We start from the raw sequence: 116,938 nt of genomic DNA, 5'->3' as shown, positions 1-116,938 counted from the left end.
TACTAAAAAGTATATACTAAAAAGTATACTTAAGTTCGGCACACTTTTGAGTAAATATCAGTAAATATCAGTAAATATCATTAGGGTGGAAGTATGCGATTTTGGACGCAGCCTCTCTCTCAAGGGGTCTGGTTGGTTGGTGCGCCGTCCGTGTGAAAGTCATCCCGTGAGAAACGTTCCGAGGGGAAAAAACAAATGCGATTAAAATGCGCTATCTTTTTTAGCGCGCTATTTTTTCGAATTAATTAATCGAAATCAACGCGCTAATGTCCCAGCCTTATCCAAAACATAGGCCTTTAGATTTCAGGAAGTCTATCCGTTCTGTGTTTGTCAGCTCTTTAACTTTATTGCAGGGGGAAAGAGCATGATTCTTCTGGCAGAATAAGCAGGAATTGTAAAAGGCTGTTACAACACCTTTTGCAGGACTGCTTTTCTGTACAGTTTCTTCCATGGTTGTGTCCTGTACACCTGTAGCAAACATGCTCTATCTTTGTCCAGATTTCCTGATGTTTCTCTCTTTCGTAGCCTTTTCTTTTCCTTTGAAGGATTGTGAACTCTCTATAACGTCTCCAAAGAGAGGATCCATAGCTACCTTTGCTGGTCTGTCAATTAAGTCAAAGAAGACTTCTCTCTCATCTTATAGGGAAGCTTTGAAATAACAATAATAATAATAATAATGACTTGGATTTATATAGCGCCCTTCAAGGCACCCGGAGCGCTTTACAGAGATCATTATTCATCCATACACATCCTCACTGGTGGTGGTAAACTACATCCGTAGCCACAGCTGCCCTGGGGCAGACTGACGGAAGCGTGGCTGCCATATCGCGCCTAACGGCCCCTCCGACCACCACCAACATTCATACACATTCAAACACATTCACACGGGGCAAGGTGGGTAAGGTGTCTTGCCAAAGGACACTACGACAACTCGCATATTCGTGGGATTATACACTTCTTCCATGAATTCAATATCATCCATTGTGTTCCTGCATCCAATCAGGAAAAGAGCATAAGCATTCAATGCCTTACTATCTTCTGGTTTAATCTGAGGCCATCTCAAGGCTTTATCCATGTAGGTATTTGCTATCTTCAACTCATCACCATATTGTTTCTTGAGTAACTTTCTGGCCTCATGGTAGCCTCTGTCAGAAGACTCTCACAGCTACGAACAAGTTCCTGCGGCTCTCCGCTGGTATACTGCTCTAAATAGTACAACTTGTCCTGATAACTGTCTGTCTTGCTGTCTACAGCATGCTCAAAGGCTCTGACGAAGGATTTGTAAGTGAGAGGGTCACCTTTAAAAACTGGAATGCCTTTAGACGGAAGATAAGACCTTGTTTGTTGTTTTACAAGCATATCTGTAATAATTCTGCTTCTGCATAACCTCATACAGTCCTCCTCCATTTTTTGCCACTTGTGGCTTGTTGTTGCCACAAGGTTTGTTCTGTTGAGTGTCTGGTGAAGACTGCTCCAACCTACCAGGAACATATGCTGCTTGTCCTCCTGCAGCAACATGTGAGGTTAGCATAGCACCATCACTCTCTTCTTTATGTTTAATTCGTGAACGCTTTCGTGATTCATCACTGTGAATACTTCCTTTCACACTCTCATATTCTCACCTTAAGCTTTGCATCAGACTCTGCAATAGCTGTTTCCATCGCAAGCTGTTCCATTTTAGCTTTCAGCTGCAGCTCTTCCTTCTCCAGCAATTGTTTCCTTTGTAAGGCTGCTGCACGTGCCTTCAAGGCTGCATGCTCTACAGCTGCCCTTAGGGCTACTGAAGTCCTACTATCTGTTGATGAAGAAACTGAGGATTTGTTTTTACTATGACGACCTGTTCCAGTTTGTGATACACTGTCCTCTGCTTTGACATCATCTTCATTATTTTCATCTGCTAATTTCTTCCTCATTGTAGCACACCCGTTTTCAGTGTTCTCAATAAAGTCTCTCAAAGGTGTGGTTTTTGGCTCATACCAGTCATGTTGATCTCTTCATCCCTCATCTTTATCCATTAGAGCAACAACTGCAGTGTTTATATCCTCAAACTCAATAAGTGTTTCGTGAAAATTATCATGAAGCAACCCTTCCACTTCATCCACATTGGAACCATCAAGTTTCAGGCTTCCAATATTGTTCATCATGCCTGTAAGCTGGGATAAATTTCCTCTAAAAAGTCTGCTTATTTTGTCCTTCATTGCCCTTTCTGTGAGCTTTGGCTCCCTCTTCTGGTCAGAGTCTTCCATAGCCACAGCACAAACCACTTGACTTAGAATTCAACTTAGTCAGTTTTCCAAGGAAACACAAATGTCCATCAGTTTCTTCATATGCTCCTCAGTTTTCAACGACTAGCTGATATCTAAATCCACTTCAATGAAATGCATCCATCATGTGCTGCGCAGCTCCATCAGGCTAGCATTAGCTTTCCGTGTGTTAGCTTAATTAGCGGTTGAATTCTTGTTGCAAAGCATCCACAGACTTACTTATTTCAGTATGAGGACTTGGGTTGTCTCCTTATCTATGAAGGAACAGCTTTAATCCAGGTTCATTCCGTTCTTCTTTCCACAGAGAGCTGTTTTTTGACTCGCATGTAGCGGCAATCTTTCTTCTTCTGGCTACTCCACTTTACCGCTTTACCGCTACTTCTACAGGAGGGAGATCAAGCGGTTGCTGAGTTGGTGTTGCCAAAACAACCTGGAGCTTAACACCCGCAAGACAGTGCAGATGGTGGTGGACTTCTGGAGAAACGCAGCCCCTCCCCCCTTCCCATCGTGCTGGGAGACACACAGGTGGACTCTGTTGACTCTTTCTGCTTTCTGGGTATTACCATCACCAGGGACTTGAAGTGGGAACTAAACTCCACGACCCTCCTGAAAAAGGCCCAGAAAAGGTTGTTCTTCCTCCGACAGCTGAGAAGGTTCAGGCTGCCAAGGACCATGATGACCCAGTTTTACACGGCCATCATTGAATCCACTCTCAACCACTCCATCATCACCTGGTTCCCCGCTACAGCTGCAAGGGACCTACACAAGCTGCAGCGAGTGACACGCTCTGCGGAGAGAGTGATTGTCTGCCCCTTGCCCTTCCTGAAGTCCCTGTACGACTCCAGGGCATTAAGGAGGGCTAGGAAGATCATGGCCGATCCCTCTCACCCTGGTCGTGGCCTCTTCACTGTCCTCCCCTCTGGTAGGAGGCTGAGGCTACCTAAGGCTGTGAAAACCTGCCACAGACTCAGCTTCTTCCCCTCAGCCGCCAGGCTGATCAACGACTCAGGTCCCCCCCTCCTCCTCCTAAGTGACACTGGCACTGGTCACCGGTGTCACTTAAAAAACTGAAACTGGACTATAACTTATTGTATATGCCTGCACATAATTTTTTGTTTACTCCCTCACTGTGGTGTTATGTGTCAGTTATTTAGCTATTTATATGTGAAAATAATATACTGAATGCGCACACTGTCACCACCGTGACAAATTCCTATGTGTTTAACGCAAATGGCAAATAAAAGTAATCTGAATCTGAATCTTGGCGATAAGCTTGACACTAGAAAAAGAATCTTCCAAGGCAGTAACTCCATTCAAAAACAACTTTACTTAAAAGCAAAAAACAAAGTTACAAGATTCGCTCTGAGGTATTGTCAAAAAACTGTCTTGCTCCTTAGGCTGAGCTAAACTACTGTGATGTCATCAGCAGCACAATTAAAGGAGCAATTCCACATTTTAAGGGGAAAATATTAATTATTGTAAGCAATACAAATATGGCTCTTACACCCTGCATCTGCGTCCTGTGTATAAGCCTGGTTGTGACAATAAGGAAAACCTTTCCCAGCCTCTATACTGTGATTTCTTGCATCTAATCATTTTAAGATGTTTTCAGTAATTAATTAAGGTATGTGATGTCGTGCAATGAATAACAATGCTTAAATCACAAAGCAGAGAGGTAAATATATCAACCTGTGTTTTTGTTATAAGCCATAAAGGGTTAATACACAACAGAATAATGCTGCTATCAGATCTGAGATGAAGCAGTTTGTGTGATCAAAAAATACAGGCTGTCACTAACTATTCAATGCCTGCTATAACGATGTCACTGTTTTTAAGGTTCATGTTTTGTACACAATATATTTTGAAGCTGCAAAAAAAAAACAAAAAAAAAACTAAATTAACTGTTGCTTCCAATTACCATAAAGCACTTAAAGCAGAACAGTGTTTCCCCAAACAGCCAGTGAAGCAATAACAGAGTAGTCATGTGACTGACTGAATGAGTTGTTTGTCTTCCTGCTTCTCTCTAAGTTTCACTTTTTAGGTTTCATTTTCCTCAGAAGCCCCGTCGGTCCAGAGCTGCTGTACTTCGCTACAGTGACGTTCAAATGGAGGGAAAATTTCCAATAATACCCAGGTAGGCAACAGGTTTGTAGTCCTTGAGCTACGCAGGTGTATTTATAACGTTTAGTTTATGACAGAGTAACAGTTTAACAGTTAGATTTAGCTGATTGATCTGTTGTTGTGTGACTGACAGCTGCATGAATAACCTGCACTTTAGTTAGTGGCAGGTATGTTTGAGGGAGATTATTATCACAACTGAAAGAAGAGCTTATATTTACAAATGGTGCATTTGTTCTGATAAATATGCAGCTCTATTGTAGATCACTTTTGGTTGTTGCTCATCTGGTCCGACTCATACTACTTTAAAAGCATCATTAGCCAGACGTTCTCAGACTGCTGTCCATGTAAAATGTTAAGCAGCTATTCTCATGATCTATGTGCTTTTTGCTTTCTTCCATGTCAGTGAAGGATTTTCATTTGGTGCCTTTACGTCTCCTCCTCGCTTTGGTCTGTCAGCAGCCCAAGATGCTCCAAGTCAAGTTAACAGTACCAGTTCAAGTGATAAAAAGGAAAAAAATACTTTCCAAGTCCCAGGTGAGCCAGTTAAACACAGGTTTTCAGACTGGAAAGTTTTACAGAAGACACAGAGATATTCCTTTGGAGCAAAAAAGAATCTTTCAGCGCATTAAGGTATTGAAAAGCAAGAAGCCTTTAAAACATAGTTTAAAACGTGATTGAAAGCATCGTGATTTCATTTTTCTCTCAAATCTCACCCAGTTGTGGGGGTTTGCTCCAGTTACAAACAAGAAACTCTCTCTATAGGATAATATTTCCAAAATGTCACAATTTCAGTTTTGTCTTCATGCAAAATGTTGTTTTCTTGCAATCACTAAAGCAACTTGTCTTCTTGCCTTCATTAAGAATCACTAGTAGCTACAGTCCATTTGTCTCTTTCTTAAAGTTAAAGACGGTTAACGCTGAATATTTCACTGATCTTCGATTCTTTAGCGTCTTCAACACCTTCTCCAAAGCCTGAAGCTCAGTGGAGAAATGTGGAGTGGACACAAGAGTGAGTAAATCTGTTCTTTCTCCTTTGTTTCATCATATTTTTCTTCCTTCCGCTTCATCGTAACAATTTCCATCATCTGGAAAGGCGAAAGGAGAACCTGATGAAGACGGTGAGCTCCTACAGACCCAGATGTGAGGAGGCGCCTCAGGCCCGGGTTCTCCTCCTGGGCCCGGTCGGCTCTGGGAAGTCCAGCTTCATCAGTTCGGTCCAGTCGGTGTTCAATGGAAGAGTCGCCAACCGCGCCATGGTGGGGTCCTTCTCCACCAGCTTCACCAAAAAGGTACAGGCATGAAGGCGTATTAGTTGAAATCGACACATTTCAAGGGTTATTTAACATTTTCATCACAAGTTTGTGAAGAAACTTTTAACATTATTTCCAACCTTTAATGCTGGTTTTCCTGTTGACATTTTCCTGTTGACGTTAAAGGTATAGTCTGTAATCGTATTCAAAAACATTTATTGTTATACTGGGTGAAATGGTCCTTCCATCCTGAAAGTAGCCAGTGAATAATGTGTTCAGAAAAAGGAAAGAAAAAAATCCGACCTCCCTGACAGCTTTAATCCTGTAAAAACTCTGACCAATCTGTTTTTTGCACACCGAATGGCACTGATTGGTCAGAGGACCAGAGGATTGGCAGGGGGGAAAGAACCAATCAGATGCCTTCATTTTAAGTCCGCCCACGCCCCCCTCTGTCCCATGCATGTGAAGCAAATTTCCCCTCCGCGGGATAATAAAATGAAATTGAATTGAATTGAATGCGCGCACTCGTCATGTCGAAAGTCTTGCCGGAAAACTTCACACACTCGAGTCACGTTTGCTGAAGAATAGCGCAGAAAATGAGAGCGCCGGTGCGGGTGGCGGTGCGCTGCGGTGCCGTGCAGGCTCTGTTGCCACGGCTACGCCGCAGGGTACGCCGTAGCCTACGGCGTAGGGTACGCGGCGACGCGCACCATTCTGCGTTGGTGTAAAGCGGAACCATAAATCAGCCTTCAGTGTGTGCCGTTCTGAACACTTCTCTGTTGTGCTCATTTTGCTGGGACGTCGGGTCCCTCCGCCGAGACACAACTTTTGCGGTATGCGTTCATTGTTGTGTCTAAAAATGATGCGCAGTGCCCACCCAATCAGAAACGGTACAGATATTCTGTGATATTTCTTTAGATTTATAAAAAAATAAAAGATCCCCATAACTTTGATTGGGTGGGCAGGACGCACGTTTGGGTCGGCACAGCCAACCCCCCCCCCCCCCCCCCCCCCCCAAAACCGGCCTCGCTTACAGGTGAATGATACATGGGGTAGTTTTGTTGAAAATGTGCTGTCCAAAATGTCCTGGAAAACTCGACTCCTGCAAATGCGCGTTCCGCAAAGTTTGTGGGGGCGTGGCTTTGGACGGAGCGCTGACGGGAGGGGGAAGAGGGGGTGGGGCTTAGAAGAGGGGCCACTTTCAAATTTTGCTAGCTCTCCAACATTACAGACTATACCTTTTATTTTTAATGCTAGCAGTCTGACTGCGAGCCTACAGATGATCAAAGGCCTTGCTGGGAAATATCAGAGATTTTTTCTCTTTTTTTTTTTTTCTCTCTTTATATTGTATTTGGTTGTTTTTTCTTGTCTCTGGGTCTGTTGTGAGTGCTGGGTTGGGGATGGGAATGTGGGAGGGATATAAAAAGATGGGAACAATGGATGGATGGAAGTATTCCCAGTTATTTTGCTTTTGTTGTACAATGTGAAACTATTTCCAATAAAAAAATCTTAAAAAAAAAAGACTATACCTTTTAACTGTAAACTCATATTTTACAACTGTTGATACGTCCTTTTACACCAGAAACGCTCAATTTAAACTGATTTATGAATGACGAAGCACAAGCTCAAATACTGGTACAAACAACGTGAGAAATATACATTCTCACCACTAACTTTGACCTCAACGGTGGCAGCTACAGTCGTTCAGCATCCACGCTCAGAGAGGAGAGGACACCAGTGGGCTGGTGCTGTGTGATGCTGCTGGTCTCGGGGATGGAGGGATGACCGGCCTGACCCTTCACGACATCCTGTCAGTCATTAAGGGACACGTACCTGAGGGACACAAGGTAAGCGGGATGGTACAGTAACGTATAAAAGGCAAGCGCTGCACCTGATCGCTGGAGCCTGGTGGAGAAGTCTGAAAGGGTTGCTGAGCAAGCAGAAGATAAAAATCTAGAAAATCCCTCCTGTTACAGCTGTAACCTTCTACTGTCACTGACTTCCTCCTGAAACCTCTGCCACACGCGTCGGCCTCAGCTCTGCTTCCTGTTTAGTGTTAGTAAATAACCACAGAACCCCAGCGGCTTTTTCAACGTCTAATCTCTGAACTTGTTGCTCTCAGTTTAGCCCAGAGCAGCCGGTGAGGTCAGAAACCGTGGGCTACGTGAAGCTGCCAAACCTGAAGGACAAGATCCATTGTGTGGCCTTTGTGGTGGACGCCTCCAAAATCACAATGTACCCCCAAAGCCTGGGCACCACCTTTAAGAAGCTCCGAGAGCACATCAGTGATCTGGGTGAGCAAAAGTCCAACTCTCTGTTCATATTTATTTCGAATGGTATAACATTTACAACATAAGTGACCTGCGTGCAACAGAAAATTAAGCAAATACCTTTAACAGTAGACGTGCAGGTTCAATATTCAAGTTAATTCCTTAAAGGAGCTTGAGGCTCCTTTTAAGAAATGAGACTCTATAGCGCCACCCTTCGCCACGACGGCCGTCGGGGGTACTGCAGCCAACAGTGAAGCCGGCACGGGAGAACGGGGAGAACGTGCATGACGTCACATCCGCAGGACAGCGCGGGAAATTCGGGCCCAGAATTGTAGAACATTTTGCAGCACACAGCCTGTTCAAGGCAACAGAGAGATACGCTAGAGGGCTCATTGTTTTTGGTTTGGAACACTTCATCTGACATTATTACTAGAAAACTTAATTGTAATTATTCTACAGTATTTGCATTTCATAACCACAATATCTGCAAATTTAGGAACAATGTATATTGTCACCATGGGTGACAGTTAACTGTTAACTTGCATTTGTAATACATACCAGCACTCTGATCTCTGATCTGATTAGATTTGACTCACAACCTGCTTTTTGATGTTTGTTTGTCTTGTTTTTTTTTGTTTTTTTTAACCATTCTGGTGATACGAGCAAAGTGACGTGTTCCTCAGCTTTCTGCGGTAAATGTGTGGTGATCCCATGTTTCAGGTGTTCATCAGGTGGCTCTGCTGACCCACATTGACCAGATCTGTCCACAAACGACCAAAGACCTCACTCAGGTTTACAAGAGGCAGAGCATCCGCAACGCGGTAGGTTGAAAGGACGCACATGTATTTGTGTGAACAAAGATCAAAAAGTGTTTCTACGAGTGTTTCCATAAAACAGATATAGAGGTTTATAATAACAATAATAATACCTTTATTTATAAAGCGCTTTTCAAAACAAGCCACAAAGTGCTTTACATGCAATTAAAAACAGGAAACTAACAATTAGTACAATATTAAGATAAGACACAATTGAGAGATAATAAAAACAGACAAATAATACAGTCAGTTAAACGCAAGTCAAAAATAGTGAGTTTTTAAAAGTGACTTAAAAGAAGACAGTGTGTTAGCTCCCCTGATCTCCTCCGGCTGGTCATTCCATAAGCCAGGGGCTAAAACAGAAAAGGCCCGGTCACCCTTGGTCTTTAAGTTAGACCAAGGAATGGCCAGGAATGACCCACCAGAGGATCTCAGGTTTATCACAGATTTACTGATAAATGTCACGTGTTCAAAACTAATTGAGAAACAGTTTGATAACTTACAAAACTTTGTCTCATGATGCTGTTACCAGCCTTGAATATGCACCGCTGCCAGAGCAGACATGTCAAACTCAAGGCCCAGGGGCCAAATCTGTCCCATTACTTCATTTTACTGGGCCATGATAAACATGCACAGATAATTATGAATTTACAGCTAAACAAGGAGACCCAGGACACGCTGGACAGATTATCTGTCTCAGCAAGCAAGGCTGCAAGACTTGTTCTGCAAGACTTGTTCTTGGTTGTTCTCCAAGAACAAGTGTTGCAGAAATGCATGAACGTCTCGCCTGGCTGAGGGTTGAGGATAGAATATCTACTAATGTACTTACATATTTCCAAAGAATTATTAACACTCAGATCCTAAATTCTCTATAATAATATAACTTATTGTTCAAATATTCATTCATATAAGTATCGAGGGGCGAATAGTGGTGGGATTATGTTACCCTTACCTAAGTCTGACTCTATGAAGAGGACAGTACTTTATAGATCAGTTGCATATTGCAAAACCCTTCCAGGTGAGATTCGTGACATCAAAAGAGGCTGATTTGAAACAAAGGAAGGAGCTGAGCAGGAAGGTCAGCCAAATATAAGCCGTAAAAAAGACACTCAAAAGAAGTTTATCCTAAATTTGGCCCCAAATTAGATTCGGAAACATAAATCAATACAAATCCTATACATAAGGAGACGTATCAGTAATAATCTTTAGTTGGAAATTAGTCCATGCTCATAAAAAAAGTGAAACATAACACATAAACCTTGAAAAAACCCAACTTGGTACAATGAAGGTGGCGCTGGTTACTTCTCAGTTTCAGACAAGACTTAACAAAAGTAAAGACTGAAGATTATCAGACGTCAATCTGTAAAAGAAAAGATACGAAGGGGTCATGCATCTTTCTAAAGGTACTCCGTTTCCAAGGCCAGTGTGAGATTCAGAATCCAGCTATGTCATATTTTCCTTGTAAAATGCATGAGTGCATGAGTTTGTGAGCGCTGTTCCTCATCCCACTGTTGTATCAACCCAAAATAAAGATTACAGGTATCAAAAAGTTTGAAAAACTTTGTCTTGCAGTGTAGAAAGCATGAATGAAAAAGTCAGCAGAGCAGACGTAAACTTTACCAACCAGTGAGAACTACACGCTCGTCAGATTCTTTGCATATTTTTTTTTTTACCTACCCGGATAAAAAAAGAAAAGCAGCCGGATGTTTAGATAACTTTAGTTTTCAATGCTTAAACTCCACATTACTTTTGATGATCATTTCCTGCTGCTGCTGGGATCAGCTAGGGCTTATGTGCATGTGTGTGTGTGCAGATGAGTGAAGCTGGAGCTCTGTTGGGCATGTCCACCTCCTACATCGTTCCGGTGAAGAACTACTCCTCAGAACTGGACCTGGACCTGAACACAGACGTGCTGCTGCTTAGTGCCGTCGACCACATCCTGCAGTACGCAGACTTATTTTTCCAGGACCACAAACCACGAAACCCAGGGCCAAAGTTCACCTTATAACAATAATAATAATGATTCATTTTTGTCTGAATATGTGAATATATGAATAAAGTCTTTTGTGAAACTTGCATGTTGAAGTCATGAGTTAAAGAGGAGCTGTGAGATTTTTTTTAATTAGTAAACCTGCATTTTCTTGAATGTTGTGGCTTTTTTTTTCTCAAATTTGGCATTCGGCTTCCTACATTGCTCTTACAACTAAAATTAAAGCTGCAAGCAGCGATGAACGGGCCCTCGCACCCTTGTGCACGTTCAGGCTGCAGTGGAAGCTTGTATGACTTGCATGTAGATTCTTCAGGGCTGGACATTTAGCGGACGACACCACCCACGACTCTCTATATCAAACCATTCAAAAGTTATAGCAGAAAATAGGGACTATCAGATATGGACCAATCAGATGAAGGTGGGGGCGGGGGCGCTTTTTGGCATCTATCGTCGCCGAGGTAATGCTTTTGACTGAGAAAAGTAATGTGCATCATTGCAGGATCGAGACACACATTTTGATGTATAACACACCTGGGTGCACGTTACGGTTCGGGCGAAGAAGCGTCCGAATTAATGGCATAAATTGCGCCAAAATGACACGATTAGTTCAAAATGGCAACACATTTGATGAGGCTAAATCTACGCGTTCATTGGATTGGTTTTTTTAATATCTCAACCTCAACATGATTATTTCTGCCAAATTCAGCAGTCAAATAGATTGTGAAACATCCCGGACAATATGGTCGTTACTCGTTAGAGGTATTTCAACAGGTTTTGGCTTGTCAAGACCACACAAAGTATCTGTCTGGTTTCATTTCTCTCGGTGCCGTGGTCAGTGGTGTTTGCAGCTGACTGATCTCTGCTGCCTGCCGTCATCTGCAGGAGAAGAAAGAGGTAAGACTGACATTATAGAAATACCGGTTTTTTTATTTATGTCAGATAGTAACAATTTTCTTTTTATTCTAACCTTTAAAGGAAGAGTCATATAATACACTCACAAGCTGCCACATAGGCAAAACAGTCCTTCTGCAACTTCAGATGAGATTCATGGGCGGGAAAAAAAGTTGAATTTACTTGATAATTGTCCTTTTAAAAGTAGGTTTTGCTCAGGTTCTTTGAATTAATTTGATTTTTTTTCAGCTTAAATGGATTTTTTCATTTCTGTTTCTCCAACGTTTTGAGGAAAGGAAGCAAAAAAATCACCCCGCTCTCTCTCTTGAACTAAAACAAGCTCTTCTGGAATAATAAGTGTAAAGTAATTAGTATTATAAATAATGAAAATGATATTAACAGAGCCCTAACTCTTTAACCTGTATTTCTGTAACTTAAAGACAAAAGTGTCGTCCAGTGTTTCAGCCCCAAAACGACATAAAACTAAATTATTATTTTTTTTTAATACTAACTGGTCAGAGGCCTATAAGCCATTTTTTTTTTTTTTTTTTTTTAAACATATATATATTACGGGGGGTCGGAGTGGGGGCCTTATCAGACTTGCGGCATCCGCTACAAGTCTGAACACACAACGGGCGCACAAGCCTTTGGAATCTGCAAGAGAGAAAACAAACAGTATCGGGAACAGGCAGAGAAACAAACAGCAACCATTCCAAGGGCCTCATTTATAAAAGAGTGCGTAGGATTCATACTAAAAGTGTATGCAGAAATAAAAAATAAGTGGTGCGATTTGAAGGTGAAGGCCAAGAGGAGAGTGGCCCGGCACTCATTTGTTCTGTCCTCAGTCAGTATTTCTTCTTTTTTTTTGTTTTGTTGAGCCCCGGTCATGAAGAGGAGGTTTAATGATCAATCTCACATTCCTGTCGCCTCTGATCCCACATCTGGGCACAAAAACATTGGATTTGACGTTTTGATATTATTTGAGACACACAAGAAGAATTATTATGTTTTTCTTTCCTCTGCTCTTTCTCCGGGCCTCGTGTATTCATGCTGCTGCCACTATATCTTGTTATGTGGTGAATTTTTAAATTGTTTTACATGACCGTAATCAAGCTGAGCCAGACCACAACGAGCAGCAGAGCAAGCGATGAAAGGTTGACGTCCCGCAGCAGCAATCATTAACATCTACAGTATTCTAGCACGCACGAGGACGCTGAAGTAGATGAAAATCACTTCCACCTGCACGGAGACCAAGTGGTGCCACTTTTCAGCTGCATTCCACTCTGATTCTCTTTTATTTTTGTTTTTGCACGCTGTGTTTTGACCTCATCTGTGGGAAGAAAGGCCTCTCTATTGTTCAGCTGCTAGATAACAAATGGACTTTTGTTTTTCTCGAATAGCCTCCACTGAAAGTGTAAATAACAGGTGAGTCCCGTCCCGTCGCAGCCGTTCGCCGTGCAGCTGCGGCGCCGGCGGATGCTCGTGACCCTGAGCTAGACTTGTAGTCAAGACCGCCTGAACCGAGACCAAGACACTACCGAGACTACAGAGTATCAAGACCAAGACCAAGACTAGTTCAGCTCATCTTGCGTGATTGTAGAACGTCAGCTCCATCCTGGTTCAGCTAGTTTCCATATGAGCTTGTATTCAACTGCAGCACAATAACACAGAGAAGTGGATGATGATGTTGAACTCACTAGAAATGTTTTCATCCATCAGCTGAGATCAGATATGTGTGGCGACTGCACTACCGCTATTTCTACACTATTGGAGGATTGACTCCAGTGCTTTTTAGGATTTACACGACTACTAACTAGTCCCAAAGTCCTCTAGCAGAATAACCAGCTCCAACACCCCCCTCCACCTCAGAAAAGGAATGAATAGTAAATGTTACTGATTTAAATTGGACTTAATTTGGAGATGAAACCTGAATTTTAAATATTAAAGATACAATTACAGACTTGAGATTACATTATTTACCATTATAGTAATCAAATTACACCGTATATCAGCATCACTGAAATGGATCTGATGCTTAATCAATCACAACGATATGCAAATGTCATTCATATATTTATTCAAACAAGGCCGGGCCATATTGGGGTTTTTAAAAACCCCAATATGGCAAATTCGGGTTATTCAAAGGGGTTATTGCTGTTTACATGGCCTTGCAAATTGGGGTTATTGGCAATATTCGGGTTTTAAAAGGGTTATTGACTGCATGTAAATGCAGTCAATGCTGCTCTTTCCGGATCTGCTTTAACAGTTCCGCATCCCAGCAATCAGGTCCAGCTGAGTATAATTATCTCCCGAGTCTCACGGCAGCAACAGCACATCTCAGGTGAGGCTAATCAGTCTGTAATGGGTCTCCATGGCAACAGACACACACACCCACACACACCAAACCCCAAGCTCACTACAGTATGCTTATAATTTATAAGCATACTAAAACTAGTCTTGTTTACCTAATTCAGAGTAAGCCTAACTGTAAAAAGTATATTTTCAAGGTATAGACATGTAAATAAAATTTGCACCAATTATGGTTTAGGACTCAAAACCATGTTCTATGACACCACCCATGAGTCTTTATGTCAAACCATTCAAAAGTTATTGCAGAAAATCGGAACTATCACATATCGACCAATCAGAAGAAAGGGCGGGGCTAATTCATGCCAATGAAGGTCAAGTACTCAACACCGAGTTCGATGACACCACCCACAACTCTGTATGTCAAACCATTCAAAGGTTATTGCAGAAAGTAGGGACTATCAAATATGGACCAACTAGATGAATGGGGGGCGCGCTTTTGGGCGTCTATCGTCGCCACGGTAACGCTTTTGACTGAGAAAAGTAATGCTCATCGTCGCAGGATCTAGACGCACATTTTGATGTATAACACACCTGGGTGCACGTTACGGTTTGGGCCGCATTAACTGCCGAAGGAATGGCCTAAATTGCGCCAAAATTACACAATTAATTCAAAATGGCTGACTTCCTGTTCGAATTCGGCAATGGCGCCAAGAGACCTTTCTTTAAGTTGCAACATCATACAGGTGTGTACCGATTTTCGTGCATGTACGTCAAACCGTATTGTGGGGCTTGAGGCACAAAGTTTTCTAGGGGGCGCTGTTGAGCCATTAGGCCACGCCCATTAATGCAAACCATTAAATATCACATTTTTTGCCAGGCCTGGCTTGCGTGTACAATTTGGTGACTTTTGGGGCACGTTTAGGGGGCAAAAAGGCCCTCATTTCGTCAGAAGAAAAACGAAAATAGGCAAGGCAAGGCAAGTTTATTTAAATAGTACAATTCGACACAAGGTAATTCAAAGTGCTTTACATTGACATTAAAAGCGGCAAGACATAATTAGACAGTAAATGACAAATAAGATTGAATAAAATTATGAATAAGATGATAAAAAAAGAAGTAAAATAATAAAAAGCACAAACACAAACACTTATAAAAATAAGGGCAGTAGAGTCCAGTAGGTAAGTATTTAATTTAAGAGTAGCTTCAGTAAACAGTACCGGTAATGTTTTTAGGCCCGATTTGAAGGAGCTGACAGTTGGAGCAGACCTCAGGTCTACAGGAAGTTTGTTCCACCGGTGAGGAGCAGAATAACTGAACGCTGCCTCACCTTGCTTGGTTCTGGTTCTTGGGAACCACAACGAACCAGATCCAGATGAACCTCAGGGGTCTGGGAGCTTCATAGGAACTAACAGATCAACCATGTATTCTGGTCCAAGACCATTCAGTGCTTTGTAGACCAGCAGTAAAATTTTAAACTCTATCATTTGACTCACTGGAAGCCAGTGTAGTGATTTCATGATCGGTGTAATATGGTCCAGTTTCCTGGTGTTTGTAAGGACTCTGGCGGCGTTCTGGATCAGCTGCAGCTGCCTGATAGATTTCTTGTTAAAAGGAACCCTGGCTATTAAGACATGTAGGTCTTAAAAGATAAATGTTGGTATCAATTATAACAATGTGATATAAAAAACCTTGTTGATGTCTTCGTTTTTATAAAATTTGAAAATATAATTTAACTAGTAGGTCGCCATTGTTGTTTACATTCTGGGTAGTGACGTCAGACGGTGGCTCCTGCTGACCCCCGTCCACTGTTTTGACACCCAGAAACAGATGAAAACACAGCTAAACAGGTGACGGCGCACCAGAAACACAGATCAAAACACAGCTAAACATTAAGGTGACGGCGCACCTACAAAAAAGTAAAAAAAAAAACAAAAAAAAATTACTGCACCATACAGCATGAACTATAAAACACCATAAAACTCAGATAGACTAACCGACCACACGTTTTAACTAGCAGATAGCCGATGCTACAATAAAAACCCCAGCCAGATCTGGTGTCATTAAATTAAATAAAGATGTTCTTGCCTATTTGAAGCGAAGTCTGCGCCTCCCGTTTCGTCAAAGTCCCGGGCCAGTCCCCTCAGCCTCTGGTCTGTCATCACCCAGCACCGAAGCCGGTTTTAGGGGGGGGCAGGGGTGGGCTATGCCCACCCAAATGTGCATATTGCCCACCAGCGTCTCCACGGCGAGAGCGGAGAGCGGATGGCGGTGCGCTGCAGGCTCTAAAGCCCCGGCTACGCCGTCTACGGCGTAGGCTACGCAGGAGCCTAATGCACTGGTAAGATGCGCACGACATTGATCATTTTTGCAGATCTCCCGTGCATCACAGAACTTTGATCCAGTTTGCCTGAACCGAGACGTCTTATGGGCTCCCTCGTCAGCCTCCACGGCCGGGAGAGTGCTGCTCATCTATGTTTTAGATACCTGTCCCAGTTAAACTAACGCGGCTTATCTTCCCAGAGCCACCGGACTACGTCATCGCCCCCAGAATGCGTTGCGCAGGTAAAACATGGCGCCTCCTGCAGGTCAAAATATGTGATAAACATTGTAGATTTTTAAAGCAATTAGATTATTTTATGTGTTTCTAACAACATATTTTAGTATAAGAGAACAATTGTGGCTAATTAGGGACTACAAGTCTTAATAACCAGGGTTCATTTTAAGGCCTGTAAAGATGCCATTGCAATAATCCAACCTACTGAAAATGAATGCATGAATAGGTTTTTCCATGTCTTGTTTAGACAGAATCCCCTTAATTCTAGCAATGTTTTTCAGGTGGTAATAGGTGATTTAGTGATAAACTTTAGATGGCTGTTGAAGTTCAGGTCTGAGTCAATAATTACACCAAGATTTCTGGCTTGATTCGTAGCTGTCAATGACATGGAGCCAAGGTGAGCGCTGATCTTTTCCCTTTCATTTTTAGGGCCAAAATCACCTCTGTCTTTTCTGGATTTACAGTGCCTTGCGAAAGTATTTGGCCCACTTGAACTTTGTGACCTTTTGCCACATTTCAGGCTTCAAACATAAAGATATAAAACTGAGCTAGAGCTGTTTTGCAAGGAGGAATGGGCAAAAATTTCAGTCTCTCGATGTGCAAAACTGATAAATTACATACCCCAAGCGACTTATAGCTGTAATCGCAGTAAAAGGTGGCGCTACAAAGTATTAACTTAAGGGGGCTGAATCATTTTGCACGCCCACTTTTTCAGTTTTTTATTTGTTAAAAAAGTTTGAAATATCCAATAAATTTCGTTCCACTTCATGATTGTGTCCCACTTGTTGTTGGTTCTTCACAACAAATTACAGTTTTATATCTTTATGTTTGAAGCCTAAAATGTGGCAAAAGGTCACAAAGTTCAAGGGGGGCAAATACCTTCGCAAGGCACTGTAGCTGGAGAAAATTCTTGCACATCCACTCATTGATTTGCTGAATACAGTTACTCAATGAGAGTAGGGGACTGTAGTCATGTGGTGACACTGAAATATAGAGCTGTGTGTCATCCGCATAAGTATGGTAGGAAATGTTGTGATGTTCCATAATCTGAGCTAGCGGTAGCATATAGATGTTAAATAGAAGCGGTCCGAGAATAGACCCTTGAGGAACCCCACATGTGATCTTGGTTCTCTTAGACTCATGGTTCCCAATTGACACAAAAAAGGCCCTATCTTGGAAGTAAGATTTGAACCATTGAAGCACAGTGCCGGTAAGTCCCACCCACTTTTACAATCTGCTGAGAAGAATGTTATGATCAACTATGTCAAATGCAGCACTGAGATCCAGTTATACCAGAACAGAGGATTTGCATGCATCATTATTCAGATGAATATCATTTAAGACTTTGATGAGTAAAGTTTCAGTGCTTTGGTGTGGCCGAAATCCATACTGAAATGCGTTAAAAATGTTGTTTTGCATGATAAAAGCATGGATTTGCTGGAAAACGACCTTTTCAATGATTTTCTCCAAAAATGGTAGATTTGATATTGGCCTATAGAGTGTTGTAGCATCCAGATTTGATTTTTTTAGAAGAGTTTTTATTACTGCAGTTTTCAAGACCTGGGGAAACTGGCCTGTTTGAAGAGAAGTATTTATTATCTGCAATACATCCGGAGCTATGCAGTTAAAAACTGTTTTAAAAAGGTTTGAAGGCAGAATATCAAGACAGCATATTGTGGACTTTAATTTTGAAACTGTTTCCGTTAGGGTTGTATTATCTAATGTGCTGAACTGTCCCAGCTTTACTAGACAGGAAGGCCAGAGTGTTATCATTCCTGAGCTGGAGCTGCACATTGCTTGTCTAATCTGTAATATTTTGTTTGTGAAAAAGTCAGCAAAGTCATTACAGGCCTTTTTTGACATCAGTTCAGGGGGGATTGAGGCTGTGGGATTTGTCAGTCTGTCTACCATAGAAAACAGTGTGCGAGCATTATTACTGTTTCTATCGATAATCTCTGAAAAATGTGATTACCTTGCATTCTTCAGTTTCTGGTTATAGTTGCGAAGACTCTCTCTATAAATGTTGTAATATGCCTGAAGTTTGTATTTGCGCCACTTGGGTTCTGCTTGTCTACATATCCTTATTCCTTAAAACCGAGAACTCCTACAGATACAATAGGGCCTTCACACTTAAAGTGCTCGGGCCATAATCATTTCTGATAAAATCCTATATATTCCTATATTGTTTGTTGCTGTTTGATCGCTGTGTCGCTCGGTCATTGTGTTAAATACATGTCGTTCCACATTGTAAACTGTTGTCGTGTAGGTTGAACACGTGTGTCTGAATTGTGCTACTCGGCTGGATGAAATCCAACATCACTGAATGTCATTTGATTTTTATCTCCAATTTGATACTTATATCTTAAAGTCTGCATTAGGCTTATAATTAGGTTTGACATAATGACTGGCAAAATCCATGGTGCTGAAACCTCATGTGAATCGTTCTGACCGTGTTGCCTGCGTGCTGTGGTTGTGTGTCAGAGCGGCTGATCTGTGGCATTTTTTGTTTTTAGCTATTATGTTTTAACGGGGATGTTTAGGCCACAAGGGCCCATCAAGAATGCTTCGCCCTAAGAGGGTTATACTGAGACACTGGGCGGGGGGTAACGACCCTACTTACTCAGAATGGTTCACAGCTCTGTCAGAAACTGCATCATACGAACGTCTGATATATAAAATAAATGGCAAATTAGACACTTATAATGAAATCTGGGACCCATTTCTAACACAGATCATGGATCAGGGAAATGTAAACTAACATAAAAATGACTGATGAGGATTCAGAAACAAAGTCTACAGTGCACCATGTTCGACTGGCGGGGCGGGGATAGGGTCAGGGGATGGGAGAAAAAAAAAAATTCCTTCCAGATCAAACATTCACTGGGTTAGTTTTTCACGTCTTCAAATGTATATGTAAAGCAGGCATATGTTATATGTACTTCTAGGTATAGAATTTTATGTATAGTCATTAGTTAATTTTGATCTTTTAGTATTATTTCACTTTTTCTGTGTCTTTAGTTTCTATCATCAATGTCAACCTTTGGTGAATTCAGCTGTATCTGCTATTTTTTTTTTTTTTTTATTTATTTATTTATTTTTTTTACTTATTTTTATATACCTCTTTATTTGCATATTTTTGCTGCTCTGATTATGCATCTGTGGATGCATTGGACTGTCGTGATGAATGTCTGTGAAGGAAACAATAAAAAGCATAATTGAAAAAAAAAAAGACTCTTCAGAAAAAAAAAAAAAAAAAAAAAAGAATGCTTCGCCCCCCCTGGGCTGGGACCCCTGCTCCGCCCCTAAATTCACAGCACCTGCATTCAGGAGAGATAATATAATGGGGATTTACAAGCTTCTAGTAAAGTAGTTGTTTATGTAGGATGTAGTTTTAATATTTATCTAAAGGGGACCTATTATGAAAAACACGTTTTTTCTTGCTTTAACATATATAAAGTGGTCTCTCCTCAGCCTGCCAACTCAGAGAAGGAGGAAAGCAACCAAATTCTGCAGTGTCTGTACAGCCGCCCGGATGAGCCGTCCAGTGTGATGTGGATCTACGAGCTGTTCAGATTCTGCTCCTGTCGTTACGTAACCAAAATGCAAACCACGCCCACAACTACAGTAAACACCATATCCTAACTGCATGCGAGCGTCCGACTATCACGTCGCACTGCGTGACATCCGAGGCTCTCTGTCCATCTCCCTCCAGCCAGCTGCCACTTTATTGAGGTTTTTGTAGTGAAATGAGGAGATATCATCAGTGTTGTGCAAGTTCCTACTTCTCATGAACTAGTTCAAAGTTCAGTTGACATAGTTTAAAAATGAACAGTTCACGTTCATAGTTCACCATTTTCATTTTGAACTAGTTCAAATTCAGTTCATTTCAATATTTTTAGGTGAGAAGTACGAATGAAACGCCCCCCTATCCTAAAACTGTTTACTGTATACCAGTGGTCTTTAACCCTGGTCCTCACGACCCCCCGTCCTGCATGTTTTAGATATTTCCCCTCAGAACCCTGATAAAAATGACTGTCATTAACAGACTTGTGCAGACTTAGATGACAAGCTGATGACGGCCCTTAATTAGAATTAGGAGTGATGATGCAGGGAAACATGTAAAACATGCAGGACAGGGTTGGAGACCCCTGCTGAATACAATCATGTATCGTCCTGGTTGCTTTTCAACTTTATTCAGAGGCTGTAAATCTCCAACATTGTAGTCCATTATTTGTCTACCTGTTGCTGGGAAATCAGACCCCTGAAGGAGCAGCAGTGGGACTGGGGTCGTTTGGGTCTGTTGGGACCTCTTGGACTTTCTGAGAACTTTTTTGATTGTCAAGGAGTCGCAGATATTTTCTCCTACTGGACGGATGCTTTAACTCCACATGACGTTTCAAATTTGAAGTTTCACAGAAAGGTTAGATTTCTAACGTCGGACTCTTTGGGAGACGATGTGTAAAATTCCCGCAGATAATGATAAGCAGATTATCATCTGAAGCCTGAATTATGGTTCTGCGTTAAATCGACGGCGTAAGGTAAGCGGCGACAAGCGCCATACAGTGCGCGTCGCCGTGTACCCTACGCCGTAGGCTCTGCGTTGGTTTTTTAAATACTATATAAAATACTCTGCGTCGAGTATTTTAAATGTGCGCGCCGCCCGCTGGTGAAATGAGAAGGATTATTCCGTAATAGTTGGACATAAACAGTGAAGTGAACAGTGAGCTGAAACTCACATAATCTGAACAGTTAAAATTCCAGTTCATGATCTGCAGAATGAACAAGTTCACGTTCAAGTTCTTTATTTATAATGAACGCGTCATTTGAACTTGTTCATGCACAACACAGGGTATCACAGCGATAACTTCTCATTCCAACCAACTGGATCAGCCGTTCCTCATCCGTGACTGTTTCCTACAACGCTTTCAACCGGCTTTCAACGCGAGCGGCAGGAAGAAAAGCAGGGCGTCCGACAAATGTTCAGCTCAAAACGGTGCGCTGCAATGCGCAGCGCCGCATCGCTGTGGCCAGTTAGGACAGTCTGATAGAAAATAAAGCAATGGAATTGATTTTGGTGCTGACGCTCGCTCGCATCGCATGCAGTTAGGACACGGTGTAATAATAACTCCTCCGGCCGGAGCTTCAGCCATTTTTTCATAGCGGTGTATCGCGTCATTCAGGCAGCCAATCAGCACAGAGCCTCATTATCATAGCCCCGCCCACTCAGAATCCTGCATAGATAATGAGGATAGAGAATGGGAGAAAGACATGGCTCAGAGGCTGAATTTCTAATTGATTTAGCAAAAACAATCAAAAGCTTGTTTTTAAGACATTCAATGCCTGTTTAAAATAGATATTAGATGCCATAATAGGTCCCCTTTAATTGAACTTTCTTGTGTTAATAATAATTTCCTTCTGTTGCAGGTCTTTCTCTCAATTGAGAACAAATCAGAGGAAGAAGGTTGCTATACTTTCCTGAAGCTCAACCCACCAGGCCCCATGTCCACTCCTAACCCCCAACTATCCAGCAGCCAGCAGAGAACCATCTGCTCTCATCTGAGAGGTGTCAGACTGAATCTGCTCTACAAGGCCAGCGTCCACGGTTTCACTGCAGAAGACTTCCACGAGTAATGTGACAACCTGGCTCCCACCGTGTCAGTGGGTTACAATGCCTCAGGTTACGTGTTTGGAGGCTACACGAGACGACCTTTCTGCCAGTCTGGAGAGTACGTGAATGATGATCAGGCCTTCCTCTTCACATTCAGTGGAGCAAAGCTCTGCACATTTCCACCTTCTAATGCTGCATATGCAGTCAAAATGAGTAGTGATTCTGGTCCTTATTTTGGAGAAGCTTTGGTTCTTCTTGATAAAGGCAAACCTATAGTGTACAGCGATCCAAGAGGAGGTTATTATCCATTCAATCCTGTGAAAATGCATGGCAATGACCTGGACCTGACTGAGTGTGAAGTCTACCAGCTGGAGGGTACGTTCCCTGTACATATAAACATTTTCATTAGTCTGATACATTTAATTTGACATCTTTCCATCCCTTAAAAAATAGTTTTGATTTTAATATCATAAAATGACAATGCTAAGCTTTTTTGAAGTTATGAACATTTTCCAAAGGACCAATGTTATGTTTATTATGGGCATGCCAAGTAGTGGCATGACCATATTGCAATCGTCCAGAATGGCCCAAAAGGCAATGTTGCTAGCGTTTTGCTAACATGCTAAAGTCACAAAGGTCCCACTGCGCACCAGCGGGTGTAAAGCATGACCCCGCTCTGTTGTGGAAAAAAAAAATCCCCAAAAAATGAAACACGGCCGAGAAAACCTGAAAAATGAAGGCGTTAAATTAGTATCTAGAAAGGTTTCCCTTTTCTTATTATTATTATGGGCATGCCAAGTAGTGGCATGACCATATTGCAATCGTCCAGAATGGCCCAAAGGGCAATGTTGCTAGCATTTTGCTAACAAGCTAAAGTCGCAAAAGTCCCACTGCGCACCAGCGGGTGTACAGCATGACCCCACTCGGATGTGGAAAAAAAAAATCCCCAAAAACTAAAACACGGCCGGAAAAACGAGGAAAAACATGAAAATGAAGGTGATATATTAGTATCTAGAAAAGGTTTCCCTTTTCTTATTATTCCGCACTTTTTTTCGTCCGTTAATGCGGCCCGAACCGGAACGTGCACCCATGCATGGCATACATCGTTGGATGCGTCTCCATCATGCCTCGATGGGCATTACTTTTCTCCGTAATAGGGGTTACCGTGGCAACGCTAGTTGCCAAAAAGCAAAAAAAAAGGCGAAAATTCCCGCGCTTATTGCTCGGCCGAACTTTATCGTAGAGACATCGTTCAAACTTTCAAACACTCAGCCCGATTGTCCCTAACCGAACGTACAACCTTATTATGCCAAGTATTACAGTTTTTGTGATATTGACCTTTCATTTTTTTTTTTTTTCCGTTTGACTTTGGACGCTTGTTGCTAGGCAACAGGTTATCGTAGAGACATCGTACAAATGTTTCCCGACTCGGCACGCTGTGGACTTCAACATACTCAAATTTCATGAAGCTGGGATTTAAGGAAATTTTATGTCCAAATCCAGGCCACATGGCCTCATTCATTCGGATGGAGTTTTTTACCATGGTGAAAAAAAAACCTATCCGTTAACATAGCCTGAACCGGAACATGCACCCATACATGGCATACATCGTTGGATGCGTTTCCATCGTTCCTCGATGGGCATTACTTTTCTCAGTAAAAAGTGTTACCGTGGCAACGCTAGACGCCAAAAAGCAAAAAAAAAGGCGAAAATTCGGACGCTTATTGCTCGGCCGAACTTTATCGTAGAGACATTGTTGAAACTTTCAAACACTCGGCCCGATTGGCACTAACGGACCCTACAACCTCATTATGCTAATTACTACAGTTTTCGCGATATTGACCTTTCATTTTCTTTTTTATTTCTGTTTGAATTTGGACGCTTGTTGCTAGGCAACAGGTTATCGTAGAGACATCGTACAAATGTCCCCTTACTCGGCACGCTGTGGTCTTCAACATACTCAAATTTCATGAAGCTGGGATTTAAGGAAATTTTATGTCAAAATCCAGGCCAAATGGCCCCATTCATTCGGATGGGGTTTTGTACCACAGTGAAAAAAAAAACCTATCCGTTAACGTAGCCTGAACCGGAACATGCACCCATGCACGGCATACATCGTTAGATGCGTCTCCATCTTGCCTCGATGGGCATTACTATTCTCAGTCAAAAGCGTTACCGTGGCAACGCTAGATGCCAAAAAGCGCGCCCCATTAATAACTATTGCGAGCACAGGAATGAATGAAATACAAGCGTAAAAACACCTCAAACTGACATAGAGCCACCCTAAACACAACCACTACAGCCCCAAACCAAAGCAGCAAGAGGGGACGAATGGGCGGTAGGGCATGCCCATATCAAAATTTCCAGAAATTTTCTAGTTATTATTATTATTATGGGCATGCCAAGTAGTGGCATGACCATATTGCAATCGTCCAGAATGGCCCAAAGGGCAATGTTGCTAGCATTTTGCTAACAAGCTAAAGTCGCAAAAGTCCCACTGCGCACCAGCGGGTGTACAGCATGACCCCGCTCGGATGTGGAAAAAAAAAATCCCCAAAAAATAAAACACGGCCGGAAAAACGAGGAAAAACATGAAAATGAAGGCGATATATTAGTATCTAGAAAAGGTTTCCCTTTTCTTTTTATTATTATGGGCATGCCAAGTAGTGGCATGACCATATTGCAATCGTCCAGAATGGCCCAAAAGGCAATGTTGCTAGCGTTTCGCTAACATGCTAAAGTCGCAAAGGTCCCACTGCGCACCAGCGGGTGTAAAGCATGACCCCGCTCTGTTGTGGAAAAAAAAAATCCCCAAAAAATGAAACACGGCCGAGAAAACCTGAAAAATGAAGGCGTTAAATTAGTATCTAGAAAGGTTTCCCTTTTCTTATTATTATGGGCATGCCAAGTAATGGCATGACCATATTGCAATCGTCCAGAATGGCCCAAAGGGCAATGTTGCTAGCATTTTGCTAACAAGCTAAAGTCGCAAAAGTCCCACTGCGCACCAGCGGGTGTACAGCATGACCCCGCTCTGATGTGGAAAAAAAAAATCCCCAAAAACTAAAACACGGCCGGAAAAACGAGGAAAAACATGAAAATGAAGGCGATATATTAGTATCTAGAAAAGGTTTCCCTTTTCTTTTTATTATTATTCTTATTCCGCACTTTTTTTCGTCCGTTAATGCGGCCCGAACCGGAATGTGCACCCATGCATGGCATACATCGTTGGATGCGTCTCCATCATGCCTCGATGGGCATTACTTTTCTCCGTAATAGGGGTTACCGGGGCAACGCTAGTTGCCAAAAAGCAAAAAAAAAGGCGAAAATTCCCACGCTTATTGCTCGGCCGAACTTTGTCGTAGAGACATCGTTCAAACTTTCAAACACTTGGCCTGATTGTCCCTAAAGGTACGTACAAGCTCATTATGCCAAGTATTACAGTTTTTGTGATATTGACCTTTCTTTTTTTTTTTTTTTTCCATTTGACTTTGGACGCTTGTTGCTAGGCAACAGGTTATCGTAGAGACATGGTACAAATGTTTCCCGACTCGGCACACTGTGGACTTCAACATACTCAAATTTCATGAAGCTGGGATTTAAGGAAATTTTATGTCAAAATCCAGGCCACATGGCCCCATTCATTCGGATGGAGTTTTTTACCATGGTGAAAAATAAACCTATCCGTTAACATAGCCTGAACCGGAACATGCACCCATACATGGCATACATCGTTGGATGCGTCTCCATGGTTCCTCGATGGGCATTACTTTTCTCAGTAAAAAGTGTTACCGTGGCAACGCTAGATGCCAAAAAGCAAAAAAAAAGGCGAAAATTCGGACGCTTATTGCTCGGCCGAACTTTATCGTAGAGACATGGTTGAAACTTTCAAACACTCGGCCCGATTGGCAGTAACGGCCCCTACAACCTCATTATGCTAATTACTACAGTTTTCGCGATATTGACCTTTCATTTTTTTTTTTATTTCTGTTTGAATTTGGACGCTTGTTGCTAGGCAACAGGTTATCGTAGAGACATCGTACAAATGTCCCCTGACTCGGCACGCTGTGGAATTCAACATACTCAAATTTCATGAAGCTGGGAATTAAGGAAATTTTATGTCAAAATCCAGGCCAAATGGCCCCATTCATTCGGATGGGGTTTTGTACCATGGTGAAAAAAAAAACCTATCCGTTAACGTAGCCTGAACCGGAACGTGCACCCATGCACGGCATACATCGTTAGATGCGTCTCCATCTTGCCTCGATGGGCATTACTTTTCTCAGTCAAAAGCGTTACCGTGGCAACGCTAGATGCCAAAAAGCGCGCCCCATTAATAACTATTGGGAGCACAGGAATGAATGAAATACAAGCGTAAAAACACCTCAAACTGACATAGAACCACCCCGAACACAACCACTACAGCCCCAAACCAAAGCAGCAAGAGGGGACGAATGGGCGGTAGGGCATGCCCATATAAAAATTTCCAGAAATTTTCTAGTTATGGGCATGCCAAGTAGTGGCATGACCATATTGCAATCGTCCAGAATGGCCCCAAGGGCAATGCTGCTAGCATGCTAAAGTCGCAAAAGTCCCACTGCGCACCAGCGGGTGTACAGCATGACCCCGCACTGATGTGGAAAAAAAAAATCCCCAAAAAGTAAAACACGGCCGAAAAAATGAGGAAAAACATGAAAATGAAGGCGTAAATTAGTACCCAGAAAAGGTTTCCCTTTTCTTATTAGTGCCACGGCTGCGCCACGTGGCACGCCTCCTCCATTGAGCTGCGCAAGCTCAATGGAGGAGGAGTGCCTCGTGCGCAGCACGAGGCACTCATACTATTGCTCAGGCTTATTATTTATTTATATATTCTTCCGTAAAAACTTTGTCCGGCTACTCCTCCTACAGCTTTGAGAAAACGCGAAAAGTAAAAACGTAGAAACGTGCGCCTTAATCGGGAATCGATGGGTATGACTTTTATTAGCGATTGGCGTGCACGTTTTTGCGCAACGTGCACAAACGTGCGCTTTTTGCCCCATCCGGAACGCATTGCGTGAAGTTTGGGGCCTCACCACTCGCACACCGTTACTCGAAAAATTCTGAACCGATTTAGAAAGTTGTAGGCCCTGAATTTAACTACAGTCCTGTGGATTTTCAGAACGATGGCACGAATAGTTTTTGCACGAAGTGCAAAAACATTTCCAAATTTCCAAACTAATGGGGAGATTTTCCCATGTATTTGTATGGGGCAGCATTTCACACTTTGGGTGGGAGGAGGTTAAAAAAAAAAAAAAATCACCTTTTTTCTGAGTCACGTATCTTTCTCATACTTGCACGTAGAAACGTCATTCAAACTTCAAAACGGAGGAAAACTTCTCTTCTCTCTCCAAACCCGAAACAGTTTTTTCCTAAAATGTACACTTTTCAAGATATGAGCCCTCAAGCGAGGACTGGAAATCACTTTTTTTCAAATCTAGAGCACGGGAGTCAGTTTGCTAGAGTGTAGTTACACTGAAAAAAAAACATGATTTCTTATTTGTAACTCGAGGTCACGGCCAAACCGTAAAAGGTAGACAGATAATTTTTGGTCAGAATATAGACATAGGTTTTGTGATTCATAAAATGTGACTTTGACAGGCGTGGTGTGCACAAAATTTTAACGGGGGAGCCAACAGACACGCCAGTTCCTGTCTCTCTCTTCATTGACTCCCATGTTAAATGAAGTTTTCTTAAAAAAAATCTCATTTTTGTTTTCAAATTGCCGTTACTAACACATTTTAAGGAATATCTGTATGAAAATAACATTTAGATAATCTGGTAGGTTCTCCGTTTCTCAAAATGTTTTCGTTTTTCTGCTAAGAGCTACGGTTTGAGCGCAAAGTGGAGTGATTTCAGGTTTGTCACAACCGAAAATCCAGCTGAGTCATTCCCGCTCCCTCTGTATCAGGTTCTTGTTGCCCCTAGCAACCAGAGCTCAGCTGTACTGATTAGACTGACCCAGAACTGGTCACATGACTCACTCAGTACAGAATTCATAGTATAACCTGGAAAATGGAGAAATCTGAACCCTGACCTTTTAACCTTAGATGAACACACACACACACACACACACACACACACACACACACACACACACACACACACACACACACACACACACACACACACACACACACACACACACACACACACACACGATAGGTGTTATTATGGGATGGCAGGTGTTTTTATAGGATATTAGTGTTATTATGGGATGTCAGGTGTTTTTATAGGATGTTAGTGTTATTATGGGATGTCAGGTGTTTTTATAGGATGTTAGTGTTATTATGGGATGTCAGGTGTTTTTAAAGGATGTTAGTGTTATTATGGGATGGCAGGTGTTTTTATAGGATGTTAGTGTTATTATGGGATGTCAGGTGTTTTTATAGGATGTTAGTGTTATTATGGGATGTTAGTGTTATTATGGGATGGTAGGTGTTTATTATGGGATGGTAGTGTTATTGGTGTTAGCGGTCCCGTTAGCGGTTCTGTTAGCGGTCCTGTTAGCGATCCCGTTAGCGGTCCCGTTAGCGGTCCAGTTAGCGATCCCGTTAGCGGTCCAGTTAGCGACCCCGTTAGCGGTCCCGTTAGCGGTTGTTAGCGATCCCGTTAGCAATCCCGTTAGCGGCTCGGTTAGCGGTCCCGTTAGCGATCCCGTTAGCGATCCCGTTAGCGGTCCCGTTAGCGCTTCCGTTAGCGATCCTGTTAGCGGTCCCGTTAGCGGTCCCGTTAGCGGTTCTGTTAGCGGTCCTGTTAGCGGTTCCGTTAGCGGTTGTTAGCGGTCCCGTTAGCGACCCCATTAGCGGCTCCGTTAGCGATCCCGTTAGCGATCCCGTTAGCGGTCCCGTTAGCGGTCCCGTTAGCGGTTCTGTTAGCGGTTCTGTTAGCGGTCCTGTTAGCGGTTCCGTTAGCGGTTGTTAGCGGTCCCGTTAGCGACCCCATTAGCGGCTCCGTTAGCGATCCCGTTAGCGATCCCGTTAGCGGTCCCGTTAGCGGTCCCGTTAGCGGTCCTGTTAGCGGTCCCGTTAGCGGTTCCGTTAGCGATCCCATTAGCGGTCCCGTTAGCGGTCCCGTTAGCAGTCCCGTTAGCGGTCCCGTTAGCGATCCCTTTAGCGATCCCGTTAGCGGTTCAGTTAGCGGTTCAGTTAGCGGTCCCGTTAGCGGTTCCGTTAGCGGTTGTTAGCGGTCCCGTTAGCGACCCCATTAGCGGCTCGGTTAGCGGTCCCGTTAGCGATCCCGTTAGCGGTCCCATTAGCGGTTCCGTTAGCGGTTGTTAGCGGTCCCGTTAGTGATCCCGTTAGCGGCTATTACATATTTTCTGTAATAACTTTTGAATGGTTTGACATAGAGAGTCATGGGTGGTGTCATTGGAATCTGTATTGAGTCCTTGACCTTCATGGGTGCAAATAAGCCCCGCGATCATCCGGCAGTAGTCCGTGGCACTTCAAAATTTCCCGGGAATTTTGGTCTAGTTATTATTATTATTATTATTCTTATTCCGCACTTTTTTTCGTCCGTTAATACGGCCCGAACCGCAACGTGCACCCATGCATGGCATACATCGTTGGATGCGTCTCCATCGTGATTCGATGGGCATTACTTTTCTCCGTAATAGGGGTTACCGTGGCAACGCTAGTTGCCAAAAAGCAAAAAAAAAGGCGAAAATTCCCACGCTTATTGCTCGGCCGAACTTTATCGTAGAGACATCGTTCAAACTTTCAAACACTCGGCCCGATAGTCACTAAAGGACCATAAAACTTCATCATGCTACTTATCACGGTTTTTGCGATATTTAACTTTCAATTTAAAAAAAAAATCAATTTTATTTGGGACGCTTGTTGCTAGGCAACGGTTTATCGTACAGACATCATTACAACATTGACAAACCCGGGACGCTTTGTACTGCAACATATTTTAGTCTCGTCATGCTTGCTATTACGGTTTTTGAGATATTCCACATTGTTCATTTTGATGCTAACGGAACTTCGGATGCTTGTTGCGCGGCAACGCGGTATCGCAGAGACTTTGATTCAACGTTAAAATACTCAGTTTGATGTGGACTACAACATACTGAGGGCTCATTACGCTGTCGTTTACATCTTTTGAGATATTGAAGCCAAATTGTCCCATTCTATCCTATGGGGCTTGTTACCATGGCAACAAAAACCAATGCATTTGTATGGGGGAGCATGTGAATAAACAATCTGTTAATGCTGCCTGAACCGGAACGTGCACCCATGCATGGCATACATCGTTGGATGCGTCTCCATCGTGCCTCGATGGGCATTACTTTTCTCAGTCAAAAGTGTTACCGTGGCAACGCTAGATGCCATAAAGCAAAAAAAAAGGCGAAAATTCAGACGCTTATTGCTCGATCGAACTTTGTCGTAGAGACATCGTTCAAACTTTTAAACACTCGGCCCGATTGTCCCTAACGGTACGTACAAGCTCATTATGCCAAGTATTACAGTTTTTGCGATATTTACCTTTCAGGTTTTTTTTTAATTTCCGTTTGACTTTGGACGCTTGTTGCTAGGCAACAGGTTATCGTAGAGACATCGTACAAATGTTTCCCGACTCGGCACGCAGTGGACTTCAACATACTCAAATTTCATGAAGCTGGGATTTAAGGAAATGTTATGTCAAAATCCAGGCCAAATGGCCCCATTCATTCGGATGGGGTTTTGTACCATGGTGAAAAAAAAAACCTATCCGTTAACGTAGCCTGAACCGGAACATGCACCCATGCAAGGCATACATCGTTAGATGCGTCTCCATCTTGCCTCGAAGGGCATTACTATTCTCAGTCAAAAGCGTTACCGTGGAAACGCTAGATGCCAAAAAGCGCGCCCCATTAATAACTATTGGGAGCACAGGAATGAATGAAATACAAGTGTAAAAACACCTCAAACTGACATAGAACCACCCTAAGCACAACCACTACAGCCCAAAACCAAAGCAGGGAGAGGGGACGAATGGGCGGTAGGGCATGCCCATATCAAAATTTCCAGAAATTTTCTAGTTATTATGGGCATGCCAAGTAGTGGCATGACCATATTGCAATCGTCCAGAATGGCCCAAAGGGCAATGCTGCTAGCATGCTAAAGTCGCAAAAGTCCCACTGCGCACCAGCGGGTGTACAGCATGACCCCGCACTGATGTGGAAAAAAAAAATCCCCAAAAAGTAAAACACGGCCGAAAAAATGAGGAAAAACATGAAAATGAAGGCGTAAATTAGTACCCAGAAAAGGTTTCCCTTTTCTTATTATTATTATTATGGGCATGCCAAGTAATGGCATGACCATATTGCAATCGTCCAGAATGGCCCAAAGGGCAATGTTGCTAGCATTTTGCTAACAAGCTAAAGTCGCAAAAGTCCCACTGCGCACCAGCGGGTGTACAGCATGACCCCGCTCTGATGTGGAAAAAAAAAATCCCCAAAAACTAAAACACGGCCGGAAAAACGAGGAAAAACATGAAAATGAAGGCGATATATTAGTATCTAGAAAAGGTTTCCCTTTTCTTTTTATTATTATTCTTATTCCGCACTTTTTTTCGTCCGTTAATGCGGCCCGAACCGGAATGTGCACCCATGCATGGCATACATCGTTGGATGCGTCTCCATCATGCCTCGATGGGCATTACTTTTCTCCGTAATAGGGGTTACCGGGGCAACGCTAGTTGCCAAAAAGCAAAAAAAAAGGCGAAAATTCCCACGCTTATTGCTCGGCCGAACTTTGTCGTAGAGACATCGTTCAAACTTTCAAACACTTGGCCTGATTGTCCCTAAAGGTACGTACAAGCTCATTATGCCAAGTATTACAGTTTTTGTGATATTGACCTTTCTTTTTTTTTTTTTTTTCCATTTGACTTTGGACGCTTGTTGCTAGGCAACAGGTTATCGTAGAGACATGGTACAAATGTTTCCCGACTCGGCACACTGTGGACTTCAACATACTCAAATTTCATGAAGCTGGGATTTAAGGAAATTTTATGTCAAAATCCAGGCCACATGGCCCCATTCATTCGGATGGAGTTTTTTACCATGGTGAAAAATAAACCTATCCGTTAACATAGCCTGAACCGGAACATGCACCCATACATGGCATACATCGTTGGATGCGTCTCCATGGTTCCTCGATGGGCATTACTTTTCTCAGTAAAAAGTGTTACCGTGGCAACGCTAGATGCCAAAAAGCAAAAAAAAAGGCGAAAATTCGGACGCTTATTGCTCGGCCGAACTTTATCGTAGAGACATGGTTGAAACTTTCAAACACTCGGCCCGATTGGCAGTAACGGCCCCTACAACCTCATTATGCTAATTACTACAGTTTTCGCGATATTGACCTTTCATTTTTTTTTTTATTTCTGTTTGAATTTGGACGCTTGTTGCTAGGCAACAGGTTATCGTAGAGACATCGTACAAATGTCCCCTGACTCGGCACGCTGTGGAATTCAACATACTCAAATTTCATGAAGCTGGGAATTAAGGAAATTTTATGTCAAAATCCAGGCCAAATGGCCCCATTCATTCGGATGGGGTTTTGTACCATGGTGAAAAAAAAAACCTATCCGTTAACGTAGCCTGAACCGGAACGTGCACCCATGCACGGCATACATCGTTAGATGCGTCTCCATCTTGCCTCGATGGGCATTACTTTTCTCAGTCAAAAGCGTTACCGTGGCAACGCTAGATGCCAAAAAGCGCGCCCCATTAATAACTATTGGGAGCACAGGAATGAATGAAATACAAGCGTAAAAACACCTCAAACTGACATAGAACCACCCCGAACACAACCACTACAGCCCCAAACCAAAGCAGCAAGAGGGGACGAATGGGCGGTAGGGCATGCCCATATCAAAATTTCCAGAAATTTTCTAGTTATTATTATTCTTATTCCGCACTTTTTTTCGTCCGTTAATACGGCCCGAACCGCAACGTGCACCCATGCATGGCATACATCGTTGGATGCGTCTCCATCGTGATTCGATGGGCATTACTTTTCTCCGTAATAGGGGTTACCGTGGCAACGCTAGTTGCCAAAAAGCAAAAAAAAAGGCGAAAATTCCCACGCTTATTGCTCGGCCGAACTTTATCGTAGAGACATCGTTCAAACTTTCAAACACTCGGCCCGATAGTCACTAAAGGACCATAAAACTTCATCATGCTACTTATCACGGTTTTTGCGATATTTAACTTTCAATTTAAAAAAAAAATCAATTTTATTTTGGACGCTTGTTGCTAGGCAACGGTTTATCGTACAGACATCATTACAACATTGACAAACCCGGGACGCTTTGTACTGCAACATATTTTAGTCTCGTCATGCTTGCTATTACGGTTTTTGAGATATTCCACATTGTTCATTTTGATGCTAACGGAACTTCGGATGCTTGTTGCGCGGCAACGCGGTATCGCAGAGACTTTGATTCAACGTTAAAATACTCAGTTTGATGTGGACTACAACATACTGAGGGCTCATTACGCTGTCGTTTACATCTTTTGAGATATTGAAGCCAAATTGTCCCATTCTATCCTATGGGGCTTGTTACCATGGCAACAAAAACCAATGCATTTGTATGGGGGAGCATGTGAATAAACAATCTGTTAATGCTGCCTGAACCGGAACGTGCACCCATGCATGGCATACATCGTTGGATGCGTCTCCATCGTGCCTCGATGGGCATTACTTTTCTCAGTCAAAAGTGTTACCGTGGCAACGCTAGATGCCATAAAGCAAAAAAAAAGGCGAAAATTCAGACGCTTATTGCTCGATCGAACTTTGTCGTAGAGACATCGTTCAAACTTTTAAACACTCGGCCCGATTGTCCCTAACGGTACGTACAAGCTCATTATGCCAAGTATTACAGTTTTTGCGATATTTACCTTTCAGGTTTTTTTTTAATTTCCGTTTGACTTTGGACGCTTGTTGCTAGGCAACAGGTTATCGTAGAGACATCGTACAAATGTTTCCCGACTCGGCACGCAGTGGACTTCAACATACTCAAATTTCATGAAGCTGGGATTTAAGGAAATGTTATGTCAAAATCCAGGCCAAATGGCCCCATTCATTCGGATGGGGTTTTGTACCATGGTGAAAAAAAAAACCTATCCGTTAACGTAGCCTGAACCGGAACATGCACCCATGCAAGGCATACATCGTTAGATGCGTCTCCATCTTGCCTCGAAGGGCATTACTATTCTCAGTCAAAAGCGTTACCGTGGAAACGCTAGATGCCAAAAAGCGCGCCCCATTAATAACTATTGGGAGCACAGGAATGAATGAAATACAAGTGTAAAAACACCTCAAACTGACATAGAACCACCCTAAGCACAACCACTACAGCCCAAAACCAAAGCAGGGAGAGGGGACGAATGGGCGGTAGGGCATGCCCATATCAAAATTTCCAGAAATTTTCTAGTTTTTATTATTATTCTTATTCCGCACTTTTTTTCGTCCGTTAATGCGGCCCGAACCGCAACGTGCACCCATGCATGGCATACATCGTTGGATGCGTCTCCATCTTGCCTCGATGGGCATTACTTTTCTCCGTAATAGGGGTTACCGTGGCAACGCTAGTTGCCAAAAAGCAAAAAAAAAGGAGAAAATTCCCGCGCTTATTGCTCGGCCAAACTTTATCGTAGAGACATCGTTCAGACTTTGAAACACTCAGCCCGATAGTCTTTAAAGGACCATACAACTTCATCATGCTAGTTATTACGGTTTTTGCGATATTTAACTTTCAATTTAAAAAAAAAAATCACTTTTATTTTGGACGCTTGTTGCTAGGCAACGGTTTATCGTACAGACATCATTACAACATTGACCAACCCGGGACGCTTTGTACTGCAACATATTTTAGTCTCGTCATGCTTGCTATTACGGTTTTTGAGATATTCCACATTGTTCATTTTGATGCTAACGGAACTTCGGATGCTTGTTGCGCGGCAACGCGGTGTCGCAGAGACTTGGTTCCAACGTTAAAAGACTCAGCTTGATGTGGACTACAACATACTAAGGTCTCATTACGCTGTCGTTTACAGCTTTTGAGATATTGAAGCCAAATTGTCCCATTCTATCCTATGGGGCTTGTTACTGTGGCAACAAAAACCAATGCATTTGTATGGGGGACCATGTGAATAAACAATCTGTTAATGCTGCCCGAACCAGAACGTGCACCCATGCATGGCATATATCGTTGGATGCGTCTCCATCGTGCCTTAATGTGCATTACTTTTTTCAGTCAAAAGTGTTACCGTGGCAACGCTAGATGCAAAAAAGCAAAAAAAAAAGGCGAAAATTCAGACGCTTATTGCTCGGCCGGACTTTATCGTAGAGACATCGTTCAAACTTTCAAACACTCGGCCTGATTGGCACATACGGACCCTAGAACCTCATTATGCCAATTTTTAAAGTTTTTGCGATATTGACCTTTCTTTTTTTTTTTTAATTTCCGTTTGACTTTGGACGCTTGTTGCTAGGTAACAGGTTATCGTAGAGACATCGTACAAATGTTTCTCGACTCGGCACGCTGTGGACTTCAACATACTCAAATTTCATGAAGCTGGGATTTAAGGAAATTTTATGTCAAAATCCAGGCCAAAAGGCCCCATTCATTCAGGTTGGGATTTTGTACCATGGTGAAAAAAAAAACCTATCCGTTAACGTAGCCTGAACCGGAACATGCACCCATGCACGGCGTACATCGTTAGATGCGTCTCCATCTTGCCTCGATGGGCATTACTATTCTCAGTCAAAAGCGTTACCGTGGCAACGCTAGATGCCAAAAAGCGCGCCCCATTAATAACTATTGGGAGCACAGGAATGAATGAAATACAAGCGTAAAAACACCTCAAACTGACATAGAACCACCCCGAACACAACCACTACAGCCCCAAACCAAAGCAGCGAGAGGGGACGAATGGGCGGTAGGGCATGCCCATATCAAAATTTCCAGAAATTTTCTAGTTATTATGGGCATGCCAAGTAGTGGCATGACCATATTGCAATCGTCCAGAATGGCCCAAAGGGCAATGCTGCTAGCATGCTAAAGTCGCAAAAGTCCCACTGCGCACCAGCGGGTGTACAGCATGACCCCGCACTGATGTGGAAAAAAAAAATCCCCAAAAAGTAAAACACGGCCGAAAAAATGAGGAAAAACATGAAAATGAAGGCGATATATTAGTATCTAGAAAAGGTTTCCCTTTTCTTATTAGTGCCACGGCTGCGCCACGTGGCACGCCTCCTCCATTGAGCTGCGCAAGCTCAATGGAGGAGGAGTGCCTCGTGCGCAGCACGAGGCACTCATACTATTGCTCAGGCTTATTTATTATTTATTATATATTCTTCCGTAAAAACTTTGTCCGGCTACTCCTCCTACAGCTTTGAGAAAACGCGAAAAGTAAAAACGTAGAAACGTGCGCATTAATCGGGAATCGATGGGTATGACTTTTATTAGCGATTGGCGTGCACGTTTTTGCGCAACGTGCACAAACGTGCGCTTTTTGCCCCATCCGGAACGCATTGCGTGAACTTTGGGGCCTCACCACTCGCACACCGTTACTCGAAAAATTATGAACCGATTTAGAAAGTTGTAGGCCCTGAATTTAACTACAGTCCTGTGGATTTTCAGAACGATGGCACGAATAGTTTTTGCACGAAGTGCAAAAACATTTCCAAATTTCCAAACTAATGGGGAGCTCATTTTCCCTATGTATTCCTATGGCGCCATTCAAAGCGGATGGGAAAATGTCGAGAAAAAAGACAAAATTCACCTTTTTTCTGAGTCACGTATCTTTCTCATACTTGCATGTAGAAACGTCATTCAAACTTCAAAACGGAGGAAAACTTCTCTTCTCTCTCCAAACCCGAAACAGTTTTTTCCTAAAATGTACACTTTTCAAGATATGAGCCCTCAAGCGAGGACTGGAAATCACTTTTTTTCAAATCTAGAGCACGGGAGTCAGTTTGCTAGAGTGTAGTTACACTGAAAAAAAAACATGATTTCTTATTTGTAACTCGAGGTCACGGCCAAACCGTAAAAGGTAGACAGATAATTTTTGGTCAGAATATAGACATAGGTGTTGTGATTTATAAAATGTGACTTTGACAGGCGTGGTGTGCACAAAATTTTAACGGGGGAGCCAACAGACACGCCAGTTCCTGTCTCTCTCTTCATTGATTCCCATGTTAAATGAAGTTTTCTTAAAAAAAATCTCATTTTTGTTTTCGAATTGCCGTTACTAACACATTTTAAGGAATATCTGTATGAAAATAACATTTAGATAATCTGGTAGGTTCTCTGTTTCTCAAAATGTTTTTGTTTTTCTGCTAAGAGCTACGGTTTGAGCGCAAAGTGGAGTGATTTCAGGTTTGTCACAACCAAAAATCCAGCTGAGTCATTCCCGCTCCCTCTGTATCAGGTTCTTGTTGCCCCTAGCAACCAGAGCTCAGCTGTTGACTGATTAGACTGACCCAGAACTGGTCACATGACTCACTCAGTACAGACTTCATAGTATAACCTGGAAAATGGAGAAATCTGAACCCTGACCTTTTAACCTTAGATGAACACACACACACACACACACACACACACACACACACACACACACACACACACACACACACACACACACACACACGATAGGTGTTATTATGGGATGTCAGGTGTTTTTATAGGATGTTAGTGTTATTATGGGATGTCAGGTGTTTTTATAGGATGTTAGTGTTATTATGGGATGTCAGGTGTTTTTATAGGATGTTAGTGTTATTATGGGATGTCAGGTGTTTTTATAGGATGTTAGTGTTATTATGGGATGTCAGGTGTTTTTATAGGATGTTAGTGTTATTATGGGATGACAGGTGTTTTTATAGGATGTTAGTGTTATTATGGGATGTCAGGTGTTTTTATAGGATGTTAGTGTTATTATGGGATGGCAGGTGTTTTTATAGGATGTTAGTGTTATTATGGGATGGCAGGTGTTTTTATAGGATGTTAGTGTTATTATGGGATGTTAGTGTTATTATGGGATGGTAGGTGTTTATTATGGGATGGTAGTGTTATTGGTGTTAGCGGTCCCGTTAGCGGTTCTGTTAGCGGTCCTGTTAGCAATCCCGTTAGCGGTCCCGTTAGCGGTCCAGTTAGCGATCCCGTTAGCGGTCCAGTTAGCGACCCCGTTAGCGGTCCCGTTAGCAATCCCGTTAGCGGTCCCGTTAGCGGTTGTTAGCGATCCCGTTAGCGATCCCGTTAGCGGCTTGGTTAGCGATCCCGTTAGCGGCTCGGTTAGCGGTCCCGTTAGCGGTTCAGTTAGCGATTCCGTTAGCGATCCCGTTAGCGGTCCCGTTAGCGGTCCAGTTAGCGATCCCGTTAGCGGTCCAGTTAGCGACCCCGTTAGCGGTCCCGTTAGCGGTTCCGCTAGCGGTTGTTAGCGATCCCGTTAGCGGTCCCGTTAGCGGTTCAGTTAGCGATTCCGTTAGCGATCCCGTTAGCGGTCCCGTTAGCGGTCCAGTTAGCGATCCCGTTAGCGGTCCAGTTAGCGACCCCGTTAGCGGTCCCGTTAGCGGTTCCGCTAGCGGTTGTTAGCGATCCCGTTAGCGGTCCCGTTAGCGGTTCTGTTAGCGGTTCTGTTAGCGGTTCTGTTAGCGGTTCCGTTAGCGGTTGTTAGCGGTCCCGTTAGCGATCCCATTAGCGGCTCGGTTAGCAATCCCGTTAGCGGCTCGGTTAGCGGTCCCGTTAGCGGTTCAGTTAGCGATTCCGTTAGCGATCCCGTTAGCGGTACCGTTAGCAGTCCAGTTAGCGATCCCGTTAGCGGTCCAGTTAGCGACCCCGTTAGCGGTCCCGTTAGCAATCCCATTAGCGGTCCCGTTAGCGGTTCCGCTAGCGGTTGTTTGCGATCCCGTTAGCGGTTCTGTTAGCGGTTCTGTTAGCGGTCCCGTTAGCGGTTCTGTTAGCGGTTGTTAGCGGTCCCGTTAGCGATCCCATTAGCGGCTCGGTTAGCGATCCTGTTAGCGATCCCGTTAGCGATCCCGTTAGCGGTCCCGTTAGCGATCCCGTTAGCGGTCCCGTTAGCGGTTCCGTTAGCGGTCCCGTTAGCGGTCCCGTTAGCGGTTGTTAGCGGTTGTTAGCGGCTCGGTTAGCGATCCCGTTAGCGGCTCGGTTAGCGGTCCCGTTAGCGGTCCCGTTAGCGATCCCGTTAGCGGTTCAGTTAGCGGTTCTATATTTTCTGTAATAACTTTTGAATGGTTTGACATAGAGAGTCATGGGTGGTGTCATTGGAATCTGTATCGAGTCCTTGACCTTCATGGGTGCAAATAAGCCCCGCGATCATCCGGCAGTAGTCCGTGGCACTTCAAAATTTCCCGGGAATTTTGTCTAGTTATTTATATATTCTTCCGTAAAAACTTTGTCCGGCTACTCCTCCTACAGCTTTGAGAAAACGCGAAAAGTAAAAACGTAGAAACGTGCGCCTTAATCGGGAATCGATGGGTATGACTTTTATTAGCGATTGGCGTGCACGTTTTTGCGCAACGTGCACAAACGTGCGCTTTTTGCCCCATCCGGAACGCATTGCGTGAACTTTGGGGCCTCACCACTCGCACACCGTTACTCGAAAAATTATGAACCGATTTAGAAAGTTGTAGGCCCTGAATTTAACTACAGTCCTGTGGATTTTCAGAACGATGGCACGAATAGTTTTTGCACGAAGTGCAAAAACATTTCCAAATTTCCAAACTAATGGGGAAGATTTTCCCATGCATTTCAATGGCGCCATTATAAGCGGATGGGAAAATGTTGAGAAAAAAAAGACAAAATTCACCTTTTTTCCGAGTCACGTATCTTTCTCATACTTGCACGTAGAAACGTCATTCAAACTTCAAAACGGAGGAAAACTTCTCTTCTCTCTCTAAACCCCGGACTGTTTTTTCCTAAAATGTACACTTTTCAAGATATGAGCCCTCAAGCGAGGTCTGGAAATCACTTTTTTTCAAATCTAGAGCACGGGAGTCAGTTTGCTAGAGTGTAGTTACACTGAAAAAAAAACATGATTTCTTATTTGTAACTCGAGCTCACGGCCAAACCGTAAAAGGTAGACAGATAATTTTTGGTCAGAATATTGACATAGGTGTTGTGATTCATAAAATGTGACTTTGACAGGCGTGGTGTGCACAAAATTTTAACGGGGGAGCCAACAGACGCGCCAATTCCTGTCTCTCTCTTCATTGACTCCCATGTTAAATGAAGTTTTCTTAAAAAAAATCTCATTTTTGTTTTCGAATTGCCATTACTAACACATTTTAAGGAATATCTGTATGAAAATAACATTAAGATAATCTGGTAGGTTCTCCGTTTCTCAAAATGTTTTCGTTTTTCTGCTAAGAGCTACGGTTTGAGCGCAAAGTGGAGTGATTTCAGGTTTGTCACAACCGAAAATCCAGCTGAGTCATTCCCGCTCCCTCTGTATCAGGTTCTTGTTGCCCCTAGCAACCAGAGCTCAGCTGTTGACTGATTAGACTGACCCAGAACTGGTCACATGACTCACTCAGTACAGAATTCATAGTATAACCTGGAAAATGGAGAAATCTGAACCCTGACCTTTTAACCTTAGATGAACACACACACACACACACACACACACACACACACACACACACACACACACACACACACACACACACACACACACACACACACACACGATAGGTGTTATTATGGGATGGCAGGTGTTTTTATAGGATATTAGTGTTATTATGGGATGTCAGGTGTTTTTATAGGATGTTAGTGTTATTATGGGATGTCAGGTGTTTTTATAGGATGTTAGTGTTATTATGGGATGGCAGGTGTTTTTATAGGATATTAGTGTTATTATGGGATGTCAGGTGTTTTTATAGGATGTTAGTGTTATTATGGGATGGTAGGTGTTTATTATGGGATGGTAGTGTTATTGGTGTTAGCGGTCCCGTTAGCGGTTCTGTTAGCGATCCCGTTAGCGGTCCCGTTAGCGGTCCAGTTAGCGATCCCGTTAGCGGTCCAGTTAGCGACCCCGTTAGCGGTCCCGTTAGCAATCCCGTTAGCGGTTGTTAGCGATCCCGTTAGCGATCCCCGTTAGCGGCTTGGTTAGCGATCCCGTTAGCGGCTCGGTTAGCGGTCCCGTTAGCGGTTCAGTTAGCGATTCCGTTAGCGGTCCCATTAGCGGTCCCGTTAGCGGTCCAGTTAGCGATCCCGTTAGCGGTCCAGTTAGCGACCCCGTTAGCGGTTCCGCTAGCGGTTGTTAGCGATCGCGTTAGCGGTCCCGTTAGCGGTTCAGTTAGCGATTCCGTTAGCGATCCCGTTAGCGGTCCCGTTAGCGGTCCAGTTAGCGATCCCGTTAGCGGTCCAGTTAGCGACCCCGTTAGCGGTCCCGTAAGCGGTTCTGATAGCGGTTGTTAGCGATCCCGTTAGCGGTCCCGTTAGCGGTTCTGTTAGCGGTTCTGTTAGCGGTCCTGTTAGCGGTTCCGTTAGCGGTTGTTAGCGGTCCCGTTAGCGATCCCATTAGCGGCTCGGTTAGCAATCCCGTTAGCGGCTCGGTTAGCGGTCCCGTTAGCGGTTCAGTTAGCGATTCCGTTAGCGATCCCGTTAGCGGTACCGTTAGCGGTCCAGTTAGCGATCCCGTTAGCGGTCCAGTTAGCGACCCCGTTAGCGGTCCCGTTAGCGGTTCCGTTAGCGGTCCCGTTAGCGGTTCCGTTAGCGGTTGTTAGCGGCTCGGTTAGCGATCCCGTTAGCGGCTCGGTTAGCGGTCCCGTTAGCGGTCCCGTTAGCGATCCCGTTAGCGGTCCCGTTAGCGGTCCAGTTAGCGATCCCGTTAGCGGTCCAGTTAGCGACCCCGTTAGCGGTCCCGTAAGCGGTTCTGCTAGCGGTTGTTAGCGATCCCGTTAGCGGTCCCGTTAGCGGTTCTGTTAGCGGTTCTGTTAGCGGTCCTGTTAGCGGTTCCGTTAGCGGTTGTTAGCGGTCCCGTTAGCGATCCCATTAGCGGCTCGGTTAGCAATCCCGTTAGCGGCTCGGTTAGCGGTCCCGTTAGCGGTTCAGTTAGCGATTCCGTTAGCGATCCCGTTAGCGGTACCGTTAGCGGTCCAGTTAGCGATCCCGTTAGCGGTCCAGTTAGCGACCCCGTTAGCGGTCCCGTTAGCGGTTCCGTTAGCGGTCCCGTTAGCGGTTCCGTTAGCGGTTGTTAGCGGCTCGGTTAGCGATCCCGTTAGCGGCTCGGTTAGCGGTCCCGTTAGCGGTCCCGTTAGCGATCCCGTTAGCGATCCCGTTAGCGGTTCAGTTAGCGGTTCTATATTTTCTGTAATAACTTTTGAATGGTTTGACATAGAGAGTCATGGGTGGTGTCATTGGAATCTGTATCGAGTCCTTGACCTTCATGGGTGCAAATAAGCCCCGCGATCATCCGGCAGTAGTCCGTGGCACTTCAAAATTTCCCGGGAATTTTGTCTAGTTATTATTATGGGCATGCCAAGTAATGGCATGACCATATTGCAATCGTCCAGAATGGCCCAAAGGGCAATGTTGCTAGCATTTTGCTAACAAGCTAAAGTCGCAAAAGTCCCACTGCGCACCAGCGGGTGTACAGCATGACCCCGCTCTGATGTGGAAAAAAAAAATCCCCAAAAACTAAAACACGGCCGGAAAAACGAGGAAAAACATGAAAATGAAGGCGATATATTAGTATCTAGAAAAGGTTTCCCTTTTCTTTTTATTATTATTCTTATTCCGCACTTTTTTTCGTCCGTTAATGCGGCCCGAACCGGAATGTGCACCCATGCATGGCATACATCGTTGGATGCGTCTCCATCATGCCTCGATGGGCATTACTTTTCTCCGTAATAGGGGTTACCGGGGCAACGCTAGTTGCCAAAAAGCAAAAAAAAAGGCGAAAATTCCCACGCTTATTGCTCGGCCGAACTTTGTCGTAGAGACATCGTTCAAACTTTCAAACACTTGGCCTGATTGTCCCTAAAGGTACGTACAAGCTCATTATGCCAAGTATTACAGTTTTTGTGATATTGACCTTTCTTTTTTTTTTTTTTTTCCATTTGACTTTGGACGCTTGTTGCTAGGCAACAGGTTATCGTAGAGACATGGTACAAATGTTTCCCGACTCGGCACACTGTGGACTTCAACATACTCAAATTTCATGAAGCTGGGATTTAAGGACATTTTATGTCAAAATCCAGGCCACATGGCCCCATTCATTCGGATGGAGTTTTTTACCATGGTGAAAAATAAACCTATCCGTTAACATAGCCTGAACCGGAACATGCACCCATACATGGCATACATCGTTGGATGCGTCTCCATGGTTCCTCGATGGGCATTACTTTTCTCAGTAAAAAGTGTTACCGTGGCAACGCTAGATGCCAAAAAGCAAAAAAAAAGGCGAAAATTCGGACGCTTATTGCTCGGCCGAACTTTATCGTAGAGACATGGTTGAAACTTTCAAACACTCGGCCCGATTGGCAGTAACGGCCCCTACAACCTCATTATGCTAATTACTACAGTTTTCGCGATATTGACCTTTCATTTTTTTTTTTATTTCTGTTTGAATTTGGACGCTTGTTGCTAGGCAACAGGTTATCGTAGAGACATCGTACAAATGTCCCCTGACTCGGCACGCTGTGGAATTCAACATACTCAAATTTCATGAAGCTGGGAATTAAGGAAATTTTATGTCAAAATCCAGGCCAAATGGCCCCATTCATTCGGATGGGGTTTTGTACCATGGTGAAAAAAAAAACCTATCCGTTAACGTAGCCTGAACCGGAACGTGCACCCATGCACGGCATACATCGTTAGATGCGTCTCCATCTTGCCTCGATGGGCATTACTTTTCTCAGTCAAAAGCGTTACCGTGGCAACGCTAGATGCCAAAAAGCGCGCCCCATTAATAACTATTGGGAGCACAGGAATGAATGAAATACAAGCGTAAAAACACCTCAAACTGACATAGAACCACCCCGAACACAACCACTACAGCCCCAAACCAAAGCAGCAAGAGGGGACGAATGGGCGGTAGGGCATGCCCATATCAAAATTTCCAGAAATTTTCTAGTTATTATTATTCTTATTCCGCACTTTTTTTCGTCCGTTAATACGGCCCGAACCGCAACGTGCACCGATGCATGGCATACATCGTTGGATGCGTCTCCATCGTGATTCGATGGGCATTACTTTTCTCCGTAATAGGGGTTACCGTGGCAACGCTAGTTGCCAAAAAGCAAAAAAAAAGGCGAAAATTCCCACGCTTATTGCTCGGCCGAACTTTATCGTAGAGACATCGTTCAAACTTTCAAACACTCGGCCCGATAGTCACTAAAGGACCATAAAACTTCATCATGCTACTTATTACGGTTTTTGCGATATTTAACTTTCAATTTAAAAAAAAAATCTATTTTATTTTGGACGCTTGTTGCTAGGCAACGGTTTATCGTACAGACATCATTACAACATTGACAAACCCGGGACGCTTTGTACTGCAACATATTTTAGTCTCGTCATGCTTGCTATTACGGTTTTTGAGATATTCCACATTGTTCATTTTGATGCTAACGGAACTTCGGATGCTTGTTGCGCGGCAACGCGGTATCGCAGAGACTTTGTTCCAACGTTAAAAGACTCAGGTTGATGTGGACTACAACATACTGAGGTCTCATTACGCTGTCGTTTACAGCTTTTGAGATATTAAAGCCAAATTGTCCCATTCTATCCTATGGGGCTTGTTACCATGGCAACAAAAACCTATGCATTTGTATGGGAGAGCATGTGAATAAACAATCTGTTAATACTGCTCGGACCGCAATGTGCACCCATGCATGGCATATATCGTTGGATGCGTCTCCATCGTGCCTCGATGGGCATTACTTTTTTCAGTCAAAAGTGCTACCGTGGCAACGCTAGATGCCAAAAAGCAAAAAAAAAGGCAAAAATTCAGACGCTTATTGCTCGGCCGGACTTTATCGTAGAGACATAGTTCAAACTTTCAAACACTCGGCCCGATTGGCACTAACGGAGCCTAGAACCTCATTATGCCATTTTTTTAAGTTTTTGTGATATTGACCTTTAATTTTTTTTTAAATTTCCGTTTGACTTTGGACGCTTGTTGCTAGGCAACAGATTATCGTAGAGACATCATACAAATGTTCCCTGACTCGGCACGCTGTGACCTTCAACGTATTAAAATTTCATGAAGCTGTGATTTAAGGAAAGTTTAATGTAAAATCCATGCCAAATGGCCCCATTCATTCGGATGGGTTTTTTAAAACCATGGTGGAAAAAAAAACTATCCGTTAACGTAGCCTGAACCGGAATGTGCACCCATGCATGGCATACATCGTTGGATGCGTCTCCATCGTGCCTCGATGGCCATTGCTTTTCTCAGTCAAAAGCGTTACCGTGGGGACGCTAGACGGCAAAAAGCGCGCCCCATTAATAGCTATTGGGAGCACAGGAATGAATGAAATACAACCGTAAACACCTCAAACTGACATAAAACCGCCCCGAACACAAACACTGCAGCCCCAAACCAAAGCAGCGAGAGGGCTCGAATGGGCGGTAGGGCATGCCCATATCAAAATTTCCAGAAATTTTCTAGTTATTATTATTATTATTATTCTTATTCCGCACTTTTTTTCGTCCGTTAATACGGCCCGAACCGCAACGTGCACCCATGCATGGCATACATCGTTGGATGCGTCTCCATCGTGATTCGATGGGCATTACTTTTCTCCGTAATAGGGGTTACCGTGGCAACGCTAGTTGCCAAAAAGCAAAAAAAAAGGCGAAAATTCCCACGCTTATTGCTCGGCCGAACTTTATCGTAGAGACATCGTTCAAACTTTCAAACACTCGGCCCGATAGTCACTAAAGGACCATAAAACTTCATCATGCTACTTATCACGGTTTTTGCGATATTTAACTTTCAATTTAAAAAAAAAATCAATTTTATTTTGGACGCTTGTTGCTAGGCAACGGTTTATCGTACAGACATCATTACAACATTGACAAACCCGGGACGCTTTGTACTGCAACATATTTTAGTCTCGTCATGCTTGCTATTACGGTTTTTGAGATATTCCACATTGTTCATTTTGATGCTAACGGAACTTCGGATGCTTGTTGCGCGGCAACGCGGTATCGCAGAGACTTTGATTCAACGTTAAAATACTCAGTTTGATGTGGACTACAACATACTGAGGGCTCATTACGCTGTCGTTTACATCTTTTGAGATATTGAAGCCAAATTGTCCCATTCTATCCTATGGGGCTTGTTACCATGGCAACAAAAACCAATGCATTTGTATGGGGGAGCATGTGAATAAACAATCTGTTAATGCTGCCTGAACCGGAACGTGCACCCATGCATGGCATACATCGTTGGATGCGTCTCCATCGTGCCTCGATGGGCATTACTTTTCTCAGTCAAAAGTGTTACCGTGGCAACGCTAGATGCCATAAAGCAAAAAAAAAGGCGAAAATTCAGACGCTTATTGCTCGATCGAACTTTGTCGTAGAGACATCGTTCAAACTTTTAAACACTCGGCCCGATTGTCCCTAACGGTACGTACAAGCTCATTATGCCAAGTATTACAGTTTTTGCGATATTTACCTTTCAGGTTTTTTTTTAATTTCCGTTTGACTTTGGACGCTTGTTGCTAGGCAACAGGTTATCGTAGAGACATCGTACAAATGTTTCCCGACTCGGCACGCAGTGGACTTCAACATACTCAAATTTCATGAAGCTGGGATTTAAGGAAATGTTATGTCAAAATCCAGGCCAAATGGCCCCATTCATTCGGATGGGGTTTTGTACCATGGTGAAAAAAAAAACCTATCCGTTAACGTAGCCTGAACCGGAACATGCACCCATGCAAGGCATACATCGTTAGATGCGTCTCCATCTTGCCTCGAAGGGCATTACTATTCTCAGTCAAAAGCGTTACCGTGGAAACGCTAGATGCCAAAAAGCGCGCCCCATTAATAACTATTGGGAGCACAGGAATGAATGAAATACAAGTGTAAAAACACCTCAAACTGACATAGAACCACCCTAAGCACAACCACTACAGCCCAAAACCAAAGCAGGGAGAGGGGACGAATGGGCGGTAGGGCATGCCCATATCAAAATTTCCAGAAATTTTCTAGTTTTTATTATTATTCTTATTCCGCACTTTTTTTCGTCCGTTAATGCGGCCCGAACCGCAACGTGCACCCATGCATGGCATACATCGTTGGATGCGTCTCCATCTTGCCTCGATGGGCATTACTTTTCTCCGTAATAGGGGTTACCGTGGCAACGCTAGTTGCCAAAAAGCAAAAAAAAAGGAGAAAATTCCCGCGCTTATTGCTCGGCCAAACTTTATCGTAGAGACATCGTTCAGACTTTGAAACACTCAGCCCGAAAGTCTTTAAAGGACCATACAACTTCATCATGCTAGTTATTACGGTTTTTGCGATATTTAACTTTCAATTTAAAAAAAAAAATCACTTTTATTTTGGACGCTTGTTGCTAGGCAACGGTTTATCGTACAGACATCATTACAACATTGACCAACCCGGGACGCTTTGTACTGCAACATATTTTAGTCTCGTCATGCTTGCTATTACGGTTTTTGAGATATTCCACATTGTTCATTTTGATGCTAACGGAACTTCGGATGCTTGTTGCGCGGCAACGCGGTGTCGCAGAGACTTGGTTCCAACGTTAAAAGACTCAGCTTGATGTGGACTACAACATACTAAGGTCTCATTACGCTGTCGTTTACAGCTTTTGAGATATTGAAGCCAAATTGTCCCATTCTATCCTATGGGGCTTGTTACTGTGGCAACAAAAACCAATGCATTTGTATGGGGGACCATGTGAATAAACAATCTGTTAATGCTGCCCGAACCAGAACGTGCACCCATGCATGGCATATATCGTTGGATGCGTCTCCATCGTGCCTTAATGTGCATTACTTTTTTCAGTCAAAAGTGTTACCGTGGCAACGCTAGATGCAAAAAAGCAAAAAAAAAAGGCGAAAATTCAGACGCTTATTGCTCGGCCGGACTTTATCGTAGAGACATCGTTCAAACTTTCAAACACTCGGCCTGATTGGCACATACGGACCCTAGAACCTCATTATGCCAATTTTTAAAGTTTTTGCGATATTGACCTTTCTTTTTTTTTTTTAATTTCCGTTTGACTTTGGACGCTTGTTGCTAGGTAACAGGTTATCGTAGAGACATCGTACAAATGTTTCTCGACTCGGCACGCTGTGGACTTCAACATACTCAAATTTCATGAAGCTGGGATTTAAGGAAATTTTATGTCAAAATCCAGGCCAAAAGGCCCCATTCATTCAGGTTGGGATTTTGTACCATGGTGAAAAAAAAAACCTATCCGTTAACGTAGCCTGAACCGGAACATGCACCCATGCACGGCGTACATCGTTAGATGCGTCTCCATCTTGCCTCGATGGGCATTACTATTCTCAGTCAAAAGCGTTACCGTGGCAACGCTAGATGCCAAAAAGCGCGCCCCATTAATAACTATTGGGAGCACAGGAATGAATGAAATACAAGCGTAAAAACACCTCAAACTGACATAGAACCACCCCGAACACAACCACTACAGCCCCAAACCAAAGCAGCGAGAGGGGACGAATGGGCGGTAGGGCATGCCCATATCAAAATTTCCAGAAATTTTCTAGTTATTATGGGCATGCCAAGTAGTGGCATGACCATATTGCAATCGTCCAGAATGGCCCAAAGGGCAATGCTGCTAGCATGCTAAAGTCGCAAAAGTCCCACTGCGCACCAGCGGGTGTACAGCATGACCCCGCACTGATGTGGAAAAAAAAAATCCCCAAAAAGTAAAACACGGCCGAAAAAATGAGGAAAAACATGAAAATGAAGGCGATATATTAGTATCTAGAAAAGGTTTCCCTTTTCTTATTATTATTATGGGCATGCCAAGTAATGGCATGACCATATTGCAATCGTCCAGAATGGCCCAAAGGGCAATGTTGCTAGCATTTTGCTAACAAGCTAAAGTCGCAAAAGTCCCACTGCGCACCAGCGGGTGTACAGCATGACCCCGCTCTGATGTGGAAAAAAAAAATCCCCAAAAACTAAAACACGGCCGGAAAAACGAGGAAAAACATGAAAATGAAGGCGATATATTAGTATCTAGAAAAGGTTTCCCTTTTCTTTTTATTATTATTCTTATTCCGCACTTTTTTTCGTCCGTTAATGCGGCCCGAACCGGAATGTGCACCCATGCATGGCATACATCGTTGGATGCGTCTCCATCATGCCTCGATGGGCATTACTTTTCTCCGTAATAGGGGTTACCGGGGCAACGCTAGTTGCCAAAAAGCAAAAAAAAAGGCGAAAATTCCCACGCTTATTGCTCGGCCGAACTTTGTCGTAGAGACATCGTTCAAACTTTCAAACACTTGGCCTGATTGTCCCTAAAGGTACGTACAAGCTCATTATGCCAAGTATTACAGTTTTTGTGATATTGACCTTTCTTTTTTTTTTTTTTTTCCATTTGACTTTGGACGCTTGTTGCTAGGCAACAGGTTATCGTAGAGACATGGTACAAATGTTTCCCGACTCGGCACACTGTGGACTTCAACATACTCAAATTTCATGAAGCTGGGATTTAAGGAAATTTTATGTCAAAATCCAGGCCACATGGCCCCATTCATTCGGATGGAGTTTTTTACCATGGTGAAAAATAAACCTATCCGTTAACATAGCCTGAACCGGAACATGCACCCATACATGGCATACATCGTTGGATGCGTCTCCATGGTTCCTCGATGGGCATTACTTTTCTCAGTAAAAAGTGTTACCGTGGCAACGCTAGATGCCAAAAAGCAAAAAAAAAGGCGAAAATTCGGACGCTTATTGCTCGGCCGAACTTTATCGTAGAGACATGGTTGAAACTTTCAAACACTCGGCCCGATTGGCAGTAACGGCCCCTACAACCTCATTATGCTAATTACTACAGTTTTCGCGATATTGACCTTTCATTTTTTTTTTTATTTCTGTTTGAATTTGGACGCTTGTTGCTAGGCAACAGGTTATCGTAGAGACATCGTACAAATGTCCCCTGACTCGGCACGCTGTGGAATTCAACATACTCAAATTTCATGAAGCTGGGAATTAAGGAAATTTTATGTCAAAATCCAGGCCAAATGGCCCCATTCATTCGGATGGGGTTTTGTACCATGGTGAAAAAAAAAACCTATCCGTTAACGTAGCCTGAACCGGAACGTGCACCCATGCACGGCATACATCGTTAGATGCGTCTCCATCTTGCCTCGATGGGCATTACTTTTCTCAGTCAAAAGCGTTACCGTGGCAACGCTAGATGCCAAAAAGCGCGCCCCATTAATAACTATTGGGAGCACAGGAATGAATGAAATACAAGCGTAAAAACACCTCAAACTGACATAGAACCACCCCGAACACAACCACTACAGCCCCAAACCAAAGCAGCAAGAGGGGACGAATGGGCGGTAGGGCATGCCCATATCAAAATTTCCAGAAATTTTCTAGTTATTATTCTTATTATTCCGCACTTTTTTTCGTCCATTAATACGGCCCGAACCGCAACGTGCACCCATGCATGGCATACATCGTTGGATGCGTCTCCATCGTGATTCGATGGGCATTACTTTTCTCAGTAATAGGGGTTACCATGGCAACGCTAGTTGCTAAAAAGCAAAAAAAAAGGCGAAAATTCCCGCGCTTATTGCTCGGCCGAACTTTATCGTAGAGACATCGTTCAAACTTTGAAACACTCGGCCCGATAGTCTTTAAAGGACCATACAACTTCATCATTCTAGTTATTACGGTTTTTGCGATATTTAACTTTCAATTTAAAAAAAAAATCACTTTTATTTTGGACGCTTGTTGCTAGGCAACGGTTTATCGTACAGACATCATTACAACATTGACCAACCCGGGACGCTTTGTACTGCAACATATTTTAGTCTCGTCATGCTTGCTATTACGGTTTTTGAGATATTCCACATTGTTCATTTTGATGCTAACGGAACTTCGGATGCTTGTTGCGCGGCAACGCGGTATCGCAGAGACTTGGTTCCAACGTTAAAAGACTCAGGTTGATGTGGACTACAACATACTGAGGTCTCATTACGCTGTCGTTTACAGCTTTTGAGATATTAAAGCCAAATTGTCCCATTCTATCCTATGGGGCTTGTTACCATGGCAACAAAAACCAATGCATTTGTATGGGGGACCATGTGAATAAACAATCTGTTAATGCTGCCCGAACCGGAATGTGCACCCATGCATGGCATATATCGTTGGATGCGTCTCCATCGTGCCTCGATGGGCATTACTTTTCTCAGTCAAAAGTGTTACCGTGGCAACGCTAGATGCCATAAAGCAAAAAAAAAGGCAAAAATTCAGACGCTTATTGCTCGGTCGAACTTTATCGTAGAGACATCGTTCAAACTTTCAAACACTCGGCCCGATTGGCACTAACGGGCCGTACAAGCTCATTATGCCAATTATTAAAATTTTTGCGATATTGACCTTTCATTTTTTTTTTAAATTTCCATTTGACTTTGGACGCTTGTTGCTAGGCGACAGATTATCGTAGAGACATCGTACAAATGTTCCCCGACTCGGCACGCTGTGGCCGTCAACATATTCAAATTTCATGAAGCTGGGATTTAAGGAAATTTTATGTCAAAATCCATGCCAAATGGCCCCATTCATTCGGATGGGATTTTTTTACCACGGTGAAACAAAAACCTATCCATTAATGTAGCCTGAACCGCAACGTGCACCCATGCATGGCATACATCGTTAGATGCGTCTCCATGTTGCCTCGATGGGCATTACTTTTTTCAGTCAAAAGTGTCACCGTGGGGGGCGCTAGACGCCAAAAAGCGCACACCTTTAATAACTATTGGGAGCACAGGAATGAATGCAATACAACTGTAAACACCTCAAACTGACATAGAACCACCCCGAACACAACCACTACAGCCCTAAACCAAAGCAGCTGGAGGGGTCGAATGGGCCGTAGGGCATGCCCATGTCAAAATTTCGTGAAATTTTCTAGTTATTATTAGTGCCACGGCTGCGCCACGTGGCACTCCTCCTCCATTGAGATGCGCAAGCTCAATGGAGGAGGAGTGCCTCGTGCGCAGCACGAGGCACTCATACTATTGCTCAGGCTTATTATTATTAGTGCCACGGCTGCGCCACGTGGCACGCCTCCTCCATTGAGCTGCGCAAGCTCAATGGAGGAGGAGTGCCTCGTGCGCAGCACGAGGCACTCATACTATTGCTCAGGCTTATTATTATTTATATATTCTTCCGTAAAAACTTTGTCCGGCTACTCCTCCTACAGCTTTGAGAAAACGCGAAAAGTAAAAACGTAGAAACGTGCGCCTTAATCGGGAATCGATGGGTATGACTTTTATAAGCGATTGGCGTGCACGTTTTTGCGCAACGTGCACAAACGTGCGCTTTTTGCCCCATCCGGAACGCATTGCGTGAAGTTTGGGGCCTCACCACTCGCACACCGTTACTCGAAAAATTATGAACCGATTTAGAAAGTTGTAGGCCCTGAATTTACCTACAGTCCTGTGGATTTTCAGAACGATGGCACGAATAGTTTTTGCACGAAGTGCAAAAACATTTCCAAATTTCCAAACTAATGGGGAGATTTTCCCATGTATTTGTATGGGGCAGCATTTCAGACTGTGGGTGGGAGGAGGTTAAAAAAAAAAAAAATCACCTTTTTTCTGAGTCACGTATCTTTCTCATACTTGCACGTAGAAACGTCATTCAAACTTCAAAACGGAGGAAAACTTCTCTTCTCTCTCTAAACCCCGGACTGTTTTTTCCTAAAATGTACACTTTTCAAGATATGAGCCCTCAAGCGAGGTCTGGAAATCACTTTTTTTCAAATCTAGAGCACGGGAGTCAGTTTGCTAGAGTGTAGTTACACTGAAAAAAAAACATGATTTCTTATTTGTAACTCGAGGTCACGGCCAAACCGTAAAAGGTAGACAGATCATTTTTGGTCAGAATATAGACATAGGTGTTGTGATTTATAAAATGTGACTTTCACAGGCGTGGTGTGCACAAAATTTTAACGGTGGAGCCAACAGACACGCCAATTCCTGTCTGTCTCTTCATTGACTCCCATGTTAAATGAAGTTTTCTTAAAAAAAATCTCATTTTTGTTTTCGAATTGCCGTTACTAACACATTTTAAGGAATATCTGAATAAAATTAAGATTGTCAGAATCTTCCGGGTTCTGTCTCTCTCACGATGTCTTTGTTTTTCTGATAGGAGCTACAGTTTGATTACAAGGTGAAGTTATTTGAGGCTTGTCAAATCCAAAAAACTAGCTGAGTCATTCCAATACAATATACACTACCATACTTCCGGGTCATGTGACCCAGAACTGGTCACATGACACATCAATGCAGACTTCATAATACTTTACCTTGGATAATGGAGGAATCTGAACCCTGACCTTACATGATCCCCATTTTATTTTTATAGGATGTTAGTGTTATTATGGGATGGCAGGTGTTTTTATAGGATGTTAGTGTTATTATGGGATGGCAGGTGTTTTTATAGGATGTTAGTGTTATTATGGGATGGTAGGTGTTTATTATGGGATGGTAGTGTTATTGGTGTTAGCGGTCCCGTTAGCGGTTCTGTTAGCGGTTCTGTTAGCGATCCCGTTAGCGGTTCTGTTAGCGATCCCGTTAGCGGTCCAGTTAGCGATCCCGTTAGCGGTCCAGTTAGCGACCCCGTTAGCAATCCCGTTAGCGGTCCCGTTAGCGGTTGTTAGCGATCCCGTTAGCAATCCCGTTAGCGGCTCGGTTAGCGGTCCCGTTAGCGATCCCGTTAGCGATCCCGTTAGCGGTCCCGTTAGCGGTCCCGTTAGTTGTTCCGTTAGCGATCCCGTTAGCGGTCCCGTTAGCGGTCCCGTTAGCGGTTCCGTTAGCGGTTGTTAGCGGCTCGGTTAGCGATTCCGTTAGCGGCTCGGTTAGCGGTCCCGTTAGCGATCGCGTTAGCGGTTCAGTTAGCGGTTCTGTTAGCGGTCCTGTTAGCGGTTCCGTTAGCGGTTGTTAGCGGTCCCGTTAGCGACCCCATTAGCGGCTCCGTTAGCGATCCCGTTAGCGATCCCGTTAGCGGTCCCGTTAGCGGTCCCGTTAGCGGTCCCGTTAGCGGTCCCGTTAGCGGTTCCGTTAGCGATCCCATTAGCGGTCCCGTTAGCGGTCCCGTTAGCGGTCCCGTTAGCGGTTGTTAGCGGCTCGGTTAGCGATTCCGTTAACGGCTCGGTTAGCGGTCCCGTTAGCGATCCCGTTAGCGATCCCGTTAGCGGTTCAGTTAGCGGTTCTGTTAGCGGTACTGTTAGCGGTTTCGTTAGCGGTTGTTAGCGGTCCCGTTAGCGACCCCATTAGCGATCCCGTTAGCGATCCCGTTAGTGGTCCCGTTAGCGGTCCCGTTAGCGGTCCCGTTAGCGGTCCCGTTAGCGGCTCGGTTAGCGATTCCGTTAGCGGCTCGGTTAGCGGTCCCGTTAGCGGTCCCGTTAGCGATCCCGTTAGCGGTTCCGTTAGCGATCCCATTAGCGGTCCCGTTAGCGGTCCCGTTAGCGGTCCCGTTAGCGGTTCCGTTAGCGATCCCATTAGCGGTCCCGTTAGCGGTCCCGTTAGCGGTCCCGTTAGCAGTTCCGTTAGCGGTTGTTAGCGGCTCGGTTAGCGATTCCGTTAGCGGCTCGGTTAGCGGTCCCGTTAGCGGTCCCGTTAGCGGTCCCGTTAGCGGTTCCGTTAGCGATCCCATTAGCGGTCCCGTTAGCGGTCCCGTTAGCGGTTCCGTTAGCGGTTGTTAGCGGCTCGGTTAGCGATTCCGTTAGCGGCTCGGTTAGCGGTCCCGTTAGCGGTCCCGTTAGCGATCCCTTTAGCGATCCCGTTAGCGGTTCAGTTAGCGATCCCGTTAGAGGTTCCGTTAGCGGTTCTGTTAGCTATCCCGTTAGCGGTCCCGTTAGCGGTCTTGTTAGCGGTTCTATTAGCCTATTACATATTTTCTGTAATAACTTTTGAATGGTTTGACATAGAGAGTCATGGGTGGTGTCAAATGACTAAGTATCGAGTCCTTGACCTTCATGGGTGCATCCCGCGATCATCCGGCAGTAGTCCGTGGCACTTCAAAATTTCCCGGGAATTTTGGTCTAGTTATTCTTTATTCTTCCGTAAAAACTTTGTCCGGTAACTAGTCCCACAGCTTTGAGAAAACGCGAAAAGTAAAAACGTAGAAACTTGCGCCTTAAGCGGGAATCGAGTGGTATGACTTTTATTAGCGATTGGCGTGCACGTTTTTGCGCAACGTGCACAAACGTGCGCTTTTTGCCCCATCCGGAACGCATTGCGTGAACTTTGGGGCCTCACCACTCGCACACCGTTACTCGAAAAATTATGAACCGATTTAGAAAGTTGTAGGCCCTGAATTTAACTACAGTCCTGTGGATTTTCAGAACGATGGCACGAATAGTTTTTGCACGAAGTGCAAAAACATTTCCAAATTTCCAAACTAATGGGGAGATTTTCCCATGTATTTGTATGGGGCAGCATTTCACACTGTGGGTGGGAGGAGGTTAAAAAAAAAAAAAAATCACCTTTTTTCTGAGTCACGTATCTTTCTCATACTTGCACGTAGAAAGGTCATTCAAACTTCAAAACGGAGGAAAACTTCTCTTCTCTCTCCAAACCCGAAACTGTTTTTTCCTAAAATGTACACTTTTCAAGATATGAGCCCTCAAGCGAGGACTGGAAATCACTTTTTTTCAAATCTAGAGCACGGGAGTCAGTTTGCTAGAGTGTAGTTACACTGAAAAAAAAACATGATTTCTTATTTGTAACTCGAGGTCACGGCCAAACCGTAAAAGGTAGACAGATAATTTTTGGTCAGAATATAGACATAGGTTTTGTGATTCATAAAATGTGACTTTGACAGGCGTGGTGTGCACAAAATTTTAACGGGGGAGCCAACAGACACGCCAGTTCCTGTCTCGCCCTTCATTGACTCCCATGTTAAATGAAGTTTTCTTAAAAAAAATCTCATTTTTGTTTTCGAATTGCCGTTACTAACACATTTTAAGGAATATCTGTATGAAAATAACATTTAGATAATCTGGTAGGTTCTCCGTTTCTCAAAATGTTTTCGTTTTTCTGCTAAGAGCTACGGTTTGAGCGCAAAGTGGAGTGATTTCAGGTTTGTCACAACCGAAAATCCAGCTGAGTCATTCCCGCTCCCTCTGTATCAGGTTCTTGTTGCCCCTAGCAACCACAGCTCAGCTGTACTGATTAGACTGACCCAGAACTGGTCACATGACTCACTCAGTACAGAATTCATAGTATAACCTGGAAAATGGAGAAATCTGAACCCTGACCTTTTAACCTTAGATGAACACACACACACACACACACACACATACACACACACACACACACACACACACACACACACGATAGGTGTTATTATGGGATGGCAGGTGTTTTTATAGGATGTTAGTGTTATTATGGGATGGCAGGTGTTTTTATAGGATATTAGTGTTATTATGGGATGTCAGGTGTTTTTATAGGATGTTAGTGTTATTATGGGATGTCAGGTGTTTTTATAGGATGTTAGTGTTATTATGGGATGTCAGGTGTTTTTATAGGATGTTAGTGTTATTATGGGATGGCAGGTGTTTTTAATGGATGTTAGTGTTATTATGGGATGTCAGGTGTTTTTATAGGATGTTAGTGTTATTATGGGATGTTAGTGTTATTATGGGATGGTAGGTGTTTATTATGGGATGGTAGTGTTATTGGTGTTAGCGGTCCCGTTAGCGGTTCTGTTAGCGGTCCTGTTAGCGATCCCGTTAGCGGTCCCGTTAGCGGTCCAGTTAGCGATCCCCTTAGCGGTCCAGTTAGCGACCCCGTTAGCGGTCCCGTTAGCGGTTGTTAGCGATCCCGTTAGCGATCCCGTTAGCGGCTCAGTTAGCGATCCCGTTAGCGGTTCGGTTAGCGGTCCCGTTAGCGGTTCAGTTAGCGATTCCGTTAGCGATCCCGTTAGCGGTCCCGTTAGCGATCCCGTTAGCGGTCCAGTTAGCGACCCCGTTAGCGGTCCCGTTAGCAATCCCATTAGCGGTCCCGTTAGCGGTTCCGCTAGCGGTTGTTAGCGATCCCGTTAGCGGTCCTGTTAGCGGTTCTGTTAGCGGTTCTGTTAGCGGTTCTGTTAGCGGTCCCGTTAGCGGTTCCGTTAGCGGTTGTTAGCGGTCCTGTTAGCGACCCCATTAGCGGCTCAGTTAGCGGTCCCATTAGCGATCCCGTTAGCGATCCCGTTAGCGATCCCGTTAGCGGTCCCATTAGCGATCCCGTTAGCGATCCCATTAGCGGTCCCATTAGCGGTCTCGTTAGCGGTTCCGTTAGCGGTTGTTAGCGGCTCGGTTAGCGATTCCGTTAGCGGCTCGGTTAGCGATCCCGTTAGCGATCCTGTTAGCGGTCCCGTTAGCGGTCCCATTAGCGGTTCCGTTAGCGATCCCATTAGCGGTCCCATTAGCGGTCCCGTTAGCGGTTCCGTTAGCGGTTGTTAGCGGCTCGGTTAGCGATTCCGTTAGCGGCTCGGTTAGCAGTCCCTTTAGCGATCCCGTTAGCGGTTCAGTTAGCGATACTGTTAGAGGTTCCGTTAGCGGTTCTGTTAGCTATCCCGTTAGCGGTCCCGTTAGTGGTCTTGTTAGCGGTTCTATTAGCCTATTACATATTTTCTGTAATAACTTTTGAATAGTTTGACATAGAGAGTCATGGGTGGTGTCATTGGAATCTGTATCGAGTCCTTGACCCTCATTGGTGAAAATTAGCCCCGCCCCTTCTTCTGATTGGCTGATACGTTATAGTCAAATATCTTTTGAATGGTATGACATACAGAGTCATGGATGATGTCATATTAATCAGTATATTAATCAGTATCGAGCCCCGCGATCATCCGGCAGTAGTCCGTGGCACTTCAAAATTTCCCGGGAATTTTGTCTAGTTAGTGCCACGGCTGCGCCACGTGGCACGCCTCCTCCATTGAGCTGCGCAAGCTCAATGGAGGAGGAGTGCCTCGTGGCGCAGCCGTGGCACTCATACTATTGCTCAGGCTTATTTATTATTAGTGCCACGGCTGCGCCACGTGGCACGCCTCCTCCATTGAGCTGCGCAAGCTCAATGGAGGAGGAGTGCCTCGTGCGCAGCACGAGGCACTCATACTATTGCTCAGGCTTATTATTATTTATATATTCTTCCGTAAAAACTTTGTCCGGCTACTCCTCCTACAGCTTTGAGAAAACGCGAAAAGTAAAAACGTAGAAACGTGCGCCTTAATCGGGAATCGATGGGTATGACTTTTATTAGCGATTGGCGTGCACGTTTTTGCGCAACGTGCACAAACGTGCGCTTTTTGCCCCATCCGGAACGCATTGCGTGAACTTTGGGGCCTCACCACTCGCACACCGTTACTCGAAAAATTATGAACCGATTTAGAAAGTTGTAGGCCCTGAATTTAACTACAGTCCTGTGGATTTTCAGAACGATGGCACGAATAGTTTTTGCACGAAGTGCAAAAACATTTCCAAATTTCCAAACTAATGGGGAAGATTTTCCCATGCATTTCAATGGCGCCATTATAAGCGGATGGGAAAATGTTGAGAAAAAAAAGACAAAATTCACCTTTTTTCCGAGTCACGTATCTTTCTCATACTTGCACGTAGAAACGTCATTCAAACTTCAAAACGGAGGAAAACTTCTCTTCTCTCTCTAAACCCCGGACTGTTTTTTCCTAAAATGTACACTTTTCAAGATATGAGCCCTCAAGCGAGGTCTGGAAATCACTTTTTTTCAAATCTAGAGCACGGGAGTCAGTTTGCTAGAGTGTAGTTACACTGAAAAAAAAACATGATTTCTTATTTGTAACTCGAGCTCACGGCCAAACCGTAAAAGGTAGACAGATAATTTTTGGTCAGAATATTGACATAGGTGTTGTGATTCATAAAATGTGACTTTGACAGGCGTGGTGTGCACAAAATTTTAACGGGGGAGCCAACAGACGCGCCAATTCCTGTCTCTCTCTTCATTGACTCCCATGTTAAATGAAGTTTTCTTAAAAAAAATCTCATTTTTGTTTTCGAATTGCCATTACTAACACATTTTAAGGAATATCTGTATGAAAATAACATTAAGATAATCTGGTAGGTTCTCCGTTTCTCAAAATGTTTTCGTTTTTCTGCTAAGAGCTACGGTTTGAGCGCAAAGTGGAGTGATTTCAGGTTTGTCACAACCGAAAATCCAGCTGAGTCATTCCCGCTCCCTCTGTATCAGGTTCTTGTTGCCCCTAGCAACCAGAGCTCAGCTGTTGACTGATTAGACTGACCCAGAACTGGTCACATGACTCACTCAGTACAGAATTCATAGTATAACCTGGAAAATGGAGAAATCTGAACCCTGACCTTTTAACCTTAGATGAACACACACACACACACACACACACACACACACACACACACACACACACACACACACACACACACACACACACACACACGATAGGTGTTATTATGGGATGGCAGGTGTTTTTATAGGATATTAGTGTTATTATGGGATGTCAGGTGTTTTTATAGGATGTTAGTGTTATTATGGGATGTCAGGTGTTTTTATAGGATGTTAGTGTTATTATGGGATGGCAGGTGTTTTTATAGGATATTAGTGTTATTATGGGATGTCAGGTGTTTTTATAGGATGTTAGTGTTATTATGGGATGGTAGGTGTTTATTATGGGATGGTAGTGTTATTGGTGTTAGCGGTCCCGTTAGCGGTTCTGTTAGCGATCCCGTTAGCGGTCCCGTTAGCGGTCCAGTTAGCGATCCCGTTAGCGGTCCAGTTAGCGACCCCGTTAGCGGTCCCGTTAGCAATCCCGTTAGCGGTTGTTAGCGATCCCGTTAGCGATCCCCGTTAGCGGCTTGGTTAGCGATCCCGTTAGCGGCTCGGTTAGCGGTCCCGTTAGCGGTTCAGTTAGCGATTCCGTTAGCGGTCCCATTAGCGGTCCCGTTAGCGGTCCAGTTAGCGATCCCGTTAGCGGTCCAGTTAGCGACCCCGTTAGCGGTTCCGCTAGCGGTTGTTAGCGATCCCGTTAGCGGTCCCGTTAGCGGTTCAGTTAGCGATTCCGTTAGCGATCCCGTTAGCGGTCCCGTTAGCGGTCCAGTTAGCGATCCCGTTAGCGGTCCAGTTAGCGACCCCGTTAGCGGTCCCGTAAGCGGTTCTGATAGCGGTTGTTAGCGATCCCGTTAGCGGTCCCGTTAGCGGTTCTGTTAGCGGTTCTGTTAGCGGTCCTGTTAGCGGTTCCGTTAGCGGTTGTTAGCGGTCCCGTTAGCGATCCCATTAGCGGCTCGGTTAGCAATCCCGTTAGCGGCTCGGTTAGCGGTCCCGTTAGCGGTTCAGTTAGCGATTCCGTTAGCGATCCCGTTAGCGGTACCGTTAGCGGTCCAGTTAGCGATCCCGTTAGCGGTCCAGTTAGCGACCCCGTTAGCGGTCCCGTTAGCGGTTCCGTTAGCGGTCCCGTTAGCGGTTCCGTTAGCGGTTGTTAGCGGCTCGGTTAGCGATCCCGTTAGCGGCTCGGTTAGCGGTCCCGTTAGCGGTCCCGTTAGCGATCCCGTTAGCGGTCCCGTTAGCGGTCCAGTTAGCGATCCCGTTAGCGGTCCAGTTAGCGACCCCGTTAGCGGTCCCGTAAGCGGTTCTGCTAGCGGTTGTTAGCGATCCCGTTAGCGGTCCCGTTAGCGGTTCTGTTAGCGGTTCTGTTAGCGGTCCTGTTAGCGGTTCCGTTAGCGGTTGTTAGCGGTCCCGTTAGCGATCCCATTAGCGGCTCGGTTAGCAATCCCGTTAGCGGCTCGGTTAGCGGTCCCGTTAGCGGTTCAGTTAGCGATTCCGTTAGCGATCCCGTTAGCGGTACCGTTAGCGGTCCAGTTAGCGATCCCGTTAGCGGTCCAGTTAGCGACCCCGTTAGCGGTCCCGTTAGCGGTTCCGTTAGCGGTCCCGTTAGCGGTTCCGTTAGCGGTTGTTAGCGGCTCGGTTAGCGATCCCGTTAGCGGCTCGGTTAGCGGTCCCGTTAGCGGTCCCGTTAGCGATCCCGTTAGCGATCCCGTTAGCGGTTCAGTTAGCGGTTCTATATTTTCTGTAATAACTTTTGAATGGTTTGACATAGAGAGTCATGGGTGGTGTCATTGGAATCTGTATCGAGTCCTTGACCTTCATGGGTGCAAATAAGCCCCGCGATCATCCGGCAGTAGTCCGTGGCACTTCAAAATTTCCCGGGAATTTTGTCTAGTTATTATTATTATTCTTATTATTCCGCACTTTTTTTCGTCCATTAATACGGCCCGAACCGCAACGTGCACCCATGCATGGCATACATCGTTGGATGCGTCTCCATCGTGATTCGATGGGCATTACTTTTCTCAGTAATAGGGGTTACCATGGCAACGCTAGTTGCTAAAAAGCAAAAAAAAAGGCGAAAATTCCCGCGCTTATTGCTCGGCCGAACTTTATCGTAGAGACATCGTTCAAACTTTGAAACACTCGGCCCGATAGTCTTTAAAGGACCATACAACTTCATCATTCTCGTTATTACGGTTTTTGCGATATTTAACTTTCAATTTAAAAAAAAAATCACTTTTATTTTGGACGCTTGTTGCTAGGCAACGGTTTATCGTACAGACATCATTACAACATTGACCAACCCGGGACGCTTTGTACTGCAACATATTTTAGTCTCGTCATGCTTGCTATTACGGTTTTTGAGATATTCCACATTGTTCATTTTGATGCTAACGGAACTTCGGATGCTTGTTGCGCGGCAACGCGGTATCGCAGAGACTTGGTTCCAACGTTAAAAGACTCAGGTTGATGTGGACTACAACATACTGAGGTCTCATTACGCTGTCGTTTACAGCTTTTGAGATATTAAAGCCAAATTGTCCCATTCTATCCTATGGGGCTTGTTACCATGGCAACAAAAACCAATGCATTTGTATGGGGGACCATGTGAATAAACAATCTGTTAATGCTGCCCGAACCGGAATGTGCACCCATGCATGGCATATATCGTTGGATGCGTCTCCATCGTGCCTCGATGGGCATTACTTTTCTCAGTCAAAAGTGTTACCGTGGCAACGCTAGATGCCATAAAGCAAAAAAAAAGGCAAAAATTCAGACGCTTATTGCTCGGTCGAACTTTATCGTAGAGACATCGTTCAAACTTTCAAACACTCGGCCCGATTGGCACTAACGGGCCGTACAAGCTCATTATGCCAATTATTAAAATTTTTGCGATATTGACCTTTCATTTTTTTTTTAAATTTCCATTTGACTTTGGACGCTTGTTGCTAGGCGACAGATTATCGTAGAGACATCGTACAAATGTTCCCCGACTCGGCACGCTGTGGCCGTCAACATATTCAAATTTCATGAAGCTGGGATTTAAGGAAATTTTATGTCAAAATCCATGCCAAATGGCCCCATTCATTCGGATGGGATTTTTTTACCACGGTGAAACAAAAACCTATCCATTAATGTAGCCTGAACCGCAACGTGCACCCATGCATGGCATACATCGTTAGATGCGTCTCCATGTTGCCTCGATGGGCATTACTTTTTTCAGTCAAAAGTGTCACCGTGGGGGGCGCTAGACGCCAAAAAGCGCACACCTTTAATAACTATTGGGAGCACAGGAATGAATGCAATACAACTGTAAACACCTCAAACTGACATAGAACCACCCCGAACACAACCACTATAGCCCTAAACCAAAGCAGCTGGAGGGGTCGAATGGGCCGTAGGGCATGCCCATGTCAAAATTTCGTGAAATTTTCTAGTTATTATTATTATTCTTATTCCGCACTTTTTTTCGTCCGTTAATGCGGCCCGAACCGCAACGTGCACCCATGCATGCCATACATCGTTGGATGCGTCTCCATCTTGCCTCGATGGGCATTACTTTTCTCCGTAATAGGGGTTACCGTGGCAACGCTAGTTGCCAAAAAGCAAAAAAAAAGGCGAAAATTCCCGCGCTTATTGCTCGGCCGAACTTTATCGTAGAGACATCGTTCAAACTTTGAAACACTCGGCCCGATAGTCTTTAAAGGACCATACAACTTCATCATGCTAGTTATTACGGTTTTTGCGATATTTAACTTTCAATTTTAAAAAAAAATCCCTTTTATTTTGGACGCTTGTTGCTAGGCAACGGTTTATCGTACAGACATCATTACAACATTGACCAACCCGGGAAGCTTTGTACTGCAACATATTTTAGTCTCGTCATGCTTGCTATTACGGTTTTTGAGATATTCCACATTGTTCATTTTGATGCTAACGGAACTTCGGATGCTTGTTGCGCGGCAACGCGGTATCGCAGAGACTTGGTTCCAACGTTAAAAGACTCAGCTTCATGTGGACTATAACATACTGAAGTCTCATTACGCTGTCGTTTACAGCTTTTGAGATATTAAAGCCAAACTGTCCCATTCTATCCTATGGGGCTTGTTACCATGGCAACAAAAACCAATGCATTTGTATGGGGGACCGTGTGAATCAACAATCTGTTAATGCTGCCCGAACCGGAATGTGCACCCATGCATGGCATATATCGTTGGATGCGTCTCCATCGTGCCTCGATGGGCATTACTTTTTTCAGTCAAAAGTGCTACCGTGGCAACGCTAGATGCCAAAAAGCCAAAAAAAAGGCGAAAATTCAGACGCTTATTGCTCGGCCGGACTTTATCGTAGAGACATAGTTCAAACTTTCAAACACTCGGCCCGATTGGCACTAACGGAGCCTAGAACCTCATTATGCCTTTTTTTTAAGTTTTTGTGATATTGACCTTTCATTTTTTTTTAAATTTCCGTTTGACTTTGGACGCTTGTTGCTAGGCAACAGATTATCGTAGAGACATCATACAAATGTTCCCTGACTCGGCACGCTGTGACCTTCAACGTATTAAAATTTCATGAAGCTGTGATTTAAGGAAAGTTTAATGTAAAATCCATGCCAAATGGCCCCATTCATTCGGATGGGTTTTTTAAAACCATGGTGGAAAAAAAACCTATCCGTTAACGTAGCCTGAACCGGAACGTGCACCCATGCATGGCATACATCGTTGGATGCGTCTCCATCGTGCCTCGATGGGCATTGCTTTTCTCAGTCAAAAGCGTTACCGTGGGGACGCTAGACGGCAAAAAGCGCGCCCCATTAATAGCTATTGGGAGCACAGGAATGAATGAAATACAACCGTAAACACCTCAAACTGACATAAAACCGCCCCGAACACAAACACTGCAGCCCCAAACCAGAGCAGCGAGAGGGCTCGAATTGGCGGTAGGGCATGCCCATATCAAAATTTCCAGAAATTTTCTAGTTATTCTTATTCCGCACTTTTTTTCGTCCGTTAATGCTGCCCGAACCGGAACGTGCACCCATGCATGGCATACATCGTTGGATGCGTCTCCATCATGCCTCGATGGGCATTACTTTTCTCCGTAATAGGGGTTACCGTGGCAACGCTAGTTGCCAAAAAGCAAAAACAAAGGCGAAAATTCCCACGCTTATTGCTCGGCCGAACTTTATCGTAGAGACATCGTTCAAACTTTCAAACACACGGTCCGATTGTCCCTAACCGACCGTACAACCTCATTATGCCAAGTATTACAGTTTTTGTGATATTGACCTTTATTTTTTTTTTTTTTTTCCGTTTGACTTTGGACGCTTGTTGCTAGGCAACAGGTTATCGTAGAGACATCGTACAAATGTTTCCCGACTCGGCACGCTGTGGACTTCAACATACTCAAATTTCATGAAGCTGGGATTTAAGGAAATTTTATGTCAAAATCCAGGCCAAATGGCCCCATTCATTCGGATGGAGTTTTTTACCATGGTGAAAAAAAAACCTATCCGTTAACATAGCCTGAACCGGAACATGCACCCATACATGGCATACATCGTTGGATGCGTCTCCATCGTTCCTCGATGGGCATTACTTTTCTCAGTAAAAAGTGTTACCGTGGCAACGCTAAACGCCAAAAAGCAAAAAAAAAAGGCAAAAATTCGGACGCTTATTGCTCGGCCGAACTTTGTCGTAGAGACATCGTTCAAACTTTCAAACACTCGGCCCGATTGTCCCTAACGGTATGTACAAGCTCATTATGCCAAGTATTACAGTTTTTGTGATATTGACCTTTCAGGTTTTTTTTTAATTTCCGTTTTACTTTGGACGCTTGTTGCTAGGCAACAGGTTATCGTAGAGACATCATACAAATGTTTCCCGACTCGGCACGCTGTGGACTTCAACATACTCAAATTTCATGAAGCTGGGATTTAAGGAAATTTTATGTCAAAATCCAGGCCAAGTGGCCCCATTCATTCGGATGGGGTTTTGTACCATGGTGAAAAAAAAACTTATCCTTTAACATAGCCTGAACCGGAATATGCACCCATGCATGGCATACATCGTTGGATGCGTCTCCATCGTTCCTCGATGGGCATTACTTTTCTCAGTAAAAAGTGTTACCGTGGCAACGCTAGACGCCAAAAAGCAAAAAAAAAGGTGAAAATTCGGACGCTTATTGCTCGGCCGAACTTTATCGTAGAGACATGGTTGAAACTTTCAAACACTCGGCCCAATTGGCACTAACGGACCCTACAACCTCATTATGCTAATTATTACAGTTTTTGCGATATTGGCCTTTCATTTTTTTTTTTATTTCTGTTTGAATTTGGAAGCTTGTTGCTAGGCAACAGGTTATCGTAGAGACATCGTACAAATGTCCCCTGACTCGGCACGCTGTGGACTTCAACATACTCAAATTTCATGAAGCTGGGATTTAAGGAAATTTTATGTCAAAATCCAGGCCAAATGGCCCCATTCATTCGGATGGGGTTTTGTACCATGGTGAAAAAAAAACCTATCCGTTAACGTAGCCTGAACCGGAACATGCACCCATGCATGGCATACATCGTTACATGGGTCTCCATCCTGCCTCGATAAGCATTACTATTCTCAGTCAAAAGCGTTACCGTGGCAACGCTAGATGCCAAAAAGCGCGCCCCATTAATAACTATTGGGAGCGCAGGAATGAATGAAATACAAGCGTAAAAACACCTCAAACTGACATAGAACCACCCTAAACACAACCACTGCAGCCCCAAACCAAAGCAGCAAGAGGGGACGAATGGGCGGTAGGGCATGCCCATATCAAAATTTCCAGAAATTTTCTAGTTATTATTCTTATTCCGCACTTTTTTTCGTCCGTTAATGCGGCCCGAACCGCAACGTGCACCCATGCATGACATACATCGTTGGATGCGTCTCCATCTTGCCTCGATGGGCATTACTTTTCTCCGTAATAGGGGTTACCGTGGCAACGCTAGTTGCCAAAAAGCAAAAAAAAAGGCGAAAATTCCCGCGCTTATTACTCGGCCGAACTTTATCGTAGAGACATCGTTCAAACTTTGAAACACTCGGCCCGATAGTCTTTAAAGGACCATACAACTTCATCATGCTAGTTATTACGGTTTTTGCGATATTTAACTTTCAATTTAAAAAAAAAATCCCTTTTATTTTGGACGCTTGTTGCTAGGCAACGCTAAATCGTAGAGACTTTGATTCAACGTTAAAATACTCAGCTTGATGTGGACTACAACATACTGAGGTCTCATTACGCTGTTGTTTACAGCTTTTGAGATATATATTCTATCCTATGGGGCTTGTTACCATGGCAACAAAAAACAATGCATTTGTATGGGGGACCATGTGAATAAACAATCTGTTAATGCTGCCCGAACCGGAACGTGCACCCATGCATGGCATACATCGTTGGATGCGTCTCCATCGTGCCTCGATGGGCATTACTTTTCTCAGTCAAAAGTGTTACCGTGGCAACGCTAGATGCCATAAAGCAAAAAAAAAGGCGAAAATTCGGATGCTTATTGCTCGGTCGAACTTTATCGTAGAGACATCGTTCAAACTTTCAAACACTCGGCCCGATTGGCACTAACGGACCTTACAAGCTCATTATGCCAATTATTACAATTTTTGCGATATTGACCTTTCATATTTTTTTTAAATTTCCATTTGACTTTGGACGCTTGTTGCTAGGCAACAGATTATCGTAGAGACATCATAGAAAGGTCCACAGACTCGGCACGCTGTGGACTTCAACATATTCAAATTTCATGAAGCTGGGATTTAAGGAAATTTTATGTCAAAATCCCTGCCAAATGGCCCCATTCATTCGGATGGGTTTTTTGTTACCATGGTGAAAACAAACCCCTATCCGTTAACATAGCCTGAACCAGAACGTGCACCCATGCACGGCATACATCGTTAAATGCGTCTCCATGTTGCCTCGATGGGCATTACTTTTTTCAGTCAAAAGTGTCACCGTGGGGGGCGCTAGACGCCAAAAAGCGCACCCCATTTTTAACTATTGGGAGCACAGAAATGAATGCAATACAACCGTAAACACCTCAAACTGACATAGAACCACCCCGAACACAACCACTACAGCCCCAAACCAAAGCAGCGAGAGGGGTCGAATGGGCGGTAGGGCATGCCCATATCAAAATTTCCAGAAATTTTCTAGTTATTATTCTTATTATGGGCATGCCAAGTAGTGGCATGACCATATTGCAATCGTCCAGAATGGCCCAAAGGGCAATCGTCCAGAATGGCCCAAAGGGCAATGTTGCTAGCATTTTGCTAACAAGCTAAAGTCGCAAAAGTCCCACTGCGCACCAGCGGGTGTACAGCATGACCCCGCTCGGATGTGGAAAAAAAAAATCCCCAAAAAATAAAACACGGCCGGAAAAACGAGGAAAAACATGAAAATGAAGGCGATATATTAGTATCTAGAAAAGGTTTCCCTTTTCTTTTTATTATGGGCATGCCAAGTAGTGGCATGACCATATTGCAATCGTCCAGAATGGCCCAAAGGGCAATGCTGCTAGCATGCTAAAGTCGCAAAAGTCCCACTGCGCACCAGCGGGTGTACAGCATGACCCCGCACTGATGTGGGAAAAAAAAATCCCCAAAAAGTAAAAGACGGCCGAAAAAATGAGGAAAAACATGAAAATGAAGGCGTAAATTAGTACCCAGAAAAGGTTTCCCTTTTCTTATTATTATGGGCATGCCAAGTAGTGGCATGACCATATTGCAATCGTCCAGAATGGCCCCAAGGGCAATGCTGCTAGCATGCTAAAGTCGCAAAAGTCCCACTGCGCACCAGCGGGTGTACAGCATGACCCCGCACTGATGTGGAAAAAAAAAATCCCCAAAAAGTAAAACACGGCCGAAAAAATGAGGAAAAACATGAAAATGAAGGCGTAAATTAGTACCCAGAAAAGGTTTCCCTTTTCTTATTATGGGCATGCCAAGTAATGGCATGACCATATTGCAATCGTCCAGAATGGCCCAAAGGGCAATGTTGCTAGCATTTTGCTAACAAGCTAAAGTCGCAAAAGTCCCACTGCGCACCAGCGGGTGTACAGCATGACCCCGCTCTGATGTGGAAAAAAAAAATCCCCAAAAACTAAAACACGGCCGGAAAAACGAGGAAAAACATGAAAATGAAGGCGATATATTAGTATCTAGAAAAGGTTTCCCTTTTCTTTTTATTATTATTCTTATTCCGCACTTTTTTTCGTCCGTTAATGCGGCCCGAACCGGAATGTGCACCCATGCATGGCATACATCGTTGGATGCGTCTCCATCATGCCTCGATGGGCATTACTTTTCTCCGTAATAGGGGTTACCGGGGCAACGCTAGTTGCCAAAAAGCAAAAAAAAAGGCGAAAATTCCCACGCTTATTGCTCGGCCGAACTTTGTCGTAGAGACATCGTTCAAACTTTCAAACACTTGGCCTGATTGTCCCTAAAGGTACGTACAAGCTCATTATGCCAAGTATTACAGTTTTTGTGATATTGACCTTTCTTTTTTTTTTTTTTTTCCATTTGACTTTGGACGCTTGTTGCTAGGCAACAGGTTATCGTAGAGACATGGTACAAATGTTTCCCGACTCGGCACACTGTGGACTTCAACATACTCAAATTTCATGAAGCTGGGATTTAAGGAAATTTTATGTCAAAATCCAGGCCACATGGCCCCATTCATTCGGATGGAGTTTTTTACCATGGTGAAAAATAAACCTATCCGTTAACATAGCCTGAACCGGAACATGCACCCATACATGGCATACATCGTTGGATGCGTCTCCATGGTTCCTCGATGGGCATTACTTTTCTCAGTAAAAAGTGTTACCGTGGCAACGCTAGATGCCAAAAAGCAAAAAAAAAGGCGAAAATTCGGACGCTTATTGCTCGGCCGAACTTTATCGTAGAGACATGGTTGAAACTTTCAAACACTCGGCCCGATTGGCAGTAACGGCCCCTACAACCTCATTATGCTAATTACTACAGTTTTCGCGATATTGACCTTTCATTTTTTTTTTTATTTCTGTTTGAATTTGGACGCTTGTTGCTAGGCAACAGGTTATCGTAGAGACATCGTACAAATGTCCCCTGACTCGGCACGCTGTGGAATTCAACATACTCAAATTTCATGAAGCTGGGAATTAAGGAAATTTTATGTCAAAATCCAGGCCAAATGGCCCCATTCATTCGGATGGGGTTTTGTACCATGGTGAAAAAAAAAACCTATCCGTTAACGTAGCCTGAACCGGAACGTGCACCCATGCACGGCATACATCGTTAGATGCGTCTCCATCTTGCCTCGATGGGCATTACTTTTCTCAGTCAAAAGCGTTACCGTGGCAACGCTAGATGCCAAAAAGCGCGCCCCATTAATAACTATTGGGAGCACAGGAATGAATGAAATACAAGCGTAAAAACACCTCAAACTGACATAGAACCACCCCGAACACAACCACTACAGCCCCAAACCAAAGCAGCAAGAGGGGACGAATGGGCGGTAGGGCATGCCCATATCAAAATTTCCAGAAATTTTCTAGTTATTATTATTATTATTATTCTTATTCCGCACTTTTTTTCGTCCGTTAATACGGCCCGAACCGCAACGTGCACCCATGCATGGCATACATCGTTGGATGCGTCTCCATCGTGATTCGATGGGCATTACTTTTCTCCGTAATAGGGGTTACCGTGGCAACGCTAGTTGCCAAAAAGCAAAAAAAAAGGCGAAAATTCCCACGCTTATTGCTCGGCCGAACTTTATCGTAGAGACATCGTTCAAACTTTCAAACACTCGGCCCGATAGTCACTAAAGGACCATAAAACTTCATCATGCTACTTATCACGGTTTTTGCGATATTTAACTTTCAATTTAAAAAAAAAATCAATTTTATTTTGGACGCTTGTTGCTAGGCAACGGTTTATCGTACAGACATCATTACAACATTGACAAACCCGGGACGCTTTGTACTGCAACATATTTTAGTCTCGTCATGCTTGCTATTACGGTTTTTGAGATATTCCACATTGTTCATTTTGATGCTAACGGAACTTCGGATGCTTGTTGCGCGGCAACGCGGTATCGCAGAGACTTTGATTCAACGTTAAAATACTCAGTTTGATGTGGACTACAACATACTGAGGGCTCATTACGCTGTCGTTTACATCTTTTGAGATATTGAAGCCAAATTGTCCCATTCTATCCTATGGGGCTTGTTACCATGGCAACAAAAACCAATGCATTTGTATGGGGGAGCATGTGAATAAACAATCTGTTAATGCTGCCTGAACCGGAACGTGCACCCATGCATGGCATACATCGTTGGATGCGTCTCCATCGTGCCTCGATGGGCATTACTTTTCTCAGTCAAAAGTGTTACCGTGGCAACGCTAGATGCCATAAAGCAAAAAAAAAGGCGAAAATTCAGACGCTTATTGCTCGATCGAACTTTGTCGTAGAGACATCGTTCAAACTTTTAAACACTCGGCCCGATTGTCCCTAACGGTACGTACAAGCTCATTATGCCAAGTATTACAGTTTTTGCGATATTTACCTTTCAGGTTTTTTTTTAATTTCCGTTTGACTTTGGACGCTTGTTGCTAGGCAACAGGTTATCGTAGAGACATCGTACAAATGTTTCCCGACTCGGCACGCAGTGGACTTCAACATACTCAAATTTCATGAAGCTGGGATTTAAGGAAATGTTATGTCAAAATCCAGGCCAAATGGCCCCATTCATTCGGATGGGGTTTTGTACCATGGTGAAAAAAAAAACCTATCCGTTAACGTAGCCTGAACCGGAACATGCACCCATGCAAGGCATACATCGTTAGATGCGTCTCCATCTTGCCTCGAAGGGCATTACTATTCTCAGTCAAAAGCGTTACCGTGGAAACGCTAGATGCCAAAAAGCGCGCCCCATTAATAACTATTGGGAGCACAGGAATGAATGAAATACAAGTGTAAAAACACCTCAAACTGACATAGAACCACCCTAAGCACAACCACTACAGCCCAAAACCAAAGCAGGGAGAGGGGACGAATGGGCGGTAGGGCATGCCCATATCAAAATTTCCAGAAATTTTCTAGTTATTATGGGCATGCCAAGTAGTGGCATGACCATATTGCAATCGTCCAGAATGGCCCAAAGGGCAATGCTGCTAGCATGCTAAAGTCGCAAAAGTCCCACTGCGCACCAGCGGGTGTACAGCATGACCCCGCACTGATGTGGAAAAAAAAAATCCCCAAAAAGTAAAACACGGCCGAAAAAATGAGGAAAAACATGAAAATGAAGGCGTAAATTAGTACCCAGAAAAGGTTTCCCTTTTCTTATTATGGGCATGCCAAGTAGTGGCATGACCATATTGCAATCGTCCAGAATGGCCCCAAGGGCAATGCTGCTAGCATGCTAAAGTCGCAAAAGTCCCACTGCGCACCAGCGGGTGTACAGCATGACCCCGCACTGATGTGGAAAAAAAAAATCCCCAAAAAGTAAAACACGGCCGAAAAAATGAGGAAAAACATGAAAATGAAGGCGTAAATTAGTACCCAGAAAAGGTTTCCCTTTTCTTATTATTATTATTATTATTATTCTTATTCCGCACTTTTTTTCGTCCGTTAATACGGCCCGAACCGCAACGTGCACCCATGCATGGCATACATCGTTGGATGCGTCTCCATCGTGATTCGATGGGCATTACTTTTCTCCGTAATAGGGGTTACCGTGGCAACGCTAGTTGCCAAAAAGCAAAAAAAAAGGCGAAAATTCCCACGCTTATTGCTCGGCCGAACTTTATCGTAGAGACATCGTTCAAACTTTCAAACACTCGGCCCGATAGTCACTAAAGGACCATAAAACTTCATCATGCTACTTATCACGGTTTTTGCGATATTTAACTTTCAATTTAAAAAAAAAATCAATTTTATTTGGGACGCTTGTTGCTAGGCAACGGTTTATCGTACAGACATCATTACAACATTGACAAACCCGGGACGCTTTGTACTGCAACATATTTTAGTCTCGTCATGCTTGCTATTACGGTTTTTGAGATATTCCACATTGTTCATTTTGATGCTAACGGAACTTCGGATGCTTGTTGCGCGGCAACGCGGTATCGCAGAGACTTTGATTCAACGTTAAAATACTCAGTTTGATGTGGACTACAACATACTGAGGGCTCATTACGCTGTCGTTTACATCTTTTGAGATATTGAAGCCAAATTGTCCCATTCTATCCTATGGGGCTTGTTACCATGGCAACAAAAACCAATGCATTTGTATGGGGGAGCATGTGAATAAACAATCTGTTAATGCTGCCTGAACCGGAACGTGCACCCATGCATGGCATACATCGTTGGATGCGTCTCCATCGTGCCTCGATGGGCATTACTTTTCTCAGTCAAAAGTGTTACCGTGGCAACGCTAGATGCCATAAAGCAAAAAAAAAGGCGAAAATTCAGACGCTTATTGCTCGATCGAACTTTGTCGTAGAGACATCGTTCAAACTTTTAAACACTCGGCCCGATTGTCCCTAACGGTACGTACAAGCTCATTATGCCAAGTATTACAGTTTTTGCGATATTTACCTTTCAGGTTTTTTTTTAATTTCCGTTTGACTTTGGACGCTTGTTGCTAGGCAACAGGTTATCGTAGAGACATCGTACAAATGTTTCCCGACTCGGCACGCAGTGGACTTCAACATACTCAAATTTCATGAAGCTGGGATTTAAGGAAATGTTATGTCAAAATCCAGGCCAAATGGCCCCATTCATTCGGATGGGGTTTTGTACCATGGTGAAAAAAAAAACCTATCCGTTAACGTAGCCTGAACCGGAACATGCACCCATGCAAGGCATACATCGTTAGATGCGTCTCCATCTTGCCTCGAAGGGCATTACTATTCTCAGTCAAAAGCGTTACCGTGGAAACGCTAGATGCCAAAAAGCGCGCCCCATTAATAACTATTGGGAGCACAGGAATGAATGAAATACAAGTGTAAAAACACCTCAAACTGACATAGAACCACCCTAAGCACAACCACTACAGCCCAAAACCAAAGCAGGGAGAGGGGACGAATGGGCGGTAGGGCATGCCCATATCAAAATTTCCAGAAATTTTCTAGTTATGGGCATGCCAAGTAGTGGCATGACCATATTGCAATCGTCCAGAATGGCCCAAATGGCAATGTTGCTAGCATTTTGCTAACAAGCTAAAGTTGCAAAAGTCCCACTGCGCACCAGCGGGTGTACAGGATGACCCCGCTCTGATGTGGAAAAGAAAAAATCCCCCAAAAGTAAAACACGGCCCGAAAAACCTGAAAAATGAAGGCGATATATTAGTATACAGAAAGGTTTCCCTTTTTTTATTATTATTATTCCGCACTCTTTTTTCGTCCGTTAATACGGCCCGAACCGCAACGTGCACCCATGCATGGCATACATCGTTGGATGCGTCTCCATCGTGATTCGATGGGTATTACTTTTCTCCGTAATAGGGGTTACCGTGGCAACGCTTGTTGCCAAAAAGCAAAAAAAAAGGCGAAAATTCCCACGCTTATTGCTCGGCCGAACTTTATCTTAGAGACATCGTTCAAACTTTGAAACACTCGGCCCGATAGTCTTTAAAGGACCATACAACTTCATCATGCTAGTTATTATGGTTTTTGCGATATTTAACTTTCAATTTAAAAAAAAAATCCCTTTTATTTTGGACGTTTGTTGCTAGGCAACGGTTTATCGTACAGACATCATTACAACATTGACAAACCCGGGACGCTTTGTACTGCAACATATTTTAGTCTCGTCAAGCTTGCTGTTACGGTTTTTGAGGTATTCCACTTTGTTCATTTTGATGCTAACGGAATTCCGGACGCTTGTTGCGCGGCAACACAATATCGTAGAGACTTTAATTTAACGTTAAAAGACTCGGGTTGCTGTGGACTACAACATACTAAGGTCTCATTACGCTGTCGTTTACAGCTTTTGAGATAATGAAGCCTAATTGTCCCATTCTATCCTATGGAGCTTGTTACCATGGCAACAAAAACCTATGCATTTGTATGTGGGAGCATGTGAATAAAACATCTGTTAATGCTGCCCAGACCGGAACGTGCACCCATGCATGGCATACATCGTTGGATGCGTCTCGATCGTGCCTCTATGGGCATTACTTTTCTCAGTCGAAAGTGTTACCGTGGCAACGCTAGATGCCAAAAAGCAAAAAAAAAAGCTAAAATTCTAACGTTTATTGCTCGGCCAGACTTTATCGTAGAGACATCGTTCAAACTTTCAAACACTCGGCCCGATTGGCACTAACAGACCGTACAAGCTCATTATGCCAATTATTACACTTTTTGCGATAATGACTTTGAATTTTTTTCTTTATTTCCGTTTGACTTTGGACGCTTGTTGCTAGGCAACAGATTATCATAGAGACATCCTACAAATGTTCCCCGACTCGGCACGCTGTGGACTTCAACATATTCAAATTTCATGAAGCTGTTATTTAAAGGGAACCCTGCATATTAAGACATGTAGGTCTTAAAAGATAAATGTTGGTATCAATTATAACAATGTGATATAAAAAACCTTTTTGATGTCTTCGTTTTTATAAAATTTGAAAATATAATTTAACATGTAGGTCGCCATTGTTTTTTACGTTCTGGGTAGTACGTCACACGGTGGCACCTGCTAACCCCCGTCCACTGTTCTGACACCCAGAAACAGATGAAAACACAGCTAAACAGGTGACGGCGCACCAGAAACACAGATGAAAACACAGCTGAACATTAAGGTGACGGCGCACCTACAAAAAAGTAAAATAAAATAAAAAAAAAGTGCAGCCCCATACAGCATGAACTATAAAAACACCATAAAACTCAGATAGACTAACAGACCACACGTTTCAACTAGCAGATAACCGATGCTACAATAAAAACCCCAGCCAGATCTGGCGTCATTAAATTAAATAAAGATGTTCTTGCCTATTTGAAGCGAAGTCTGCGCCTCCCGTTTCGTCAAAGTCCCGGGCCAGTCCCTAATACATCCATGGGCCAGTCCCCTCAGCGTCGGGTCTGTCATCACCCAGCACCGAGGCCGGTTTTAGGGGGGATAGGGGGGGGCTATGCCCACTCAAACGTGCATATTGCCCACCGGCGTCTCCATCCCGGCGGCTGCAGCGAGAGCGGAGAGCGCAGAGCGGAGAGCGGGTGGCGGAGCGCTGCGGGCTGTAGAGCCCCGGCTACGCAGGCTACGGCGTAGCCTACGCAGGCTACGGCGTAGGCTACGCCGTCTACGCAGGAGCCTAATGCACTGGTAAGATGCGCACAACATTGATCATTTTTGCAGATCTCCCGTGCATCACAGAACTTTGATCCAGTTTGCCTGAACCGAGACGTCTTATGGGCTCCCTCGTCAGCCTCCACGGCCGGGAGAGAGCTGCTCAACTATGTTTTAGATACCTGTCCCAGTTAAACTAATGGGGCTTATCTTCCCAGAGCCACCGTCGTACGTCATCGCCCCCAGAATACATTGCGCAGGTAAAACATGGCGCCTCCCGCAGGTCAAAATATGTAATAAACATTGCAGATTTTTAAAGCAATTAGATTATTTTATGTGTTTCTAACAACATATTTTAGTATAAGAGAACAATTGTGGCTAATTAGGGACTACATGTCTTAATATGCAGGGTTCCCTTTAAGGAAATTTTATGTCAAAATCCATGCCAAATGGCCCCATTCATTCGGATGGGTTTTTTTTACCACGGTGAAACAAAAACCTATCCATTAATGTAGCCTGAACCGCAACGTGCACCCATGCATGGCATACATCGTTAGATGCGTCTCCATGTTGCCTCGATGGGCATTACTTTTTTCAGTCAAAAGTGTCACCGTGGGGGGCGCTAGACGCCAAAAAGCGCACGCCTTTAATAACTATTGGGAGAACAGGAATGAATGCAATACAACTGTAAACACCTCAAACTGACATAGAACCACCACGAACACAACCACTACAGCCCTAAACCAAAGCAGCGAGAGGGGACGAATGGGCAGTAGGGCATGCCCATATCAAAATTTCATGAAATTTTCTAGTTATGGGCATGCCAAGTAGTGGCATGACCATATTGCAATCGTCCAGAATGGCCCAAAGGGCAATGTTGCTAGCATTTTGCTAACAAGCTAAAGTCGCAAAAGTCCCACTGCGCACCAGCGGGTGTACAGCATGACCCCGCTCGGATGTGGAAAAAAAAAATCCCCAAAAACTAAAACACGGCCGGAAAAACAAGGAAAAACATGAAAATGAAGGCGATATATTAGTATCTAGAAAAGGTTTCCCTTTTCTTATTATTCCGCACTTTTTTTCGTCCGTTAATGCGGCCCGAACCGGAACGTGCACCCATGCATGGCATACATCGTTGGATGCGTCTCCATCATGCCTCGATGGGCATTACTTTTCTCCGTAATAGGGGTTACCGTGGCAACGCCAGTTGCCAAAAAGCAAAAAAAAAGGCGAAAATTCCCACGCTTATTGCTCGGCCGAACTTTATCGTAGAGACATCGTTCAAACTTTCAAACACTCGGCCCGATTGTCCCTAACCGACCGTACAACCTTATTATGCCAAGTAATACAGTTTTTGTGATATTGACCTTTCATTTTTTTTTTTTTTCCCGTTTGACTTTGGACGCTTGTTGCTAGGCAACAGGTTATCGTAGAGACATCGTACAAATGTTTCCCGACTCGGCACGCTGTGGACTTCAACATACTCAAATTTCATGAAGCTGGGATTTAAGGAAATTTTATGTCAAAATCCAGGCCACATGGCCCCATTCATTCGGATGGAGGTTTTTACCATGGTGAAAAAAAAACCTATCCGTTAACATAGCCTGAACCGGAACATGCACCCATACATGGCATACATCGTTGGATGCGTCTCCATCTTGCCTCGATGGGCATTACTTTTCTCAGTAAAAAGTGTTACCGTGGCAACGCTAGATGCCAAAAAGCAAAAAAAAAGGCGAAAATTCGGACGCTTATTGCTCGGCCGAACTTTATCCCAGAGACATAGTTGAAACTTTCAAACACTCGGCCCGATTGGCACTAACGGACCCTACAACCTCATTATGCTAATTATTACAGTTTTCGTGATATTGACCTTTCATTTTTTTTTTAATTTCTGTTTGAATTTGGACGCTTGTTGCTAGGCAACAGGTTATCGTAGAGACATCGTACAAATGTCCCCTGACTCGGCATGCTGTGGACTTCAACATACTAAAATTTCATGAAGCTGGGATTTAAGGAAATGTTATGTCAAAATCCATGCCAAATGGCCCCATTCATTCGGATGGGGTTTTGTACCATGGTGAAAAAAAAAAACCTATCCGTTAACGTAGCCTGAACCGGAACATGCACCCATGCATGGCGTACATCGTTAAATGCGTCTCCATCTTGCCTCGATGGGCATTACTATTCTCAGTCAAAAGCGTTACCGTGGCAACGCTAGATGTCAAAAAGCGCGCCCCATTAATAACTATTGGGAGCACAGGAATGAATGAAATACAAGCGTAAAAACACCTCAGACTGACATAGAACCCCCCCGAACACAACCACTACAGCCCCAAACCAAAGCAGCAAGAGGGGATGAATGGGCGGTAGGGCATGCCCATATCAAAATTTCCAGAAATTTTCTAGTTATTAGTGCCACGGCTGCGCCACGTGGCACGCCTCCTCCATTGAGCTGCGCAAGCTCAATGGAGGAGGAGTGCCTCGTGCGCAGCACGAGGCACTCATACTATTGCTCAGGCTTATTATTAGTGCCACGGCTGCGCCACGTGGCACGCCTCCTCCATTGAGCTGCGCAAGCTCAATGGAGGAGGAGTGCCTCGTGCGCAGCACGAGGCACTCATACTATTGCTCAGGCTTATTTATTATTTATTATATATTCTTCCGTAAAAACTTTGTCCGGCTACTCCTCCTACAGCTTTGAGAAAACGCGAAAAGTAAAAACGTAGAAACGTGCGCATTAATCGGGAATCGATGGGTATGACTTTTATTAGCGATTGGCGTGCACGTTTTTGCGCAACGTGCACAAACGTGCGCTTTTTGCCCCATCCGGAACGCATTGCGTGAACTTTGGGGCCTCACCACTCGCACACCGTTACTCGAAAAATTATGAACCGATTTAGAAAGTTGTAGGCCCTGAATTTAACTACAGTCCTGTGGATTTTCAGAACGATGGCACGAATAGTTTTTGCACGAAGTGCAAAAACATTTCCAAATTTCCAAACTAATGGGGAGCTCATTTTCCCTATGTATTCCTATGGCGCCATTCAAAGCGGATGGGAAAATGTCGAGAAAAAAGACAAAATTCACCTTTTTTCTGAGTCACGTATCTTTCTCATACTTGCATGTAGAAACGTCATTCAAACTTCAAAACGGAGGAAAACTTCTCTTCTCTCTCCAAACCCGAAACAGTTTTTTCCTAAAATGTACACTTTTCAAGATATGAGCCCTCAAGCGAGGACTGGAAATCACTTTTTTTCAAATCTAGAGCACGGGAGTCAGTTTGCTAGAGTGTAGTTACACTGAAAAAAAAACATGATTTCTTATTTGTAACTCGAGGTCACGGCCAAACCGTAAAAGGTAGACAGATAATTTTTGGTCAGAATATAGACATAGGTGTTGTGATTTATAAAATGTGACTTTGACAGGCGTGGTGTGCACAAAATTTTAACGGGGGAGCCAACAGACACGCCAGTTCCTGTCTCTCTCTTCATTGATTCCCATGTTAAATGAAGTTTTCTTAAAAAAAATCTCATTTTTGTTTTCGAATTGCCGTTACTAACACATTTTAAGGAATATCTGTATGAAAATAACATTTAGATAATCTGGTAGGTTCTCTGTTTCTCAAAATGTTTTTGTTTTTCTGCTAAGAGCTACGGTTTGAGCGCAAAGTGGAGTGATTTCAGGTTTGTCACAACCAAAAATCCAGCTGAGTCATTCCCGCTCCCTCTGTATCAGGTTCTTGTTGCCCCTAGCAACCAGAGCTCAGCTGTTGACTGATTAGACTGACCCAGAACTGGTCACATGACTCACTCAGTACAGACTTCATAGTATAACCTGGAAAATGGAGAAATCTGAACCCTGACCTTTTAACCTTAGATGAACACACACACACACACACACACACACACACACACACACACACACACACACACACACACACACACACACACACACGATAGGTGTTATTATGGGATGTCAGGTGTTTTTATAGGATGTTAGTGTTATTATGGGATGTCAGGTGTTTTTATAGGATGTTAGTGTTATTATGGGATGTCAGGTGTTTTTATAGGATGTTAGTGTTATTATGGGATGTCAGGTGTTTTTATAGGATGTTAGTGTTATTATGGGATGTCAGGTGTTTTTATAGGATGTTAGTGTTATTATGGGATGACAGGTGTTTTTATAGGATGTTAGTGTTATTATGGGATGTCAGGTGTTTTTATAGGATGTTAGTGTTATTATGGGATGGCAGGTGTTTTTATAGGATGTTAGTGTTATTATGGGATGGCAGGTGTTTTTATAGGATGTTAGTGTTATTATGGGATGTTAGTGTTATTATGGGATGGTAGGTGTTTATTATGGGATGGTAGTGTTATTGGTGTTAGCGGTCCCGTTAGCGGTTCTGTTAGCGGTCCTGTTAGCAATCCCGTTAGCGGTCCCGTTAGCGGTCCAGTTAGCGATCCCGTTAGCGGTCCAGTTAGCGACCCCGTTAGCGGTCCCGTTAGCAATCCCGTTAGCGGTCCCGTTAGCGGTTGTTAGCGATCCCGTTAGCGATCCCGTTAGCGGCTTGGTTAGCGATCCCGTTAGCGGCTCGGTTAGCGGTCCCGTTAGCGGTTCAGTTAGCGATTCCGTTAGCGATCCCGTTAGCGGTCCCGTTAGCGGTCCAGTTAGCGATCCCGTTAGCGGTCCAGTTAGCGACCCCGTTAGCGGTCCCGTTAGCGGTTCCGCTAGCGGTTGTTAGCGATCCCGTTAGCGGTCCCGTTAGCGGTTCAGTTAGCGATTCCGTTAGCGATCCCGTTAGCGGTCCCGTTAGCGGTCCAGTTAGCGATCCCGTTAGCGGTCCAGTTAGCGACCCCGTTAGCGGTCCCGTTAGCGGTTCCGCTAGCGGTTGTTAGCGATCCCGTTAGCGGTCCCGTTAGCGGTTCTGTTAGCGGTTCTGTTAGCGGTTCTGTTAGCGGTTCCGTTAGCGGTTGTTAGCGGTCCCGTTAGCGATCCCATTAGCGGCTCGGTTAGCAATCCCGTTAGCGGCTCGGTTAGCGGTCCCGTTAGCGGTTCAGTTAGCGATTCCGTTAGCGATCCCGTTAGCGGTACCGTTAGCAGTCCAGTTAGCGATCCCGTTAGCGGTCCAGTTAGCGACCCCGTTAGCGGTCCCGTTAGCAATCCCATTAGCGGTCCCGTTAGCGGTTCCGCTAGCGGTTGTTTGCGATCCCGTTAGCGGTTCTGTTAGCGGTTCTGTTAGCGGTCCCGTTAGCGGTTCTGTTAGCGGTTGTTAGCGGTCCCGTTAGCGATCCCATTAGCGGCTCGGTTAGCGATCCTGTTAGCGATCCCGTTAGCGATCCCGTTAGCGGTCCCGTTAGCGATCCCGTTAGCGGTCCCGTTAGCGGTTCCGTTAGCGGTCCCGTTAGCGGTCCCGTTAGCGGTTGTTAGCGGTTGTTAGCGGCTCGGTTAGCGATCCCGTTAGCGGCTCGGTTAGCGGTCCCGTTAGCGGTCCCGTTAGCGATCCCGTTAGCGGTTCAGTTAGCGGTTCTATATTTTCTGTAATAACTTTTGAATGGTTTGACATAGAGAGTCATGGGTGGTGTCATTGGAATCTGTATCGAGTCCTTGACCTTCATGGGTGCAAATAAGCCCCGCGATCATCCGGCAGTAGTCCGTGGCACTTCAAAATTTCCCGGGAATTTTGTCTAGTTATTTATATATTCTTCCGTAAAAACTTTGTCCGGCTACTCCTCCTACAGCTTTGAGAAAACGCGAAAAGTAAAAACGTAGAAACGTGCGCCTTAATCGGGAATCGATGGGTATGACTTTTATTAGCGATTGGCGTGCACGTTTTTGCGCAACGTGCACAAACGTGCGCTTTTTGCCCCATCCGGAACGCATTGCGTGAACTTTGGGGCCTCACCACTCGCACACCGTTACTCGAAAAATTATGAACCGATTTAGAAAGTTGTAGGCCCTGAATTTAACTACAGTCCTGTGGATTTTCAGAACGATGGCACGAATAGTTTTTGCACGAAGTGCAAAAACATTTCCAAATTTCCAAACTAATGGGGAAGATTTTCCCATGCATTTCAATGGCGCCATTATAAGCGGATGGGAAAATGTTGAGAAAAAAAAGACAAAATTCACCTTTTTTCCGAGTCACGTATCTTTCTCATACTTGCACGTAGAAACGTCATTCAAACTTCAAAACGGAGGAAAACTTCTCTTCTCTCTCTAAACCCCGGACTGTTTTTTCCTAAAATGTACACTTTTCAAGATATGAGCCCTCAAGCGAGGTCTGGAAATCACTTTTTTTCAAATCTAGAGCACGGGAGTCAGTTTGCTAGAGTGTAGTTACACTGAAAAAAAAACATGATTTCTTATTTGTAACTCGAGCTCACGGCCAAACCGTAAAAGGTAGACAGATAATTTTTGGTCAGAATATTGACATAGGTGTTGTGATTCATAAAATGTGACTTTGACAGGCGTGGTGTGCACAAAATTTTAACGGGGGAGCCAACAGACGCGCCAATTCCTGTCTCTCTCTTCATTGACTCCCATGTTAAATGAAGTTTTCTTAAAAAAAATCTCATTTTTGTTTTCGAATTGCCATTACTAACACATTTTAAGGAATATCTGTATGAAAATAACATTAAGATAATCTGGTAGGTTCTCCGTTTCTCAAAATGTTTTCGTTTTTCTGCTAAGAGCTACGGTTTGAGCGCAAAGTGGAGTGATTTCAGGTTTGTCACAACCGAAAATCCAGCTGAGTCATTCCCGCTCCCTCTGTATCAGGTTCTTGTTGCCCCTAGCAACCAGAGCTCAGCTGTTGACTGATTAGACTGACCCAGAACTGGTCACATGACTCACTCAGTACAGAATTCATAGTATAACCTGGAAAATGGAGAAATCTGAACCCTGACCTTTTAACCTTAGATGAACACACACACACACACACACACACACACACACACACACACACACACACACACACACACACACACACACACACACACACACGATAGGTGTTATTATGGGATGGCAGGTGTTTTTATAGGATATTAGTGTTATTATGGGATGTCAGGTGTTTTTATAGGATGTTAGTGTTATTATGGGATGTCAGGTGTTTTTATAGGATGTTAGTGTTATTATGGGATGGCAGGTGTTTTTATAGGATATTAGTGTTATTATGGGATGTCAGGTGTTTTTATAGGATGTTAGTGTTATTATGGGATGGTAGGTGTTTATTATGGGATGGTAGTGTTATTGGTGTTAGCGGTCCCGTTAGCGGTTCTGTTAGCGATCCCGTTAGCGGTCCCGTTAGCGGTCCAGTTAGCGATCCCGTTAGCGGTCCAGTTAGCGACCCCGTTAGCGGTCCCGTTAGCAATCCCGTTAGCGGTTGTTAGCGATCCCGTTAGCGATCCCCGTTAGCGGCTTGGTTAGCGATCCCGTTAGCGGCTCGGTTAGCGGTCCCGTTAGCGGTTCAGTTAGCGATTCCGTTAGCGGTCCCATTAGCGGTCCCGTTAGCGGTCCAGTTAGCGATCCCGTTAGCGGTCCAGTTAGCGACCCCGTTAGCGGTTCCGCTAGCGGTTGTTAGCGATCGCGTTAGCGGTCCCGTTAGCGGTTCAGTTAGCGATTCCGTTAGCGATCCCGTTAGCGGTCCCGTTAGCGGTCCAGTTAGCGATCCCGTTAGCGGTCCAGTTAGCGACCCCGTTAGCGGTCCCGTAAGCGGTTCTGATAGCGGTTGTTAGCGATCCCGTTAGCGGTCCCGTTAGCGGTTCTGTTAGCGGTTCTGTTAGCGGTCCTGTTAGCGGTTCCGTTAGCGGTTGTTAGCGGTCCCGTTAGCGATCCCATTAGCGGCTCGGTTAGCAATCCCGTTAGCGGCTCGGTTAGCGGTCCCGTTAGCGGTTCAGTTAGCGATTCCGTTAGCGATCCCGTTAGCGGTACCGTTAGCGGTCCAGTTAGCGATCCCGTTAGCGGTCCAGTTAGCGACCCCGTTAGCGGTCCCGTTAGCGGTTCCGTTAGCGGTCCCGTTAGCGGTTCCGTTAGCGGTTGTTAGCGGCTCGGTTAGCGATCCCGTTAGCGGCTCGGTTAGCGGTCCCGTTAGCGGTCCCGTTAGCGATCCCGTTAGCGGTCCCGTTAGCGGTCCAGTTAGCGATCCCGTTAGCGGTCCAGTTAGCGACCCCGTTAGCGGTCCCGTAAGCGGTTCTGCTAGCGGTTGTTAGCGATCCCGTTAGCGGTCCCGTTAGCGGTTCTGTTAGCGGTTCTGTTAGCGGTCCTGTTAGCGGTTCCGTTAGCGGTTGTTAGCGGTCCCGTTAGCGATCCCATTAGCGGCTCGGTTAGCAATCCCGTTAGCGGCTCGGTTAGCGGTCCCGTTAGCGGTTCAGTTAGCGATTCCGTTAGCGATCCCGTTAGCGGTACCGTTAGCGGTCCAGTTAGCGATCCCGTTAGCGGTCCAGTTAGCGACCCCGTTAGCGGTCCCGTTAGCGGTTCCGTTAGCGGTCCCGTTAGCGGTTCCGTTAGCGGTTGTTAGCGGCTCGGTTAGCGATCCCGTTAGCGGCTCGGTTAGCGGTCCCGTTAGCGGTCCCGTTAGCGATCCCGTTAGCGATCCCGTTAGCGGTTCAGTTAGCGGTTCTATATTTTCTGTAATAACTTTTGAATGGTTTGACATAGAGAGTCATGGGTGGTGTCATTGGAATCTGTATCGAGTCCTTGACCTTCATGGGTGCAAATAAGCCCCGCGATCATCCGGCAGTAGTCCGTGGCACTTCAAAATTTCCCGGGAATTTTGTCTAGTTATTATTATGGGCATGCCAAGTAATGGCATGACCATATTGCAATCGTCCAGAATGGCCCAAAGGGCAATGTTGCTAGCATTTTGCTAACAAGCTAAAGTCGCAAAAGTCCCACTGCGCACCAGCGGGTGTACAGCATGACCCCGCTCTGATGTGGAAAAAAAAAATCCCCAAAAACTAAAACACGGCCGGAAAAACGAGGAAAAACATGAAAATGAAGGCGATATATTAGTATCTAGAAAAGGTTTCCCTTTTCTTTTTATTATTATTCTTATTCCGCACTTTTTTTCGTCCGTTAATGCGGCCCGAACCGGAATGTGCACCCATGCATGGCATACATCGTTGGATGCGTCTCCATCATGCCTCGATGGGCATTACTTTTCTCCGTAATAGGGGTTACCGGGGCAACGCTAGTTGCCAAAAAGCAAAAAAAAAGGCGAAAATTCCCACGCTTATTGCTCGGCCGAACTTTGTCGTAGAGACATCGTTCAAACTTTCAAACACTTGGCCTGATTGTCCCTAAAGGTACGTACAAGCTCATTATGCCAAGTATTACAGTTTTTGTGATATTGACCTTTCTTTTTTTTTTTTTTTTCCATTTGACTTTGGACGCTTGTTGCTAGGCAACAGGTTATCGTAGAGACATGGTACAAATGTTTCCCGACTCGGCACACTGTGGACTTCAACATACTCAAATTTCATGAAGCTGGGATTTAAGGACATTTTATGTCAAAATCCAGGCCACATGGCCCCATTCATTCGGATGGAGTTTTTTACCATGGTGAAAAATAAACCTATCCGTTAACATAGCCTGAACCGGAACATGCACCCATACATGGCATACATCGTTGGATGCGTCTCCATGGTTCCTCGATGGGCATTACTTTTCTCAGTAAAAAGTGTTACCGTGGCAACGCTAGATGCCAAAAAGCAAAAAAAAAGGCGAAAATTCGGACGCTTATTGCTCGGCCGAACTTTATCGTAGAGACATGGTTGAAACTTTCAAACACTCGGCCCGATTGGCAGTAACGGCCCCTACAACCTCATTATGCTAATTACTACAGTTTTCGCGATATTGACCTTTCATTTTTTTTTTTATTTCTGTTTGAATTTGGACGCTTGTTGCTAGGCAACAGGTTATCGTAGAGACATCGTACAAATGTCCCCTGACTCGGCACGCTGTGGAATTCAACATACTCAAATTTCATGAAGCTGGGAATTAAGGAAATTTTATGTCAAAATCCAGGCCAAATGGCCCCATTCATTCGGATGGGGTTTTGTACCATGGTGAAAAAAAAAACCTATCCGTTAACGTAGCCTGAACCGGAACGTGCACCCATGCACGGCATACATCGTTAGATGCGTCTCCATCTTGCCTCGATGGGCATTACTTTTCTCAGTCAAAAGCGTTACCGTGGCAACGCTAGATGCCAAAAAGCGCGCCCCATTAATAACTATTGGGAGCACAGGAATGAATGAAATACAAGCGTAAAAACACCTCAAACTGACATAGAACCACCCCGAACACAACCACTACAGCCCCAAACCAAAGCAGCAAGAGGGGACGAATGGGCGGTAGGGCATGCCCATATCAAAATTTCCAGAAATTTTCTAGTTATTATTCTTATTATTCCGCACTTTTTTTCGTCCATTAATACGGCCCGAACCGCAACGTGCACCCATGCATGGCATACATCGTTGGATGCGTCTCCATCGTGATTCGATGGGCATTACTTTTCTCAGTAATAGGGGTTACCATGGCAACGCTAGTTGCTAAAAAGCAAAAAAAAAGGCGAAAATTCCCGCGCTTATTGCTCGGCCGAACTTTATCGTAGAGACATCGTTCAAACTTTGAAACACTCGGCCCGATAGTCTTTAAAGGACCATACAACTTCATCATTCTAGTTATTACGGTTTTTGCGATATTTAACTTTCAATTTAAAAAAAAAATCACTTTTATTTTGGACGCTTGTTGCTAGGCAACGGTTTATCGTACAGACATCATTACAACATTGACCAACCCGGGACGCTTTGTACTGCAACATATTTTAGTCTCGTCATGCTTGCTATTACGGTTTTTGAGATATTCCACATTGTTCATTTTGATGCTAACGGAACTTCGGATGCTTGTTGCGCGGCAACGCGGTATCGCAGAGACTTGGTTCCAACGTTAAAAGACTCAGGTTGATGTGGACTACAACATACTGAGGTCTCATTACGCTGTCGTTTACAGCTTTTGAGATATTAAAGCCAAATTGTCCCATTCTATCCTATGGGGCTTGTTACCATGGCAACAAAAACCAATGCATTTGTATGGGGGACCATGTGAATAAACAATCTGTTAATGCTGCCCGAACCGGAATGTGCACCCATGCATGGCATATATCGTTGGATGCGTCTCCATCGTGCCTCGATGGGCATTACTTTTCTCAGTCAAAAGTGTTACCGTGGCAACGCTAGATGCCATAAAGCAAAAAAAAAGGCAAAAATTCAGACGCTTATTGCTCGGTCGAACTTTATCGTAGAGACATCGTTCAAACTTTCAAACACTCGGCCCGATTGGCACTAACGGGCCGTACAAGCTCATTATGCCAATTATTAAAATTTTTGCGATATTGACCTTTCATTTTTTTTTTAAATTTCCATTTGACTTTGGACGCTTGTTGCTAGGCGACAGATTATCGTAGAGACATCGTACAAATGTTCCCCGACTCGGCACGCTGTGGCCGTCAACATATTCAAATTTCATGAAGCTGGGATTTAAGGAAATTTTATGTCAAAATCCATGCCAAATGGCCCCATTCATTCGGATGGGATTTTTTTACCACGGTGAAACAAAAACCTATCCATTAATGTAGCCTGAACCGCAACGTGCACCCATGCATGGCATACATCGTTAGATGCGTCTCCATGTTGCCTCGATGGGCATTACTTTTTTCAGTCAAAAGTGTCACCGTGGGGGGCGCTAGACGCCAAAAAGCGCACACCTTTAATAACTATTGGGAGCACAGGAATGAATGCAATACAACTGTAAACACCTCAAACTGACATAGAACCACCCCGAACACAACCACTACAGCCCTAAACCAAAGCAGCTGGAGGGGTCGAATGGGCCGTAGGGCATGCCCATGTCAAAATTTCGTGAAATTTTCTAGTTATTATTAGTGCCACGGCTGCGCCACGTGGCACTCCTCCTCCATTGAGATGCGCAAGCTCAATGGAGGAGGAGTGCCTCGTGCGCAGCACGAGGCACTCATACTATTGCTCAGGCTTATTATTATTAGTGCCACGGCTGCGCCACGTGGCACGCCTCCTCCATTGAGCTGCGCAAGCTCAATGGAGGAGGAGTGCCTCGTGCGCAGCACGAGGCACTCATACTATTGCTCAGGCTTATTATTATTTATATATTCTTCCGTAAAAACTTTGTCCGGCTACTCCTCCTACAGCTTTGAGAAAACGCGAAAAGTAAAAACGTAGAAACGTGCGCCTTAATCGGGAATCGATGGGTATGACTTTTATAAGCGATTGGCGTGCACGTTTTTGCGCAACGTGCACAAACGTGCGCTTTTTGCCCCATCCGGAACGCATTGCGTGAAGTTTGGGGCCTCACCACTCGCACACCGTTACTCGAAAAATTATGAACCGATTTAGAAAGTTGTAGGCCCTGAATTTACCTACAGTCCTGTGGATTTTCAGAACGATGGCACGAATAGTTTTTGCACGAAGTGCAAAAACATTTCCAAATTTCCAAACTAATGGGGAGATTTTCCCATGTATTTGTATGGGGCAGCATTTCAGACTGTGGGTGGGAGGAGGTTAAAAAAAAAAAAAATCACCTTTTTTCTGAGTCACGTATCTTTCTCATACTTGCACGTAGAAACGTCATTCAAACTTCAAAACGGAGGAAAACTTCTCTTCTCTCTCTAAACCCCGGACTGTTTTTTCCTAAAATGTACACTTTTCAAGATATGAGCCCTCAAGCGAGGTCTGGAAATCACTTTTTTTCAAATCTAGAGCACGGGAGTCAGTTTGCTAGAGTGTAGTTACACTGAAAAAAAAACATGATTTCTTATTTGTAACTCGAGGTCACGGCCAAACCGTAAAAGGTAGACAGATCATTTTTGGTCAGAATATAGACATAGGTGTTGTGATTTATAAAATGTGACTTTCACAGGCGTGGTGTGCACAAAATTTTAACGGTGGAGCCAACAGACACGCCAATTCCTGTCTGTCTCTTCATTGACTCCCATGTTAAATGAAGTTTTCTTAAAAAAAATCTCATTTTTGTTTTCGAATTGCCGTTACTAACACATTTTAAGGAATATCTGAATAAAATTAAGATTGTCAGAATCTTCCGGGTTCTGTCTCTCTCACGATGTCTTTGTTTTTCTGATAGGAGCTACAGTTTGATTACAAGGTGAAGTTATTTGAGGCTTGTCAAATCCAAAAAACTAGCTGAGTCATTCCAATACAATATACACTACCATACTTCCGGGTCATGTGACCCAGAACTGGTCACATGACACATCAATGCAGACTTCATAATACTTTACCTTGGATAATGGAGGAATCTGAACCCTGACCTTACATGATCCCCATTTTATTTTTATAGGATGTTAGTGTTATTATGGGATGGCAGGTGTTTTTATAGGATGTTAGTGTTATTATGGGATGGCAGGTGTTTTTATAGGATGTTAGTGTTATTATGGGATGGTAGGTGTTTATTATGGGATGGTAGTGTTATTGGTGTTAGCGGTCCCGTTAGCGGTTCTGTTAGCGGTTCTGTTAGCGATCCCGTTAGCGGTTCTGTTAGCGATCCCGTTAGCGGTCCAGTTAGCGATCCCGTTAGCGGTCCAGTTAGCGACCCCGTTAGCAATCCCGTTAGCGGTCCCGTTAGCGGTTGTTAGCGATCCCGTTAGCAATCCCGTTAGCGGCTCGGTTAGCGGTCCCGTTAGCGATCCCGTTAGCGATCCCGTTAGCGGTCCCGTTAGCGGTCCCGTTAGTTGTTCCGTTAGCGATCCCGTTAGCGGTCCCGTTAGCGGTCCCGTTAGCGGTTCCGTTAGCGGTTGTTAGCGGCTCGGTTAGCGATTCCGTTAGCGGCTCGGTTAGCGGTCCCGTTAGCGATCGCGTTAGCGGTTCAGTTAGCGGTTCTGTTAGCGGTCCTGTTAGCGGTTCCGTTAGCGGTTGTTAGCGGTCCCGTTAGCGACCCCATTAGCGGCTCCGTTAGCGATCCCGTTAGCGATCCCGTTAGCGGTCCCGTTAGCGGTCCCGTTAGCGGTCCCGTTAGCGGTCCCGTTAGCGGTTCCGTTAGCGATCCCATTAGCGGTCCCGTTAGCGGTCCCGTTAGCGGTCCCGTTAGCGGTTGTTAGCGGCTCGGTTAGCGATTCCGTTAACGGCTCGGTTAGCGGTCCCGTTAGCGATCCCGTTAGCGATCCCGTTAGCGGTTCAGTTAGCGGTTCTGTTAGCGGTACTGTTAGCGGTTTCGTTAGCGGTTGTTAGCGGTCCCGTTAGCGACCCCATTAGCGATCCCGTTAGCGATCCCGTTAGTGGTCCCGTTAGCGGTCCCGTTAGCGGTCCCGTTAGCGGTCCCGTTAGCGGCTCGGTTAGCGATTCCGTTAGCGGCTCGGTTAGCGGTCCCGTTAGCGGTCCCGTTAGCGATCCCGTTAGCGGTTCCGTTAGCGATCCCATTAGCGGTCCCGTTAGCGGTCCCGTTAGCGGTCCCGTTAGCGGTTCCGTTAGCGATCCCATTAGCGGTCCCGTTAGCGGTCCCGTTAGCGGTCCCGTTAGCAGTTCCGTTAGCGGTTGTTAGCGGCTCGGTTAGCGATTCCGTTAGCGGCTCGGTTAGCGGTCCCGTTAGCGGTCCCGTTAGCGGTCCCGTTAGCGGTTCCGTTAGCGATCCCATTAGCGGTCCCGTTAGCGGTCCCGTTAGCGGTTCCGTTAGCGGTTGTTAGCGGCTCGGTTAGCGATTCCGTTAGCGGCTCGGTTAGCGGTCCCGTTAGCGGTCCCGTTAGCGATCCCTTTAGCGATCCCGTTAGCGGTTCAGTTAGCGATCCCGTTAGAGGTTCCGTTAGCGGTTCTGTTAGCTATCCCGTTAGCGGTCCCGTTAGCGGTCTTGTTAGCGGTTCTATTAGCCTATTACATATTTTCTGTAATAACTTTTGAATGGTTTGACATAGAGAGTCATGGGTGGTGTCAAATGACTAAGTATCGAGTCCTTGACCTTCATGGGTGCATCCCGCGATCATCCGGCAGTAGTCCGTGGCACTTCAAAATTTCCCGGGAATTTTGGTCTAGTTATTCTTTATTCTTCCGTAAAAACTTTGTCCGGTAACTAGTCCCACAGCTTTGAGAAAACGCGAAAAGTAAAAACGTAGAAACTTGCGCCTTAAGCGGGAATCGAGTGGTATGACTTTTATTAGCGATTGGCGTGCACGTTTTTGCGCAACGTGCACAAACGTGCGCTTTTTGCCCCATCCGGAACGCATTGCGTGAACTTTGGGGCCTCACCACTCGCACACCGTTACTCGAAAAATTATGAACCGATTTAGAAAGTTGTAGGCCCTGAATTTAACTACAGTCCTGTGGATTTTCAGAACGATGGCACGAATAGTTTTTGCACGAAGTGCAAAAACATTTCCAAATTTCCAAACTAATGGGGAGATTTTCCCATGTATTTGTATGGGGCAGCATTTCACACTGTGGGTGGGAGGAGGTTAAAAAAAAAAAAAAATCACCTTTTTTCTGAGTCACGTATCTTTCTCATACTTGCACGTAGAAAGGTCATTCAAACTTCAAAACGGAGGAAAACTTCTCTTCTCTCTCCAAACCCGAAACTGTTTTTTCCTAAAATGTACACTTTTCAAGATATGAGCCCTCAAGCGAGGACTGGAAATCACTTTTTTTCAAATCTAGAGCACGGGAGTCAGTTTGCTAGAGTGTAGTTACACTGAAAAAAAAACATGATTTCTTATTTGTAACTCGAGGTCACGGCCAAACCGTAAAAGGTAGACAGATAATTTTTGGTCAGAATATAGACATAGGTTTTGTGATTCATAAAATGTGACTTTGACAGGCGTGGTGTGCACAAAATTTTAACGGGGGAGCCAACAGACACGCCAGTTCCTGTCTCGCCCTTCATTGACTCCCATGTTAAATGAAGTTTTCTTAAAAAAAATCTCATTTTTGTTTTCGAATTGCCGTTACTAACACATTTTAAGGAATATCTGTATGAAAATAACATTTAGATAATCTGGTAGGTTCTCCGTTTCTCAAAATGTTTTCGTTTTTCTGCTAAGAGCTACGGTTTGAGCGCAAAGTGGAGTGATTTCAGGTTTGTCACAACCGAAAATCCAGCTGAGTCATTCCCGCTCCCTCTGTATCAGGTTCTTGTTGCCCCTAGCAACCACAGCTCAGCTGTACTGATTAGACTGACCCAGAACTGGTCACATGACTCACTCAGTACAGAATTCATAGTATAACCTGGAAAATGGAGAAATCTGAACCCTGACCTTTTAACCTTAGATGAACACACACACACACACACACACACATACACACACACACACACACACACACACACACACACGATAGGTGTTATTATGGGATGGCAGGTGTTTTTATAGGATGTTAGTGTTATTATGGGATGGCAGGTGTTTTTATAGGATATTAGTGTTATTATGGGATGTCAGGTGTTTTTATAGGATGTTAGTGTTATTATGGGATGTCAGGTGTTTTTATAGGATGTTAGTGTTATTATGGGATGTCAGGTGTTTTTATAGGATGTTAGTGTTATTATGGGATGGCAGGTGTTTTTAATGGATGTTAGTGTTATTATGGGATGTCAGGTGTTTTTATAGGATGTTAGTGTTATTATGGGATGTTAGTGTTATTATGGGATGGTAGGTGTTTATTATGGGATGGTAGTGTTATTGGTGTTAGCGGTCCCGTTAGCGGTTCTGTTAGCGGTCCTGTTAGCGATCCCGTTAGCGGTCCCGTTAGCGGTCCAGTTAGCGATCCCCTTAGCGGTCCAGTTAGCGACCCCGTTAGCGGTCCCGTTAGCGGTTGTTAGCGATCCCGTTAGCGATCCCGTTAGCGGCTCAGTTAGCGATCCCGTTAGCGGTTCGGTTAGCGGTCCCGTTAGCGGTTCAGTTAGCGATTCCGTTAGCGATCCCGTTAGCGGTCCCGTTAGCGATCCCGTTAGCGGTCCAGTTAGCGACCCCGTTAGCGGTCCCGTTAGCAATCCCATTAGCGGTCCCGTTAGCGGTTCCGCTAGCGGTTGTTAGCGATCCCGTTAGCGGTCCTGTTAGCGGTTCTGTTAGCGGTTCTGTTAGCGGTTCTGTTAGCGGTCCCGTTAGCGGTTCCGTTAGCGGTTGTTAGCGGTCCTGTTAGCGACCCCATTAGCGGCTCAGTTAGCGGTCCCATTAGCGATCCCGTTAGCGATCCCGTTAGCGATCCCGTTAGCGGTCCCATTAGCGATCCCGTTAGCGATCCCATTAGCGGTCCCATTAGCGGTCTCGTTAGCGGTTCCGTTAGCGGTTGTTAGCGGCTCGGTTAGCGATTCCGTTAGCGGCTCGGTTAGCGATCCCGTTAGCGATCCTGTTAGCGGTCCCGTTAGCGGTCCCATTAGCGGTTCCGTTAGCGATCCCATTAGCGGTCCCATTAGCGGTCCCGTTAGCGGTTCCGTTAGCGGTTGTTAGCGGCTCGGTTAGCGATTCCGTTAGCGGCTCGGTTAGCAGTCCCTTTAGCGATCCCGTTAGCGGTTCAGTTAGCGATACTGTTAGAGGTTCCGTTAGCGGTTCTGTTAGCTATCCCGTTAGCGGTCCCGTTAGTGGTCTTGTTAGCGGTTCTATTAGCCTATTACATATTTTCTGTAATAACTTTTGAATAGTTTGACATAGAGAGTCATGGGTGGTGTCATTGGAATCTGTATCGAGTCCTTGACCCTCATTGGTGAAAATTAGCCCCGCCCCTTCTTCTGATTGGCTGATACGTTATAGTCAAATATCTTTTGAATGGTATGACATACAGAGTCATGGATGATGTCATATTAATCAGTATATTAATCAGTATCGAGCCCCGCGATCATCCGGCAGTAGTCCGTGGCACTTCAAAATTTCCCGGGAATTTTGTCTAGTTAGTGCCACGGCTGCGCCACGTGGCACGCCTCCTCCATTGAGCTGCGCAAGCTCAATGGAGGAGGAGTGCCTCGTGGCGCAGCCGTGGCACTCATACTATTGCTCAGGCTTATTTATTATTAGTGCCACGGCTGCGCCACGTGGCACGCCTCCTCCATTGAGCTGCGCAAGCTCAATGGAGGAGGAGTGCCTCGTGCGCAGCACGAGGCACTCATACTATTGCTCAGGCTTATTATTATTTATATATTCTTCCGTAAAAACTTTGTCCGGCTACTCCTCCTACAGCTTTGAGAAAACGCGAAAAGTAAAAACGTAGAAACGTGCGCCTTAATCGGGAATCGATGGGTATGACTTTTATTAGCGATTGGCGTGCACGTTTTTGCGCAACGTGCACAAACGTGCGCTTTTTGCCCCATCCGGAACGCATTGCGTGAACTTTGGGGCCTCACCACTCGCACACCGTTACTCGAAAAATTATGAACCGATTTAGAAAGTTGTAGGCCCTGAATTTAACTACAGTCCTGTGGATTTTCAGAACGATGGCACGAATAGTTTTTGCACGAAGTGCAAAAACATTTCCAAATTTCCAAACTAATGGGGAAGATTTTCCCATGCATTTCAATGGCGCCATTATAAGCGGATGGGAAAATGTTGAGAAAAAAAAGACAAAATTCACCTTTTTTCCGAGTCACGTATCTTTCTCATACTTGCACGTAGAAACGTCATTCAAACTTCAAAACGGAGGAAAACTTCTCTTCTCTCTCTAAACCCCGGACTGTTTTTTCCTAAAATGTACACTTTTCAAGATATGAGCCCTCAAGCGAGGTCTGGAAATCACTTTTTTTCAAATCTAGAGCACGGGAGTCAGTTTGCTAGAGTGTAGTTACACTGAAAAAAAAACATGATTTCTTATTTGTAACTCGAGCTCACGGCCAAACCGTAAAAGGTAGACAGATAATTTTTGGTCAGAATATTGACATAGGTGTTGTGATTCATAAAATGTGACTTTGACAGGCGTGGTGTGCACAAAATTTTAACGGGGGAGCCAACAGACGCGCCAATTCCTGTCTCTCTCTTCATTGACTCCCATGTTAAATGAAGTTTTCTTAAAAAAAATCTCATTTTTGTTTTCGAATTGCCATTACTAACACATTTTAAGGAATATCTGTATGAAAATAACATTAAGATAATCTGGTAGGTTCTCCGTTTCTCAAAATGTTTTCGTTTTTCTGCTAAGAGCTACGGTTTGAGCGCAAAGTGGAGTGATTTCAGGTTTGTCACAACCGAAAATCCAGCTGAGTCATTCCCGCTCCCTCTGTATCAGGTTCTTGTTGCCCCTAGCAACCAGAGCTCAGCTGTTGACTGATTAGACTGACCCAGAACTGGTCACATGACTCACTCAGTACAGAATTCATAGTATAACCTGGAAAATGGAGAAATCTGAACCCTGACCTTTTAACCTTAGATGAACACACACACACACACACACACACACACACACACACACACACACACACACACACACACACACACACACACACACACACGATAGGTGTTATTATGGGATGGCAGGTGTTTTTATAGGATATTAGTGTTATTATGGGATGTCAGGTGTTTTTATAGGATGTTAGTGTTATTATGGGATGTCAGGTGTTTTTATAGGATGTTAGTGTTATTATGGGATGGCAGGTGTTTTTATAGGATATTAGTGTTATTATGGGATGTCAGGTGTTTTTATAGGATGTTAGTGTTATTATGGGATGGTAGGTGTTTATTATGGGATGGTAGTGTTATTGGTGTTAGCGGTCCCGTTAGCGGTTCTGTTAGCGATCCCGTTAGCGGTCCCGTTAGCGGTCCAGTTAGCGATCCCGTTAGCGGTCCAGTTAGCGACCCCGTTAGCGGTCCCGTTAGCAATCCCGTTAGCGGTTGTTAGCGATCCCGTTAGCGATCCCCGTTAGCGGCTTGGTTAGCGATCCCGTTAGCGGCTCGGTTAGCGGTCCCGTTAGCGGTTCAGTTAGCGATTCCGTTAGCGGTCCCATTAGCGGTCCCGTTAGCGGTCCAGTTAGCGATCCCGTTAGCGGTCCAGTTAGCGACCCCGTTAGCGGTTCCGCTAGCGGTTGTTAGCGATCCCGTTAGCGGTCCCGTTAGCGGTTCAGTTAGCGATTCCGTTAGCGATCCCGTTAGCGGTCCCGTTAGCGGTCCAGTTAGCGATCCCGTTAGCGGTCCAGTTAGCGACCCCGTTAGCGGTCCCGTAAGCGGTTCTGATAGCGGTTGTTAGCGATCCCGTTAGCGGTCCCGTTAGCGGTTCTGTTAGCGGTTCTGTTAGCGGTCCTGTTAGCGGTTCCGTTAGCGGTTGTTAGCGGTCCCGTTAGCGATCCCATTAGCGGCTCGGTTAGCAATCCCGTTAGCGGCTCGGTTAGCGGTCCCGTTAGCGGTTCAGTTAGCGATTCCGTTAGCGATCCCGTTAGCGGTACCGTTAGCGGTCCAGTTAGCGATCCCGTTAGCGGTCCAGTTAGCGACCCCGTTAGCGGTCCCGTTAGCGGTTCCGTTAGCGGTCCCGTTAGCGGTTCCGTTAGCGGTTGTTAGCGGCTCGGTTAGCGATCCCGTTAGCGGCTCGGTTAGCGGTCCCGTTAGCGGTCCCGTTAGCGATCCCGTTAGCGGTCCCGTTAGCGGTCCAGTTAGCGATCCCGTTAGCGGTCCAGTTAGCGACCCCGTTAGCGGTCCCGTAAGCGGTTCTGCTAGCGGTTGTTAGCGATCCCGTTAGCGGTCCCGTTAGCGGTTCTGTTAGCGGTTCTGTTAGCGGTCCTGTTAGCGGTTCCGTTAGCGGTTGTTAGCGGTCCCGTTAGCGATCCCATTAGCGGCTCGGTTAGCAATCCCGTTAGCGGCTCGGTTAGCGGTCCCGTTAGCGGTTCAGTTAGCGATTCCGTTAGCGATCCCGTTAGCGGTACCGTTAGCGGTCCAGTTAGCGATCCCGTTAGCGGTCCAGTTAGCGACCCCGTTAGCGGTCCCGTTAGCGGTTCCGTTAGCGGTCCCGTTAGCGGTTCCGTTAGCGGTTGTTAGCGGCTCGGTTAGCGATCCCGTTAGCGGCTCGGTTAGCGGTCCCGTTAGCGGTCCCGTTAGCGATCCCGTTAGCGATCCCGTTAGCGGTTCAGTTAGCGGTTCTATATTTTCTGTAATAACTTTTGAATGGTTTGACATAGAGAGTCATGGGTGGTGTCATTGGAATCTGTATCGAGTCCTTGACCTTCATGGGTGCAAATAAGCCCCGCGATCATCCGGCAGTAGTCCGTGGCACTTCAAAATTTCCCGGGAATTTTGTCTAGTTATTCTTATTATTCCGCACTTTTTTTCGTCCATTAATACGGCCCGAACCGCAACGTGCACCCATGCATGGCATACATCGTTGGATGCGTCTCCATCGTGATTCGATGGGCATTACTTTTCTCAGTAATAGGGGTTACCATGGCAACGCTAGTTGCTAAAAAGCAAAAAAAAAGGCGAAAATTCCCGCGCTTATTGCTCGGCCGAACTTTATCGTAGAGACATCGTTCAAACTTTGAAACACTCGGCCCGATAGTCTTTAAAGGACCATACAACTTCATCATTCTAGTTATTACGGTTTTTGCGATATTTAACTTTCAATTTAAAAAAAAAATCACTTTTATTTTGGACGCTTGTTGCTAGGCAACGGTTTATCGTACAGACATCATTACAACATTGACCAACCCGGGACGCTTTGTACTGCAACATATTTTAGTCTCGTCATGCTTGCTATTACGGTTTTTGAGATATTCCACATTGTTCATTTTGATGCTAACGGAACTTCGGATGCTTGTTGCGCGGCAACGCGGTATCGCAGAGACTTGGTTCCAACGTTAAAAGACTCAGGTTGATGTGGACTACAACATACTGAGGTCTCATTACGCTGTCGTTTACAGCTTTTGAGATATTAAAGCCAAATTGTCCCATTCTATCCTATGGGGCTTGTTACCATGGCAACAAAAACCAATGCATTTGTATGGGGGACCATGTGAATAAACAATCTGTTAATGCTGCCCGAACCGGAATGTGCACCCATGCATGGCATATATCGTTGGATGCGTCTCCATCGTGCCTCGATGGGCATTACTTTTCTCAGTCAAAAGTGTTACCGTGGCAACGCTAGATGCCATAAAGCAAAAAAAAAGGCAAAAATTCAGACGCTTATTGCTCGGTCGAACTTTATCGTAGAGACATCGTTCAAACTTTCAAACACTCGGCCCGATTGGCACTAACGGGCCGTACAAGCTCATTATGCCAATTATTAAAATTTTTGCGATATTGACCTTTCATTTTTTTTTTAAATTTCCATTTGACTTTGGACGCTTGTTGCTAGGCGACAGATTATCGTAGAGACATCGTACAAATGTTCCCCGACTCGGCACGCTGTGGCCGTCAACATATTCAAATTTCATGAAGCTGGGATTTAAGGAAATTTTATGTCAAAATCCATGCCAAATGGCCCCATTCATTCGGATGGGATTTTTTTACCACGGTGAAACAAAAACCTATCCATTAATGTAGCCTGAACCGCAACGTGCACCCATGCATGGCATACATCGTTAGATGCGTCTCCATGTTGCCTCGATGGGCATTACTTTTTTCAGTCAAAAGTGTCACCGTGGGGGGCGCTAGACGCCAAAAAGCGCACACCTTTAATAACTATTGGGAGCACAGGAATGAATGCAATACAACTGTAAACACCTCAAACTGACATAGAACCACCCCGAACACAACCACTACAGCCCTAAACCAAAGCAGCTGGAGGGGTCGAATGGGCCGTAGGGCATGCCCATGTCAAAATTTCGTGAAATTTTCTAGTTATTATTATTCTTATTCCGCACTTTTTTTCGTCCGTTAATACGGCCCGAACCGCAACGTGCGCCCATGCATGGCATACATCGTTGGATGCGTCTCCATCGTGATTCGATGGGCATTACTTTTCTCCGTAATAGGGGTTACCGTGGCAACGCTAGTTGCCAAAAAGCAAAAAAAAAGGCGAAAATTCCCGCGCTTATCACTCGGCCGAACTTTATCGTAGAGACATCGTTCAAATTTTGAAACACTCGGCCCGATAGTCTTTAAAGGACCATACAACTTCATCATGCTAGTTATTACGGTTTTTGCGATATTTAACTTTCAATTAAAAAAAAAAATCACTTTTATTTTGGACGCTTGTTGCTAGGCAACGGTTTATCGTACAGACATCATTACAACATTGACCAACCCGGGACGCTTTGTACTGCAACATATTTTAGTCTCGTCATGCTTGCTATTACGGTTTTTGAGATATTCCACATTGTTCATTTTGATGCTAACGGAACTTCGGATGCTTGTTGCGCGGCAACGCGGTATCGCAGAGACTTGGTTCCAACGTTAAAAGACTCAGCTTCATGTGGACTACAACATACTGAGGTCACATTACGCTGTCGTTTACAGCTTTTGAGATATTAAAGCCAAATTGTCCCATTCTATCCTATGGGGCTTGTTACCATGGCAACAAAAACCAATGCATTTGTATGGGGGAACATGTGAATAAACAATCTGTTAATGCTGCCCGAACCGGAACGTGCACCCATGCATGGCATACATTGTTGGATGCGTCTCCATCGTGCCTCGATGGGCATTACTTTTCTCAGTCAAAAGTGTTACCGTGGCAACGCTAGATGCCAAAAAGCAAAAAAAAAGGCAAAAATTCAGACGCTTATTGCTCGGTCGAACTTTATCGTAGAGACATCGTTCAAACTTTCAAACACTCGGCCCAATTGTCCCTAACGCTACGTACAACCTCATTATGCTAATTATTACAGTTTTTGCGATATTGGCCTTTCATTTTTTTTTTAATTTCTGTTTGAATTTGGACGCTTGTTGCTAGGCAACAGGTTATCGTAGAGACATCGTACAAATGTCCCCTGACTCAGCACGCTGTGGACTTCAACATACTCAAATTTCATGAAGCTGGCATTTAAGGAAATGTTATGTCAAAATCCAGGCCAAATGGCCCCATTCATTCGGATGGGGTTTTGTACCATGGTGAAAAAAAAAACCTATCCGTTAACGTAGCCTGAACCGGAACATGCACCCATGCAAGGCATACATCGTTAGATGCGTCTCCATGTTGCCTCGAAGGGCATTACTATTCTCAGTCAAAAGCGTTACCGTGGCAACGCTAGATGCCAAAAAGCGCGCCCCATTAATAACTATTGGGAGCACAGGAATGAATGAAATACAAGTGTAAAAACACCTCAAACTGACATAGAACCACCCTAAACACAACCACTACAGCCCAAAACCAAAGCAGCGAGAGGGGACGAATGGGCGGTAGGGCATGCCCATATCAAAATTTCCCGAAATTTTCTAGTTATTATTCTTATTCCGCACTTTTTTTCGTCCGTTAATGCGGCCCGAACCGGAACGTGCACCCATGCATGGCATACATCGTTGGATGCGTCTCCATCATGCCTCGATGGGCATTACTTTTCTCCGTAATAGGGGTTACCGTGGCAACGCTAGTTGCCAAAAAGCAAAAAAAAAGGCGAAAATTCCCACGCTTATTGCTCGGCCGAACTTTATCGTAGAGACATCGTTCAAACTTTCAAACACTCGGTCCGATTGTCCCTAACCGACCGTACAACCTCATTATGCCAAGTATTACAGTTTTTGTGATATTGACCTTTATTATTTATTTTTTTTTCCGTTTGACTTTGGACGCTTGTTGCTAGGCAACAGGTTATCGTAGAGACATCGTACAAATGTTTCCCGACTCGGCACGCTGTGGACTTCAACATACTCAAATTTCATGAAGCTGGGATTTAAGGAAATTTTATGTCAAAATCCAGGCCAAATGGCCCCATTCATTCGGATGGAGTTTTTTACCATGGTGAAAAAAAAACCTATCCGTTAACATAGCCTGAACCGGAACATGCACCCATACATGGCATACATCGTTGGATGCGTCTCCATCGTTCCTCGATGGGCATTACTTTTCTCAGTAAAAAGTGTTACCGTGGCAACGCTAAACGCCAAAAAGCAAAAAAAAAGGCGAAAATTCGGACGCTTATTGCTCGGCCGAACTTTGTCGTAGAGACATCGTTCAAACTTTCAAACACTCGGCCCGATTGTCCCTAACGGTACGTACAAGCTCATTATGCCAAGTATTACAGTTTTTGTGATATTGACCTTTCAGGTTTTTTTTTAATTTCCGTTTTACTTTGGACGCTTGTTGCTAGGCAACAGGTTATCGTAGAGACATCATACAAATGTTTCCCGACTCGGCACGCTGTGGACTTCAACATACTCAAATTTCATGAAGCTGGGATTTAAGGAAATTTTATGTCAAAATCCAGGCCAAGTGGCCCCATTCATTCGGATGGGGTTTTGTACCATGGTGAAAAAAAAACCTATCCTTTAACATAGCCTGAACCGGAACATGCACCCATGCATGGCATACATCGTTGGATGCGTCTCCATCGTTCCTCGATGGGCATTACTTTTCTCAGTAAAAAGTGTTACCGTGGCAACGCTAGACGCCAAAAAGCAAAAAAAAAGGTGAAAATTCGGACGCTTATTGCTCGGCCGAACTTTATCGTAGAGACATGGTTGAAACTTTCAAACACTCGGCCCAATTGGCACTAACGGACCCTATAACCTCATTATGCTAATTATTACAGTTTTTGCGATATTGGCCTTTCATTTTTTTTTTTATTTCTGTTTGAATTTGGAAGCTTGTTGCTAGGCAACAGGTTATCGTAGAGACATCGTACAAATGTCCCCTGACTCGGCACGCTGTGGACTTCAACATACTCAAATTTCATGAAGCTGGGATTTAAGGAAATTTTATGTCAAAATCCAGGCCAAATGGCCCCATTCATTCGGATGGGGTTTTGTACCATGGTGAAAAAAAAACCTATCCGTTAACGTAGCCTGAACCGGAACATGCACCCATGCATGGCATACATCGTTACATGGGTCTCCATCCTGCCTCGATAAGCATTACTATTCTCAGTCAAAAGCGTTACCGTGGCAACGCTAGATGCCAAAAAGCGCGCCCCATTAATAACTATTGGGAGCGCAGGAATGAATGAAATACAAGCGTAAAAACACCTCAAACTGACATAGAACCACCCTAAACACAACCACTGCAGCCCCAAACCAAAGCAGCAAGAGGGGACGAATGGGCGCTAGGGCATGCCCATATCAAAATTTCCAGAAATTTTCTAGTTATTATTATTATTATTATTATTAGAAAATTAAAAATAATGTATTCATTATTTTTCTTCTCCAACAGAGACCACTGAACTCAAGAAACCATGGAGGACTGTATTCTGGGAATCTAAGTAAGATGGATGAAGACATTTTTCTCGTCCTCAAGAACGTGCTACACACTTATCTTTCTTAACAATTTAAAGTTTGACTTTTTTGTTGGACTATTGTAAGAATGTAACAGAGACAAAAATAGCTCTTAACTTTTTTATTTCTGTATAAAAGGATGTGTACGGCGCTGAGGGAGAGGATTGAAACCTACAATCCGCTCACTCGCTCCGTGACTCATGCTCAGATTTTACTTATTGGACCGGTTGGAGCCGGAAAGTCCAGCTTTTCTAACTCCGTCAAATCTGTATTAAGAGGTCACGTCACCAACCAGGCCATATCAGGCTCTTCTACCACCAGCCTGACAACACAGGTAGGTGACCGCCTCCTAGATTTCAACATTAAATAATTTCCCCGTCATTACTGTCCCTCAATCCATCCACTGGTTTCTGCTCGTATCAAAGTGGGTTTCAGGGGCAGCACCCAAAGATATGGAGCGCTGTCTCATTCACAATTAAATATATTAAAAAAACAACTTAAATATAAAAAACAACTTAAATATAGAATAGAATCTAGATCTCTTACGGGCAATTCTTTCGCCACGGCGCTCCAGTGCACAAATTACAAAGCTAAGGATTAAATATAACAAGAGTCACAAACTAAAATGACCCAAATTTGCAACCCCGCAAATAATGCTCAAGATAAAAAATAAGCAATGACCTGCAAGTTGGGGAGATTATTATTGGGAGGGTATTATTGTGTTTTTGTTTTTGTTTTTTTTTAATCTTCTGACTTTGTTTCCAATAGTTTCGCACCTTGTCTGTGTGGGGTGGACAATCAAGAGATCCTCTGCCAATCATCCTGCGTGACACCATGGGACTGGAGGAAAGTACAGGGGCGGGGCTTGATGTAGGCGACATCAGCAGCATCATTCTCCAAGATCATCGGCCTGCCCAGGTACACCGCTTGATTACATCCTGGTGGGTTTTGGCTGGAACATGGACGTAGCTGTGCTTAAATGAAACTGTTGATCTCTTTCTCCTCAAACACGGACTTAGTTCAAACCCTCGGAGGCTCACGGCTATCGCAAGTCTCCAGATCGCAAAGACAAGATTCACTGTGTGGTTTACGTCATCGATTCCTGCAAGATCTCCACCATGACCCCACAGCTGCAGAAGAAGATGGTTGCCATCCGCAAGAAGGTCAACTTGATGGGTCGGTAGAATTGACTCCTGCTTCATGTGTTATTTCCCTTTTTTTAATAAAGTTATTTACATTTTAGAAAAATAAATATTAAATCTAAATGTGTTTTTTGTTTCAAGGGATTCCTCAGCTGGTGTTGCTCACCAAAATAGACGAAGCCTGCCCTTTGGTGAAGGAGGATTTAAGAAACGTCTACAAAAGTGGCTACATCAAAGATCTGGTCAGGATAATAAAAGTTTCTCAAGTAAAATACTTGACCTCTCAGTCCTGATAACCCTCGTTTTTTTATGGTTTATTGTGATCCAGATGGAGGAGGTCAGTACCCGGCTCAGAATGCCGATGTCCTGCGTTGTACCAGTGAAGAACTACAGCGAAGAGTTGGAGCTGGACATGAACTCCGACATCCTGCTGCTCAGCGCCATCAAACAGATGCTTCGATGTGTTGATAACTACTTGGATGAGTTTCAAGAGTAGGGGATTTGTGATAACACTTCCCTTAGAAACATCGCAGAGAAGCAGTTTCAGGAGAAACACATTGAATATCACATGTCCACTTCTCACTATGTTCATGTTCCAACATTGCATATGTCTTCCTTTACCATATAATCACGCCATAAATGTCAAATTGTTAATTGTCTCTATCATTACCATACTGCAGTCATCAGAACTGATCAACATTTCAGAGTATTGATCACTTTTATGCTACCGCATGTTGACTTTTTTTCTGCTCACCTCAACTAGTAATGTAACTTTTTTTTCCTGCCAAGAAATCAAGTTAAACTTAACCCCAGTGCTTAATTTGTCCATGAAGAGGTCCCGGAACATCGAGGGGGTACCGGGGGGGTGACTGCCCCCCCCCGAGAAATTTTTTGAGCATAATGCATTTAAATGCATCAATCTGGTGCACTTTGGAAAGCTAGAATAACAATAATAGGGTGTCTGCTGCCTTAACTTACCTTGGAAACATAGCTCCGGAGCTTCTCTACCCGGCTAAACTAATATTAATAACTAAATAATTAATAACTAATATTCTCCGCTCCTCTGTTTGTGTGTGAGCACAGAATATCCACAGCCTTAACCGCTGATTGGCTGTTTCCCGTGCCTGTCTCTGTGTGTAACCAATCACATGGTGCTGTGGGCGGGACCTTGCTGCACAGTGCAGTGACTGTAGTCTAGTAGGAAGGAGGGGTTCCCGAGCACCCGATGGACTCTTTTCTGAAACGTGTTTTTTTGGGATCCTTTAGGTGTTTGCTTACGATTTTTGCTTGTTGCCCGAAAAAAAATTGGTCCGAAAGTTCTTTTTTGGAACCCATTTAGAATTTTTGCCTGTTAAAATGGCAAAAACGCAGATTTCCATAACTTCTGAACCATAAATCCTAGAAAGACAAACAAACACACTTTTTCTCATAATATTGACACGAGGAATCCAATGGAAAGGTTACTGGGATGGTAGAACCACTCTTTATTAGGGAAAAATGAGCTTCAAGTAGTATTTTAGGGCAAAATTACCCAAAAACGCTTGAAAATGTTTTTTCCAATCAAGTGCATCTCCCTTTTGGAAATACCTGTTGGTGTATTGTTTACACCAAAAAAAGGCCCAATTAGTCCCCTTTCCAACGAGGTACAACTTGTAAGAAATCTCCATTTGTGGAATGAGTAATGAAGCAAAATGCGGGGGATGCAACCCATTTAGAATGCTTCGAATGTTCAGTAAAAGGGGCGTGTCTTCCCACTGTTAAGTGTTTAGAATGTTCAGAATTTGAAATCTCAAACCAACTGTAGCATCAACTGTCAACTGTCAAACACAAGCAAACTTGAACAAGGAGTGTAAGTATTTTCTGAATGTTTTATCATTTCTAATATAAGGTTATATCTTATCATTTTTGCTAATATAACATTATACATGGTTGTTTTTCTTATATTAGAGCCAGAGGTAATACATTCTTCAAAATAGCTTCATTTCTATTTGGTTAGCTGGACAAGCTAACCACAACGCACAACGCATCTGACCCAAATGAAGCCTATAATGCCTTCTTGGCTGTAGTAATTAATTCATATAATAAGCACTGCCCATTAAAAAAGACACTACATACAAACAAACAAAAACAGGAAAAGCCATGGATAACTCAAGGTTTAAATAATGCATGCAAAAAGAAGAATCTACTATACAAAAACTTCTTAAAGCAAAGAACCAATGAAACAGAAACACGATATAAAAAATATAAGAACAAACTAACCAATATATTAAGAATAAGTAAGAAGGATTATTATCATAAACTATTGGAACAACAGAAAAACAACATTCAAGGTACCTGGAAATTACTGAACAGTCTAATCAAGAAAGGCACAGGAAAACCACAATACCCAACGTTTTTTAAAAAGGATAATACAATAAAGGAAAACACAAAAGAAATCGCAAATGAATTTAATAAATTCTTTGTGAATGTAGGACCAAATTTAGCAAAGGAGATTGAGGACCTGAGAGAAAATGACGGCCTAGATGAAGGTCTCATTGATCAGAATCCACACTCCATCTTCATTGCTAGTGTAAATGAACAAGAAATATCGAAAATTGTTAACAATCTGAAAAATAAAAAATCAACTGACAATACAAATATAGACATGACTTTAGTCAAAAATATAATTGATACTATTGTAAAACCTTTTACCCATATTTGCAACCAATCACTCTTAACAGGTATCTTTCCAAATAAAATGAAAATAGCTAAAATAGTACCAATATACAAAAGTGGAGACAAACAACTATACACAAACTATAGACCGATATCACTCTTATCACAATTCTCTAAAATTCTAGAAAAACTTTTTGTAGCAAGACTTGATAGCTTTATTGAAAAACACCAATTACTAAGTAATAACCAATATGGATTCAGAACCAACAGATCAACCTCAATGGCAGTTATAGAACTGGTAGAAAACATATCTAAAGCAATAGACAATAAACAATACACTGTGGGGGTCTTCATTGACCTAAAAAAAGCATTTGACACAATAGATCATAAAATACTATTAAAAAAATTATATCGATATGGAATCAGGGGTATTGCCCTCTCTTGGCTGGAAAGCTATTTAGATAAAAGAATGCAATTTGTTAGCCTAAACGGAGTCGAGTCGGAACCCTTACAAATAACTTTTGGAGTTCCTCAAGGCTCTGTACTAGGGCCAAAATTATTTATCCTATATATAAACGATATATGTAAAGCCCTACAAAAAATGCAGTGTGTCTTATTTGCAGACGACACAAGCCTGTACTTGTCTGGTACAGATCTGGAGCAGCTCCTGCATGCAGTACAGAAGGACCTCAACATAGTGAATAAATGGTTTAAAATAAATAAGCTATCATTAAATATCAGTAAAACCAAATTCATTGTTTTTGGCAACAAAATGATAAATGCTCCAATAAACCTAATTATTAATAACATAAAACTAGAACAAACAAACACTACTACATTTTTAGGAATAACTATTGATGAAAAACTCATATGGAAGCCATATATCAATACCTTAAAAAGAAAATTATCTAAAACAATAGCTATATTATATAAAATGAAAGGTATTGTAAATAAAAGATCATTACAAGTACTATACAGATCCCTACTACTCCCATACCTGACTTATTGTGTGGAAGTGTGGGGGAATACGTACAAATCAATAACTCAACCCATTTATATTTTACAAAAAAAAGCAATTAGAATTGTAAACTTGGCTGAGTATCTTGCACCAACAAACCCGCTTTTCATTCATAACAATACACTTAAATTCCAAGACATAGTCAATCTGAACACCACTGTTATAATATACAAGGCTTACAACAATTTACTTCCGGGCTGCATGCAGGAACTGTTCAAGCCAAGAGAGGGCAAACACGACCTCAGGGGAACTGCAATGTTTGACACAACAACAGTTAGAACAAACGCAAAGGGAAGATGTATTTCTGTTTTAGGAGTAAAACTGTGGAACTCATTAGAAAATGACCTTAAACTAGCAAATTCAATAAAAGCATACAAAATATTATTCAAAGCAAAGGTAATGGACACATATATAGAAACACAATAAACAAACAATGAAGAATGCACACATGCACGAGATAAAATGACAACTTACATTGGTTTTGCCGGTTTCCTTAGCATCTTTTCACTTTCTGTTTTCAGAGCTATCATTATTATTATTATCACATTATTGCTATTATTATTATCATTATTACTATTACTATTATCATCACCATCATTATTATTGTTATTATTATTATTATTACTATTATTATAACTATTATTATTATTATTATTATTATTATTATTACTATTATTATTATTCTGTGTAGACTTATGATACTTCATTTGTTTTTTTGTATATTTTATTCTGTTAAAAGGTGGGCAAGATAAGCTTTATGCTTCAAGCCCAGACCTTTTCGGTCAAATCACAATGTTGACCAGGGAAAAACCTGTGTTATCTTGTTTGTTGTTTTTTCATTTTTGTTTGTGATTGACCGAAATAAATATTTACTACTACTACTACTACTACTAACCAATTAGCATGTTAGCTAGCTTTTTTCATTGAGGTTAGCTTTTAACTCTTACTGTTTTGCTTGTATTTTGTAGGTTTTAACTAACAGTAGGGTATGCTAAAAGAAATGTGACATACAGTAAGTTCGATTATCCAGGCCTTTTTTTTAATAATTTAGTCCAGTGGCACTAATTGTCACTCACTCACTCACTCACTCATCTCTTCCGCTTTTCCGTTACCGGGTCGCGGGGGCAGCAGCCTCAGCAGGGATGCCCAGACTTCCCTCACCCCAGACACTTCCTCCAGCTCTTCCGGGGGGAGTCCGAGGCGTTCCCAGGCCAGCCGAGAGACATAGTCTCTCCAGCGTGTCCTGGGTCTTCCCCGGGGTCTCCTCCCGGTGGGACATGCCTGGAACACCTCCCTAGGGAGGCGTCCAGGAGGCATCCGGTACAGATGCCCAAGCCACCTCAGCTGACTCCTCTCAATGTGAAGGAGCAGCGGCTCGACTCCGAGCTCCTCCCGGGTGACCGAACTCCTCACCCTATCTCTAAGGGAGCGTCCAGCCACCCTGCGGAGGAAACTCATCTCGGCCGCTTGTATCCGCGATCTTGTCCTTTCGGTCACTACCCAAAGTTCATGACCATAGGTGAGGGTAGGGGCGTAGATGGACCGGTAAATCGAGAGCTTCGCCTTTCGACTCAGCTCCCTCTTCACCACGATGGTCCAATACATCGACCGCATTACTGCGGACGCTGCACCGATCCGTCTGTCAATCTCACGCTCCATTGTTCCCTCACTCGTGAACAAGATCCCGAGATACTTGAACTCCTCCACCTGAGGCAGGACTTCTCAACCCACCCGGAGAAGGCATGCCACCCTTTTCCGGTCGAGAACCATGGCCTCGGTCTTGGAGGTGCTGATTCTCATCCCTGCCGCGTCGCACTCGGCCGCAAACCGCCCCAGCACATGCTGGATGTCCCGGTCTGATGAAGCCAACAGGACAACATCATCTGCAAAAAGCAGAGATGAAAACCTGAGGTTCCCAAACTGGATCCCCTCCGGCCCCTGGCTGCGCCTAGAAATCCTGTCCATAAAAATTATGAACAGGACCGGTGACAAAGGGCAGCCCTGCCGGAGTCCAACATGCACTGGGAACAAGTCTGACCTACTGCCGGCAATGCGAACCAGACTCCTGCTTCGATCATACAGAGACCGGACAGCCCTTAGTAGAGGGCCCCGGACTCCATACTCACTCAGCACCCCCCACAGAATGGCACGAGGGACACGGTCAAATGCCTTCTCCAGATCCACAAAACACATGTAGACTGGTTGGGCAAATTCCCATGAACCCTCGAGCACCCTGCGGAGGGTATAGAGCTGGTCCAGTGTTCCACGACCGGGACGAAAACCGCATTGTTCCTCCTGAATCCGAGGTTCGACTATCGGCCGTAATCTCCTCTCCAGTACCCTCGCGTAGACTTTCCCCGGGAGGCTGAGAAGTGTGATCCCCCTGTAGTTGGAACACACTCTCCGGTCCCCCTTTTTAAACAGAGGGACCCCCACCCCGGTTTGCCACCCCAGCGGTACTGTCCCCTTCCTCCATGCAATGTCGCAGAGGCGTGTCAGCCAAGACAGCCCTCGCCCTGAGTACTTGAGGTACTCAGGGCGAATCTCATCCACCCCCGGTGCCCGGCCACCGAGGAGCTTACGAACCACCTCGGTGACCTTGGCTTGGGTGATGGATGAGCACGCCTCCGAGCCCCAACCCTCTGCTTCCTCAGTGGAAGGCATGTCAGTCGGGTTAAGGAGATCCTCAAAGTATTCCTTCCACCGTCCGACAATGTCCCCAGTCGAGGTCAACAGCTCCCCACCAGCACCATAAACGGTGCCGGCAGAGTACTGCTTCCCCCTTCTGAGGCGCCGAACGGTCCTCCAGAATTTCCTCGAGGCCGACCGAAAGTCCTCCTCCATGGCCTCCCCGAACTCCTCCCAGACCCGAGTTTTTGCCTCCAAGACTGCCCGAGCCGCGGCCCGCCTGGCCTGCCGGTACCTATCTACTGCGTCAGGAGTACCACCGGCCAACATAGCCCGGTAGGACTCCTTCAGTCTGACGGCATCCTGTACTTCCGGTGTCCACCACCGGGTTCTAGGATTGCCGCCACGACAGGCACCGGAGACCTTGCGTCCACAGCTTCGAGCCGCCGCGTTGACAATGGAGGCAGAGAACATGGTTCACTCGGACTCGATGTCCCCCGCCTCCCCCGGGATCCGAGAGAAGCTCTCCCGGAGGTGGGAGTTGAAGATGTCCCTGACAGAGGGCTTGGCCAGACGTTCCCAACAGACCCTCACAATCCGTTTGGGTCTGCCCGGTCTGTCCAACCTCTCCCTCCGCCAGCGCATCCAACTCACCACCAGGTGGTGATCAGTTGACAGCTCAGCCCCTCTCTTCACCCGAGTGTCCAAGACATGCGGCCGAAGGTCAGATGAAACGACAACAAAGTCGATCATTGACCTCCGGCCTAGGATGTCCTGGTGCCACGTGCACTGATGGACACCCTTATGCTTGAACATGGTGTTCGTGATGGACAAACTGTGACTCGCACAGAAGTCCAACAACAAAACACCGCTCGGGTTCAGATCGGGGAGGCCGTTCCTCCCAATCACGCCTCTCCAGGTATCACTGTCATTACCCACGTGAGCGTTGAAGTCCCCCAGTAGAACAATGGAGTCCCCAGTTGGAGCACTATCAAGTACTCCTCCCAGGGACCCCAAGAAGGCCGGGTTTACCCCACTGCTGTTCGGCCCGTAGGCACAAACAACAGTGAGAGACCTTTTCCTGACCCGAAGGCGCAGGGAAGCGACCCTCTCGTTCACCGGGGTGAACTCCAACACATGGCGTCTGAGCTGAGGGGCTATAACCAAGCCCACACCAGCCCGCCGCCTCTCACCCTGGGCAACTCCAGAGTAGTGGAGGGTCCAGCCCCCTTCAAGGAGCTGGGTTCCAGAGCCCAAGCTATGTGTGGAGGTGAGCCCGACTATCTCTAGCCGGTATCTCTCAACCTCACGCACAAGCTCCGGCTCCTTCCCCCCCAGCGAGGTGACATTCCATGTCCCCACTGTGAGGGTTTTGGTCCAGGGATTGGGTCGTCGAGGCACCCCGCCACGACTGCTACCCAACCCACATTGCACCGGCCTGCCATGATCCTTTCTGCGGGTGGTGGGCGTACTGGAAGGCGGACCCACGTCGCCGTTTCGGGCTGAGCCTGGCCGGGTCCCACGGGCAAAGACCCGGCCACCAGGCGCTCGCCTACGAGCCCCAACCCCAGGCCTGGCTCCAGGGTGGGGCCCCGGTGACGCCGATCCGGGCGACGTAGCGGTCCTTTGATGTCTCCTCTTCATGATAGGCTTTGTGAACCGCTCTTAGTCTGGCCCGTCACCCAGGACCTGTTTGCCATGGGAGTCCCTACCAGGGGCGAAAGTGCCCCCGACAACATAGCTCCTAGGATGACTCGGGCACACAAACCCCTCCACCACAGTAAGGTGGCGGTTCAAGTAGGTTTTAACTAACAGTAGGGTACGCTAAAAGAAATGTGACATACAGTAAGTTCGATTATCCAGGCCTTTTTTTTAATAATTTAGTCCAGTGGCACTAATTGTATTTTTTTATATTCTTTTTTTCTGTGCCCAGTGATGGATTAATAAAACATGAGAAGTGCAAAGAGACTGCATGATCAGACTTCTGATGTGTCTGAACCCCCACTAAAAATCCAATCATATACCTGTGTATTGAACACCCCAAGTCCATCGCCTGGGAACTTCATTTGCTTCAGTGCCTCCAAAAATGACCCCAAAGAAAAGTTGCATCACCTTCTTCAAATACGAGACAAGAGACAAGCTGAGCCAATCGACTCACCTTTTCGGATAAAGGCAATTTGTGATCTATTGCCAGAAACCAATAACATAATAAAAGACCAATAACCTTGCACTCTTCCATAAGTGCAATGGGGACATGGCCGACTTGTTTTTTGCTTTTGATGGTCAGAACTACTCCAGGTAATAAGTGTTATCATATTGTATATTATTCTGATAATGATTAGTGTTGTCAAATTATTAAAATATTTTAAATATATATATCCAATATATCACAATGTAACACAGTGCTTATCATGACACACAAATCAGAAATCACTAACATTCTGGCATGAGAAAACACTAACATCAGCTTATAAAATCTCAAAACCAAACTTCTGGTAACCAACTGAAGTAAATAGTCTGCTTTAAAAATGCTATCATAATCAAAACTCAACAGTATTATCCCTGCTTCATTAGGTACCTGGTGTGGTTTGAGGTCTTCCTCACCAACCTCAACCTGACTCATCCTGGTGCAACAGACCTCATCAAGAAAGGGGCTATTGCTGTGGCTCGCTCAGGGGTGGGAGAAGGATGGCCACGGCATTTTAGAGCCAATATGGTGCTATGGACCAGTTTTACCTCAGTCACTAGTGGATCTGTTGGTGGGTGGCATCATTTTAGATGATGGTGAAGTGGAGGAGATGGACATGGACAGTGATGTAGAAGAGTGAGAATGATTTTGTACTAAAATACTTATTAAATTTGTGTTTTTTTCTGTAATAAATACTGGTCCTATCATCTCAGTGACCGTTCCATTGGATCCCTAATGTAAAATAAAGTGAAAATAAGTGTTTGTTTGTCTTAGTAAGATGTCAGGTTTAGGAGTTGTGAAAATGGAATGTTGGTTGTGTTTAAATTCTAAGAATTCTAAATGGGTTGCATCCCCCGCATTTTGCTTCATTACTCATTCCACAAATGCAGATTTCTTACAAGTTGTACCTCGTTGGGAAGGGGACTAATTGGGCCTTTTTTTGGTGTAAACAATACACCAACAGGTATTTCCAAAAGGGAGATGCACTTGATTGAAAAAAACATTTTCAAGCGTTTTTGGGTAATTTTGCCCTAAAATACTACTTGAAGCTCATTTTTCCCTAATAAAGAGTGGTTCTACCATCCCAGTAACCTTTCCATTGGATTCCTGGTGTCAATATTATGAGAAAAAGTGTGTTTGTTTGTCTTTCTAGGATTTATGGTTCAGAAGTTATGGAAATCGGCGTTTTTGCCATTTTAACAGGCAAAAATTCTAAATGGGTTCCAAAAAAGAACTTTCGGACCAATTTTTTTTCGGGCAACAAGCAAAAATCGTAAGCAAACACCTAAAGGATCCCAAAAAAACACGTTTCAGAAAAGAGTCCATCGGGTGCTCGGGAACCCCTCCTTCCTACTAGACTACTGCTGCAGGCAGAGACGCGGTGCATCAACCCCAAAATAACGCCGTTTTAAATTGTACAAACACAATATTGGTATCGTTGGAAAGGGAAAAATGTCCTCTTAATTTTGGGGGGGCTGAGATCAAATTTGGGGGGGCTTCAGCCCGTATTTTTATTTGTAGTGAGAACATAATCCACAGCAACCGACACAAATCCATTCATGTGTATGTGTCCGCGGCGCGAGGACCACACTGATTGTGCTGCAGCTGCCCTCATCGCCGCTTGTTGCTTTTCTGATTCGTTTTGAAGAATCATGCAACTCTTCCTTCTTTTTGAAAAAAGACAGTAAATTCAACTGTCTTTTTGACATGTTTGCGTTGCTCGCCGCTTGCTCCCCAGATCCAGCAAATTTCCAAAGTTTTTTTGTCAGGGGCGTGGTTTGCTGGCCCATCTTTTCATAGAGGGTTTTCACCGACGTCACGAAATGGGCGGTACCGCGACCCGGCAGCCATAGCGGCGGGATTATTTGTAGGCAGAGTGGAGGCTGTGGAGGGCTGGAGGTTGAACAGCAACAACAAAGCGGCTAACATGTAAAATTTGAGCATGTCAAAACCACGGAAAACCTCGGCAAAACGTGGGGAAGATACCAGATACCGGGAAGGACTTGATCCTCCAGAAAGGGCGAGGTATAAAGAGAAATTAAACCTTTTAGGGGGCCATGATCCGTACGAGCTGGAGCAAACAACGTGGACCACGGATGACCCGACTATTCTGCCAACGATTAAATATCCTGACATCGTGAATTACCTCATTTTTCACCAAATGGACCCCCATTTGTACACTGGCAGAGTAGGGTGCTAGAAATTTAGTTTGAGAAACTCTGTTGTAAGGCTATGAAATGAATAAATCAGGGCGAGCAATAACGCTTAATAAACAGTAGATTATTATATTATTATATTTATTTTTCACTTATCTGACAAGAAATGTGAAGAACAAACACGAATGTTGTCAAGATTCTTGCCCGTGAAGTTCTGTTTCAGTGCAGCAAGCCACAGACGTCTCCTTTCTTCTGATAAGTTTCGGCAAGTATCTCCCTGATTTGTGATAACTTTTGGAAGTCTGTAAAACTCCAGGTGTTTTTCTCGGTCAGACCGATTTGTACAACCGTACACACGGCAATAATTGACCATTTTCCACGCGGATTGTGATTACGGTTTATGAAGGAGCAGAAATGTGCAGTCTCTCATACGCTCTGGCATTGTTTTGGTCTGGGGGGGTGGGGGGTATATCTCCGTAATGGCGACCTCCGTTTGGTGATGTCACGTGAAAGCCCTCTATTGCATCAACAAATCTCCGACTCTTTCAAATGACGTTAAATCTTTATAAACAACATGAAATGTTTGGGTTTTGTTCTGTAAATGAATTTATGCATATTATTATTTTTTTATACATTAAAAAAAAACTTTTTTATATTATTATTGTTTTATATATATACGAGAGGTGCCGGATCTGCCCAAATAAGTCCCGGAACGCAGGGAGGCCAAAATCGAGAGGTGCCGGATCTTGTTCCGGCAGGATCCGGCACAAATTAACCCCTGCTTAACCCCTTTAAAGGCTAAAGACGATCACCAACTAGGACCACAATGCATCTGTGTTTCCAGGATTTTCTCCATCATGCTTCAACAAAAACGTCAGGCCAAAGTCCTTCTTGTGTGTGGACAAAATTATTTTTTTGTGTGTGTCATAAAATCAAGTCGTTTTTTCTTATATTTGAAAACATCTGCTGCTCACCTTAATTACAGTTTCTCTTGCTGAAAATAAAGTGCACCTTTATTGCTACGAAGATGCAGCTTTCTGAGCTTTATTTACTTATCTGGGTAGACACATGATAAAACAACAACAACAATAATAATAATAATTAAAGCTGCAAGCAGCGATGAACGGGCCCTCGCACTCACGGCCACCTCCCCCCATAAGTATCAGAAATGACACCACCCACGACTTCCTATGTCAAACCATTCAAAAGTTATAGCAGAAAAGAGGGACAACCAATCAGAAGAAGGGGCGGGGCTAATTAAGGCCAACGAAGGTCAAGGACTCCATAAATAATCTGATGACACCACCCAGGACTCTCTATGTCAAACCATTCCAATGTTATAGCAGGAAATCGGCACAACCAATCAGAAGAAGGGGCGGGGCTAATTAAGGCCAACGAAGCTTAAGGACTCATTACAGAGTCCCATGACATCACCCACAACTTCCTATGTCAAACCATTCAAAAGTTATGGCAGATAAAAGTATTCTAGGGGGCGCTGTTGAGCCGTTAGGCCACGCCCATTAATTGCAAACCATGAAATATCAAATTTATCACCAAGTCTGGCTTGCATGCAAAATTTGGTGACTTTTGGAGAACTATCAAATATGGACCAATCAGATTTCAAAATGGCCGACTTCCTGTTCAGTTTCGGCCATGGCTCCAAGAGACTTTTCTTTAAGTTGTGCCATGATACAGGTGTGTAGCGATTTTCGTGCATGTACATCAAACCGTATTGTGGGGCTTGAGGCACAAAGTTTTCCGGGGGGCGCTGTTGAGCCATTTTGCCACGCCCATTAATGTAAACCATTAAATATCAAATTTATCGCCAGGCCTGACTTGCATGCAAAATTTGGTGACTTTTGGGGAACTATCAAATATGGACCAATCAGATGAAGGGGGGGTGCGCTTGTTGGCGTCTAGCGTCGCCACGGTAACACTTTTGAAAGAGAAAAGTAATGCGTGTAGTCGCAGGATAGAGACGCACATTTTGATGTATAACACATCTGGGTTCACGTTACGGTTCGGGCCGTATTAATTCTCGAAGGAATGGCATAAATTGCTCCAAAATTACGCGATTAATTCAGAATGTTAAAAATGGCCGACTTCCTGTTCGGTTTCGGCCACGGCGCCAAGAGACTTTTCTTTAAGTTGCGACATGATACAGGTGTGTACCGATTTTCGTTCATGTACGTCAAAGCGTATTATGGGGCTTGAGGCGCAAAGTTTTTTCTGTCTGAACCAATCAGATGAAGGGTGGGCGCGCTTTTTGGCGTCTAGCGTCGCCACGGTAACGCTTTTGAAAGAGAAAAGTAATGCGTGGTGTCGGAGGATGGAGACGCACATTTTGATGTTTAACACACCTGGGTGCACGTTACGGTTCGGGCCGTATTAACTGCCGAAGGAATGGCATAAATTTCGCCAAAATGACACGATTAATTCAAAATGGCCGACTTCCTGTTTGGTTTCTCGACATGACGCCCAGAGACTTTTCTTTAAGTTGTCCCATGATACAGGTCTGTACCGATTTTCGTGCATGTACGACAAACCGCATTGTGGGGCTTGAAGCACAAAGTTTTCAAGGGGGCGCTGTTGAGCCATTTTGCCACGCCCATTAATGTAAACCATTAAATATCAAATTTTTCGCCAGGCCTGACTTGCATGCAAAATTTGGTGACTTTTTGGGCACGTTTAGGGGGGCAAAAAGGCCTTCCTTTTGTCAGAACAATAAGAAGAAGAAGAAGAAGAAGAAGAAGAATAATTCCTGCAATTACAATAGGGCCTTCGCACTGCAAGTGCTCGGGCCCTAATAATAATAATAATAATAATAATAATAATAATAATAATGTTAAAAACTGGTTGCCCAAAGTGGGGGGCCCAAGCTG

At 44.3% G+C, this 116,938-nt stretch overlaps 1 protein-coding gene and 1 pseudogene across 2 annotated transcripts; both read left to right on the top strand.

The window, feature by feature from the left end:
- Positions 1-4,330: 4,330 nt before the first annotated feature.
- LOC133457891 (interferon-induced protein 44-like) lies at positions 4,331-10,758 on the top strand. 2 transcript variants are annotated; one of them, XM_061737268.1, is made up of 8 exons: positions 4,331-4,398; positions 4,789-4,919; positions 5,334-5,394; positions 5,479-5,674; positions 7,336-7,482; positions 7,758-7,929; positions 8,626-8,726; positions 10,534-10,758. In XM_061737268.1, the coding sequence occupies exons 1-8, from the start codon at positions 4,370-4,372 to the stop codon at positions 10,726-10,728; spliced, it is 1,032 nt and encodes a 343-aa protein (XP_061593252.1). In that variant the 5' UTR covers positions 4,331-4,369; the 3' UTR covers positions 10,729-10,758. The 2 variants fall into 2 exon arrangements, with proteins under 2 accessions (XP_061593252.1, XP_061593251.1); XM_061737267.1 differs by having other exon boundaries at positions 7,330-7,482.
- Positions 10,759-11,537: 779 nt separating this feature from the next.
- Positions 11,538-104,248, top strand: LOC133458673 (interferon-induced protein 44-like; annotated as a pseudogene).
- Positions 104,249-116,938: the final 12,690 nt, after the last annotated feature.

This window comes from Cololabis saira, chromosome 13 (assembly GCF_033807715.1).
Source record: "Cololabis saira isolate AMF1-May2022 chromosome 13, fColSai1.1, whole genome shotgun sequence".
Classification (NCBI taxonomy): Eukaryota; Metazoa; Chordata; class Actinopteri; order Beloniformes; family Belonidae; genus Cololabis; species Cololabis saira.
The sequence above is the reverse complement of the archived record's forward strand: the minus strand, read 5'-3'. Positions and strand labels throughout refer to the sequence as shown.

What these genes read in the sequence shown, in the direction of transcription:
- LOC133457891 (XM_061737267.1), top strand. Translation starts at nt 4,370, where the DNA reads ATGGAGGGAAAATTTCCAATAATACCCAG. An exon ending in AAATACTTTCCAAGTCCCAG is followed by an intron (nt 4,920 to 5,333) that starts GTGAGCCAGTTA and finishes TCGATTCTTTAG; the next exon opens with CGTCTTCAACACCTTCTCCA. An exon ending in CCACCAGCTTCACCAAAAAG is followed by an intron (nt 5,675 to 7,329) that starts GTACAGGCATGA and finishes CAACGGTGGCAG; the next exon opens with CTACAGTCGTTCAGCATCCA.